Here is a 103,577-nt window from a genome sequence, read left to right on the forward strand (position 1 = left end):
AAAATTTATGGTCTGATCCGAGAATCACCCACTCCCAGACCTGCCCCCCTGGCATGCCTCCATAGGAAACTGAAACAGAGGTCCCACAACCCCTTTTCTCCCTCATCTTCCTCTTCTTCACAGCACGTACTGTCTTTGGAGCTTCTCCAAGATTCTGGGCTTGAAGGTTGCTTTGACTACGATAGGACCTTGTTGTTCAGGCTTGGGGTGCAAATGTTCTTAAACAGAATGTGCTTACTATAGTCCTGCCTTGAAAGGAGCCTAAACAAGCCTAAAGAATTTAGAAGATTCATTATGAAATAGGGGAATAGGGCTTGGTAACTGTTAACTACTATTCTAAAATGTGACACATTATACAGCCACATTAAAATCTACAAAAAGCTAAAAATTGTAAAAATTCAAAGGGATCACATGCAACCAAAATAAATCACTCTACAAAGCACTGACTTAGCACCTGCTAACATATACAATTTAGCAAAATCCAGCCCATCCATTATCAAGGTACCCAGAATATTGAGAAAGGATATTAGAAGAAGAAGAAGAAGAAGAAATAAAGAGAGAGCAGGAGAAAATTATAGCTACCACCAGGGTCCCATGAAAGTCCAGCTCCCATGTGTCCAGGGGCAGGGTCTGAACAAACATGGAGAGCATACATGTCTGCCTTAATTGTTTTGGACCCCTGTGGCCACCCCTCCCCCAGGCGGGACTCATGGTGTTCCAGCCAGTCCAGGGCTGGGCCAGGGGCTCCAGGATGTGGTGTGGCCAGTGCTGCCAGTGTCCAGTGACTGACAGCTGCCCCAGGGCTGCCCAAGGGATCTCCAAGGGGCTGGGGTGTGGGACAGGGCATCACCTTACCTTCATGAAATTCAACCTGTCCCTCCCCCCCCATAGACACATACTTGAGTTGGCCCAAGCCAATAACTAATATAACAATCCAGCATCTCACAACTGGCTTCAATTGGAAAGCTGTAATCTAGGTTCCTGGACAGCATTTGGTGTCTCAGTTTTCCTATAAAATGAAGATTCCACTCACCTCAGTCATGTTAAATGACCTGATCCATTGATGCCCTATTTGAAGTCATGGTTGGTCTTAAGGAGCCAGGGTGTATATTTGTAAAGCATCGAGGTTCTCAACTGGAACATATCATAGAGAACATTAGTGCTATTTATTTCACATATCATGTATAATGGTCTGTTGATGTTTACTAAGATTGCTTTCTAAAATAACATAGTCTTTTGATTAAAACAGTGTAGTCTTTTGGGGAAAAAAAAAAAAAAAACCAAAAAAAAAAACCCACAAAACCAGAAAAAATAAACCAAACCAACCAACCAAACAAACAAACAAACAAAAAAAAAAAGAAAAGGAGAAAGAGAGCCAAGGAAGAGAGCCAAGATGCTATTTTTGTCTAAGTTACAGCAAATAAAGCTAGGTTTTTAATCAATCTGGAAATCTAGATGAATCAGTCTTTGGACACAGGCAGAACTTCTACAAAATCTGACATGCTGGCAAAGCCTTCTCCTCTCACACTGTCTGTAACAGTGTTCTTAACATCTGAGATTATTATAGGAGGCGTGATAGATGATACTCTTTAATTTAGCTTCATGTAATGTCAAGCAATGAGTCTAAAAGCAAACCATTTCAGTTTTGGATACAGCTCCAGGGAGTAAAGCCATGTATTGCAATGCGAAAAGTGTTAGCATTGCAGTCCTTATCAATATCACACAACTTTTAAATAAATTATTCTAATGCATTAATGTCTTACCTGAAACACAGCTGTCAGACGATCAAATGCACTGTGTCACTGCCAGCTGCTTCACTGGAAAATACATGCAGAGAATGTATAATGACAAAGTTCTCAATCAAAAAGACAAATTATTCAACTTTTTGACTGCTGAAGGGACACTAGACACAAATGGCTTTCTGGAAAATACAACAAGGCAGCACAAAAACATTTGTTTTGTGTCAGTCTAAAAGTCGGAACGGTGTCTGAATGTTTGAGACATGTGAGTGGCGTTTCTAGTAAAACGAGTAGCTTCATTGAAAAATCCATGCTTAATGCTATTATCTCTAATTTTAAACAATTTAATATTTCCCAAAATTCTTCATGTCTTGGGCTACACCCTCAGTTGTTGCAGAATAACAACAAATGGACATCCTCAAAGACTTCAGCCTCTTGGCAGCCCTTGCAGTCCTTTGTCTGAATACACTTAGAGCACATCAGCACTACTAAATTTTCTTCAAATTATACATCCATAAGGATTAGCATACATGCTGCAAATCATAAAAACACCTCTTCATGGCCATGGTATGGTTTTTGGAGATGTGAGAGGGGCTAGGATGCAAAGTCTTCCCCCATGCCCCCCAGGGCAGCCTCACTGTGGCGTGCATGACCACAGGAGATGTGTGACTATGTGACCATCAGAGGTGGCTTGTCCCTTACTGGATCAGGATAGTAGAGACACATAACAATTTGGTAGGAAGAGAAACTCAGCTACCACTGTTCTTGCAGGACACCTTCTGCAGTGCTAAAAGGCATGCTTGTGTGTTTAAGCTTCATCACAGCATTTTAATTCTAGAAATTATAATTAAGAATATTTGTACTTGCGCTTCCAGCACCTATAAAGGTGTTGATTCTTCCCATTTGCCTTCCAGGTTGTTGCCGTATCTTCATCATCTGCGGTAAAAAGATAAAGGTTAGTTTTTTTCAAATCTTCAGGTGACATGGTATGTATGAAATGGTTGGCAGCAGCTAAGGTGACCAGCAGCATTTCTAGCTTTGGAGGTGGCACCAATCTGTTCTGTCACACAGGATTCACACACGAGGCCCAGAATGAACCTTTTCTATACCTACCTGATCGCAGAGATCACAGACAGGTTGAACACTGCTAAAGTAATCAATTTGGCACAGCTGAAGACATGTGCTTAATGAAGACACTGAAGGAATGGCAATGCCTCCACAATAGAGGATATATTTATCTTCCAGCTCATGAAGAGCTGGCCTGTTCTTTAATATACCTAACAAAGGATAGAAAAAAGCAATTTTTTACGCATAAGAAGCACAGGAGAGAAAGGGTGAACACCACATGTTAAAAAAGTTGGCTAAAAAAAGGCTAAAAAAGACCCCAAAACTCATGAAGGACTGTTGCATGCTGGCAGTCTGCCCACTTCCTGTAACAGTGCTCATGGTTAGGCTTCAAAATGCATCTTCAAAATGCCCACATTTTCCCTCTCTTTCTTTAAAGTCTGTTGTTCCACACCCACTCATTCCACCAAAATCCCCAGACCACATGTCCCCACTGATGCAGATGGGGAATTGTTCTCATAATTAAACTACTCTCTGATGTACTACAAACTGAAAGGCTTTTAGGAATATTACCTTATAGCCATTAAAATAATTTGCACTCAGGAAAGCTTCCTTAGTTGTTTTAACTGAGATCAATCAAAGGGAATTTAATGAAACTCTGGAGATTTTTATCCAAAGTCTTTGAAAACCGAGCCTTTTGTGGTGCAGGGCCTTTATTTTGGCTTTAGACCACACATAGATTGAGACTACAGCTGGTACAACTGGATTTTCATCGCAGTCAACGCTTCTAAAGTTTCACTGACTTTCTTTGTTTACTTCACACTGTCACTGACCATGAAATACCTGCAAAAAGCGTTTTCCAAACACTGTCATAGATTTTATTTTGTATTCTACAGAAGAGTCAAAGCTCTGCAAAGGCAGAATGCTTCTTATCCGCATAATCAGGTAGGACTAACACATAACAAATACCACTCCTCACCTCAAGCAGTAGAAAAAACTGCTTAGATTACTGCTTTAGGCTACTGAAATCATCCTGTGCTTATCCTTGCATGTGCTACACACAGCATCCAGACTGAAAACCAGGAACGCTAATCACCATGAAGAATTTCCATTGCCTCTGAAGTCTGCCTTTTCACCTACAGCAGTGCTTTAATAAGTGTGACAACGTATTCTAAAACTACTGCAACCCCTAACAGTTCAGAAGGTATGCAGAAGTGTTTAAGCACAGAACAGTGCTTTAATCTGCTATAATCCTCTAAAAAGATTAATTTCTCAGGAATTTTTGTACCTTGGCATTCAGCTAAGGTATTATTAAGATGAGAGGTTAATTAAAGAAAATTGAAGGAGCCTTCTGAGACAGCGGAAGAAAAGAAACCCCACTTGTATGCTTCTGCTCAGGAGGTCTTAGGAGAATCTATGAAGGTGTGTTATTTTAATTGTGACAGCACCAGATCTGATTCTTGATTGCAATGAATGAAATTAGCAAAAGGAAAAGTGAAGCTCAGACTTCTCCAGAAAATGCTGGAGATTGTGTACTCACTGTACATGTGAGTATTCCTCTCATCTTTCTGCTTTAACACCAAAGTCCAGCTGTGGCCCAAGAAGTATCCTCTGCTGCCTGGGCAGATGTAGACCTAAGGATGGGAAAAACAAAGGAAGGTAGGACAGAATGGGCATCGTGAGAGTTTTGAGAGATAAAATCAAAAAGAAAAGAGGAGTGCAGAACAAAGACTACTTTGGAAACGAGAGCCTGACACTCAGGCACCAACTGTGGCCTACAGCTTCCTCTCACACAGCCCAAGACATACCTTTGTTTTGGCATTCTTACTGAATAGCATGCTAGTGTTAAGGCATGATCTGTTGAGGCTGAAGAAGCCCTTCCCCAGCCTGACACAGATGTACAAACAGATAAGACTCAGTAAGAATTTTATAAGAAATTATGCAAGTAATGCAGTTAAGTTTTTGTTTAGCTGGAGAGGGTGTTAAACTGCAGAAACTTTTCTGTCACAGTACTTTTTCTTTGTTCTCCTGGGGGGAAGTGGGAGGAGCACGTGTCAGCCACCACCTTGGTCTGTGCACCAGGGGAGAAGAGACTAGAGGTGATCTCCGCCTGCTGTTGATTTGAACCATTCTGTTTGTACTGTTGTTGTTGCTGCTATATTTCTTGTCAGTAAATTGTTATTTTTTCACTCATATCTTCTTGCATTTGTCTCTCTGTATTGGTGAAAGAGAAGGTGACCCATTTGTTGGAGTCTCTGCCCCCCCAGCATTTCTCTTAAACCGAGACACCTTCCCACACCAAAGGTCAAGGTTAGCTCCAAACTGTGAGAGCACTCAATCACAGAAATTGAGCCAGCTGCAATATTTCACGACAACCAACAAACCTCATGGAACAGTAGAATGACAGAATGTTCTGGTTTGGAAAGGACCTTACAGATTATCTAGCCTAACCCCCTGCCACGGCCAGTGGTGTCTGTTACAAGATCAAGTTGCTCAGTCTCATTCCACCTCATTTCATAGGATGGGTTGAGGCACATCTCAAGTGTTGGTGTTAGACTGAAATATCCATCCAATTTAATGAAACAGATAGACAGACAGAAAATAAATCATTTACCCCAGAGCCTGAGCAGAGTGATTAGAGACCTACTCAACCTTAATAACAGTACAGTGTGCCAGGCTGCAACTATGGAAATAAGGGATGTATGCACCTAAATTTGATTTGCCCATCTCAGTCACTCATAGCTTTGAAAAATAGCACTTTCCAGACTGAATTCAGTGTCAAAATGAATGACCTCAAAAAAAATAAGCTACCTTAAGGTCAAGAATGCTCAGTCAGTTGGAGTCATCTGTGTCCATAAGCCCAAAGGAAGCTTTTCTGGTGGGGCACCACCATGCTGAGCAAACACTCCCTGGCTGGCATGGAATGGGTTCACTTGACACCCACTGATGTGCAGCCATGTCAACATGGAGCTTTGTCCTGGAAGATGTACTCTAAGCAGAAGTAGTGAGCTAAGGCGCTACAGTAACACTCAGCAGAGTTGCAGTGGCATCTGTTTTTCTTCACCTCCCAGCAGGTTGTGACTACCTTTGTCCAGAGGGCACTGGTCATGAAGCAGGGTTGGTAGAGGAGATGGCCTCAGAGCTTCTCAGCAACATCACCACAAGAACTGAGATAGCCAGATTATTTTCAGCCACCAGCCAAAACAGCTGAGGATTTAAAACTGAAAACTGACATGAATTAAGCTTTTATTCAAAGCAGTTAACTCCACTTTAATCTACAAAATGAGGGCTTTGATTTATATTATAAAAAAACCCCAGAACAGAAGAAAAGGTAGTATTACGAGTATAGACAGAGTTTTCCAGTGGGTGATTGTTGGTTCATTTTCAGGAACATTTGCTCTTTAACCATCTAGACCAAAGACAGTGCCCAGTGAGATGGAAGTTCTGCAAAACTGAATTTTTTATAGCTTTTGAGGAGACATAATCCTGTCCTCTGCAGACATCAGAATTGACAGGCTGTACTTCCTAGCAATTTAGCCCATCACCACCTGCAGCAACATCACTGGATATTTAAGGAGACTTCAAAAACTGAAAAAGAAATTTTGTTAAATACACTTTGGTTAAAAAGAGCTTTTAATATCAAAAATATTAAAACTGTCTGGGAAGAGGAGATATTTAAATGTGCATCATAGGATCACCATGACAAAGTGTACCAAACTCCTCCTCACTAATGTTCAAGGTTTGGACCAGGACAAGCCAAAAGCCTCACCAGTGGAATTTACTGAACTATTCAGTCTTGCAGTAGCTTTATTAAAACAAGCCAATGCAGGCATCAACAAAAACTCGACTAAGAGCATAGCCAAAAACTGTAGCTTGACCCTTTTAAATCACATACTCAGGTCAGATCTGTAATTACACAGAAGGGAATTACACAGGCACTATCAAAGGCCTCTTACTTGTGGTGACCGATAAGATCTTGGCTCATGGTCTTTATAACATACTGAATTTCACTACTTTGAGGCTATAGTATTCTGCTAATTGCTCTTTAATACTAAGAAAAGATAGAAAGAATTGTTTCTAAAAGAGTAATTGATGTAAATGAGATTGAAAGCATAACCCAAGAGAAGTTTGCCCTCTCCTTCTTTCTTTAAAAAAAACCCAAACAAAAACAAAAAACCAACTTCTTATCTATATTTTCATGCATGCAACAGGAGAAATTTGAGCCTGGCTAGTGTGATGGGGACAGGTTCATAAGTGTGTTCATAAGTGACATTCCCCAGTTGAAGTCACTTAAATGGCTATCAAGTGTACAGGAAAAGCCATTCAAACCCTGCTCAAGCATCCTTCTCTTAATGACTCTTTAGACCAAATGGGTGCGCCTGTACTGTACGTCCCCCTAACACCGACTTCAGAAGGAAGTAGCACCGTTGGATGCCACTGTTGGAAGACACTTTGTGCACTCCATATATCCTGGGAAAAGCCAGATCATGGCTGCTAGGGCAGCACTCTACTCACAGACATGAGCATCAGACAGACCTAACCTTCCCGTGTGTGCTGTGTTGGCTCCGGACTGTGTGGCACACAACAGCAAAGTGGGAAACTCCAGACATCAGCTTGGATCATCCACTTGGTCACAGAAAGAGGTGAAGCCTAGCAGTGTGTACGGACATGGTGGGAGCTGGGTGGGACCTTGGGGAGCTCGAGGCTGAGGAACAGGCTGCCTAGCAGAAATCCCAGCCTTAGCAGACCTGGCCCCTGTGGATGACTGCAAAGAAGCACTTCTTCCTCAGGCACAGCTTGGACTGATCTGTTTCCCCCGTATGATACGAAACTACTCTCCTATGAACCAATAGGTCTGAACGAGGTGAGGGTGGAGTATGAGGAAACAGCTAAAAGTGCATGTTTCTTTCCTTTCACCAAGCCTGTTCTTTTCAGGAACCCTGCCATAGCGTGTTTACAGAAAATTAATGTCAGCAAAACCTCATCCTTCAAACACTTAGCTCAGACATACAAGCAATCATACGATGTTTTGCTTGTGGCTGAAGAAGGCAATGACTTACACAGGCTGTTAGCTTGTATGTGCATCTGGTCTGAAAAAAAAAATAGTGTGGTATTTAGAACCAAACCCCTAAACCACTAGATGGAGAGGAGGGTCATTAGTACACATGAGGGATGCAATAATAAACTGGTAATTACTGTACATTTGCAAATTTTGGAGGGTTTCCTTTACGCTCTTGATCTCTCTCAAATGCATGTTCCTAACATAGTTGATTTCCTCTCCAAAAGGGGATTGCAGAAGCAGGGAATTGCTTAATCAAGCTTTTCTAGCCTTCAGGGAATTATAGCTAACTACATTTATAAGCATCATCAGACCCCAGTGTTTAATGTAAACCAGATGTCAACTTCATATCCAATGTAAGCTAGTGTTAGCCAACAAATTCCCCTCACTTCTCCAACTTGCCTTTCCTTTTTTTCCTGCCTTTCCCTTTTTTTAACAAAATACCTGACAAAAGAAATTGTCTGAGCAAAAACATTATATTTTTTTTGTCTCTAATACTGTGCCTTTTTTTCCAAAGCTGACCTTAACAGGAATATTATAAGCAGGGATACAGAAAAGCTACAAAGCAACAGTTCTTTTCAGGTTTGAGATGGAAGACCATCTCCACTAAAATCAGTAAGAGCTGTGACAATTATATTAGTGATTTTTACCCTTTAGAACCAGGCTTTATCTGTTAGGATTCATAGATTTTGGTTGAAGATAGAGGAGACGATGACACAAATAAATAAAAGACCCTTTAACTTAACCATCATTTTTTAAAAATCTATATGCAAGCCAACTTTCTCAGCCAAAACACATTTTAGACTTTTATTTCTAAAGTATTTATTTTGAGTAGCCCAAACGGGTTGTACCAGTAATAGAAAGTTATTGTGTCTCAAGCCAAAAGGAAAGGGGGAAAGCCTTAATACAGTTATAATTAAAAAAAAATCTTAAACCAAACTGATGTCCTGTCTCTTCTGTATTACCATATTCAGCCTATGTTTTCTCATTCCCATTCTTCATTCAAGTCAGAGATGTTATTCTCTGGAATAACAGAATTCCTCTCAATTCTGAACCCCTCTCCTAATAATTTTTAGTACATTCCACTTCACAGGAGTGTCTTACACTGAATCCCTCTCAGCCTTGTCAGTACCAGACCAGGCCATGAAATTCCCACGTATATGGCAATTTGCAGCCCTGCATTAGGATGTTCTGATTTGTAGAGGTGCTGATCATCTGGCATCTCCACACTGCTGGTGTTAATGATTTCAGGTGACAATGTCACATCAACAGAGACCTGACAACAAGATCAGAGTCAGTATTTTTAGCAGTCTCTACATTTAAAAACATTTACTGTCAATGTGCTTCAAAACTAGAAAACTCTAGTTACCTTGATTTTAAACACTCTTCGAAGACCTATCTGTCCTGCAGGCCAAGTGTCCAACCTGTAGTCCTGAAATGAATTATCACTGTCTGGGTGGAACTCTGCATTCTCATGGAGTCTCACTGAAATAAATCTTGTTCTCTCTATTCAGTTTATCGAGGGATCCAAGCCTCATCATTTATTAACAATTCAATAGAAATATTATTAGCAAGCAAAGCAGAAATCCTGCCAGTGTCACAAACCCATATGAAATACTTTAATTTTCACAGTCTGCTGAGGCATCCCCTCTATCCTGTTTAGCAACCAGGCAGAACCCGGCAACACAACAGTGTTTCCACTGCTCTCTCATTTTGATAGACTGAGCCTGGGCAGGCAAGAACTTGAAACCAGAAAGGTCATCCCTTTCTGAGTCTGTTTTACGACAGATGGTTACAATCAGCTTTTACCAGTAAGCACAAATGAAGAATGATGTTTAAATTCTTAGCATCCTCTAGATAACATCTCATGTAAACAGAAGTAAATTGCATGTAAGAAATGCCTTTAAATGTACTTAAAGGGACCACCACTATTTCAGCATTCCTCTCTGAAACCAAGAGCATGACTTCTTGAACATACGCAGTTCAAGGGGCCCCAAGTTTGCATCTTGCTCTATTAACCAAACCAGTTCTTGCTGAGAGCACTGCCAAATGCTGGTGATGATAGGATATGGAGCAAGTATATCACCCTCCATAAACAAAGTAATTGCCAGGTTAACTATTCATACTGGCTTCGTACAATATAATTTGATTCTATAATGAGAACAATCTCTCTTCACTCCCTGTAGCAAATATTTTTAAGATTAGGAGGCCTGTGTTACATCCATATGACTAATCAGCGTGCCATTCTCAGCCTTGCTAAAACAAGATATTAGGATACTGAAAAGCATATTTCTGAAAGACAGGGGATGGGAGGAACAGGACAGGAATGTCCCATACAAAAAACCAAACTGCTAATAATGGCAAAAGTCAATGTAGTTGACACCTATTGCATCATTTACAGTTTAACAGCAAAAGGAACTGTTTGTTTAGGAAATTAAACTTAACACTACTCACTGCAATTAAACACATTTCTTTGCTAATGCTGCATTATAACCTCTTGCTGGTTACAGTGCTGAAGCACTTGCTTACTTTGGAAGGAATTTGCCCCTTCTCCATGAAAAAAGTGTTTCCCACAATTTTTGCCATGAGCAGAGGGACCTCAGGGGTCAGGGGCCAGTCCAGAATAATTTTTATAGTAAAGGCTGAGTAATAATTTGTCTGTTAGCTTACAACCTTATTTTCCCTGTCCCTTTGTTCTCATCCTTTCACTACAATATCCTTTAGGGGGATGTGAAAAAAAAATATGAAGTTCAAATTTTTCGATTTCCTTTAAAAAATTCTGCAAAGATGGAAGTGTACAAGAGAGAGAGAAACTGGGGATGAGATAGGTCTATTGCAGCAGAAACTCTTTTCCATTTTGGTCAGAACATCAGATCTTGACTGCTTCAAATTGCATTAAGGTATATAGGAAACTGGCAAAATTTTTTCTCACTAGAGTCAAGAAATAGAAAACCCAGGCAAAAGATATAGTAAAAAGTGACTGGGGAACCTCTAAGTTTTTTAATTTATTTTTAAGCTTTTGTTAACAGCTTTTTATCCTGATTTGTAATAATGGTTTGTCTAACACTTCAAAATGTCTTCCTATCAGTCAAAGAATACATGCTGATAATACATATGTGATTTGCCTTCTGGGCCAGGAATCCTTCACCTGAACCCACACAGAGTAGAGCAACTATTCCTGATATTTCTTAGGAAATAACCAAAGAGACTCTTCTTAAAACCAGAGAGGTAGGTTGAGAAAAAAAGAACAGTTCTTTTTAAAAGCCAGAAAAGCTGAAAAAAATAGATTTAAAAGCAGATTTGGAAGTTCTTTTACAAGTTATATTTCAGTCCACCACAAAATACTATAATAATTATAGTATTAAATATTTTGTTTCCTGTGTAAAACAATTAAATATTTACTAGTCAGATTTCACTGTATAAACTCATTTCAGTGCATGGTTGCTCACAAACAGACAAAACCTCATTTAACTGGAAGATGTTTGTCTTGAGGCAAGAAGAATATAGGCTGATAACATGACGTTGATAACACAGCATGAAAAAGTAGGCATAGTTATAGTCCCCCTTCATGTTTCTGAGCACTGGATGACGTCTTCCTGTGCAGAATAGGAAGGGTCGATCTGTTAATTCAACACAGATATGTAGTATGTGTTCTTGAAAAAAAACAAAGCACTTGTTATTAGGATATCCTGTTTAAGTTTTACATGGACTAATCATCCTAGCCATATACTGACCTTAAAAAAAACATTGAACAAAGTACCTGCACATAGTATATCTGTTTCTTTTTTCAAAATCACTGGTAGGTTGGGTTTTTTCCAGAGTTGAAGGAGTCCCTATACTCAATTCATTATTTCCATAGTAGCCCTGGAAGTTTGAGCAAAAAAAGCAGGGAGACAAACCTAAATGTAGGCAGAAAAGTACATGCATTTCACTTACAGCAATGCTCTTAATCCTTGCATTTTGATTTGGTTTCCTGTGACTGGAACTTTAAGTTCCTGTTGAACAAAAAGATTCCTCTTGTTTTTTCAAATCAGACCCACTTTATGTGGTAGATGTTTCTAGGGGGACTGTGGTCTTCACACATTGTACTGGTTGCACTAGTACTAGAACCACAGAATGGAAGGGACCCATAAGGATCATCGAGTCCAACCTGTAGCCCTGCACAGGACCATCCCCAGGAGTCATACCATGTGCTCAAGAGTATCGCCCAAACACTTCCTGAACTCTGTCAGGCTTGGTGCTGCGACCACCTCCCTGGGGAACCTGTTCCAGAAGTCTAAACGTGTTACATGACTTACCTTGCCCAAAGATCAAACCATGAAAAGTCACATTATCTAGTCTGAGCTAATAAAACTATTCTGTAATTAGCACAGCAAGAGAAAGCTAGACTCAATCAAATTGCACTGAGATCTCCTCTTACCAAAGGCAGCCAGTTAAGTATAATTTTAGTGCCCCAGATGATTCCATGAAAGACAGATAACCATGAAACATCAGGCACATCTCCCTTAGACCATGTCTTAATATACTTTATTTGTTTTAGTGAAAATTAGCAGTTTTCTCAGTGTGACTGGACATGTATGAATTTGCTCCATCTTTTTACCATGCTGCTCATTCACCATTTTCTCCAGAGGTAGAAGCAAAGGCACGCATTTGGTAAGAGTGACAAAGAAACAGTGTTGGGACCTCAGCATATTGAGGCTTAAGAAAGTAAAACGAAGTTCAAATTCTGTGTTTCTTCTGATAGATACTAAAGCCCCCGAGACAGCCAGACACGGAACAAGTAAAGGCTCCATTAATCATTTGTAGTGCATTGCACCTTATTAATAAAAGTTTTGCCCTGGACAAACATTTAAGTGCTGGGGGGAAAAAATCCCCATTCTGTAAGACTTAACAGTATTTATTCTGAGCTTTGTGCATAGGAAAAAAAAGGACGTTAAAGTAAGGCCCAACAGCTGTTAAAAGAAACCACATTCTGTGCTCTCATCTAGACGCTAAGCAGACAGCATTAGTTTGAACTTTAATCCTATATTAACGAAATACTGAAAGAAAGGACAAGCCAACAGTGAAAAAAATAATTACAAGTAAATATTTGGCAGACTTACAGAATACAAGTAGGGACACGTATATTAATGTAGAGCATAGATCTGTGTAAATAATTATCTATTAAAAGTAATCCACAGGCAACATAGGGACAAAACCTTAAACTTGCTGAAAGCTGCCAATACAAATGCCATTCAATATATGGTGTGATCATATCAGTGCTCTGACAATCTCAGCAAGAGGATCCTTACACTACATCAGCCTACATGGACAACTGCCTCTCTTCTTAAAGCTCTCCTGCAGTTAAACAGGAGTCTGGTACAAAGCCATAGTGTTGTCTACTCTCCTATACGGCTCCGAATCATGGGTCATCTACCGCCACCACCTGGGTCTCCTAGAACGCTTCCATCAGCGCTGCCTCCGTACAATCCTTAACATCCGCTGGTCAGATTATGTGACCAATACATCTGTACTAGAGCAAGCAGCTGTCACTAGTATTGAGGCCATGTTGCTGAGAACGCAGCTGCGATGGGCAGGGCACGTCTCAAGGATGAAGGACCACCGCCTTCCTAAGATCCTGCTCTATGGTGAACTTGCCACTGGCTGCTGCGTGAGAGGAGCCCCGAAGAAAAGATTCAAGGACTCCCTGAAACAACATCTCAGCCTTGGCCATATTGATCACCATAACTGGTCTACTCTGGCCTCAAATCGGGAGGCCTGGAGACACACCATCTATAACGCAGCTGTCTCCTTTGAGAACACACACAGGATCACTCTCGAGGAGAAAAGGCAACGCAGAAAGAACCGTATCTTGCAAAATACACCATCTAAGGAGTCTTTCTGCTGCGCCTTTTGCAATCGGATATGTCTGTCACGTATTGGCCTCATAAGCCACCAGCGTGCCTGCAGCAAATGTGGATAGTGCCTTCCCAAATCTTCGTTCGCGAAGCCCAGCCATGATGATGGTAAAATGGCTAGTGGGTTTTCTATTAAATCATGGCTGCTTATTTTCTGAAACATTAGCATTTTTACCATGTAGACATAAGAATTATTTTTTAAGTCTTAGGAGTTTGCTTCCATAGAAATAGCAGAGGCTACTGGAAATGACAGGTCCAAGTCAAAGAGTTTGGATCTGAGTCTGGTCTTGGGGAAATGCAAAGTTCCTGGAAAAACACAAAGTTCCTGAGGTCTCCAGAAGTCTTTGACTTATAGGGCACAGCCTCAGAAAGGCAGTTGAACAGGAAAGTAATGTCTGTTCTTCCCTCCTTGGGAGTTCCAGAGGGGACAGCTGCTCTCCGTGCCAACAGAGAAATCTATTCACATGGAAAGATTTGCTTCTTGCCTCCATGCCTCACATTTTTAGTCCACTAAAGCTTTAAAAAGAAAGAAAAGATATGCAACAGAAACTTCTTAGTCATAACTGGGAAATGCATTGAAGACACTTCAAAATTTGTAAAAAAGGGTACACCAATACCAGAGCTGTGTTTTTAAGTAGCCGATGAGTTCCTGCCCTGAAGAGATCACCAAATAGGGGCAAGTACACAGGCCATATTCTTCCATTAAAACTGCTAAGCTACTTTGCTCAGGTGGGGTCTCAATGTTCAAAAAAAAGTGAATCTCCTGTTCAAGAGTTTTATGTAGTACTACATATATTTTTTGACAAAGTTTATACTTGTAGAGGAATCCAACTCTCCTTGAAACAAAATAGTTGAAATGTTGCCAGACAGTTTTAGAGTCCACTGCATTCTGACCCAAAATTATTTTCTTCCAAAATGGAAAATAACAAATACCATCCATTCTAATACTAAAATTCATCACTGTTAAAAAAAAAAATGACACAGGTTTCTTATTAATAACAAAAAACCCCGAGTAAGCACCCTACTACATTTTACATTTAATGATTCTGAAGACCATTAAAATAAATCCTGTGAACTCATGCATTTGATTGCTCTTTTGCTCAAATTTATAATTAAAAAAAAAATTAAGCATATCACAGAGGGAACCAAACCTAATCGTAGTAAATTGTCTTAAAGTGTTGTGTTTTCATCCTCTTTGAGATGAATGTACATACATACAGGATACATACAGGAGATATTTCAAGTATGGACTGTACAAGGGCATATCATGTTCACATCTCTGCCTTGTCGGGTGCAGCAGTAAAACAATTTGTTCTGTGTCAGTAACGGCACTCGTGGCATTGTGCTGATAAGGGAGCCTAGGATGTGATTTATTGCTAGAGCAGATGAAATTTAAGCTGTGTTACATTCTCTTAGTTAAACCTGCTGTAAATCACAGCCAGATCCCTGAAAAAGGCAGGGAGATACTGAAAAGATGAAAAAGGAAAGTGTGTCCAGAGACACAGTACCTCACGGGTTCCAAGGCACTTGGCAAAAGGTTTGGGTTGGCTAATAGTCTTCTGTGTGACAAGGAACATATGGCTTTCACAGTTAAAAAAGTTCTTTAAAAAACATCTCAGAGAAGGGAACATTAAACCTCAAGCAGCTTCATTTTGTGAAGGGCAAAGGGAGGCAAAGGCAATATCTTACCTGGCAAGAGCTAAAACAACTCCAAAAATTCTTACTGGATCTGGAAACTGAAAATTACAGCTAATGGAAACAAAATGTTATTGTAGTGGGCCATATGCTCCCATCTGGGGAGAAATTCTTTCAAGAGTCATGCCATCGACAGAAAGAAAAAAAAAAGAAACCCTATCCTTTAGTGGGTTTCCATACATCCACAACCCATCGAATCTGGGGAAAAAAGGACCCCCAAGCATAAACGGTTGTCTGTTTAGAAAAAGTATATGGTTACATTGCCTTCGGGAGCTGCTAGATATAAGACGGAATTTGCAGTTGTCAGTTGTTCATTGAAAGCCTGTAAACACACCCAGGTAGCAATTGGTCTCCACCTCCTATCTGATGTTGGACAGAAGTAGCATAGCAAGTAAGAGTGTTTTAGTTCAAACTCAGCCCTAAGAAAACACACCACTGCAATACAGCTCCATAACCAATGTTTGAACATACTGAAAATAGCCCTCCTTGATGTTTTTTCCTCAAAAAACCAGATAGTCAGCATTTCTGAAAGCAAGAAGCATTGCTAAAACAGTGCACTTGGCCCAAGTAACTTGTAGCCAAAGATGGCTTAAGATGTAGTGGATGGAGCTTACCATCCTAGCAAAACTTCAGTACCACTCAGTGGCAAAAACCTGACAAAGTTTTCAGCTAAAGACAACAGGTTCCTCTTTTGGGCTTTCCATTCAGTAAATACTGCTAGCTGATCTCTCTTTCTCCTTCACTCAAATACAAAACCCGATTTGATCCATAATGTTGGAAAGCTAAGCTGCACTATACAGCATGGATTTCATCAACTGATGAACAAATCCAAACAAGATTACAGTGCAGTTGCAGTACTTGCTAGAGGCATTCAGGGAACAAAGCAAGAACTCCCACAGAGAGGGCAGTGATTCCCACCTAACACTGGAATTGGGAAAATGTGTGAGAGAATAACATGTTCATGCTGTAATGAAAGAACAATACCGACAAGGCTTCCTCCTCCTCCACCCTGCAGACCAGAAAGTACTTTATTAGCTAATCGGCAAGACCTCCAGACAGTGGCAGCTGAGGGAGTAAGAGCTGCAAAATTACGTCGCCAGTGTTCCTGGATGACTGAGCTTGACTGCTTAATAAAAAATGGAATTCTGACAAGAAGAAACCAAAGACTGATGGGTGAACAGGACAAACCCTGGCTAAATACAGAGCTTGTAGGCTGTAAATTTTGTCTTTCGTGCCGGAACCTAGGAAGCATTAAGGCAGCACAGTGGCAGGAGGTCAGAAAACCAGAAGCAGTCAAACCTTACAAAGTCATTATCCTGCATTTTAACTGTGGCAATTGAAAGCATGTTTCTTCTTCATGGCAAATTTAAAGTAAAATATGCTAGTCAAAGTCAGAAAGATGAATAATACTGAAACTTTTTATTTCACCAAGATGCACAGGTTAAAAGCTCCTACAAAGACTTAATATATTAAGTGTTAATTTGTGAAACTGAAGTTGTTTCTTGCAATACCTTCCCCAAATTGAAAGTGAAACAAGGTCAATCAAATGAGTACCATAATGCACTAACACAAGTTTTGCATTTTGTCCCAAAAAAGCATCTGTGCAAGTCTGCCTTTTAAGTAGTGACCCATAATATACTTTATCCTTAATATAGCTCTTGTTAAAAATGGGACATTACCTCTATTTCTGAGGTATTTCCACAAATAACTGCAAATATTTTGAATAATCACTAATTGTAAAATAATTGTTCCAAATGGCCTAAATAATCCTAGGAAAGGACACAGGAACTGATGCAGAGAAGTCACACAAAGGTGAACACCAAAGAATGCAACTCAGCAGTGGAAAACTGACATTTTTCCAGAATGTGTGTTGAACAAAGCCATTCCAGAGAAATTAAAAGCAGTTGCTAGAAGACCTCTTCCGAATGGAGAAATTGCTGGTATTCATGGGAATATAAACCTATTTCGTGACATTCCTCCTAAATCTATGCATGATTCTTGATTCCATTACACATTTGCTGCGAAATGACTTCTTCTGGTCTTTGGAGGAGAGAATTTGATAACAAAATCTCACTGGCAGCTGAAAATGTTGCTTGCCAGCCTTCTAGCTTATAAATGATCAGCCAGGAGCCTTGTGAATAGTTTCATTACCTGAACAATGCATCTCTATTACTAACGGATGAAGAGAAGCCAATTGAGCCATGAATAACAACTACAAATCACAAGAGAAATTACAACCAGACTAGCAATAAGTTGCTTGCAATTGTGCTTTCATGCTTTAAATTCCAACAACGTAGCAAGATCAGTTGTGAGAGAGGAAACAGGATTGTGAAATCCCAGCAATGCCACAGCAAAGGACAGGAGGCATACTTAATTTTCACAAGGAAAACTGGCAATCAGTTGATTGCTACTCTGAATTTGCACAGCTAATAGATAAACTGAAGGATGAGGATTATCCATTAAAAACAAAAAAACCAACCAACCAACACCAAACATAATATACCAAATAAATAAAACATATGAGAGCTTCTGAAAGTCATCTAAATTAAGAATATTACTTTGACATATATACAAATGAACAGCACAGATGGTGAAAGGCAACCACAGGCATATGGGAGTATTAACTTCAACTACTTCTCTCAGACAATAACACATATAGCGGAAGAGGAGATTCACATACCTGAGATACCATTGAGACATACATGAAAAGACTCAGTATTTGCATCACAGTCAAGATGATACAACAGATGGGGCCACACCAGAGCAGGTCATTGCAACTGACCATCGCGCATTGGGTTTCTGATTCTGCTGCTGCCAAGGCCTGTCCTCAATACTGAGGCATACTTGGTGCCAAACTTGGCTTGCTGGTGCAAAAAGATCACAGCACAACAACGAGATGATCTCATCTAGTTTCTAATTTTACATCTGCAAGCAGATGGGGAATTAGGCCTGAGCTGAGATCCCTGAAAATTAAGGGTCTATCAAGACCCTTTTCCATATAGCTTTTATTTCTGAGTTCTTGCTGGCTTTTAGGTAGCCTTGATCACTAAGGGTTTGCCCTTTAAATTGTATTGCTCTGCTCACTGTGTGATCTTCTGTTAGATGCTTCATTTAAAAAACATGTCCAGAATTAACTGTTAAAGAGCATGTCCTTGTAAAGCAGCTTTTGGTCCACGAAAGCTGTGGAACACACATAGTAACACACAGAATAAGATTCTGAAACTTTTTCTGCAAGATTTAACTTATAACGGGCAGATTTTGTCATATTGTTAAGTGAAGTTGTGCTTACATTGTGCTGAAACAAGACTCACCACAGGTGGCAGAAAAGCTTTGCTAAGGACTTTTGCTAAATATATAGATTGGCTCTCTAGTTTATGGTGGGTACTCCATTCCTCTCACTGCAGCTGTGAGAGATTACAGCAGTGGTTGAGCTGTGACTGAAGCTGGAAAGCTGTGCTGTTCCTTGAGCATGAATCCAAAACTTTTCTTTAAATACTACATTGGATAAAGACGCTAAAAACCTGAGGACAGCCTAGCTTTGATGAGTTGGCTGCCCTGTACTATACTGTGTAGTGTAGGTGTTATTAGAAAGGAATCACATCAGGCTGGTTGCTCAGTCCAGCTTATCTTCTTTCTTGTACCTCAGTTTGTCCAGTTGGTGAAATGGGAAGTCTAATTTTTTCAGTGCAGTGCTTTGCCACCTTCAAAGAAGGAAGCAAGCCTGCAAACTAGGATCTTGCTATGAGCACAGTTTCTTGTAAAGCTCAGTGGTTATCTTGGTCACTAGTTGGGTGTTTTCATTCCAAACTAAATGGAAAATATTAATTACAATTGACAATGTGCACTTTCAGCTTACAGATGACCAGTGAATTGCCTTGCAAATAGCTTCCACAAGTTAGTGAGAAACAGCAAATCTTAAGGAGCTCATTTTTAAAAAAATAAAATTGTAGCTCATTGCATATGTCCTTTCATGATGGCACATTTTTATCTCTGTTGTCTTCCCTTTTAACCCAAAATATTTATTCAGGAAGTAAAAAGGTAAAGGTAGCCTCCAAAACTTTGAATGCTGTGTTATCACACCTCAGAAACACCGCTGAGAAAGTTTCCAAGTTTTTAGCATTTAGTAATGGTAGCAGAGTCAGCCCTGTGAAAGAGGTGAATGAAAGTGTGTTTCAATACAGCTGCATTTGGGTTCAATTTTGCAGATCCTTACATATTTCCTTGAAAGATGTGGAGACAAGAAGGTGTTAGAGAGATTTCCTAGATGAAAGAGGTCTGAGAATCTACGTCTGAGAGTGAGTGGTGCACACTGAGGATAACGATACAAAAGCAAATGTCAAAACCACAATGATGTGAAACTGAGGGTTAAAGCATGTGAAATGAACACACTCACTGGGGCACCAACCTGAAAGCTGCTCTGTCCCCTGACTATCCCTAAAGGGAGGTTGAAGTGAAAGGTTTTTGCATAACACTGGCATTATTAGTACAGACACAATTGAGTGAAAAACATAAAAAGGAGCTACTCAAGCAAGCCTGTATCCTCTGCTCCAGAGCTGACAGCATTGAGATAAAGCTAAAAGCACTGCTGGAAAGCCTTAAAAGTGAAGGACATGGTTAAATTTGATGCAGTGAAAAGAAAAAACCGGTGAAGATGAGAGATAAAAATACAGCAACATGGTTAGGAATAAGAGAGCAGATAAGAAGGCAATATTTGCAGATGCCAGCACAAAGACAAAGCTAGCATGATTATGATGGTGATGAAGTAGTCCTGAATGATGTTTGAGGATCAGTCAGTACCTTTGATATGCTGTGGAGTTAAAAAAAAAGAATGCAAAGAACAAAAGGTGATGAAGTCAGAAACCCTCCCTAGTCTAGCAAGACTGAAGATGGTAGATGTTAACATTTCTGGAAGCAAACCTGATCTGACAAAGGAAGTAGTGCCCACACTACAATGGCATATTAACTTACTTCACCGGCCAACAAACCACAAGTATGCCAAGGAGCATGGCATCGGAGAGAACCAATGGCTGTTCTTCCTGCCTTTGAGCCGCCAACCCTTTTACATAGCTACCAGCTTCATGGGGAACAAGGTAGAGTTATGATTTGTACATCCTAGTTTGGGTTTAGGGTCAGAAACAGATGCCAGCAGACCAAAGAGAGCAGAGGACAGCTCCAAAGAAAGCTGCCAAAGGGAGCAATTAGATGTGAAGAGAGGGCAGTTTTTCTGCAGTACAATTCAACAGTTTAGATGAGGTTTCTCAGCAAAGCAGAGTGTCTTTCCACCTGACACTGAGAATCGGAGACGTGATCAGAAGGGGTAAAAACAGCCATTCACTGTTACCACAAGGACAGATGATTTATGTGGAGGAATTTCTGGTTATATGATCACAAATAATTTCAGGAACCTGGGGGGGGGGGGGGGGACGGGACTGGTAACAGGACTCAGAGAAGACAGAGTTATTGAATGCCTTCTTTTCATCTGTCTTCACTGACCAGACCAGCCCTCAGGAATCTCTGATGCAGGAGACCAGGTTAAAGGAACGGTAGAAGGAAGACTTTCCCTTGGTGAAGGAGAATAGGGTTAGAGAACGCCTAGGCAAACCTGACATCTGCAAGCCCATGGGCCCCAATGGGATGCATCCACAAGTGCTGAGAGAGCTGGCAGACGCTTAACAATCATCTTTAAAATGCTGTGTCAATCAGGAGAGGTTCCTGAGGACTGGAAGAAAGCAAATGCAACCCCAGTCTTCAAAAAGAGTAAGAAGAAGGACCCAGTCAATTCCACCTCAATTCCCAGAAAAGTGATGGAGTAACTCATTCTTGAGGACACTTCTATCCACATGGATGACAAGAAAGTGATCAGAAGCAGCTAGCATGGATTCACCAAAGAGAAATGATGCTTGACCAACCTGATTGCCTTCTACGGTGAAACCATTACCTGGATGGATGAGGGATATTGTCTACCCCGACTTCAGCAAGGCCTTTGACACTATCTCTCACAACATCCTCATATGCAAACTTAGGAAGTGTGGCCTGGATGAGTGGACAGTGAGGTGGATCGAGAACTGGCTGAACAGCAGATCCCAGAGAGTCATAATCAATGGCACAGGGTTGCCAGTTGGAGGCCTGTCACTAGTGCTGTACCAGAAGTTTCAATACTGGGCCCAGTATTATTCAACTTGTTCATCAGTGACTTGAAGTAATGGGACAGATGCCTCCTGAGCAAGTTCACTGGTGACACAAAGCTGGAGGAGCGGCAGATACCCAGAGTGCTGTGTAGACCTCAGAAGGACCTCGACAGGTTGGAGAGAGGGGCAGAGAAGAACTGCCTGAAATTCAACAAAAGCAGGTGCAGGGTCCTGCACCTGGGGAGAATAATCCCATGCACCAGCACAGGTGGGGGCTGACCTGCTGGGAAGCAGCTCTGTGGAGAAGGACCTGGGGATCCTGGTGGACAACAAGCTATCCATGAACCAGCAGTGTGCCCTGGTGGCCAAGAAAATCAATGGTATCCTGGGGTGCATTAGGAAAGGCATTGTCAGCAGGTCAAGGGAGGTGATCCTGCTCTAGGGACACATCTGGAGTGCTTTGTCCAGTTCTGGGATCCTCAGGGCAAGAGAGACATGGAGCTCATGGAGAGGGTCCAGTGGAGAGTGACCAAGATGATTAGGGGACTGGAGAATATCTCCTACAGGGAAAGGCTAAGAGAGTTGGGCCTGTTCAGCCTTGAGAAGAGATGACTGAGAAGGGGCCTTATCAATGCATACAAGCTAAAAGAAAAGACAAAGCCTGATTTCATATTGTGTTTGCTATACGTCCTTTTTATTCTGCAAAGCTATACTGATAAAACAGCATGCAGATGCAAGCATGAGGCTAAGTGGATAGTGAAGCGAGGAAAGAAGTGTTAAAAGGTTAACAAACACTTTCTGTGACAAAACATGAATTTCTAAATAAATTGGTTCTTCATAATTCCACTGAAAAGGACAGCCATTGCCTTTAACAGGTTTTATTTCCAACATTTTCAAGCACACCAGCCGTAAAGCTGGTCACAGCAGGACAGTAAAGACTTCCAGGCAATGAAAATCACAAATGAAAATTCAGTATGCGGCTTCAGAAAAGGCGCAGAGCAGAGTGGGTTTTGGTGGTCTTTGCATTTTCTGCACATGGGCTGAGCCACATGTGTCAAACACATGTACTTTAGCCCAACTACTTGTTCTGAAAAAACGTGAGTCTGCCAAAATTCAGAAGGATCACACAGACCGGTGTTGATTAGGGTATTTTTCAACTGTGCGTGACACTACACACTGCAAATTGCATGGCCCCAAAAAGGCAGAAAAAGTCTTCACTGTGCTGCTACTTGCAATTTCTGTCTGCAGCCTCCTGTGGTGCCCAGGCTAAGCATTCTCTTTCTCCAGCAGGGAGCCTCTCGGATTGCATGGGACATCAGTAAACATTCATCTGTTTTTCTTAAACTTTCTTGCCTTTGGTAAACATACTGGCTTCATCAGGATAGGATCCAAAGGAAGATCCTGGCCTGTGAGGGCACTGCAGATTGCTTCAATTTGTTCCATCAACAGGCACAGGCTGTGAGGGCGGAGGAACCACCACTGTTGATGGCGGCTGTAAAAGGCAGCCCAAAGCCTGTGCCACAGGGGAAGGGAGGCCCAGTTGAGTCAGCACCTTCTGAAGCACTGGTTGTGTTGGCCAGCAGAGCAGATCACGGTCAGCATGAGAGGAGGCAGACCTAAACCCCTACGGCCTGATATTCCCTCATGGCAGGTGATGTGGGACTCCACCACTCATGCAGTCTGGGTGCGCTGATGCCTCCCCTAGATATGGTACCACACCCTGAGGAGGGGGGGCTGAGCCTTAGCACTGTGCCCTCCCCGCACTCCAAACACTGCCCACAGTCAGCACATGCACAGCCCAGCGCAGGGGCCTCAATGGATGTGCCTCCAGCTTCTTTCTCTCCATTCAGCTCCACACATGCACCTCAATCTTCTTCCACCTTTCTCTGAAATAAATTCCCAACATTTTTGCAGTTCTTTGGCTTTGATGTCCCTTCTCTTCATGCCTTTAAGTATCCGCTTCATCTTGCCTCACAAACTGACTGCATGAGCCAAGTCAGAGCCAGATGGTCCTCCTCCTTTCTTCTTCCAGAGCTGGCTGCAAGGGATTGCCCTGAAAAGACACCATCTCCTTCTGACACCAACATCTTGGTGTCCCAGATGCTTGTCAAACACGATATCCAGGTACCATCTTTGCTCTCCATTTTTTCCCCAGGTGGTGAGTTAATAAAGTTCAAACTTTCTCATTCTTCTTATAAGAACAGCAGACCTTGAAGCCCACCATTTCAAAACCTTTCCCCATTTCTGTGCTTCGAGCCCCTCTTATCAACTAGGAGAGGAACATTTTCCTCCCAGTGCACTTGTACTCTCACATACAGTGTCTTGGTCTCCCATTTTAGCCCCAGTGGGGCTTGTATAAAGATCCCTATGCCTGCCCAGGAAGGCTACATACTCCTACTGTTTTGCTTTGCTTTGTTCAGGGCCAGTTTTCTCCCAGGAAATATGGCTGCCACATCACAAACCACTGGCATAGATGAAAAAATGAGTTGGGTGCATGCAGGGAGCACATGGGGAAAAAGAGAAGGCAACAACATGGCCAGACTGTGGAGAGGAAATCTCACCTTAAACCTTGGGAGATAACATGATTAAGATGAACACAAATTCAGACAGGATCAACAGACTATATGGGGAATATGAAGAGTATAGAGAGAGAGCAGCAATGAGGAGATAGAAAACAGGGTATTAGAATGTGAAAATTATCACACCAGGAGATCATATTAAGAGATCTACTGAGGATGCAGGTTAAAGGGTGAAGAAATACATGAGGGAGGGGGGGAGGTGAGGTCTGAAAAGAAGAGGATTAACAAAGTTCTCCCACAGAAAGCCAATATGCTTTCCTCATTTTAAATGAACCCTGAAGGTTTAGGTCCTCCAGTTCAAAAAGATTTTAAAACAACCCTTGTTATTGTTTCAGGATCTCACAGTTGACAGTGCAAATAAACAGAGGCACAGAATAATTAAGTGACCTGTCACTGGATGCACAGTTTGTCATCATGACCACTCAGAAGAGTGAATTTCAGTTCAGGTCACAGGGCTTCACCAATCTGACTGGTTTCAGTCTTCCCCCTGAACACACTTCATTCTTGCTAATGAGGCAGCAATCTCTTCATCACAGACCCCAAAAAATTCCCACAGAGGACTTACTTGCTGTGGCATAGAGGGGCTTTGTTCTTTGTCTAAATTCAGTGTCTTTAAAGTAAGCCTAACAGCTGCAACAACAGTTTCAACCAAACTGTCATCCCAGAGACTAAACCTCTCTGGTTGTTATCAAATCCTGTATTAAAATCTCTCTGTTGCTTCTTGATTCTTTCTCCATCTTTCTTCACTCTCATTTCCTACTGTGAGAAACATCACAGAATAAACAACAAAAAATACGCACATTAAATGCACAATGTCTTATACTTGTGATAACAAGTACTTCTGGAGTTTCTGATAAAAGTCAGGCCGACCTGCCACAGCTGCTTATGCTCTAAACCCTTTTCTTAGTACCCTTGTGCATCAGACATCCCTTTTGTTTCCTTCCAAATGCTCCTGAGACATAAGTTCCTCTGAAAAGCCCACTGATGCTTAGTAAAAACGTCACTCATCCGTGGGGTTGCAAGGCAGATCCTCCTCTCTGTTCCACCCAGCTACTTATTCTGCCATCACTACTTCAATCAGATTGCACAGTTGCTGAAACACAGAAGTCATTTTAGTTATACGCTGGAGAGACCTCTTAAGTTTCTTGAAGATGACCCTTGTTTTTGTAGCATGAAGAATGCCATATGCTTTCCTTGCACTTTATAATGATACTGAACAAATGGTAGCACCGGAAGATATTTATTACTCAGAAAGAAATGGCAATGCTTCTTTCTTATCTTAACTAATTGTTGATCTATGTATCAACAAACCAGGCTTGAGTTTCATAAATACAGTTGATGTGAGGTGTTTCTTTTTTAAATATGAAAAAAGGGGGCATTTTTCCGGTTGCTTACTCAATAATCTCAAAGACCACTACACATAGAAAGTAAATACTCCATTGCAGCAGCTATGGGCTTTTCACAGATCAGCCCAGAAAAGAAAATGATTGAATTATAGCACTAATAACTCCTTTTTTGCACATGAAAGGAAGCAAATATTATTTGGATGAGGTCCAAGCAAAGCTTTCTCAGCACATGCTATATTATTTGAGGTTAAAGGTCTGTAAAAAAAATCCAGCCAGCTACAGTTTGTGAAGTTTGCCACCTAGTGAGGCAAGCACAGCACAGCAACACCAGAAAAAATACTCAAAAAAATTTTGAAATTGTGCTGAATCTATTATATATTATAGCCATATCTGATCTTGGATACGGGTCATAAAGGCTCCTAGACACCTCTAGACAGCTGCCAATGGATTGAATAAACAACAGAAATACTTCTCCTCCTCCTCCTCCTCCTCCTTCTCCTCCTTGATACACAAAGCCTTAAAGACAGTGTTTTATCCTGAATCAGCCCTAGATTTTGTCTTACAAAGCTAGAAATTACTAAAAAAACGGACTCCAAACTTCTGCAGGGAACATAATTTCCTAGAGATCTGTGTTGAGTTGTCCTAAGTCACAAACTGCTAGGTAATAAAAATGTAGCCAATTCTAGAATTATATTGGTAATTTTTATTTATCTCAAAGGCCTATAAGAAGTACTGTTAAGAAACTAGGATTCTGTCTTTACTCAAGAGGCATATGAGAAATACTACTTGTTAAAGTTCAGAAATATCTGCTGTGGTTTGGAAAAACCTCTGAGCATGCTTTAGTGTGAAAAGCATAGCATGTACACAGTCTCAGAGCAAGGCGTGGGGTCCTCACATAGGATATAGAGACATTACTGACCATAACAGGGTTGCTTTCATTCCCAATTTACATAGCTAAAATATGTATGAGCATGAAAATGCTATTAATACCTTTAATGGAGACACACACAGAAAAAAACCCAGAATGTAAAACCTTCAGGAGACTCAGGGCCCAACCTGGTGTTCCTTAGCATCTGCTCATGAGGATATAAATAAAGCCTCATCAAAATAATACTCACCATCTGGGATGAGTTTGCTGCCTAGCACAGAAGAGAGTGACAGCTCCACAGCAGAGCTCATCTCCCTTCTGCTGGAGAAGAAATCATCAGGCCTGGCTGTTCCCAGGTGGGCTCCTGGTTGAATTTGGAAACTGGAGCTACCAGGGTCATCTTGCACCAAAAGCAATCATACCACATCTATAGCAAATGAGTACCTCTGTCTGAGCATGTGACAGTGACCTATGGCCATCTGAGGGGAGGGAATCAGTTGTACTCACCTCCTGCAACAAACCTCTGTGTTACTCCCTGTGCTGCAGCTACACAGCATGCACTAACAACGGAGAAGAAGTGTTCTCCGAGCACCCAGAAATTCATAACTCTAAGGTTGACATTATTATATGAAATTATGCCTAAGGAGAATAATTTTTCATGTATTTTAAACAGATGTTTAAATAGCATATTAATATTAATATTCTTGTTGAATCATGCAGATAATCCAGAAGCACCTGTCTAGACAAACTCTTCCTTTAAGTTTGAAGCTCAGAGAAGTTTTAAAGTAAAGACAGTTAAGGAAATTCAAAGAAACATTTTGTGAAGTCACTATCGTAGATGTCATTAATGTGTCTTTGCTAAAGAGTAATAGCACTGCATAAAAGGATATGAAAAGCAACAACAGGGCAGCTCCTAGTGCTCTCCTCAAGAATTTAATAACTATGACATCTGTTTATTATCTTGAAAATATGAGTAGCTGGAGAGCAAGATTATTTTAGTAATCTTACCCACTAGCCCTTCATATTGTATGCTTCTTGGCAAATAATCCTTATAAAAAAGAAAATGTAACCAAATGAAACCTCTGGCAGGCTCTTCCATAAGACCAAGTACAGACAAATGTGTATAAAACCACTGTGACTTCCTATTTTATGAAATAAACATGCCACATCAGAATAGAGTATTTTCTGTGAAGGTCTGCAAAACTGCATTGAGGTACCAGGAACGAAAAGATTTCTCTGAGCTGAAGTATAAGCTGGATCTCATCTCTCTCCAGGGAGCTGTGTGTTATTGTGGCTGGTTTAGGCAAATGCTTTTTGTGGCTGAAGAAAATCTGAAAATCAGTGCAGCTCACTGTACCTATTTGAAAACAATAAATAAAACAAAAATTCTACAGCCTAATTAAGCAGCAAGCTGGATAGCATCACAATACCAGGCATGAATGTAGGCTTGGGCTCCTTTCCACAGTAGTGAAAGCACTGCAAGCTAACTTGTCATTTGCAAACACAACTAAAGTTTTAGCCTACACAGAGTCCTATCAAAGACATGGCGCTGAGCCTCAAGCTTTCTCTCAGATTAGGCAAGAACAGTGGATTGCTCAGCACCTTGCAGAACTGAGGTCTTTTGAAGAGGTGAAGCCCTGAAGCCATAGTAGGTGAGAGATTAGGAGAAGACAGCAAGAAAAAGAGCATTAAATTTTATTTTCCAAAATAGGTTATCCAAAAATCTTAGCCTGAAGTCAGACCTGATGTTCTGCTCATCAGGCTGCGTGAACAGGTTGTTGCTTCTGCCCAGTACTGACTGCTCTGCCATTTTTCTCGCCTGTGTGGAACAAAAACACTGCAGTGTTCCTTGGTGTAGGGTCAGGAAGCCTACTACTACTGCAAATAAATTAGCCAACCTGGAATGTTTTAAAAGGACTACATGAAGGAGCAAAAGCACACCAGTTACTGAAAAGCAATCCAAACCCTGCTGTACTCGTAATACACAAAGAGCAAACTGCAGTGCTTTTGAAATGAAAAAATAGACAATGTGTCATCTCCTCTGAATTATAACATCTGACCTGCAACTGAAATCCTTTGCATCAAACAGGTGTAAAACAAAAACTAAGTACCTAGCCTTTTAACATGACAGCAGGGTACTTTTTCTGTTCCATTAAGTGCATCTAATCGCAGTCCAAGGCTGCAAAGGCTTCTTCATCAATTTACAATTTGTTTTTCAAAGCATTCTGAAGAGAATGAGTCAGAGAAGAGCAAAAGGCATGCTGACTGATCCTCAAATTAGTACTTTCAATGTTCACTGAGAAGAGGGAGTCTGAAGGCAGATACTGCATAACAAATGCTTTCTCCTTGTTTCTTTTTCTAGAGAATGACCTGACCTGACTCAACACCAATATAAATAAAGGGTTCCTGTAAGGTGAAACAAACAAAAAAACCCCATACAACACCAATTTAAATTATTTTAACACTGTTTCAATGTATTTCATTAAAAAAAAAATATTCTTTCATCTTTGAAAGGAGCAGAAAGATGGGGCAATTCCAGATTCCAACCTGAAAGACACAAATGTGAGTAATAAGAAGAAAGGGCAAGAAAAAATTAACAGCAATAATCACAGTATTAATCTTTGTTTCAATGGCATTAACTCAAAGCATAAACCATCCAAGTTTGTTCTCGTCTCTTTGATTGGAGGATTTGCTGCTTCAGCTGTTTTATTAGAAATGGTTTGAGGGAAACTGCCCTTGAAACTACTTATACTTTATCAATCTCGTTATTAATCTGGTTTCAGGTACCTGAGTATGTCTATACTGTGGTTAAATCAGTGCTCATGGAACACTGAAGAAATCCCCAATCTAACTCTAAATTAACTATTTTTATACTGGTCTTACCTTAAATACATAGAACTTGGAAGGGCTGATTTAGACAAAACTGTCTGCCTCAGAACAGTCTACGCTAAACTTCTAGATAATTTCCCATTATCTCAAATGAAGGAAGATTTTTTTCATTTTGAACTTGGTATTTAGGAACTGATCCACATATCTAGTTTGCTTTCCTGCCTATAACAGCAGAAAACAGCTAACATGCCAAAAGACTGCAAGAATCTCATTCTAATCTCTCAGGCTGGTTTAAACTCAGAAATGTGGAGGTCTTCTATGGATGTGTTCTTATAATCCATATACACATAATTTAAAATCTCATCTATCTTTCATTTATATTCTAAATATATTTAGTATAAAATATTCAATCTTGTAATACTTTCTCTTTTACATGTACTTCTGCCAGGTTTGGTTGTTTGTGGGGGGGTTTTTTTGGGTTTTTGGGGTTTTTTCCTAATCACTTTATTGTTTATCCAGTCTTTAAAAACAGCACATATTTGTTCAAGGAATTTCACTAGTATTTTTCATTATATTCAAATATTTCCCTCCAGGTTTCCTCTGCCTTTTTTTTTTCTGAGTTATAATTTTGAGTTGTTTCTGGGCGTGTGCTGTGTACACTGAATGGTAACATTAGTGTATGTCTCCCAGGTATGCCTTCATAATATTATGCCTTCATACACACTTCATAATATTTACAGAACTGAAATAATTTTGACATGAAAAATTAAATTATTGAACAGACATTGTAAATGAAGCTGTCTTACATTTGCAAAATTTCCATTCAATTAGAAGTTGGGTCCAATGGCAAATCTGTGAGCAAAAGCCCCCTCTGTTTCTATGTGTGAAAGACAACAAATATATAAAGATATCAAATAATTCACTTCTGTATTGTAAATATATTTTCCAAAAACATTGACAAGTACTAAGCACAACCCTTCACCACCATTAATTACAGTAATCTTTAACAGGCTTTGAAGAAATTTATTTATACCAGTGCAATGCAGTCTCAATATTTTTCAGTTATTTGTGATTTTAAAAGCACCAGAAAAACTATTTCATAGAGATAACCCATTTTATATGAATGTTAAAATGAGCCTGAAATTTTCCAAAGGTATTAGCTAGCTAGATTGTGCTGTCACTGATAATGGAAAGCGAAGTCTAGGTAGGATAATTTTTATATTTTAATGCTGAAGGAGAAGGTGCAAAGACAACAGAGTTATGATACAGACTGAATCACCCTCCAATGAAAGAATATAAAACAAACATCCAGAAAGAACAGATTCCTTGGATAAGAGTGGGAGTAACAAAAGCCAAATCCAACTTTCCTACCTGATGGAAAATTTCACAAGTCCTTTAGTATTAATCATAGAATATCACAGAATCATCAAGATTGGAAAAGACCTACAAGATCATCCAGTCTAACTGTCCACCCAGTAACACCACTGTAATGCCTAAACCACTGAACTCTATCACCCAGCACCAGATCCAGATACCTCTTAAACACCTCCAGGGAGGTGACTCCACCACTAGGCAACCTATTCCAATACCTGACCACCCTAACAGTGAAAATATCTTTTCTAATATCTAATCTGTATCTCTCGTCTCAGTTTAAAGCCACTTCCTCTTGCCCTCTCAGTGCAGACATGACAGAAGAGATGGCCCAACCTCACTACAACTTCCCTCTGCGTAGTTGTAGAGAGCTGTGGGGTCCTCCCTGAGTCTCCTCTTCTCAAGATTATTACTTGTAAGACGAGTTCTGCTGCCCATCTCTGGACATGCTCCAGCACCTCAATGTCCTTTTTGAAGTGAGGGGCCCAAAACTGAATGCAGTACTCAAGGAGTACACATCCCCTCTGAGTGCTGGAACTCCCCATGGAGAAACAGTAAGAGGTGTTATTACTGATAGTTCCCACTAGATCGCGCCTGAAGTACAGACGAGATGCCAATGCAGAGTACGCATACCAGATTAGGTTCATGACTGGCGATTTATCTTATCATCAGACACTACTGGGAAGAACGATACAGTGGTAGTCTTAGCCCAGACTCCCTCGAGGATAAACATCACCACAGCAACACATACTGCAAGAACTGCATTTTATAAAGCACATCCAAGCACACACATAGGAACTCTGAGAGTAAATGTAGCAACATGATGACAAGCAACTACTAAATTAATAAACCAAATGCTTAAAACAAATTTGGGTTATCACAGTCGGCTCAGAACTGCTGTTATCTTGACCTTTTGTGCTCCACGTTGTGTGACAAAAAGAACTGTTGTGTTTTAAGCCCAGCTGGCAACTAAGTGCCACACAGATGATTACTTACTCCTCCCCACTGCAACCCCTCTGGTGGAGAGAACACAAAGTAAAAAATAAATCTCGTGGATTGTGATTAAAACATCTTAATATTTGGAAAAAAAGAAAACAACCAACCTGAATAATACTAAGTATGCTACTAGTAATAATTGTAATTATAAAGAGAAGGAGAGAAATGGAATCCGAGAGAAATGGAATCCAAGAGAAACAACTGACACACAATACAACTCTTCACCACCTGCTAACTAATGCCAAACCCTGTCCCCGAACCCCAATCAGCCTTCTTCCAGGTAACTCCTCCAGTTTCTATACTGGGCACATTGGTTTTCGGTATGGAATATTCTTTTGGCCAGTTCAGATCAGCTCTCTTGGCCATGCTCCCCCCAGCCTCTTGTGCACCTGCTCTCTGGCAGAGCATGGGAGACTGAAAAGTCCTTTTGACTTAGGATGAGCACTGTTGAGCAACAAACAAAATATCACTGTGTCATCAGCATGAACTAGTGGGGCCACACTTTGAATCCTGTGTTCAATCTTGGGCCCCTTACTACAAGACAGACATGGAGATGCTGGAGCGTGTTCAGAGAAGGGCAAAGGAGCTGGTGAAGGGTCTGGAGCACAAGTCTGATAAGGAGCAGCTGAGGGAGCTGGGGTTGTTAACCTGGAGGAAAGCAGGCTGAGGGCAGACCTTATTGATCTCTACAGCTACCTGAAAAGACATTGTAGTGAAGTGGGAATTGGCCTCTTCTTCCAGGTAACAAGTGACAAGACAAAAGGAAATGGTCTCTTGCACCAGGTGAGTTTTAGACTGGTTATTAAAAAAAATTTCTTCACAATGAGGGTTATCAAGCATTGGAACAGGCTGCCTAGGGAAATGGTGGCATCACTGTCCCTGGAAGCATTCAAAAAGTCTGTAGATATGGCACTTGAGGATGTGGTTTTGTGGTGAAAAAGGTGGTAGTGCTAGGCTCACGGCTGGACTTTATGAACTTAGAGATCTTTTACAAATTTGACAATTCTATGATTCTGTGTTTCATGACTAGTTGAAGTGACTGTAAGTGATATGGCAGTCTAGGATGGGGGAAAATGATCTTGACACACAACTCCCATAGAGGGAAGAAGCAAGTAGAAGGGTACATTGAGTGTGGATGAACTGAGATGTTGTTGAGGTACACATCACACCTTGCAGCATAATTATCACTGTAAGTATTGCAGTTAGTTGAGATCTATGGCGTGCTCATTTTAAACCACCTCCACTGATGGGTTCATACACTTCTGAAGTACTGCAAGGGCTCCAGAAATCCACACTCTGATGGTCCCTTCTACTGAAAGGGATTTTGCAACTTCCCAGTTCATGATCACCTCTTGGACCAGCATCTCCCAGATTTGGACAAGTGGCCTTGCAAATGTGGCACAGTAGGGACATATCACTCCTCTCAGCCAGAAGGCTCCTGTGCCTCACTGAAGCCCAGTGTGCCAAAAGACTGCATGGGCTCTAGGACAGGCTACAGGCCTTAGGCTGAATATCTCTTCACCTACAGGGTTGTGAGTGCTTGGCACTTGACTTGGAAAAAGAAGAGCATTTGTGCTGTATCCCTCCAGTGCTCTCCATGAATGAGACTCCATGAACTGCAGGTCCCCAGCACACAGCCCTGGCCTGCAGCCTGAAGGAACAGACTGGGCAGTGCTGGTGCAGCTGCTCACTGGCACAGAGGCTCTTCTCCAGGAGAACCCTAAAGGATCCTTCTTGTCCCCTGGTCCTAAGACACAGAGCCAGAGGCACTAGTCTCTGAAAACAAAATCCCTTGTGCATCTGAAGCACCCTGAATCTGAGATTACCCATAGTGCCAAGCACAGAAAAGTGTGTAACTCTCTGCTCCTGCAAGGGACTGCTGCTGGAGGAAAGGCTGAGACTGCTGGTCACTGGGAGCTGGGCAAGAACTATATCTTAGGAACTGCAGCAGTCTCACCTGTGCCCTGCTTGGAATACTCATTGGCTGCATAGTCATGTCACAGCTGAGAAGAAGAGTTTTTTCTCCAGTTATTTACTGCTGCCATTGGCAATGGAGTGTTTGCACAGTGCTGGAGTGCCAAGGCAGCTCCTGGGAGCACTGTGCTGAAACCTCTGTGGTACAGTCCTTTAACTGGGCTCTTAATTCATATCCATGAGTAGACTCCTCTGAAATTTCTTTGTACAGAAGGACCCAGGAAGACCAAGCAGCACAAGGACAAGCCCATAAAGACTTTCTGGGAAAGCAAAGCTCAGTCTAGAGATAAAAGCAAAGCAGAGTCAGATAAGGAGCAGGTAGGGGTGAGAGAGACCAGGCAAACACAAAGTTCAACAACAGCTGCCACCTGCCACCAGAGATCTTTGCGGCAGAGCTCGCCCAGCTGTACAGGAACATGGACACAGACCCCACACCTCTGCCTGCTTGTCCCAGCTGCTCTCTGGCTGACAGGGCTTCTTCATGGGAGAACTTCAGGGTTTCCCTGGACTCACTCCAGTCCATGCCGTCCTAGTGTCCCTTTACTAACAGGGATACTTTACACCAGAAGATGATGATTTTTTAAATGAATATTTTTTTTTTTCATCAAAAGCAGCGAGTTCTTGCCTGAATGTTGTGAGCACTGGAGGTTGTGGTCCTCACCCACTGCCTCCTCCTCTTTCTGATGGCCCTGCAAGCCCAGGATGCCCAGTCTGCTCCAATGCAAGGGCAAGGAGCAGGTAGGCAGGCAGGGGCCAGCACCCACTCTGGGCTGGCAGTAGTGGGGCCAGGGCGAGGACTGGGTGAGCCAAGAAGGCAGCACGGTGCGGGCAGTGGAGCAGACACAGCCCGGAGAGGTGTGGAGGGGCTGCAGCTGCTTCAGGGGTTGTGGGGAGAGAGGGTCCTCATGATCAGAGAGGTGGAGAGCGGCAGTGCAGGGCCAGAAACTCAGCACTAGAGTCACTGTGGCACTGGGACATCCCAGAGGGGCAAGCTCAGGAGACACCCACCCGGAAAAACAAGATTCAGCTCTAGCCCAGCAGCCCTGCTCCCCTTGGATGAACTGCTGGTCCCTGGCCCAGAGAAACATGCAGGGTTGATGCTGGTGTGGCCTTTCACAGCCTGTTATCCATGGAAGCATGGACAATCAGTTTTTTCTCTAGTTTCCTCCTTTCTCTGAGTGTGAAGTGATTTCTCTGATCTGTGCTTGATTCCAGAGGATGGCATTGGCCATGTTCATCGAGCTTCTCAGCTGGATACTGGTTATGAGCCTTGGGAACATCCAGAGGAGAGCTGTCATTGCCTGTATGCTTGAGGTTATGCAACACTTGGGGTTTAATAGGTGCTTCCTGAGCAATTTTACCAAAGGTGCTCTAGAAGGCTTTCCAAGAGCTTTCTGTGCCTTGGGGGCCCTGCACACACAAGTCATGAATATTGTTTCCCTCAGGAGCTGTTCAGCAAGAGGTCATCTGTGTTAATTTTTAGCTGTTGGAACCTACACCTTTGTATGTGCCCTGTATCAGTACCTCATGATGTCTGAGGACAAGCAAGAGAGATCTCAGGGCCTCTGGATGACTTGTTGAGGGATCTGAGACACATGCAGTGTTTTCTGCTATCCTGCCAATTGCAGAGAATGATGAGGGTAGACACAGGAAAATCCTACTGGGCTCTAAGCCTGATGTTACCAGCAGAATGGGGTGGGTTGGACAACGGGTCATTTAGAGGACACCAGGCCTGGTGGCAGCAGATGGAGTACCACTGTTTCAAAGGGGTAAAGGATCTTTGATTAGGAGTTGGCAGGGCTCAATGAGAGAGCTTTAAATGAGATTGGAAGAGGGAAAGGAATAAGCCATGCTCACTTAGGATAACCCTGAGGGCAGCACACCGATGTTAGAGGGAGGGTAGCAGAGGGAAGCAGTGCTGTCTTCAAACATCATGAACCTGGAGCAAAACTAGCAGGAAGAGCACGTTTCCCACCGGAATAGTGGCAGACAAAAGAGTACCAAGGAAAGGCACTTGCACTTGACTCTTTTATGGAGTCTTCATAGCAGGGCTTAGGATAGCAATTTCTGGAAGCAAGACCCAAGTGCCTCTGCACTCCCATGCACAGCGCTGCCTTCCAAAACAGATCCACCCTTCTCCACTTCTGCTCCTTCCACACCAATGCAGAACGAGGAAATTCAACAGCGGGCAGATTCAGGACTTCATGGGCAATGGGAGTTTTTTGGGGAGCCCTAGAAGAGGGAAGGGGCCGGTGGGGACGTGAGGACAGAGAGCCCCATCTGATGTGAGGTCACAGAGCCCCACTGTGATCTGCTGTTCAGTGCCAGCTCTGGACACCTCTGAGGCAGCAGCAGTGGCAGCAGCAGCAGCAGCATGTTGCGAGCACTGGGGGTCGTAGTCCTCACCTGCTGCCTCCCCCTCTTTCTGGTGGCCCTGCAAGCCCAGGATGCCCAGTCTGCTCCAATGCAAGGGCAGGGAGCAGGTAGGCAGGCAGGGGCCATCCCCCACCCTGGGCTGGCGGCAGTGTGGCCAGGGCGAGGACTGGGTGAGCCAAGAAGGCAGCACGGTGCAGGTAGTGGGGCAGACATAGCCTGGAGAGGTGTGGAGGGGCTGCAACTGCTTCAGGGGTTGTGGGGAGAGAGGGTCCTCATGATCAGGGAGGAGGGAAGTGGCAGTGCAGGGCCAGAAACTTGGCACTCATCCATCACATTGCAATAGTTATCCAGCCTCATGGCTGAGCTCCAGGACTGATGCACAGGCAGGTCACATGGGCACATCGTGGCTTTTGCTTCCTTTCAGAGGTGCCAGCTCAAAGTCCTAAGGGCAGCCAGGCACCCCTGCAGCTGTGAGAACACAGACCTGTCTGTGTGCCCTGTCATTCTGTGACCCCCTTACACATTCTGCTCTTGAGGTGTGATGGTAACTTCTTGTGAGTGTTTGGTTGTAGATGTGGCCAAAAAAAGGCCTCTTCCAGCTCCTGAGCCAGATTCCATGTTGATTCCAAGCTGGTATCTCAAGGGTGAGTAGTCAGGCTCCGCTATTTCACAGAATAAAGACCCCTTTTTAGCATATTGTTCATGGGAAATGTATCTTCATATGTTAACGTCCTTCTAAAATCTATAATAGTGAAGGATTCCCAGAAGATACCTGTAATTCCAAAGGAACTCCTAAGAGCCTTGGAGAAAGCTGCATCTGGTTAGTATATCCCACTCTCTTAACTGTAGAACTTGGGATGCTGAGTTTTTCGCTTACTCTGGGGATCTGATGTAGCCCATGGAGCTGGAAGTGATCAGTCATAGCCTTGCTGCAAGGACACTCCATTTCACACCTTGCGTGGACTGCTGAGCCACAGAGACAGTCCAGCACAGCTCCTGCTCCCAGACGGGCTTCCAGCTGAGAGCCAGGGGCAGCTGCTGCTGCACTTGTACCATTACTGGCCAGAGCTGCTGTGTGCAGATGCTGATATCCAGGTGTTAGGAACAGGACTGTGCTGAGTTTGTGTTTGGCTCATGCACAGCCCAGCATCTAGGCAGAAGTGATGTCCCAGGAAATCTTGGCTGCTCTTTCCAGACCTCAGGGTCAGGGGTGGGTTGGAGCTGGACACCCAGCGTGAGGTCAGACAGCTTACTTGAAGGGCTTCCTAGTTCATTTGGGTTCATTTGGTGAATTCAGTCTTGGGTGGTTTGGCTCTACGTTTCTAGTCACCTCACAAAAAACTTGGTTGTGCTTTTCCTCCTGTTTTTGGGGACAGTGGGCTCCTCCCTGCCACTTGCCAGGGTGCCCAGAACATGGTACTGTGTTCCTGATGAGGGACAGTTACTTCTAATGAAACTGTCCCTTGTTCTTTTTAAAGAGATGGAGCCTAAGGCTGTGCAGAAGGAGACCTTCCAGATAGGAGAAGAGTGCCAGTCTTAGGTGAAGGAGAGGCAATACAAGGCACCAAGACACCTGCTCAGCTTCAGAAACGTCCTTTAAGTGAGTGCTCAGGAGACGCTGGTGTTCGAAAGAAGAGTATTTCTGGTGTATCCCTGCATGCTCTCCATGGATGAACTGCAGGTCCCTAGCACACAGCCCTGGCCTGCAGCCTGAAGGAACAAACTGGGCAGTGCTGGTGCAGGCTCTTCTCTAGGAGAACCTTAAGGGATCCCTTCTCCCCTGGTCCTAAAAACCCGAGCCAGAGGCACTAGTCTCTGAAAACAAAATCCCTTGTGCATCTGAAGTGCCCTGAATCTGAGATATCCCTAGCACAGAGCACAAACATTGTCTCTTGCATTGTCCTTTCTCCTGTCAGGGTCAGCTACACTGGAAAAGCCGAAACTGCTGATTATCAGGGCTTAGCAAGAACTATATCTTAGGAACTGCAGCAGCCTTGGCTGTGCTCCTGCTTACCATAATGGTCTGTGCCATAGTCATGTCACGGCTGAGAAGGAGACACGTGAGTTGGCTTTTCACAAGAGTTATTTATTGCTACCATTGGCAATGGAGTGTTTGCACAGTGCTGGAGTGCCAAGGCAGCTCCTGGGAGCACTTTGCTGAAACCTCCATGGTACGGTCCTTTGACTGGGCTCTTAATTCATATCCATGAGTAGACTCCTCTGAAGTCTCTTGTACAGAAGGACCCAGGGAGACAGAGCAGCACAAGGAAGCCCATAGAGATTCTTTCTGGGAAGAAATCTTCTTTCTTTATCTCAATCTCCATCTCCATCTAGAAATAAAAGCAAAGCAGAGTCAGGAGAAGGAGCAGGAAGGGGCGAGAGAGACCAAGCAAACACCAAGTTCAACAACAGTTGCCGCCTGTCACCAAGGATCTTTGCGGCAGAGCTCGCCCAGCTATACAGGAACATGGGCACAGATCCCGCACCTCTGCCCGCTTGTCCCAGCTGCTCTCTGGCTGACGGGGCCTCTTCACGGGAGAACTGGGTTTCCCTGGACTCACTCCAGCCCACACCATCCTGGTGTCCCTGCTACCAGTACCAGCAGGGGTACTTTACTTCAGAAGATAGTGTTTTGTTTAATAGATAATATATAAACAAATATATTGTTAAAAGACAGTGAGTTCTCACCTCTTTTGTCTGTTTGTATTGTAATTGAATGCACAGAGCTGGAAGCAGGGCTGGATCTGTGAGAGGAGCTGGAAGGGACCTGCACTCCAGGGCAGAACACTTTTGTCCCAGTATCAGCCTGGTTTTCCAGCTGGGGCTTGTAAAGAACTGGTGAAAGGCAATGTATGATTTGCCATTGCTTCTTAAACTGACATAACGCAAAAAGCTTTGCCTTTGTTTAAACTGCGAACACAAGTTGAGACACATTCAGTTAAAAGGACAAACAGCAAGCTTCATAAATGGGGAAAGAGCCACCTTGGAAAGGGCTGTAACCCCAGCTGTAGCCATAGGGAACATAAAATTTGGACGTGGGGAGAGGTGGCACAGAATTAATTAATTATGGAAGAAAATACGGTCAAATACTCCCTAACAATACTGATCCCAAATTAATTTGGCACATAGAATGCAGAACATCAGTGCTCCCTATAAAACTTAGAAAACTAATGTTCTCACCTGGGCAAGGAGGACATGTTCACACAAATGAAGAACACAGGAGAAAGAGAAATGGCTTTTGGGTTTGCAAAAGGAATCCCAAAAATTCACTGAAAATTGGAGGTACTAGTTAAAGCATGGTTGGCAAAAGAGGGATCAATAAAGCTGTTGTCCCTGCTACAGCCCCTCCCCTAGAAGAACCACAAAAAGGGGAGGTGGTGGGAAACACTTTCATTCGTCCCCAGTAGGTAAGCTGGGGGATGGAGGGTGGCTTTCTATCAGATGGCTTAACAAAAATTCCAAAGGAGACTTATTAATAACCTTTCGAAGTCCCCATAACCTTTTAAAAGACACTGGAGCTCAAATATCTGCCCTCAAGGTTGAAGATGCCTCTTGGTGTGGAAACATTCCCTCATGCAAAGGTATATTTGTTGTGGATGCTTTTGGATACACTCAGCCCCAAATGACAAGAGTAAGATGCTGGTTTCCAGGGGAGTAGAAAGCGATCAAAGCCCTTATGATTTTGGGAAAATTTCCTAGAAATCTTTTGGGGCTGGACCTCCTAAAGGGAAGGTCTTGGACTGCAGGGGCTTTCAGGAAGGAAACCCAGCATTTGCACCTGCTAGATACTGCCCCTGCTCTTCCTCCCTCCCTAGTAACCAACGACAAACCTTACCCCTCACCCTTGGGAGCCAGAGAAGGAATCACCACAGTTACTGAGAATCTAAACCAAAGAGGAATAGTGATTACAACCCATTCCCCCTATAACGCTCCTGTGTGCCAGTTGGAGATTAACTGTGTACCACTGACGTCTTAATGCAAACACCGGGTCCCTCACTACAGCAGTTCCAAATATAGCCAAACTAATAGCCACCATACAAGAACAAACTCACAAAATTATGGTCATTACTGATGTTAAAGACATGCTTTTTATGGTTCCCCTGCAAGATCAAAATTAGGAGCATTTCGCTTCTGTATGGGAAGGCCAGCAGTACATTTTTACCTACTCCCACAAGGGTTTAAACATTCACCCACTGTAGCACACATCCACTGGTACAAGAACTGTCACTCATTCCTCCCACACCTGAGGTAAGACTATATCAGTATAATGATGATATTTTGGTAGCAGGAGATGAAATTGCACCTGTACAGATAATCCAAAAGGACATTACTGAACACCTAGAACCCCTGGACTTACAGATCCCTCCTGAGAAAGTACAACACCCTTTGCAAGAGGTAAAGTTTTTGGGGATATGAGGAGGGGGTAGTGGTCTGTATTCCCCAGACACCCTCACCTCCCTAGAAGATGCCTGAGAGCGGAGAAGATGTGCAACTGTGGGAGATGGGGACACAGAAAGATACAGAAGATGGAGACAGAACCTGCAAGATTCATGGGAAGAAGAAGCCTTTGTGTGACAAACACTATGGACTGACATTATGGACTGTTGCTTAGCATTCAGTGTTTATTATGTTCTTCCCTATGTTTTACTCTCATGGTTTTATGAAAATTTCCCTAGTTGATTATTCCCCTTGTGTTTCTGTTTTCTCAATAGCTGTTTGATGCTGTAGTGCAGATTCTCCTTAAAAGGCTAGTTCCCTCTCATGTTTTCCTTACAGAGATATGTTTCTTCCCTATCTTTCCTTGTATGGTTTCCATTTGTATATCCACTCGGTTCCATCTTGTTCCAGAAAGTTCTGTTCTCGCTCTATATAAGGTGGGAGCCATGTTAATAAAAGGCCTTCTTGCCTTTACAACCCCATATCCTGAGGATGAGGAGGGCATGGAATGCGAAGAAGAAAAGTTTATTGAATGGAAGGCAGCTGAAGGAAATTATGGCTGAAACAATAGATGAAGATATGATTTGAAGGTATATAACATGATACAATTCAAACAGAGACTGTTATTATTTGGAATCGTTAATGCATGTTCCCTATCTGTTGTATCCCAGTTTTTATCGATTTTCATCATATTTTTCTCCTCAGAATAATACCCTTTTTTCCTATTGGTTCAAGTTTGCTGCATTGCAGATGTTTCCCTCATTGGCCCCTGCTGATCCCTTGTTCCCTCCTTCCTTCCCTGGTTGGTTGTCACCCCTGTCAGTCCTATGCTCCTCCTGTTTTCCAGAACCTTCCCACCTTACCCTATAAATAGAGCTAACCATCTCCAATAAAGGGAGATAGCCCCAAGCTACACCACTCTGCTTGAACCCATGGATTGTCGAGTCTTCTTTCCACGTCAACTTCGGCATGAGGAAATGTTTTTCTTTCCTTATCGAACCGTGTCATGCAACAGGCTTTGGGCCTGTTGGTCTTTTGGAGGAAGCATGTTCCCAATTTTTCAGTAGTTGCAAGGCCCCTGTGCAATCTGCTGTGGAAGGGAGCAGAGTGGGATTGGACCCCCTTCATAATGAGGCCCTATAATTCCTAATTTTTGAGACTAACACACATCAATCACAAGACCCTATACACCCTTCTGATTCCATGCAAACTGAGTGGGGATTTGCCAGTTCAGAACTGTCCAAACATTTATGGCAGTAAGGACATAGTAGTTCTACCCAACCATTGGATTTTACTTTCAAAGCTTTAAGGATGAAGAAAAACAGTATTCCACTTGAGAAATGGGTTGGTTTGTAGTCAATCCTGCCCTCTGGGAAGCAGAAAGAACTGTCTGTCAACAATCAACAGTTTTAAGGGGACCTTTTAAAGCCATCAAAAAGGTTTTGTGCGGTGGTCCAACAAGCTCCTGTTCAAAAGTAGTATACCCAAATTAAACAATACTGTACCATCTTTCCAGTAACAGAAGGAGCTTGCAAAAACGTTCCCTTACAACATGAGGTAGCCCTGAACACCACAACTGACTCTTTATGTTCTATTATTTAGTTTGCTCCCCCACATTCAGAATAATTGCAGATGCCCAGCATCAAGGCAGAGTTGCCATGACATGAAATCTTGGCTGCTGTTTTCAGACCTCAGGGTCAGGGGTGGGTTGGAGCTGGACACCCAGTGTGAGGTCAGACAGCTTACTTGAAGGGCTTCCTAGTTCATTTGGGTTCATTTGGTGAATTCAGTCTTGGGTGGTTTGGCTCTACATTTCTAGTCGCCTCACAAAAAACCTGGCTGTGCTTTACCTCCCATTTTTGAGGACAGTGGGCTCCTCCCTGCCACTTGCCAGGGTGCCCAGGACATGGTACCGTGTTCCTGATGAGGGACAGTTACTTCTAATGAAACTGTTCCATGTTCTTTCTAAAGAGATGGAGCCTGAGACTCTATGGAGCCTGTGCAGAAGGAGACCTTCCAGATGGGAGAAAGTGACAGAGTGCCAGTCTCAGGGGAAGAAAGACAGGCAGTGCCAGACACAAGCACATCAGGTAATTGCTGTCTGGGACTCACCAGTCAGAATCACTGTCGTCCTGAGGCTTCTCCCCAGCACCCGCTCCTGTTCATTCTGTCAGTAGCCAAACCTGGAGGTGTGAGCACAAAGAACTTATTGTCCAAGAAACCAGGCACAGCTCTTTGAGGTTGACAGCTGCGTCTAGTATGTGTGGGGAGGGTATGGCCGGTAGTGTGCCAGAAAGATGCTCACTGAGGTCTCTTGACACTGTGGGGTTTTTTGGGTTTTTTTTTATAGTTTTGGGTGAGGCAGAAAAGATTTTCTCAACACAACACTGTTCCCTTTGAAGTGGCAAACAGTAACCACTGAGCTGCTCACCCTTGTCCCTCACCTCTCAACAGCCAGCTCCAGCTCCTGCTCTGGACTGTCTCTCATAGGGTCTCTGCTGCCTCTGAGATTTCCACCTCCTGAGGAGGCAGCCCAAATTTCTTATTGAAAGAGAGGTTTGGCTCAGCCCTTTAATCAATTCCTATGAATTCTTGTCATATAGCCATCCCCACTTGCAGCCCTGCAGATGCACATGAATGGAGAACCACGGGAGACAGCCATTGCCATATCACAGATGCCTCAGCTCCTTATGAGGGAGCTCAGACGCCTACATGCCACTACACGAGACAAACAGGCCTGGATTCAACTGAGTGTAGTGAAATCCACCCTGGTTTCTCTTGATCCTGATCTTGTGTGTCTCTCTCCTTCTCTCCAGCCCCCATTCCGTCCGGCTCCGTGCCGCTGTTCTTTTACCGCCTCTCTGCCTTGCTGTCCATCCCAGGCGTTTCCAGCAGTCTCTCTCCTGCCACCAGCTCTCAATTACTTGCTCTTTCCTGCTCCCTCCTACTCTTTCTGCTCTCTCCCTGCTGCTTCTTCCTCCAACTCTCTCCTCTTCCTTGAGCCGCTTTCCCTCTCGCTGTCCCTTTGTTCTGTTTCCTGTCCTCATTTCGTCTGTCTTCCTGTCTCGGTCCCGCTCCCTATGCCACATTCAGCCAGGACTCCTGGGCGAACTGTTCCCTGCAGCCGGGACAGCGCGCGGAGCTCCTGCAGCGGCAAGAGCTGGAACTCGGGTCCGGGAGAGGCGCCTCGGCCCCGGGGCTGGAGCGGGGCAGCTCCGACCCAGCGGCGGCGCTGAGTCGGCGCGGGCAGGGCCCGCGGTGGCGGCGGCAGCTCTGGCCCCGCGGCCCCACAGCCCCGTCCCTCACGGCCCCGCACGAAATGGCGGCAGCGCGAGGCAAGAGCTCGCGGGCTGCGGCAAGTGATGTGTCCCTGCCCTGCCACACGCGGAAAGCCGCTTCATCTGGTTTGGGGTGACTTGTCCCAGAGCCGATGACAAACCGGGGAGTTGCAAAAACCCGTGGAGTGGATTCAGGGAGAGCCTGGATTTACACCCAGTTAAGGACAAAAGAAGGGTAGTGTTCGTCGGTGACTGCCCTCTGGCAGAGCTCATTGAGAGAGTTTTAAATGAGATTGGAACCGGCGAGGGAATAAGCCGGGGAGGGAATAAGGCAGGCTCACTTGGGATAAGCCTGGGGGCAACCCGCCGATATTAAAGGGAGGGTAACAGAGGAAAGAAGTGCTGTCTTTAAACGTCATGAACCTGGAGCAAAACTAGTGGGAAAAACAGGTTTCTCACCGGAATGCTGGCAGACAAAAAGAGTACCAAGGAAAGGCACTTGCACTTGACTCTTTTATGGAGTCTTCATAGCAGGGCTTAGGATAGCAATTTCTGGAAGCAAGACCCAAGTGCCTCTGCACTCCCATGCACAGCGCTGCCTTCCAAAACAGATCCACCCTTCTCCACTTCTGCTCCTTCCACACCAATGCAGAACGAGGAAATTCAACAGCGGGCAGATTCAGGACTTCATGGGCAATGGAAGTTTTTTGGGGAGCCCTAGAAGAGGGAAGGGGCCGGTGAGGTCACAGAACTCCATTTGATGTGTGGTCATCACAGAGCCCCACTGTGATCTGCTGTTCAGTGCCAGCTCTGGACACCTCTGAGGCAGCAGCAGTGGCAGCAGCAGCAGCAGCATGTTGCGAGCACTGGGGGTCATAGTCCTCACCTGCTGCTCCCCCTCTTTCTGGTGGCCCTGCAAGCCCAGGATGCCCAGTCTGCTCCAATGCAAGGGCAGGGAGCAGGTAGGCAGGCAGGGGCCAGCACCCACCCTGGGCTGGCGGCAGTGTGGCCAGGGCGAGGATGGGTGAGCCAGGAAGGCAGCACGGTGCAGGTAGTGGGGCAGACATAGCCTGGAGAGGTGTGGAGGGGCTGCAACTGCTTCAGGGGTTGTGGGGAGAGAGGGTCCTCATGATCAGGGAGGAGGGAAGTGGCAGTGCAGAGCCAGAAACTTGGCACTCACTTATCCATCACATTGCAATAGTTATCCAGCCTCATGGCTGAGCTCCAGGACTGATGCACAGGCAGGTCACATGGGCACATCGTGGCTTTTGCTTCCTTTCAGAGGTGCCAGCTCAAAGTCCCAAGGGCAGCCAGGCACCCCTGCAGCTGTGAGAACACAGACCTGTCTGTGTGCCCTGTCATTCTGTGACCCCCTTACACATTCTGCTCTTGAGGTGTGATGGTAACTCTTGTGGGTGTTTGGTTGTAGATGGACAAAAGAAGGCCTCTTCCAGGTTTTCAGATGAATTTCATATTGATTACAAGCTGGTATCTCAAGCAGCGTTGGAGTAGTCAGTCTCTACTGATTTCACAGAAGAAGCACTCCTTTTCCGTGTGTCAGTCATAAGAAATCTATTTATACATCAATGTCCTTTTTAAATCTAAAATAGTGAAAGATTCCCAGAAGATACCAGAGGAGCTCCTAAGAGCCTTGGAGAAAGCTGCATCTGGTTAGTATTTCGCACTCTTTTAAACACAGGACTTGGATGCTGAGCTTTTAGCTTACTCTGGGAATCTGATGTAGCCTATGCAGCAGAAGGGATCAGTCAGAGCCTCCCTGCAAGGACACTCCATTTCACACCTTGTGTGGGCTGCTGAGCCATAGACACAGCACAGCTCCTGCTCCCAGATGGGCTGCCAGCTGAGCCAGGGGCAACTGCTGCTGCACTTGTACCATTACTGGCCAGAGCTGCTGTGTGCAGATGCTGATATCCAGGTGTTAGGAACAGGACTGTGCTGAGTTTGTGTTTGGCTCATGCACAGCCCAGCATCTAGGCAGAAGTGATGTCCCAGGAAATCTTGGCTGCTCTTTCCAGACCTCAGGGTCAGGGGTGGGTTGGAGCTGGACACCCAGCATGAGGTCAGACAACTTACTTGAAGGGCTTTCTAGAATGGCTCATTTGGTGAATTCAGTCTTGGGTGGTTTGGCTCTACATTTCTAGTCGCCTCACAAAAAACTTGTCTGTGCTTTTCCTCCTGTTTTTGGGGACAGTGGGCTCCTCCCTGCCGCTTGCCAGGGTGCCCAGAACATGGTACCATGTTCCTGATGAGTTACTTCTAATGAAACTGTCCCATGTTCTTTCTAAAGAGATGGAGCCTGAGACTATGCAGAAGGAGACCTTCCAGATGGGAGAAAGTGACAGAGTGCCAGTCTCAGGGGAAGAAAGACAGGCAGTACCAGACACAAGGACATTAGGTAATTGCTGTCTGGGGCTCACCAGTCAGAATCACTGTCGTCCTGAGGCTTCTCCCCAGCACCTGCTCTTGTTCATTCTGTCAGCAGCCAAACCTGGAGGTGTGAGTGCTAAGAAGCTTTTGTCCAAAGAAACCAGGCACAGCTGTTTGACAGCTGCCTCCAGTGTGTTTGGGGAGCATACTGCCATCAGCGTGCCAGACAGTCACTCACAGATGCCTCTGGATGCCATGGGTTTTTTGCCATTTTTTTATACTCTTGGCTCAGTCGGAAAAGATGGTTCTAACGCAATGCTGTTTCCTTTGAAGTGGTAAACAGGAATCACTGAGCTGCTCCTCTCACTATGTCTTCATGCCCAGGAGTTTTCAGCAGTCTCTCTCCTGCCACCAGCTCTCAATTACTTGCTCTTTCCTGCTCCCTCCTACTCTTTCTGCCTCTCTTCCCTGCTGCTTCTTCCTCCAACTCTCTCCTCTTCCTTGAGCCGCTTTCCCTCTCGCTGTCCCTTTGTTCTGTTTCCTGTCCTCATTTCGTCTGTCTTCCTGTCTCGGTCCCGCTCCCTATGCCACATTCAGCCAGGACTCCTGGGCGAACTGTTCCCTGCAGCCGGGACAGCGCGCGGAGCTCCTGCAGCGGCAAGAGCTGGAACTCGGGTCCGGGAGAGGCGCCTCGGCCCCGGGGCTGGAGCGGGCAGCTCCGACCCAGCGGCGGCGCTGAGTCGGCGCGGGCAGGGCCCGCGGTGGCGGCGGCAGCTCTGGCCCCGCGGCCCCACAGCCCCGTCCCTCACGGCCCCGCACGAAATGGCGGCAGCGCGGGGCAAGAGCTCGCGGGCTGCGGCAAGTGATGTGTCCCTGCCCTGCCACACGCGGAAAGCCGCTTCATCTGGTTTGGGGTGACTTGTCCCAGAGCCGATGACAAACCGGGGAGTTGCAAAAACCCGTGGAGTGGATTCAGGGAGAGCCTGGATTTACACCCAGTTAAGGACAAAAGAAGGGTAGTGTTCGTCGGTGACTGCCTCTGGCAGAGCTCATTGAGAGAGTTTTAAATGAGATTGGAACCGGCGAGGGAATAAGCCGGGGAGGGAATAAGGCAGGCTCACTTGGGATAAGCCTGGGGGCAACCCGCCGATATTAAAGGGAGGGTAACAGAGGAAAGAAGTGCTGTCTTTAAACGTCATGAACCTGGAGCAAAACTAGTGGGAAAAACAGGTTTCTCACCGGAATGCTGGCAGACAAAAAGAGTACCAAGGAAAGGCACTTGCACTTGACTCTTTTATGGAGTCTTCATAGCAGGGCTTAGGATAGCAATTTCTGGAAGCAAGACCCAAGTGCCTCTGCACTCCCATGCACAGCGCTGCCTTCCAAAACAGATCCACCCTTCTCCACTTCTGCTCCTTCCACACCAATGCAGAACGAGGAAATTCAACAGCGGGCAGATTCAGGACTTCATGGGCAATGGGAGTTTTTTGGGGAGCCTAGAAGAGGGAAGGGCCGGTGAGGTCACAGAACTCCATTTGATGTGTGGTCATCACAGAGCCCCACTGTGATCTGCTGTTCAGTGCCAGCTCTGGACACCTCTGAGGCAGCAGCAGTGGCAGCGGCAGCAGCAGCAGCAGCATGTTGCGAGCACTGGGGGTCATAGTCCTCACCTGCTGCCTCCCCCTCTTTCTGGTGGCCCTGCAAGCCCAGGATGCCCAGTCTGCTCCAATGCAAGGGCAGGGAGCAGGTAGGCAGGCAGGGGCCAGCACCCACTCTGGGCTGGCGGCAGTGTGGCCAGGGCAAGGACTGGGTGAGCCAGGAAGGCAGCACGGTGCAGGCAGTGGGGCAGGCATAGCCTGGAGAGGTGTGGAGGGGCTGCAGCTGCTTCAGGGGTTGTGGGGAGAGAGGGTCCTCATGATCAGGGAGGAGGGAAGTGGCAGTGCAGAGCCAGAAACTTGGCACTCACTTATCCATCACATTGCAATAGTTATCCAGCCTTATGGCTGAGCTCCAGGACTGATGCACAGGCAGGTCACATGGGCACATCGTGGCTTTTGCTTCCTTTCAGAGGTGCCAGCTCAAAGTCCTAAGGGCAGCCAGGCACCCCTGCAGCTGTGAGAACACAGACCTGTCTGTGTGCCCTGTCATTCTGTGACCCCCTTACACATTCTGCTCTTGAGGTGTGATGGTAACTTCTTGTGAGTGTTTGGTTGTAGATGTGGCCAAAGGAAGGCGTCTTCCAGCTCCTGAGCCAGATTCCATGTTGATTCCAAGCTGGTATCTCAAGAGTGAGTAGTCAGTCTTTACTGATTTCACAGAATAAAGACCCCTTTTTAGCATGTTGTTCATGGGAAATGTATCTTCATACTATATCTTCGATAAATCTAAATAGGGAAGAATTCCCACGAGTTCCCTGAAGAATTCTCTGAAACACTCCCCGAAGTTCCAGAGGAGGTCCGGACAGATTTGGAAGAAGCTCCATCTGGTCAGCAATATAACCCACTCTGTCACCTACAGGACACGCAAGCTGAGTTTCTTGGTTCTTGTAGGGATGTACTGTACCTTACGGAGCAGGAAGTGATCAGTCATAGCCTCGCTGCAAGGACACTCCATTTCACACCTTGCGTGGACTGCTGAGCCACAGAGACAGTCCAGCACAGCTCCTGCTCCCAGATGGGCTTCCAGCTGAGAGCCAGGGGCAGCTGCTGCTGCACTTGTACCATTACTGGCCAGAGCTGCTGTGTGCAGATGCTGATATCCAGGTGTTAGGAACAGGACTGTGCTGAGTTTGTGTTTGGCTCATGCACAGCCCAGCATCTAGGCAGAAGTGATGTCCCAGGAAATCTTGGCTGCTCTTTCCAGACCTCAAGGTCAGGGGTGGGTTGGAGCTGGACACCCAGTGAGGTCAGACAGCTTACTTGAAGGGCTTCCTAGAGTGGCTCATTTGGTGAATTCAGTCTTGGGTGGTTTGGCTCTACATTTCTAGTCGCCTCACAAAAAACCTGGCTGTGCTTTACCTCCCATTTTTGAGGACAGTGGGCTCCTCCCTGCCGCTTGCCAGGGTGCCCAGGACATGGTACCGTGTTCCTGATGAGGGACAGTTACTTCTAATGAAACTGTCCCATGTTCTTTCTAAAGAGATGGAGCCTGAGACTCTATGGAGCCTGTGCAGAAGGAGACCTTCCAGATGGGAGAAATGACAGAGTACCAGTCTCAGGGGAAGAAGGAGAGGCAGTACAGGGCACCAGCTCTGCTCAGCTTCAGAGATGTCCTAGAGGCTAGTGCTCAGGAGATGCTGGTGTGCAAAAAGAGGAGTATTTTAGTGTATCCCTGCATGCTCTCCATGGATGAACTGCAGGTCCCCAGCACACAGCCTTGGCCTGCAGCCTGAAGGAACAGACTGGGCAGTGCTGGTGCAGGCTTTTCTCCAGGAGACCCTTAAAGGATCCTTCTTGTCTCCTGGTCCTAAAACACCAGAGCCAGAGGCACTAGTCCCTTGAGCATCCTGAAGCACCTGAATCTGAGACTACGTATAGCGCAGAGCACAAACATTATCTCTTGCATTGTCCTTTCTCCTGCCAGGGTCAGCTACTTTGGAAAAAGTTGAGACTGCTGGTCACTGGGAGCCGGGCAAGAACTACATCCTTGGAACTGCAGCAGCCTTCAGTGTGCTCCTGCTTGGGATAGCGCTCTGTTGTATAGTCATGTCACGGCTAAGGAGGACACGTGAGTTGGCTTTTCACAAGTTAGTTATTGCTACCATTGGCAATGGAGTGTTTGCACAGTGCTGGAGTGCCAAGGCAGCTCCTGGGAGCACTTTGCCAAACCTCTGTGGTACGGTCCTTTAACTGGACTCTTAATTCATATCCATGAGTAGACTCCTCTGAAGTCTCTTGTACAGAAGGACCCAGGGAGACAGAGCAGCACAAGGACAAGCCCATAGAGATTCTTTCTGGGAAGAAATCTTCTTTCTTTATCTCAATCTCCATCTCCATCTAGAAATAAAAGCAAAGCAGAGTCAGGAGAAGGAGCAGGAAGGGGCGAGAGAGACCAAGCAAACACCAAGTTCAACAACAGTTGCCGCCTGTCACCAAGGATCTTTGCGGCAGAGCTCGCCCAGCTATACAGGAACATGGGCACAGATCCCGCACCTCTGCCCGCTTGTCCCAGCTGCTCTCTGGCTGACGGGGCCTCTTCACGGGAGAACTGGGTTTCCCTGGACTCACTCCAGCCCACATCCTGGTGTCCCTGCTACCAGTATCAACAGGGGTACTTTACTTCAGAATGACGACTCTTTAATGGATAATAAATAAATAAATAAATATATTGTTAAGACCAGTGAATTCTCACCTCTTTTGTCTGTTTGTGTTGTAATTGAATGCACAGAGCTGGAAGCAGGGCTGGATCTGTATGAGGAGCTGGGAGAGACCTGCACTCCTGAGGGGACACTTTTGTCCCAGCATCAGCCTAGTTTTCTGCCACGGCCCGCAGGGGTAAAGGGAAATGGGACCGGGCACTGCAATCAGGGTCTTGACGCAGTTGAGGTCTCGGGAAGCAATGCCGATTTGTGAAGCAAACGGGCTTATATAGTGGATTCAGGGGGTGGACTCAGGCTTAGGGAGGAGCATGAGATGGGCAGTTCAGGGAAAGCAGCGACTGGGGGAACAGGGAAAGATGGATGGCAACCTTGGGTCTCTAGGGGAAAAGGCCAGTGGGAGCTCTCTCTGCACTGCAGCAAACTGTAGCCAATCAGATGCAGAGGAGCGGGAAGGCAGGGGAGAACAAGGGAGTAAACAAGTTTTGGAGGGAAAAGTGTGAGGGGAGAAGGAGACAATATGGAGGGTATAAAATTTTTAACAATAAACAGGTGTACACAGAACTTCACAAAAATGTAACAATAAACTGGGGTGAAACGGGAAAAACTGTCCATCCGGTGAACGTCCAATCCAGCATAGGAATGTCCCTTTAGTTTCATGTATTTTTCTCCACGCCTGGTATTTCTCCCATTCTGATTCTTCTTCCGCCACAGTTTTCCAACTGGAGTTTCATCCGCTAGAATGGGCATATGCTGGTGAGACGTGAGGTGCAAAGACTTGTCCATGAGCTCATTTGGATGCTGCCTGGAGGACTACACCCTCTGGAAGAGTAATCCATGTGGCAGTAGCTTGTGGAGAATCATTGCCCATGGAATGAAGTCACATTGGAGAAGATCGTGGAGAACTGTCTCCCATGGGAGGGACTGTCATGACCCAGTGGGAAATAAGGGTTTGACCACTCTGGAGTTTGCCACGGCTCGTGGGGGTAGAGGGTAATGGGACCGGGCACTGCAATAAGGTTCGGGACACAGTTGAGGTGAGGGAAGCAATGCCAACTTTATTAAGGGTGACAGTAACTTAAATAGGGTAGGTTCAGGGGGTGGACTCAGGCTGAGGGAGGAGTAAAAGACAGGCAGCTCAGGGGGAACAGTGACAGGGGGAACAGGGAAGGATGGGTGGCAACCTTGGGTCTCCAGGGGAAAGGGCCAATGGAAACTCTCTCTGCACTGCAGCAAACTGTGTCCAGTCAGATGCAGAGGAGCGGGGCAGGGGAGAACAAAGGAGTAAACAAGTTTAGGCGGGAAAACTGTGAGGGGAGAAGGAGACAGTATGGAGGATATGATTTAAAAAACAAGCTGGGGTACATACAACACCATAACAGTACAACAATAAACTGGGGACAACTGGGGTAAAACTGTCAAGTCTGGTGAATGTCTAATCTGGTGTAAAAGTGTCCGTCTCAGCAATATAGTGTCTGTTCAGGGATCATAAATCTTTCTCCATGCCTGAAATCTCTCCCATTCTGAATCTTCTCCTCCAGCATCTCCCCCTTCTTTGTTTTCTGAAGCAACAGCGATATTTGCAGTCACAGTGGAAATCAGCAATTTACGGAGGCAAATAACAAGACAAGGTAAAAAGATACACAGAAAAACAATGACAAATAAGGATAGTATGCATACAATGATGATTTTTTAGACCAATTGGGCAGGGAAGGAAGTTTCAGCCAATCAAAAAGGTCGTGGAGCCCTTCACTTTTAGACTGATGAATTTCTCTGACCAGGCTTTTCAACTGATTAATGCTCTCGTGTATGGATTGGGAGTGGTCAGAAAAATTCATGCAGCACATTCCCTTGAATTCTTGGCACCCGTGGCCGTGTGCCAAAAGGAGGAAATCGATGGCTGCCCTATTTTGGAGGCTGACTTCCTTCAATTTCTGTGTGTCTGCCAGCAGACCTTCTGTTGCCTTGGTGTGGCGTTAGCTTCCTTGGTCAGCCAGCAATCAGGTGGGTCAAAAGGGAAAGGGCATGGGCTGTTTCTATCCCGGGGATAGGGAAGGAAGCCCAAAAGTTCTTCACACGGGACCATATGTGAACGTTGGAGTCACAGTCCTCCGGGAAGGGCAGAGTGTGGGCCAATACCGTGGCTTCCCAACACATGTGGTCGGGAAGGCGTTTAGGGAGTTTCGGGCAAGGATTTGCGGGGGTGCAATTTTTGATTCAAGTTTGGGTGGTTGGGGTTTGAATTGAGATTTAGGTGGTTCTTAGGGAAGTCTCCAGCTTTCTGCTTCCTTTTGGACATTAGGGAACCATCCTCTTTTTACCCAAAGGGACCTTTTAGCTTGATTTTTTGAAGACACAAATTGATTCGCCAATTGAAACTTCGCCGGGTTGAATAATGCTAATTTTCCTATCGTGCAGGGACCTCCCTCCAGGTAGGCACAAATATCTGGCCACGCCCGATCTCCACACAATAGGAAATATCCTTTTGGAAGTCTCATGTTCCTGGGCACATGCTCTGTTGGTATGGTGGTAACTATCGAATTATTGCACCACGGCAAAGTGGTCCCTCGGTAAAGCGGTTTGTTTGCTGTAACATTATGGGGAGTAAATAGAACTGGCTGAGTATAGCAGTGAAAAATAACACAAGCGACAGTGGGGAGAGAACCTAAAAGATCAATCTCTTGGAAAGGAATGTCTATATAAACGTAAGGGCTGAGATTACTTGAGCTAAATTAGGGGAATTCAAAGGTAGGGATCCCCTGATTCGAGTTTGGGACACAAATGCATCCCATTCGATGGGTGTTATCAGAATCCCACCAGGCACGTTCGGAAGGGGCTGCCTGCGCTAGCCAAGGCCAGGCACAAGATGTCCGTGCCTGTGGCCTTGGCCAGCGTTACCCACAGATTCTTGTTCAGTTGACTCATCCACTCCCGCAGTGGTGTTGTGGTGACGAGAGGGATGAATCTGAAGGCGATGACGAGGAAAACGAAATGGAATGGTTGCATGGTTGTTCTGTTTCTCTTCAGCTTGATGGACTTTCACTCTGCATGCTGGGACCCACTTTGGTCCTTCTGAACCTGAAATACAGGCGTAGCCCTTTCCCCCAGGTGATCAAGGGGAAAGGGCCCATCCATTTTTCTGTTAGTGGGTCCCGGTACATGACTTTCACTTTGAGTGATGATATTGATGTGGAACCTGATACGAAATGGCGATCTGCTGGACTTCTGTTTATGTGGGTGTCAGATTCCTCCATCGTGTTTAAAAAATTTAAAACATACATAACTTTATCTAATTTCTCTTGGGGGGACAGGCCAATACTCCCCCTCTTTTGTTTTTTAAGCAGATTTTTAATGTTTCGATGGGCATGTTCTACTATACCTTGCCCTGTGGGATTGTGAGGGATCCTGGTGGTATGGTGCACCCCCCATTGTTCAAAGAACTTTTTCATGTCCGCAGACACATAGGAGGGCCCGTTGTCTGTTTTAACCTGCTTGGGAACACCCGTCCTTGCGAATGCGGACAGAAAGTGTCTTTTTACGTCACGGCTCTTTTCTCCAGAGTGCGCGGTGGCTACAGTCATCTTGGAAAACGTGTCAATAGACACATGAACATATTTTAGATTGCCAAATTCCACCACATGTGTGACATCTGATTGCCAAATTTCCACGCGGACAGACCTCTCGGATTAATCCCTTCTGGGACGACTGGTGTGAAATTTTGACAATCAGGGCACGTTTTTAGAATCTCTTTGGCTTGTGATATTTTTAAACCGAATTGTTTCTGTAGCGATCACGCGTTCTGGTGAAAAAAATCGTGCGATATTTTCGCTTGTTGGAATAAATTAGGGCTGACTACCATACCTGCCAGATGGTCGGCAATCTGGTTTCCCTCCGCCACAGGACCTGGTAGAGTAGTGTGTGACCTGGTGTGGACAATGTAATATCCGAATTCTCTTTTTTCTACTAAAAACAACAATTCAGTCAGAAGTCTGAAAAGATTCTCATTAGCCACAGTTTTTAGATATGAATTTTCAATCCTTTTGACCACACCAACCACATAAGCCGAATCTGAAACTATATCAATTGGTTCACCGCAGAAAATTTGGAATGCTCGCACAACTGCTGAAAGCTCTACTATTTGGGGAGAACCCTGCACTTTATGAATATCTTGTTTCCAATCATCGTTTTCACGCCAGATTACAACCGCATTTCCGGTTCTCCTTGAGCCATTGGTAAAAACTGGTTTTGCACTTTCGATCGGCAATTCTGATTGCACAATTTTTAGCTTTACTGGGATTTGGATTAGTCTCTGGATAAACGGACACGCCGGGAGGTGTAGCTTGATTTCTCCCGGGCAATCTCCAATGGCAATCTGAAAGTCTATAGAACTTTGCAGCAGTTGCTCTAGGTGTTCAGAGGTCAGTGGGAGGTAGATAAAATCTGGTTCTTCCCCACTGAGCTCCAAGCACCTAGTGCAACCTTTGAATGTTACTTTGCCAATCATTTCCGCGACCGTGGTGATAGTCTTACCGAATTGGTGAGGGAGGAATATCCACTCCCATAAACAGAAGTCCTTGCCGTCACGAGTAAATTGACCCAGGAGGGCCAAAGGCTGTCTTTGCTCTCGGATAACTGCTAGGGAGGATGGCAGTCCAGGTCAGCATCTCCCTTGAGCAGCTCAAAGAGTGGGTGCAGATCACCGGTTGTGATCCCCAGCACAGGTCTGATCCAATTTATTGCTCCCAGTAGTTTCTGGAGGTCATTTAAAGTTTGGACTTGTTTGTCAATTTCTATTGTTTGCGGCCTTATGGTCCTTTCCGTAATTTGGAGCCCAAGATACCTCCAGGGTGCTTCCCTTTGAACCTTTTCAGGGAGATCTCCAATCCTTTATCTTTTAGTGCCATAATTGTCGAATTTAAAGTTCTCTCTACAGCCAGTTGTGTTTCAGCACAGATCAATACATCATGCATGTAATGGAAGATGATGACTGCGGAAATTTCTGCCTGATTGGTCTCAACACTTCTACCATGAACATTTGGCAGAGTGTTGGGGAATTTTTCATCCCTGGGGAAGCACCTTCCACTGGAACCTGCGGTGGGGTTCACAGGCGTTGATGGCAGGGACTGAAAAAGCGAATTTTGCCGAATCAGCCGGATTAAGGTATATATGAAAGAATCAGTCCTTTATGTCAATGACCACTAGGAGCCATTCAGCAGGGAGCATGGATGGAGATGGCATTCCCTGCTGAAGGGCTCCCATTGGTTCAAGGACTTCGTTTACTTTGCGCAGGTCCTGGAGAAATCTCCAGGAACCTGAGGATTTCTGTATGACAAACACTGGAGTGTTCCAGGGACTGGTGGAAGCCTCCAGGTGTCCTTTTGCCAATTCATGATTTACTAATTCATTTAGAATTTGCAGCTTTTTCTTTGGCAGGGGCCACTGATCCACCCAAACTGGCGTTTCTGTCTTCCAGCTCAGTTTGGGGAGCTGCAATTGCTCAGTGACCCCTCCTAAAAATTTTCTTCTGGAGACAGGGTTCCCAATTTGAGTTCCCACTGCTCCATAGCGTCCCATCCCCATAGCGTTACTGGAATGTTCAAAATGTATGGTTGGAGGGATGCTGGTCTGCCCTCCGGCCCATAAACAGTGAGTACCACCTGACTCCTGACTGGATGTTGGGTTCCCCCCACGCCACTGACTTGTACATAGGCCGTTTGCGCTGACCACCCGTGCGGCCAGGCTCTGGAGGCGATGATTGTAACATCCGCTCCTGTATCGAGAAGGCCTTCCACTCTTACCTGCTGGGGCTGTCTTGGCTGCAAAAATAAATTAGACAGGTTAGCAGAGGGCGAGAGGATTTAACCGTTGTGGTCCAAAGGACTTCTCTCTGCTCTCTCTTCCTCTGCTCCTCATCCACCGACAGCACACATATCAGATCATCCATGGAGACCATCTTCACGACCGGGAAGCGGTCTTCCAGCTGCACGGAGGGAAGATGAACAATTAAACATATGGCGATGTTTGTGTTCGTCAGACCAGTCAGGAGTGTGGGCACCACTATGATGCCTTTATCCACTGCCGAGAAATGAGAAGTAATTAAGTAAGTTGCATCAGGGTCGACCAGGGCCGATGGTCGGACCCTAGCCAATTGTTCATATGAACTCAAGTGAGTTGAAGGGTGGATGACAGTCAAGATGATCAATGGGAGTGGAGTACATTGTCGCTCTAGAGATGTTGGGTCTGGTAGCAGCCGTCGGGTTACGGGGTAGCTGGGCGCGATGACTGGTGCAGTGTGGAGCGCAGATGGGGGGCTGCTTTTGTCATCGCGCTCCCCCGAGCGCTCTGCTCCCCGTTTCCCGACGGCTCACATTCGCAAGACCTTAGATCTGGTAGCGACGAAAACTTGACTTGTTTTTGTAATCTGGGCGATTGTTTTGGAGAGAGGAGTTCGCCGTTAATGTTAGTAACTGAATGACAGCTGGATGTCCAGTGTCGCCCTTTTCCACACCTGCGACATAAAGTCTTAGGTAGGTCAGGTGTGGATGATGACAATTTGGGACAGTGTTTCTTAAAGTGTCCTTTTCCCCGCATTCAAAATAATGTTGTGGTCCCGTAAAGGCGGCAGCCAATAGACGTGCCTTATGGGAATTAGAGCCGATGTTTTTGCAGGCATCTATCATTTCCAGCAGGGTGGGGTTCTTTAACAATTTCAAAGCCTTCTGGCAGTCCTCATTGGCCTTTTGATGACCAATTTACTAAAAAGAATTTCTTGGCACTCTTTTTGAGGTACCTGCCTGCTGATTGCTTCTTAAGCCGGGTTATGAAATCCACAAATGGTTCTTTAGGCCCCTGATTCATCAAAGTAAAAGAAGGTGTCTGCACATAGGCATCGACCACTTCTTTACGGCCTCTAATGCCAATTCTTTTGTGATATCTAACAATTTAAGGTCTAATCTGGCTTGGTCCCCTCTACTGGAGTAATCACCTTCCCCATAAAGCATGTCTATTGCTTGTCTGGGGGGAATCCCCTTTCTCTCCATTCTGTCATTGACAAAAGTTATGATTTTCTTTCTCCACTCAGCCTCAAAAACCGAGGCCTGTACTGTCGTGAACAGTCCTCCAATCACTGCCCTGATGTCAAATGGGATGAGGGTATAAGCGAGGAAGAATGATTCTAACAACCCAATGGTGAATGGGGCCCCCAACCCATACTCCACTATAGCTTTTTTAATATCCTTAAGCATGGGGTACGAGATGGGCCTCCATTCGGGAGCTTTCCCCTCATCGGAATAAACAGGGAACGCGCGCAAAAATTCCGCGTCCTTTGTGCTCGCCGCTTCCTCCCGGAAGGCCTTCCAGATGTCCGGAACCTCAGGCCGTCTCTCTGGGGAGTGCTGCACCCAGTCAATATTTGATTCAGTGTGGCGGTAGGTGGGGTAGGCCTCAGTGTTATGCAGCCTATGGGTGCGGCCATCTTGGCAGAAGGACGCCTTGACCTTTGCCCTGGCCCCACACACTACTGCTCTCTCATTCTGGGAGGGTGACACATCAGGGGAAGAGGCGGGGCTGGCGGAAGTGGACGTGCGTGACAATGTGCCGGGGGAGGGACTTCTTGCACGTGTAGGCGGGGACGGAGGCAGCCTCGAGGGTGGATCTACAGGGGCCCACCTCCTTTTATCTGTGGGCACATCGGGGGAGGGGTCTCTGACATAATCGAATGGAGGTGGAGGTGGCTCATAAGGTGGGGCTGAAGGAGCCCACCCCCTCCTTTCCCGTGTTAGTCCTTTCCGTGGTTCTCCTCCCCTCTTCTTCCTCGGGCAGCCCTGGGGTCCCTCCTCCTCGACGCCATTTTGCTTTTACCACGATGATCCTTTCTCCCCCCTGCCATCTTGGGTGTCTAGATCTTTCTTCTCCCTCCGCCATCTTCTGTTTCAGTGTGATCAGTGTCTCTGCTCGTATCTCCAATGTCCTTTCTGTTGTGCTCTGTGTCGGTCTAAGGGAGGCTTATATTCTTGTTCATCATCTGGTGCTGTAGCACCATCAGAACAAGCCTCCACGCTATCAGCGCCTCTTTCGCGAAACGGTCACCCTTGTCGCTGTCTCGCCAGAGGTTATACCCTAAAGCTTGCCACTTTTCCAGAGTGGTGTCATCCGTTATTCTACAATCTTGGCAGTCAAGCCACCTGGTGAGTGCTTTAGCTGATTTCTTATCAAGCGGGTGGCAGTACTCGATGACAAAGTCTTTGAGGCGACGGTACACAAACTTCTGGGAAGTGGAGAGTGTGAGTCCCATGATGATATTACTCGGGTCTCCACACAATCTCCTGATGTTACTCCTTCCTTCAGTTAAGTTTTTGGGGTGTGGTGTTGGGGTAGGTGTTGGAATGCCTTCAACAGCTCACCTGTCCGGTGCGCAGCCCGTGCAGCCTCCTCAAAGCTCACAGCTGTCCGTTCCTGTCGAAGGGAGCTGGCGGAGCAATCTCCCCTCCTGGAGTTGCCTGAGCCCATGTAAAAGCACAGGAGTTCTCCTAATATAGGAGACCTCAACTGCACCCCACGTTGGGCGCCACTTGCCACGGCTCGTGGGGTAGAGGGTAATGGGACCGGGCACTGCAATAAGGTTCGGGACACAGTTGAGGTGAGGGAAGCAATGCCAACTTTATTAAGGGTGACAGTAACTTAAATAGGGTAGGTTCAGGGGGTGGACTCAGGCTGAGGGAGGAGTAAAAGACAGGCAGCTCAGGGGGAACAGTGACAGGGGGAACAGGGAAGGATGGGTGGCAACCTTGGGTCTCCAGGGGAAAGGGCCAATGGAAACTCTCTCTGCACTGCAGCAAACTGTGGCCAATCAGATGCAGAGGAGCGGGGGAGCAGGGGAGAACAAAGGAGTAAACAAGTTTAGGCGGGAAAACTGTGAGGGGAGAAGGAGACAGTATGGAGGATATGATTTAAAAAACAGCAAGCTGGGGTACGTACAACACCATAACAGTACAACAATAAACTGGGGACAACTGGGGTAAAACTGTCAAGTCTGGTGAATGTCTAATCTGGTGTAAAAGTGTCCGTCTCAGCAATATAGTGTCTTTCAGGGATCATAAATCTTTCTCCATGCCTGAAATCTCTCCCATTCTGAATCTTCTCCTCCAACAGGAGTTAGAGGGTGAAATGGTCATTTATTGAAAGGTGCACCAGCTTATAAAGGGTATGGGTGGAAGGTACTGGAAAGGAAGGCGGGATTAGGTTGGAGCATGCAAATGGGAGACATATAAGGAAGATAGGGGTTGGTCATAACCATATATGGGGATTGTTGACCATAAAAGGGATAACCATATAAGGGAGTGCTGTAATGAAGCACTTAAAAACCAATCAGGAGAAAGGGAAAAGGGAATACAAACCATGTGGATTTTTCTAAAAACCATAAAAATGGGGTACAACTGGGGTAAAAATACTTTGTATTTTAAACATAAACTCAAACAAAGAGTTTTAGCAGTCCAGATAGTCACCATATTTACCAAAGTTGGTAAACATGTTGTTCTCAAGTGTGCCGCAGATTTCCTCACAGGTGTCTATCCCTTTCTTCCACATTTCGTAATTGTTTCTCTCGTGGTCCCCAACATTTACCCGTCTTTTGTTTTGTGCTAAGTAGACCTGTGAAAAGCTCTTCAACAAAAGTTTACGAACACAAAAAATTATGCAGGGTATGAATGTTACAATAGAAATGAAAGTAAAGAGGGAAACAACAAGGACAACTATGATTTTATTTGGCTAATTAGGGATGCTGGGAAAATGAAACCAATCGAAGATGCTATTAAGGCCTTTATCTTGGGATATAGATACATCTTTCACTAACTTCTTCAGGGCGTCTATGCTTTTATGTACAGACTGCGCATGGTCATTAAAATTCATGCAGCATAGACCCTTGAAAGTCTATAGCTGCACGATTTTGCAGGCTTACTTCCTTCAGGTTTTGGGTGTCTGCCAATAGCCCCTCTATGGCTGTGGTGGTGGCATTAGCCTCCTTAGTCAGCAGCCTAGATGGGTTAAGGGGGACAGGGCATGCGCAGCACCGATTCTTGGGATTGAAAATGATGCCCAGAAATTTCTCATTCTGGACCAGATCTCTATTTTTGAATCACAGTCTACTGGGAATGGGAGTGGTGGTAAGGGTGTAAAGATTTTTTCTGGTTGGTCTCTTTTTGATACCTTTACAGTCAAATCTTTGATTATTGGTTCTTTTCTTTCAGGAAATCTCCAATCGGAATTTGGAGTGTGATTAGCTTTTGGGATCGAATCTTCTGCAGTTGGGTATTTAGGGCGCCAGGTGCCCACGTATATCTCTTGGATTGAATATGAGAGGACTGGATAGAGGTAGATTGAATTTGTCCGGGCAGTTTGAATTTAGCAGTGTTAAAGAGGGATAATTTTCCAGTTGTGCAGGGACCTCCCTCCGGATATGAAGGGATTCCCTGCCAGGCTCTATTTCTGCAAATGAGAAAAAATCCTTTAGGGAGTTTCATGGGTCTTGGAATGTGTTCTGTGGCTACTATTCCGGTGCTAGAATAATTGCACCAGATGGTAATGTTCCAATAAATTTGTGAGGTAGGTGAGATATCGTGGGGTGTAAAAGGTTTGTTGTTGGTATACTTGTGGAAGACCATGCAAGAACTAGTAGGGATGGATCCCAGGAGGTCTAACTCCTGTGGCTCCGTTGTAACAAAAATCTGCCTGGAAATGCTCTGTGATAATGTAACAGGGGTTAACGGAACATTGCCGCAGTCAGGTAGGGGAATGGGATCACAACAGCAATAAGGGTTCAGACAAGGTGGAAGATCGTGAGCTATCGCGCTTTATTAATGCACTACGCTGGCTTATATAGAGTGCAGGGAGAATCTGCTAGAAACGTGGGTGGAACATGAGACAGGCAAAGGAATGGACTAATAGGGAAAGGTAGGAGGGAAGATGATGTCAACAGGGACCAATGATGGGTCCCCTGCACTGTGGCACATTCCAGCCAATCGGTGAGAGGGACAAGGACATGAGGGGACAAACAAGTCTGAACATGCCAAAAACAAATAAAACTGGGGTACAGAATAGTATAACACATACATTAACTTTCTCTATGTTCTATATTAATAAAGCCTGTTTCTGGTATGATGGCTGACAGTAAAACTGGAAGCCTCTGGTGATTTTCGGTGCTCCATCACTAGTTCTCATAAAGTTCACGCCATTTTCTGAATCTCTCCCACTCATCTTCTTCAGCCACCACAGAACATGTCCGGAAATTCTGCTCTGAGTTACAAATGTATCCCAGATTTTCCCAGGGATAGCTAGAACACCTACGAGGTAGGTCTGAAATGAATTTGACACTAGCGAAGGCCAGGCACAGAGTATCTGTGCCTGTAGCCTTAGCCAGAGATACCTAGAGATTTTTTGTGGTTGTTCCGTCCAGACAGGTAGCGGCATTTGGTTGATGACTCTCAGGGTGAAGATGATGACTGTGGCACACCAGACTCTTTGAAAGATTGTATCCATCATGGTCAGTCCACAATCTGTGGAAAGACAGGCGTGGCCCCTCCCCAGGTTATTAGGGGAAAGGGCCCCACCCATTTTCCCATTATTAAGTCTTTATAGATAACCTTTGCCTGAGTAGGACTAACAGGCCCTGAAGGGGAGAAAGCTTACTCACTAGGGTTTCTCTACCTCCATTCTGTTCAAAAAGTTCAGAACATATGTTACTTTCTGCAGGCACTCTTGGGGGATAAGTCCGACACTCACCCTTCTGTTCTCCAACATGGTCTTAATAGTATGATGGGCTCTTTACAATAGCTTGACCAGTTGGAGAGTGGGGAATGCCTGTATGGTGTTCAATTCCCCACAGCGCAAAGAACTCTTGTGCTCTTCGCTGTTTTTATTTGCTTGGGGACCCCCCTATGTGCAAAGGTGGCAAGAAGATGTTTTTGAACATCCCAGCTCTTTTCATCAGAATGTGCAGTGGTGACAATGAAGCCCGAGAACATGTCAATAGACACATGTACTAATTTAAATTTTCCAAATGAGACAGTGTGCGTGACATTTGTCTGCCAAATTTGGAGACGCTCAATGCCTCAGGGATTCACTCCCTCTGCTGGTAGTGGTGTAACCAATTGACAATCAAGGCAGGATGTCACTATATCTTTGCTTGTAATTTTGTCAAGCGAAATTCTTTTTGGAGGGCTTTGGCATTCTGATGAAAAAAGCCATGGGACAGTCTTGCCTGTTCCATACACTGGGGAACCACTGCCGCTCCTGCTAGATGGTCTGCCAGGCGATTCCCCTCGGCAGTTGGGTCAGGAAGTGCCATATGGGAACGGACATGAACTATGAAGAAAGGAGAAAAGTGATTACTAATAACAAGAATTAACTGCTTAAATAAAGTAAATAATTGTTGGTTATTAATTTCTTTAAGGTATGCTGCTCACATCTTTGAACCACTCCTAGAACATAATTTGAATCTGAAACAATATTTAAACTATCTGGGAAAAGGGATAAGGCTCTAACAACTGCAAACAATTAAACCAGCTGTGGTGAGCCTGGAACTTTGTGGACATCCTGATGCCAGGTGCCGCCTTCATTCCACACCACCACAGCATTTCCAGTATTGCCTGGTCCATCTGTAAAAACTGTGCGTGCCTCTGGAATTGGGTTTGGCAACCAATTAGAATTGTAATATAATGGAATTTGATAAGTTTTTTGAACCAATTTGTACACTGGCAGATGGACTTTGACTTGACCTTCGTAGTATAAGAAGGCAATTTGAAGTTCCATGTGAATTGTCCACATTTGTTCTAGGAGACGGGAAGTCAAGGGTAGATAAATTTCCTCTGGATCTACGCCCAGGATTTCCCAACACTTAGTTCTGCCTCTTGAACATAATTTGGAGATTAACTCTGGTAAGGAAACAATTGTTTTAGAAAACTGATGAGGGAAGAAGATCTATTCCCATAGGGCAAATTGAGTGTGATTATGATGGAATTGGCCCAAAAGCCCCAAAAGCTGTGTCGAACCCTGCCACAGTCCAGTGGGTAGGGGAATGGGACTGCAACACTGCACAAAGGAGTCCGACAAGGTAGAAAATCGGGGTGCAATGGCAATTTATTGAGGTAGAGCAGGGACTTATATAGGGTCTGGATCAGAAGGGCTTGGTAACAGGGGAGGAGCATGGGATTGACATCTCAGAGCACAACAGGATAGGAGAACTCAGGAAAGGAGGAGGAACTTGGGAGGAGTTGGGCATTAGGACCAATGGGGACTCACCCCGCACTGCAGCACTCCTCAGCCAATCAGTGCAGGATGAGCGGGAAAATGAGGGAGTAAACAACTTCGGGCAGGAAAACAGCTCGGGGCAAGCCCGGGCAAATCCAGGGCTATACAAACAAATGGGATTAATACAACCATATGGGGAAAGCACATCAAACAGTGTTTAAAACTGGGTATGCACGAGCAAATCCATAAAATGGAGTCCCTTCATGCACTATAAATGTCCTTCCATGCTTTAAAGCGATCCCATTCTGACACAGGCTCCTCGGGAGGACCCCTCAGAATAATTAACACAGATGGTATGTTTAAAAGATGCCTTTGGACCTGCAAAGAAGAAGTTTTTGATTAAATGTTTAAAGACTCCCTGGCTTCCTGCGTAAGTCTCCTTGGCAATGTCAAGGCCGGATCTCCCCGCAGAAGCTGAAACAGTGGGCGGAGATCATCTGTGGAGACTCTGTATCACCAGACGCAGCCAGTTGATGGTGTCTAGAGTCTTTTGCAGGTCCTTTAAGCTTTGGATATATGATGTTATTGAGACCTGTTGCAGAGTAATGTCCCTTTGAAAAATCCACCATCCTAGATATTTCCATGGTGCCGTCATTTAGATCTTGTCCTCAGCCACCTTAAGTCCCTTTCTCACTAGGGCCAAAATGGCTACCTGTACAAGTTCATGTAACTCCTTCATCATTGGTGCTGAAAAGAAGGTCATCCATATAGTGATAGCAAAGGGCTCAGGAGAACTGTTGTCTGAGTGGGGACAGGAGGTCGGACACATAGCATTGGCAGAGCAAGGGGCTATTCTTCATCCCTGTGGCAGAACTTTCCACTGGTATCGTTTGTGAGGTTCTGCCGCATTTATTGAGAGGACTGAAAAAGCAAATCTAGGTTTATCTTCTGGATGTAAAGGTATGCTAAAAAACCAGTCTTTAATGTCTATCAGAATTATGGGCCAGTCCCGTGGAATCATCGTTGGAGACGTCATCTCCAGTTGGAGGGCTCCTATTGGCTCAATGATCACATTGATCTGTGGAGATCATGAAAGAGCCTCCATTTACCATTTGACTTATGGATGCAAAAAATCAGGGAATTCCACTGGCTGGTAGATGGCTCTGTGTGACCCTGGCTTAACTCCTCTCCGACTAATTGTTGTAAAGCTTGTGGCTGGTCCCTTCTTAGAGCCACTGGTCCACCCAAACTGGTTTGTTGGAAATCCAGTTAAGACAGGGGAGGTGCTGCACCCCAGTGGCCCCTAGTGTAAATTTGAGGTGAGGAGAAATAACACAGTTCAGTTAGGGAAATGGGGAATGTCAACTCAGGGAGGGGTTTGACACAGGTTGTAGGTTGAAGCAGAGTGAACACTTTATTAAAATGGCTTCCCCTTATATAGGGGAAACCGGAGAACTTTCTGGAATATATAAATAGAAGGGGTTTGACATGGTGAGGATACGATTGGATAAAAAAAAGGGGAGGAATTACAACTGCTTATTAACAAAAGGGGAGGAGTAACAATCTTGTAGGGGAACCAACCAATGTAAAGGGGTGAGAGGGGGTAGGATTTTTACAATATTGTAAAATACAACATGACAACCCTGTATTAACATTAAACTCTGACTCAATTGATGGAGTCCCTTGTATGCAAGTAAAGTCTGTAATCTTAAGTCCAGTCTTCTTCCTCTACCGATTCTTTCAATGCTGTGACCCATCTCCGGTATTGTTCTTTCTCTTTCTGCTCATCTCCCACGAGAATGCCCCACTGCCCTAGTACGTCTCTGCCTCAGAGTGTTAAGGGGATGTTTAGAATAAAAGGTCTTACTGTAGCAACTTGCTTCTCTGGACCTGTCACCACTAGAAGATCTTGGCTTTGCTTCAGGATTTTGACTCCTTGCACTCCTGCAACTTCTGTAAGGGTTGGAATTACGTACCAGTGTCCTGGCCAGTCTTTCTGGGCAATTATCGTCAGGTCCGCGCCCACGTCTTTCAGTCCATTTATCATTACTGCTTGCTCTGAGGAAGAAGAGACTGTACAGGTTAACACTGGGTGCTGGCTTAGGATTGTCTGGGACCGTTGAGTAATGATGGTTTAAGTCTGAAATGTTCCCTTAACTGCTTCAGTGATTGTAATCGAGCAATTGGACCTTCACTTGTAATTTTCGTAGGAGGGGAAAAGAGGCTTGTACCTTCACCAAGATTTGTTCTCCCGATGACTTTTCTACTATTTGTGGAATGACCATCAAACCTTTTTCTGTAATCTCAGAGGGTCTGGATAATAAATAAGTTTCATTAGGTAAAACTAAAGTAGAAGGATTAGTTACTAACTAGTATGTCATAAATACCATTGTCCCATATAGTTAGGAGTGTAGTAGGGACTGTTTCTATTTTAGAGGGTATTAGTTTGTTTCTTCCCTCTCTGGGAGGACTGGGGCATTTGGAACTGGTGTTTCCTGGGGGATTCTTCTGTCCTCGCACTCCCCCTGGTGCTCAACTCCCAGTTTCCCTGCTTCTTCTGGTGTGGTGTTCCAAGAATTTCCTCGCAGATTTCTATATTTGCCTTCCATTGCTCGTAGACACAATCCTCCACAGCACACTTCTGGTCTCCCACATCTCCCCCTTTTTGTTTAATGCAATGAAAGCTTGAGAGAGACTTCTCATTATTAGTTTGTGGACACAATATATAATAGGGCACAAAAGTACAAATAGAAACTAGAGTGAACAAAGAATTACTAAAATCATAATAATTTTGTTCACCGAATTAGGGATGTTGGGAAAATTAATCCAGTTAAAGACGCCGTTTAGGCCTTTATCTTGTTCCTTTGAAATATCTGAAATTAGTCCTTTTAGTGTATGAATGCTCTGGTGGATCAACTGCGAATGATTGCTGAAATTCATACAACATAAACCTTTGAACTCCTGACACCTGTGTCTGTGTGCCAGGAGCAGGAAGTCTATTGCAGCTCGATTTTGAAGACTCACTTCCTTTAGTTTCTGTGTATCTTCTAGCAGTCCCTCTATGGCTGAAGTAGTAGCATTCACCTCCTTGTTTGACCAACAGCCAAGGTGCGTAAGGAGGGACAATGCACGGGCAGTTCCAATTGCCGGAATAGGTATAGAGGTCCACATATTTCTCATTTTGACCAAATTTCTATTTTAGAATCGAAATCCTCGGGAAAGGGGAGAGGTTTTGCTGGTGTAAATGTTCTCACCCTTTCTGGTTCTACTATACTTTAGGAGTAAGAGTCGGAGTTGATTATGGACTTTTGGTAGTGGGAGGATTGCGATCTTTTGGTTTTGGGAATCTCAGTGGTATATAATGTAGAACTCCACCCGCTTGTCTTTGTTTTCTCACCTTTATCTCAGATTCTTTTTCAACTGGGTATCTTACTTTGAGTATATCATCCAAAATGGGATATCGATCACAGAGGGCACCCAAGCTCTATCTATTTGGTTGGTCCTTAGTTGAGTTTGAATTGGACTCATTTTTTCTAACAATCGAAATTTTGCAGGGTTAATAAAGCTAGTTTCCTAATGTACATGGGCCCCCTGTTGGGTATGCAGGGATGCCCTGCCATGCTTGATTACCGCAGATGAGAAAGAATCCCTTTGGTAATCTCATTGGTTTAGGAAAATGTTCTGTTGCAATTATACCAGGGCTTGATTGACTGCACCATATTGTAGCATTCTGGTATATTTTCAAGCTAGGGGTCACGTCATGAGGGATAAATAACTTGTTGTTGGTATACTTATGAAAATAACACAAGAGCCTGCTATAATAGACCTGAAGAGATCAAGTTCTGTGGTTCTGATGAAACCATGACTTGTCTCCCTACTGACTATGCTAATGTAACTGGGTTAAGGGGGATGTTACCGGAGATGCAACTAGAACTTAAAAACTGCTGCCAGATCTCCCCAGATGTTCATCTGCCAATTCATTCAGGGCTTGCAGCTTTTGTTTAGGCATGGGCCACTGGTCAACCCAAACAAGGATTTTGGATATCCAAATAATTTTGAGAAGTTGCAATTCCCCAGTGGCCCTGCTTAAAAAATCGTTTCAAACCCAATGTCCCACTGTTCTAAGGCATCTTGCCCCCACAAGGTAATTGGGATGTTCAGATAAAGGTTTGGAGGGATGCAAATCTACCTTGTGGCCCACAGATCTTTACCACTTCAACACTCCTCAGCAGATTCTGAGACTCCCCTATTCCACTAACATTCACAAATGTATCCGTTGCTGGCCAATAACTGGCCAGTCTTTGTTGGCAATAATGTCACATCGGCCCCGGTGTCAATTAGGCCTGTGACCTTTACTGCCTGTGGTCTCCCCTGTTAGGATAGAAAATGGTACATGTTAAAAGCGGACGCGATCTCTTGACCGCTGTCATCCAATTTCTGCGGGTTTTGATCTCCTAGGTCTTCATCATCTGCTGCAATATTCATCAAGTCACTAACCGATACCATTTTTGCTAGCGGCATCCCGTCCTTGATTTCTAAAGGTGGAAAAGCTACTGAGACACAAATAGAATATTTTTGTCAGTCAAATTTGTTAGTAAAGTAGGAATAACCAGAATTCCCTTCTGGACTGCATTTTGGTGTGACATCACCAGAGATATCTTCTGAGAAAACTGACTGTGAAGGGCTGACATCCACAAGCTGATCTTGTGTTTTTAATGTTAACTGTGGGTACCACAGTGTCAGGGTAATCCATTCCAAGCTTACAGGTTCATTTTGGTGTTCGGTAGAGATAAATGTTGGTGTGATCTGCTGCAGAGAATGGAGCACAGCTGGGGGGAATTCCATGTCGTCGTACCCCCCGGGCGCTCATTCCCCCATTTCCGAAGAGACGCACTCGCAAGTAGCAGTATCTTGTTGTGAATGAAATGATACTCTGCATTTAAGGCCAGGGGATTTCTTTGGTGGTAACAACTCTCCATGTATATCTGTGAGGGAGTGGCAATTTCTTGCCCAATGTCTCCCTTTACCACAGATGACAAAGCGTTTGGGAGCTCAGGTTTGTTATTCAGTTTTGGGCACTGTTTTTTCAGATGTCCCTTTGGCCGCAATTAAAACACTGTTGAGGCCCAGCGAGGGTAGCAACTAACAACTTTACTTTATGTGAGTTTTATATGTTTTTACAGGTTTCTATCATTTCCGGAAGTGTTAGGTCCTTTAAAAGTCTTAGTGCTTTCTGGTAATCCTCATTTGCCTTTTCAATAACTAATTTCTGAAATAGGATATCTTGGCTTTCTTTTTGGGCTACTTGTTTGGTTATGGCTTCTTTAAGCCTTGTGATGAAGTCTATAAATGGTTCCCTTGGACCCTGATTTATTAATGTAAAAGATGGAACCTGTACATAGGCATCAGCAACTTTCTTCAGTGCTTCAACAGCCAGTTCTTAGAGATATCTAAATACTTCAATTCAATCCTGGTCTGATCTTCCTTTTTTGCATATGGACCCTCCCCATAAAGTATATTGGTGGCATTGCTTATTGGGATTCCCCTTCTATCCATTTTTTCATTGGCATATTTTGTAATTAGGGATTTCCATTCTGCCTCAAAGACAGAGTTTTGGACTGTTGTTATATTCCTTTTGTGATGGCTCATATGTCGTATGGAATCAAATGATAAGCTAGAAAAAATTATTCCAATAGACTGATGGTAAAAGGAACCCCAAGGCCATATTCGACAATTGCTTTTTTAATGTCTTTTAGGATAGGATATGAGATAGGCCGCCATTCTGGGGCCTGTCCTTCCTCATCATATATTGGGAAGACCTTGATGAATTCAGTGTCCCCTGCTTCCACTGCTTGGGCCCTGAAGGCCTTCCAAATTTCCTCATGTTGCATGCCCTTGCCTGAGGCTTTGGCCTTCCTATCTTTATGGGCGGCACCATGTTGGCAGATGTTTATGCCAGATGTTACTTTGGCCCGGCCCCTTTTCATGTAACTTTCCCCCCAGAAGTCTAGTGATGTAAGTGAGGAGATGGAGCTGGCAGGAGAGGTCATGTCAGAGGGAGGGACCGACGTCATCTTGTGCTTTTCCCATATGTGCTTTTCCCACGCCGAGATTTCCCGCTTTTGCTTTTCGTGTGCTTTGTTCTCTGCGCTCGATCTCGCACCTCCTTCCCTTGCCACTGACACCATGTTGATAAAGGAGGCAAATGTCGTGCATCATTTTTCCTCCTTGCCGCCATTTTGTACCTCCTGATGACTCTCATTATCAGGGGATTTTATCTGCTCTTGCTAGGTTTTCTTCGGGATTCTTGGAGACTGATGTTCAAATTCATCATTTGGTGCTGTAGCACCATCAGAATAAGCCTCCAGGCTATTAGTGCCTTGGTTGTGTCCCTTTATCCCTCTCTTTTTTTCTAGATGTTATATCCAATTTTTCCCAATCCAATATTAAGATTGTCTGGGACAACTTCATTTTTATCTTCTAGCCATTTAGCTAAGGCTTTTGCAGATATTTTGTCAAGGGGATGTCCATTTTCAAGTATAAAATCTTTTAGTTGCCTATATATTTTTGTTGCGTTGAGAGACAGAGTCCCATGATGTCTAGAATGACTTCTGTTTCTCCCTTTTTGTAAAATTATTTTAAACTTGTAGGGGTGGGAGACAGGGTAGGTATTCGGAGATGCCCGCGGCTGCTCACCTTCATGGTACGATAGGTCTGCCGATCCAAGGATCTGTTTCCCACCGTTCAGCTGAGGGGAACTGCCGGACAATTGCCACTCCAAGCGTCGCCTGAGCCTCTGTGGCAGCGAGGGAATTCTCTCAATATGAGAGACCTTCCACCTTGCTCCACGGTGAGGCGCCATATGCCGCGGTCCGGGTTGGGTTAGGATGACGACAGCAATAAAGGGCTCTTTGCAAGGTGGAAAATCTGAGGCTATCGCAAGTTTATTGAAGAAGGGTGCCAGCTTTCATAGGGTTCAGGGGGAAGGTGCTGGAAAGATAGGTGGAGCATAGGATTGACAGGTGAGGGAACAAACCAGGGAACAAGCCAGGGAAAGTAAGGGAAAATTAAAAAACCAGGAACCAATAACAAGTCACTCACTCCACATTGCGGCAAATCTTAGCCAGAGGGAGGAACAGGAGAACAAGGGGCAAACAAGTCTGAACACGTCCAGGCAATAGGAATAAATGGGGTACATCAGTGTACGCATGCATTAACAGTTTTTAAACATTCTAAAGTCCTTGAAGTCAACTCTGCCATGGCCCGAGGATAAAAGGAATAGGGATGCGACACTGCACAAAAGGGTTCTGACACTGTAGAAGGTCAGGGTGCAATGGCCAGTTTACTGGGAAAACAAGGACTTATATAAGGTTTGGGCAAGGGGAGATTCCACAACTGGGGCGGAGCATGGGATTGACAACTCAGGGCAGAATGGGATTGGGAAATAGGAAGAAGATGGGTGGAACTTTGGAGTATCCAGGGGAAAGGACCAATGGGAGCTCACTCTGCACTGCGGCATCCATCAGCCAATCAGTGAGAGATGAGCAAGAAAACCAGGGAGAACAAGGGAGTAAACAACTTTTGGTGGGAAAAATGTGAGGGCAAGTCCAGGCAAGCCTGAACAGTATAAACCAAGGGGAATTAACATGGGAGTATATTAAACTTGGTATAAACTGGGGGATAACAAGAGTCTGTGGAGTCATAGTCTTTTCAGGCCCCATACAAGTCCCTCCAGGCCTTGAATTGTTCCCAGTCAGTTTTGTGATTCTCCTCAAACTCAGCAATGTCATTTGTTAACTTCCATAAACTTCTCTCCACTTTTGGAACTTTTCCCACTCTGATTTCTCATCCTCCACAATTGTGTTTTAAATGTAAACTCAAACACAGAGTTCCAACAGTCCAGGTAGTCACTTAAAGGTGGTAATATGTTGTTCTCAGGTGTGCTGCAGATTTCCTCACAGGTGTCTGTCTCTTTCTTCCACATTTCATAATCATTCTCTCCTGATCCCTGAAAAGGGACCCCGCCCTGGAGCAGTGGAAAGACACTTCTCCTGAGCAGTGGCAGGAACATTGTAAACTGATCATAATCCCTCCTGCCTGTCTCCCTGTACTGCTGGAGGGAAGGAGTAGAGCTTGAGAAGAAGGGAGGGGTCGGGGAAAGGTTTTTTAAGATTTATTTTACTTCTCATTATTCTGCTTTGATTTCGTTAGTAATAAAATTTGATTAATGTCCCCAAGTTGCAACTCTTTTGCCCGTGACGGTATTCAGTGAGTGATCTCTCCACTCCTTTTCTGAACTCATGAACTCTGTTATGTTTTCTCCCTACTGTTCAGCTGAGAAGGGGATGATAGAGTGGCTTTAGTGGGTGCCTGGCACCAGCCATGGTCACCAACTACAGTTGGTAGAAGTTTGCTGTGGTGTTTTGGTTTTCTGAGTGTGGGAATTGCAGGTTTTTTGTGGTCACTTACTGGTTATTGTGGGGTTTTGCTTAACTTCTTGTTCAGGGGGTAAAGATCGAGGGATAATGCACTTGGGTGTTTCCTGGGCAATTTCTAAAGAGACAGATGTGAGACTGTGCAGAAAGAGACCTTCCAGATGGGAAGAAGTGTCAGAGTGCCAGTCTCAGGTGAAGAAAAACAGGCAGTGCCAGACAAGCCACAGAAGGTACTGTTTGGGGCTCACCAACCAGAATCACTGTCATCCTGAGCTTCTTCCCCAGTGCCTGCTCCTGGTCATCCTGTCAGCAGCCAACGTGGAAGTGTGAGTGCAGAGAAGCTGTTGTCCAAGAAACCAGAGAAGTCATGATTGACAGATTTGGTGACCTTCTATGTCTTACCATCTACAGTGTTGGTAGATAAGGTTAGAGCAACTACATCGTCTGCCTGGACTTATGCAAAGTTTGACACTGTCCTGCATGACATCCTTGTCTCTAAGTCGGAGAGACAAGGATTTGTTGGATGAGCTACTTGGTGGACAAAGAACTGGCTGGGTGGCAGCACGCGAAGAGTTCTGGTCAATGACTCATTGGCCATGTGGAGATGACGGGTGTCCCTCAGGGATCGGTACTGGGGCTGATACTGCTCAACATCTTTCTCAGTCACAATGACAGTGGGAATCGAGTTCACCCTCAGCAAATTTGCTGATGATGCCAAGCTGTGTGGTGTGGTTGACGTGCTGGAGGGAAGGGATGCCATCCAGAGGAACCTTGACATGCTTATGAAGGGAACCTCATGAAGTTCATCAAAGCAAAGTGAAAGGTCCTATATGTCTGTTATGGCAATCCCAGACACACCTACAGATTGGGTGGAGAAGTGATTGAGAACGGTCCTGTGGAGCCCATCACTTGGGCGTGATGGCTGATGAAAACCTCAACACGAGCTGGTGTGCTCGCACATCAGAAAGCCAGTGAAATCCTGGACTGCATCAAAAATAGCATGGCCAGCAGGTCGAGGCAGGTGTTTTTCCCCGTCTGCTCTGTGTGAGACCCTACCTTGAATACCGTGTACAGTTCTGGTATCCCCAGCAGAAGAAGGTCATGGAACTGTTGGAGCAAGTCCAGAGGAGGGACACAAAGTTGATAGGACTGAAGTACCTCCCGTACAAAGACAGGCTAAGAAAGTTGGGGCTGTTCAGCCTGGAGAAGAGAAGGTTGCATGGAGACTTCAGAGCAATCTTCCAGTATTGAAGGGGCCTACAGGGAAGCTGGACAGGGACTCTTTCTCAGGAACTGTAGTGATGGGACAAGGATTAAAGGGGAACAATTGTAAGAGGTGAAATTTAGGTTAGATATTAGGAAGAAATTCTTCACTGTGAGGGTGCTGAAACACTGGAACAGGTTGCCCAGGAAGGCTGTAAATGCCCTACCTTGGCAGTGTTCATAGTCAGGTTGGATAAGGCCTTGAGCAATCTGGTCTAGAGGTAGGTGTCCCTGCCCATGGCAGGGGGTTGGAACAAGATAATCTTTAATGTCCATTCAAACTGCTTAACATTCTATGATGTTACTGGCATAATTGGTGGGTTTGGACAACGGGTCCATTACCATTTACTGTCTGTTTCTGGTAGCAGATAGAGTAAACCTGTCTCAAAGAGTGCCACAGCCCCAGGGTGAAAGGGATAGGGACGCAAAGGGTTCTGACACAGTAGAAGGTCGGGGTGCAATGGCCAGTTTATTGAGGGAACGAGGACTTAGATATGGTTTGGATAAGGGGAGGTCTGATAATGGGGCGGTGCATAGGGTTGACATCTCAGTGGAATATGGGATTAGGGAATGAGAGAAAGGTGGGAGGAATTTGGGAGTATCTAGGGGAAGGGGGCCAATGGGAGCTCACTCTGCACTGCGGCACTCATCGGCCAATCAGTGTCAGAGATGAGCGGGAAAGCAGGGGAGGGCAAGGTGGTAAACAACTTTTGGTGGGAAAAACGTGAAGGCAAGTCCAGACAAGCCCTGGACAATACAAACCAAGGGGACTGACACAGAAGTATATGTGGGGGTACATTAAACATGGTACAAAACTGGGGAATAACTAAAAAGTCCGTGAATTATTAGTTCCTTCAGGCTCCATATAAGTCCTTCCAAGGCCTTAAATCTCTCCCAATCACTTTGGTGTTCCTCCTCAAAAGAGGAGAAAGATCTTTGCTTAGGAGTTGGCAGGGCTCAGAGAGAGCTTTAAATGAGATTGGAAGAGGGAAGGGAATAAGCCAGGCTCACTTGGATAAGCCTGAGGGCGGCACACCAATGTTAGAGGGAGGAAGCAGAGGAAGTACTGTCTCCAAATGTCATGAAACTGGAGCAAACTAGTAGGAAAAAAGGTTTCTTGTCATAGTCTGGGTTTGGAGTGGGACAACGACAGCCCAGAGATTCAGACAAGGTGGAATGTCTGGAGTTATCGCGGTTTATTGAGGGAAAATGCTGGCTTAAATAGGTTCAGGGTGGAAAGCACTAGAATAGTAGGTGGCATGGGATTGAGAAGAAATTGAACAAATCAGGGAAAACAGGAGGGAACACTTCAGGAACAGGGACCATGCAGGACTCCACACTGCAGCTAAATCCTACCAATCAGAACGAGGGTACAGCAACAAGGGAGCAAACAAGTCTGGACATGTCCAACTGCAAGTAGAACTGGGGTACCTACTTAGAAAAACATGCATTAACGGTTCTTATGTACTATAGCGTCCGAGTTCTTTTCTGGTATGTCTACTAAATGCTACTGGTATTCCTTAGTGTGATAAGTAAGAGGCTATAAATTTGGGTTGCAAGGAATAACGAATTTATTAATGCCAAAAACCAAGCAAAAACGGCTAGCCGGGCAACCGGAGGAAACCCCTGTTCCTGCCGCGGTCCGCAAAGGGGAACAGAAACAGCACTTGTTATACCCTTCTTTGCTACCTCCCCCTAATGTCATGTCATCAGTCCATTGGTTGTGGTTTCGCAGGCTGAATCCTGCTTGGTTCCTCCTTCGCGGGCTATCTCTAGGTTGGTTCCTCCTTTCGCGGGCTATCTCCGTTGCTGAGGGGAATTCACCAATGATGTGAAAGTCCATAGTTTCTACAGGCTGTGATGCTGGAAATTTCCATCAGGATGACGGTTGGTCAGCCTGATTCCTCGTGGTCGACCCCCTCCTGTTTGTCTCCATATTGCTCCCTATTAATATACTCAGTACAAATACTTTCAAACAGCAAGAGACAATATGCCAAATCATCGTTGCGTTGTGGTTTGTTAGTCCGCAACTTACTAATCTTGTGGTCGGCATTGCATAACACTCAAACTGTGATTCCAGCAAAGCATTTAACACAGCTTAATAACTTTATAAACTCTTCAATTTGGATCAGTAAATTTACTCTGTGATTACTTATAACAATTCCCCCCTCCTGATTTCCTCATAGATTTGCTGGTCAAATTCAATTACTGCTTCTCTGGCTACTTCTAGAAGAGAAGCTTGGTCCTTACTTGAGGATTTCTTACTCATTCTTCATACTGCTGTTTTACTGTCAATTAACTGTACCGTGTCAATTCTACTCTTGACAAAATTCATACCTGTATTAAAAATGCATGGTCCAAAAATTGGTGTGGCAAACAGCATTAACAAAGGACCTGCTAGGGTTGAAATTATAGCTGTCAGTCAGGGAAACTGGCTATTCCAGTGATCTAGCCAGCTCGTGGAGCTTCTTTCTCTTTTCCTCTGTAATATCCCTTCGTGTAATTTAGTCATGGATTCTTTAATAACTCCTGAGTGGTTCGCATAGAAACAAACACTCTTCTCCTAGGGCTACACACAGACCTCCTTGCTGCAGGAACAGTAAGTCTAGCCCTCGTCTGTTCTGCAAGACTACTTCTGAAAGGGAATTGAGAGAAGTTTCTAAATATGAGATAGATTTTTCAATTCTGTCTAAATCTTCATCCACTGCTGCTCGTAAAGCAGTCAATCCATGACTATGTGTACCAGGGATGCGACTCCGGCACCTGTTGCTCCTAACCCTAGGATCATGGCAGTAGTTACACTTATTGGTTCCCGGTTTTGGATTCTATGCTTATTCACTTCCCAAAGCTCCAGAACAGATTCCTCAGAACGATACAGCAGTGAGGTAGCACTGTTATTTGAACACAGAACTCATTACTTCTCTCAAATGCAGGTAGAACACACACGGAATAATCCAGTCTTAGAACATATCCACCATCCACCATGGTGCGGTATAGCCCTTTATTTTCTCCCCCTTTTATTTTATCTATTTGGTACCACATAATTCATTACTATCTGGAAGAATTTTTCCAATACATGTTCCTTGCCCACTAACTTGTGACATAGTGAGTCCGATTTTCTTTTCACCCCATTTACATTGATTGGGGTTATCTTCTGTGCTTAAATTAAACATGAGATTTAACCCCACTCCTTTATAGAAAGGAGGTCTCACATCGTAGCACAACGAGCAAGACTCAGTCATATCGGGTTCAGTGTAATTTATAGCCTTATAAGATGCCTCTACCATATTCAACAATGATTCTGTTTCTCCCTGTGATATCTTTGCCTTCTCAGGAGGTTTAGTAGGAGAAATTTGGGCCTCTTTTGATCTTTGTGGCACTGGGTTAATGGGGGCTTCATCTATCTTTCTTTCCCTAGACCATTATCTTTAGGTTTCTTTATTTCCAAATTAGGTCCTAACAATTGAGAATAGACAGTAATGGCTGTTTTTCTTATGGTCACATAGGCTCCTGGATCTGTGGACAGTCGGTCCAGTCTTACATCCCAAGTTTTTCCAGTTAACCACCCTCGGTCTTCATGATTCATGACTTGCACTTGCAAGAATTCACAATTTGATGTCTCATAACGACGTCACCAACCCTCCAAGTGCAGGAGGCTTACAGTGTGGTGGTCCCCATTGTACCTTTAAATATTTATCGGGTCTCTCAGGTTCCAGGCAGTGGCTATGGTCTCACAACCCCAGTATCCACAGTGGTAGTGCCCTGGGTAATTACAATAAGACTTTCCTGGATTAGAACTTGGACACCAGTATGTGGTTCCCTTATTCACTGTGACAGAGGGTTTCCTGCCACAGCTCGTGGGTTGAAGGGAAAGGATAGGGCACTGCAAAGAAGGTTAGGGCACAGTGAGGGTGAGAAGCAATGCCAATTTTATTAGGGAGAACACAGACTTCTATAGGGTAGTTTAGGGGTTGGGCTCAAGCAAGGGGAGGAGGGAAGGATTGACAGGTCTGAAGGGATTGGGATTGGGTATTATAATAAGGGAGAGTGGAGACTTCGGGTATCCGGGAGAAAGGACCAATGGGAGCTACCTCTGCACTGCGGCAAACTGCAAACCAATCACAGGCAGAGGAGCGGGAAAGCAGGGGAGAACAACAGGTTTCTGGCGGGAAAACTGTGAGGGGAGGAAGAAGACAATATGGTGGATATGATTTTAAAACAACAACAAGGGGTACAAACATACTGATAACTTCATAACAATAAATTGGGGCTAACTGTGAGAAACTGGGGATAACAGAGGGTAACAGTCCAGTCCGGTTACAGCCTTTTCAGGCTGTAGATTGTCCATTCCAGTATAAAAGGTCCTTTTATGAGTCATAAACTCTCCTCCATGCTTGAAATCTTTCCCATTCCTCTCGCAGATGGTTCTCGTCGTCCCCAACATTTTCCACCTCCTTTTCCACATTCGTGATGTATGCTCACCATCAGCAGATCGCAAACTGTTACATTAAACTTAGGACCAACTGCTGTTATGTTCTTTGGATAACTTTTGAATCTCCGATCGAGTTAAGGTCCGTTCAAAAGGTTGGTGTGCATTCCCTAGAGAACTTGCTAAAATTACTAAAGTAATAATTAGTACCAGATTCTGCCTCATTTTCCAATTTAGCCTCTCCCTTTTCTCTCAGTGCTCTGAGAGAAAGTGTTCTGAGCTTACTTTTCCCCACACATTCTATCTCCTGCCTCCCTTCATCTGTTCCTGTGCAGGGACTCTTCTCGGCAGCAGCAATAGCCTTCAGGGGACAGACTCAGTTTATTTAATTTCTTCCACTCATTCAGAGTGAGACTCATTTATTTCAAGATTTTGAATCCTGTCAATCATTCCTAGCAACTCAATATATCTTCTTCGATTGGTTTTGCCAATTCCAAGAGAATCTGGTATGGCACAACTCTATTAGTGCTTTGTTCCAATTGGTTTCATAGATTCCAAGTCTCTGGGACAAGCCACTCCCAACCACAGAATGCCTCTTACAATTTCAGCGTTTGCCAATTGTTCTCTTATTGATTCTGCAGAGGTCGTCTACACTTAATACAATAAGATTGTCCCCTAATGAGACACAACGCCACTCCCTGTTACACTTCTTACATTTACATACAACCCAGCTATAGTGTGTAGACCTGGATGTTTTATGCAAGGTATTCCATGTGGATTACGTCCCTCTGGTATGTCAGTCTCTACTCACAACAAAAAAGGTAATACAGTCTGAGTTCCTGCTATTTTATTACAGTCCTGAGCCTCCCGTCTGTTCAGGAAGTCTCTCCAAGCTCCAGGAAGCAAAATTTACCTTTCTTAAAGTTTGTCCTTGAGGTATCTGAAAGAAAGTGTATAAGCTAGATCTTACAACATCTCCATTAGGTTCATTTGCTGGCTGCACTTTCTGATTCTCATCTGCAGGTCTCCAGGGGTAGAAGTCACTGTCCACTTAGAGTCTCTCACTGATCCTTTCACTCTAGAGCGTGGGTCCACCCTCGCCTCAGCTGTTCGTACGGCAGTATCTGTGGTCGAGAAGAACAACAAAAGGTCCCTCCCAACGTGGAGTTAGTGAGGTCTCTTTCCAGGTTTTAATTAGCACTTTGTCACTCGGCTGAAACTTACGAATGGACGTGTCTAAGGTGGTCTCTGAGTTACAAGCCCTCTTTTCCTTAACTCTTGTCTCCTTTTCATCAATTCAATGATATACTCCCTAAGGAGAGTATCCTCAACTTTTGGATTATCTATGGGAGCTCCAAATTCATAGGGCATACCTACATCATTTCAAATGGTGAAATTCCTGTGTCACTCGGGGTTGGGTCCTAATATGCAGCAGTGCAAGAGGCAGGCACTTTACCCAATTCATTTTTGTTTCCAGCATCAATTTAGTTAGGTGTTTCTTTATTTCTCCGTTCATTCTTTCCACTTTTTCCTGAACTCTGTGGATGCCAAGGGGCATGATATTCCCACTTGGTTCCAAACAACTATGCGGTCTCTTTGATCTGAAGTGTGTTCCCCGGTCAGAGTCTATTACATTGACTACACCGTTATCTAGGGATAATTTCCTCTAGCAAGATTTTGGATACAACTTTGGCTGTGCACCAAGTAGTAGGAAAGGCTTCCACGAAATGAGTTAAGTGGTCCACTAATACCAGTAAATACTGATACCTTCCCACCCTTGGCAACTCTGTAAAGTCACTTGAATTCTTTCAAATGGTCTCTTTGCTAATTCTCTCCCTCCTTTGATTCTCTCTCTTAGCTGCCCTCTTATTTACCTTCTTGCAGGTTAAACATCCCTTCCAAAACCTTTTGGCTATATCATACACTCTGACACATACATACTATTCTCGAAATGATCCACTAGGGCCTGGTACCCCAGTGTGTTTGTTCATGCAACTTACTCATTATCTTACGAGTAAGTCCCTTTGGAATCACTTCTCGACCATCTGACAGTAACCATTTACCATTCTCTTCCCTTGCACCCACTTGCAACAACTTCTCTTTCTCCTGATTACTAAAACATTTCAAGTTCCTGTTCTTTTCTGGTTCCTGGTCAGTCATTACCAACAAGGCTGCTCTTTTTGCTTCAGCATCAACCAAATTGTTTCCTCTCACTGCAACTCTCAATCCTTTCTGATGACCCTCGAACATGTACCACTGCAATCTGCTTTGGTCCTCTCAAAGCTTTTAGGACTTCCCAAATTAGGTTTCATGAACTAACCCCTTGCCTCGTGCATTTGTCAGTCCACGCTCCTCCCATATCTTACCAAAAGTATGGACCACTCCAAAGGCATATTCGAATCGGTAAATATGGTCCCTATCTTTCCATTCAACAACTGCAAAGCTCTCAATAGGAGCATATAACTCACACACTTGAGCGACCATGTGTTACTCAAAGGTCCAGATTCTCTAACCTGAAAGGTGATTCCATCAATTATTGCATATCCTGATTTTCTCTTCCCATCTACCACTCTAGATGAACCATCAATATAAAACTTTTCACCTAAATCTAACTTTTCCTCTTCAAGATCTTCTCTGATTTTAGTCTGAAGGCTAATAGCTTGTGTACAATTATGCACTAAGTCCCCTTGAGGTTCACCATACAAGAACTGAGCTGGGTTCTGCAAGTGTGTTATTTCTAGCTCCAACTTAGAAGTGTTGAGTAGAATACTTTCATACTTTAATAATCGACTGTCAGTCAACCATTTTTCTGCTCTTTAATACTTCTCAAATATCGTGTGGAGTGTACACTTTTAATTCTCCTCCAAAGGTCACCTTAGTCGCCTCCTCTACTAATAGAGCTGTAGCGACTATTGCTTGCAGACAGGTGGGCCATCCTCTGCTAACTGGATCTAGGATTTTAGAATAGTAACCGACAAGTTTCTTATGCTCAGCCCATTTCTGTGTTAAAACTCCATAAGCTGTTCCATCTTCAACATTCACAAATAAATAAAACGGTTTTCCAGATGTCTGGGAGACTCAACACAGGAGCATTCACTAGATCTTCTTTCAACCCATTTAATCTGCTTTCATCCTCGCTGCTCCATTTCACCAATCCTTTTTTGGTTAGTTTCTCATATAGAAACTTCACCTTGTTGCTATAGTTCTCTATCCACTGTCTGCAATATCCCAAGAGACCTAGAATTTGCCTAATCTGTCTCTTATCCTAGGCATAGGTAAAGACAGTATTCCCTTCACTCTGGATCTAATTCTTTGCATCCCTTACTCAGCCAGTGTCCTAAATACCTCACCTTCTCTTCAGTAAATTGTAATTTACATTTGGATACCTTTAAACCCTTTGACCCTAGAAAATTTAAAAGTCTGATGCTTTCATTTCTAACCATCTCTGATTCTTTTCCAGCTACCAGTAAGTCATCTACATACTGTACCAAGACAGTCCCTTCACAAGGCTTAAATGATTCTAATAGATGTTCCAAAGCCTGTCCAAATAAGTTTGGGGATTCAGTAAACCCCTGGGGCAGAACTGTCCACCTCAACTGCTGTTTCCTGTGGGTGTCTGGGTCCTCCCACTCGAAAGCAAAATAATTTCTACTTTCTTCTCTAAGGGGACAGGTCCAAAAAGCATCCTTTAAGTCAATCACGCTATACCATTGGTGTTCAGGAGAGATTTTGCTCAGCAGGGTGCCACAGCCCGAAAGGGGAAAGGGAGTAGGACGCAGCACTGCAGAAAGGGTTCAGACACAGGTGAAGGGTCTGGAAGCAATGCCACTTTATTCAGGGAGAACATGGACTTAAATAGGGTAGATCTGAGAGGAGGATTCAGAACTGGGGAGGAGCATGAGACTGACAACTCAGGGAAAGATATGATAGGGAGACAGTGAAAAGGTGGGTGGAACTCCTGGGTCTCTAGGGGAAAGGGCCAATGGTAGCTCTCTCCGCACTGCAGCAAACTGTAGCCAATCAGTGGCAGAGAAGTGGGAAAGTAGGGGAGAATAGGGTGATAAACAACTTTTGGCGGGAAAGTCTGAGGGGAAAAGGGGTACAATATGGGAGTACATTAAACTTCATAAAAATCCAACAGTGAACTGGGGTAGAACTGAAGTATAACTGTCAGTCCAGTAGGTAAAAAGTCCATTCAATTGCCATAAATGTCCCTCCAAGCTTTGTATCTTTCCCAATCGGATTTTCGTCCTCCACAGCAGGGTATACGGATAGCGACTACTGGAAATCTTGCTATGGTACGTTTATTCACCTCCCTTAGGTCTTGCACTAGTCGGTACGACCCATCAGATTTCGTTACAGGTAGGATGGGTGTGTTATGGGGTGACATGCATGTCTCCAGTAGTCCTTGTGCCAATAATCTCTCTATTATAGGTTTAAGACCAACTTCCCTTCATGGGGAATGGGATATTGCTTTACCCTAATTGGCTTATCGGGATCTTTCGCAGATATCTCAAAGGTTCATATTTAATTACCAACAGTCTCAGGGGTATACCAAATTTCTGGGTTAATCTGTTTCTCATCCTCTGCTGTAAGGGCATAAATTTTTTACTTGTAATTTTTGCTCTGCTATTTCCAAATTAATACCCAATTCAATCATCAAATCTCTTCCCAACAATTATATTCAGCTTCAGGAACTAATAAGAACGTTCCTAAAGCATACTATTAGGAGCCTCTATTTCTACATTTTTAATTATGGGGACCCTTAAAGGGTTCTCCTTTTGCTCCTATCACTTGTACTGTGTCAGATGAAATCACACAGCCTTGGGGCAACTGTTGGACTGTAGATCGTTCTGCCCCCGAGTCCACAAGGAACTCGATCTCTTTTTGCTGAGGACCCACTTTAATTTTATCAAGGGCTCTGAACTCTTCGGGTCCCCAGCAAATAGAGCCCCTGACCCCTTCAGTCTTCTATAAACACTTGTTCATCCTGTAACCTCTTTCTACAGCTTTTCTTCATATGTCCCTTCTGGCCACAGTAGTGACATTCGATTTCTCTGAGATTCACTTGTCTATATCTCTTTTGCTGCTCTCACTCGTCTGATCTAAAGGACTCTTTCCTCCCTTGTCTTTACTATTTTTTCTGTCCTTCTCTGATAGCCGCTACTAAAATCTTTGTTTGCCTTCTCTGACTGTCTTCTTTTCTCCTCTGTTCTTCTTCTTCTTTCCTCTCATCTCTTCTAACATATACCTCTTGAGCTTCTCTCAACAACAGATCTAAGCCCTTTGTTTGCCAATCTCTATTCTTCTCCAGCTCTCTCCGAATGTCCTCCCACAATCCCTGCACAAACCTAAGTTTGAGTACTGCTTGTCCCATCACGTCATCCTCAGGGTCCATGCCTGAATAGAGCTGAAAGCTTTTTCTCAGTCTTTCTAGCCAATCGATAGGAGATTCATCCTTCCTTTGATATTCTTTAAAGGCCTTGTCTATATTCTGTCCCCTTGGGACAGACTCTCGTATGCCTTGTACTATTATGCTCCTTAAATCATCCATTTGAGCTCTATCGACCGCTCTTTGATTGTCCCAATTGGGCTTCTCAGGAGGCCATTTTGTGTCAGCTGCTGGGCCCCGCTGATGCCTTCTATCCCAATTCCTCATACCAGCCACTCTAATCATCCCTCTCTCCTCAACTGTAAATAGAATTCCCAGTATGGCTTGCATCTCGTCCCATGTATAAGTATTGGGTCCTAAGAATTGACCAAACCTTTCGGACACGCCTATGGGGTCTTCTAACAGATTCCCCATTTCTCTCTTAAAGGCTCTTACATCTCCAGAGCTTAGTGGTACAGACACGAATCCTATTCCACCTTGCCTTCCTGTCAGGGCTGTTTCTCTAAGAGGGTATAACTGGGATTGAAGAGGGGGTATATTAATATCCTCAAGGGTTGGTGTCACCTTGGGAGCAAATTTACTCCGTGATTACTTATAACATTTAGTGTCCTCCTTAATAATTCCCGTAGAGTTCACGCCATCTCTGAAACATTCTCCAGTCGTTTTCCTCGTCCTCCACAGTTTCTCACCGGAATGCTGGCAGACAAAAAGAGTACCAAGGAAAGGCACTTGCACTTGACTCTTTTATGCAGTCTTCATAGTGGGCTTTTCATAGGGATTTCTGGGAAGCAAGACCCAAGTGCCTCTGCACTCCCATGCACAGTGCTGCCTTCCAAAACAGATCCACCCTTCTCCACTTCTGCTCCTTCCACACCAATGCAGAACGAGGAAATTCATCAGTAGGCAGATTAAGGAATTCATGGGCAATGGGAGTAAACCGAGGAGCCGTGGCAGAGGGCAGGGGCTGGTGGGCATGTGACGACAGAGAGCCCCATCTGATGTGAGGTCACAAAGCCCCACTGTGATCTGCTGTTCAGTGCCAGCTCTGGACACCTCTGAGGCAGCAGCAGTGGCAGCAGCAGCAGCAGCATGTTGCAAGCACTGGGGGTCGTGGTCCTCACCTGCTGCCTCCCCCTCTTTCTGGTGGCCCTGCAAGCCCAGGATGCCCAGTCTGCTCCAATGCAAGGGCAGGGAGCAGGTAGGCAGGCAGGGGCCATCCCCCACCCTGGGCTGGTGGCAGTGTGGCCAGGGCGAGGACTGGGTGAGCCAAGAAGGCAGCACGGTGCAGGCAGTGGGGCAGACAAAGCCTGGAGAGGTGTGGAGGGGCTGCAGCTGCTTCAGGGGTTGTGGGGAGAGAGGGTTCTCATGATCAGAGAGGTGGGGAGTGGCAGTGCAGGGCCAGAAACTTGGCACTCACTTATCCATCACATTGCAGTAGTTATCCAGCCTCATGGCTGAGCTCCAGGACTGATGCACAGGCAGGTCACATGGGCACATCGTGGCTTTTGCTTCCTTTCAGAGGTGCCAGCTCAAAGTCCCAAGGGCAGCCAGGCACCCCTGCAGCTGTGAGAACACAGACCTGTCTGTGTGCCCTGTCATTCTGTGACCCCCTTACACATTCTGCTCTTGAGGTGTGATGGTAACTTCTTGTGGGTGTTTGGTTGTAGATGTGGCCAAAGGAAGGCCTCTTCCAGCTCCTGAGCCAGATTCCATGTTGATTCCAAGCTGGTATCTCAAGGGTGAGTAGTCAGGCTCCGCTATTTCACAGAATAAAGACCCCTTTTTAGCATATTGTTCATGGGAAATGTATCTTCATATGTTAACGTCCTTCTAAAATCTAAAATAGTGAAGGATTCCCAGAAGATACCTGTAGTTCCAAAGGAACTCCTAAGAGCCTTGGAGAAAGCTGCATCTGGTTAGTATATCCCACTCTCTTAACTGTAGAACTTGGGATGCTGAGTTTTTCGCTTACTCTGGGGATCTGATGTAGCCCATGGAGCTGGAAGTGATCAGTCATAGCCTCGCTGCAAGGACACTCCATTTCACACCTTGCGTGGACTGCTGAGCCACAGAGACAGTCCAGCACAGCTCCTGTTCCCAGATGGGCTTCCAGCTGAGAGCCAGGGGCAACTGCTGCTGCACTTGTACCATTACTGGCCAGAGCTGCTGTGTGCAGATGCTGATATCCAGGTGTTAGGAACAGGGTTGTGCTGAGTTTGTGTTTGGCTCATGCACAGCCCAGCATCAAGGCAGAAGTGATGTCCCAGGAAATCTTGGCTGCTCTTTCCAGACCTCAGGGTCAGGGGTGGGTTGGAGCTGGACACCCAGCGTGAGGTCAGACAACTTACTTGAAGGGCTTTCTAGAATGGCTCATTTGGTGAATTCAGTCTTGGGTGGTTTGGCTCTACATTTCTAGTTGCTTCACAAAAAACTTGGTTGTGCTTTTCCTCCTGTTTTTGGGGACAGTGGGCTCCTCCCTGCCACTTGCCAGGGTGCCCAGGACATGGTACCGTGTTCCTGATGAGGGACAGTTACTTCTAATGAAACTGTCCCTTGTTCTTTCTAAAGAGATGGAGCCTGAGACTGTGCAGAAGGAGACCTTCCAGATGGGAGAAAGAGACAGAGTGCCAGTCTTAGGTGAAGGAGAGGCAATACAAGGCACCAAGACACCTGCTCAGCCTCAGGGTCATCCTGGAAGTGAGTGCTCAGGAGATGCTGGTGTGCGAAAAGAGGAGTATTTCAGTGTATCCCTGCATGCTCTCCACGGATGAACTGCAGGTCCCCAGCACACAGCCCTGGCCTGCAGCCTGAAGGAACAGACTGGGCAGTGCTGGTGCAGGCTCTTCTCCAGGAGACCCTTAAAGGATCCTTCTTCTCCCCTGGTCCTAAGACACCAGAGCCAGAGGCACTAGTCTCTGAAAACAAAATCCCTTATGCATCTGAAGTGCCCTGAATCTGAGATTATCCATAGTGCAAAGCACAAACATTGTCTCTTGCATTGTCCTTTCTCCTGTCAGGGTCAGCTAGTCTGGGAAAAGATGAAACTGCTCAGGAGTTGAGCAAGAACTATATCCTTGGAACTGCAGCAGCCTTCAGCGTGCTCCTGCTTGGGATTGCAGTCGGTTGCATAGTCATGTCCCAGTTAATGAGAGACACGTGAGTTGGTTTCTTTCCAGTTATTTATTGCTACCATTGGCAATGGAGTGTTTGCACAGTGCTGGAGTGCCAAGGCAGCTCCTGGGAGCACTTTGCTGAAACCTCCATGGTATGGTCCTTTAACTGGGTTCTTAATTCATATCCATGAGCAGACTCCTCTGAAATCTCTTTGTACAGAAGGACCCAGGGAGATGAAGCATCACCAGTACAAGCTGATACTTACTCTGCCTGAGAAAGCAAGGTTTAAACTAGAGATAAAGGCAAAGCAGAGTCAGGAGAAGGAGCAGGAAGGGGTGACAGAGACCAAGCAAACACGAAATTCAGCAACAGCTGCCGCCTGTCACCAGGGATCTTTGCGGCAGAGCTCGCCCAGCTATACAGGAACATGGGCACAGACCCTACACCTCTGCCCGCTTATCCCAGCTGCTCTCTGGCTGACAGGGCCTCTTCACAGGAGAACTGGGTTTCCCTGGACTCACTCCATCCCACACCATCCTGGTGTCCCTGCTACCAGTACCAGCAGGGGTACTTTACTTTAGAAAATCATGTTTTGGTTTATGGACAATATATAAATAAATATATTGTTAAAAACATTGAGTTCTCACCTGTTTTGGCTGTTTGTGTTGGGATAGAATGCACAGAGCTGGAAGCAGGACTGGATCTGTGAGAGGAGCTGGAAGAGACCTGCACTCCAGGGAGGGACACCTTTGTCCCAGCATCTGCCTGGTTTCCCAAGTGATAGTTCTTCCACTAGATTGGGGGCATGCTGTTGAGAAGTGAGGTGCAAAGGCTCCACCTCATGATGAATGCAAATGAATGATTTGTCTTGCAGCTCTGAGCTTTGAAGCACAGGCACTCAGGTCTTTCTTTCCAGAAATCCATATCAAAAGCTCTATATGAGCTGTATAAAAAAAGCCAACTGGAAGTAGCCTTATTTGTTACTATTTGTGTCTGGCAGGATTCTAGCAAAAAGCTAGTCTTGCTACAGTTTCATAACCGTCAAAGAGTCCAGTTCCTACAAGTTCTACTCCAATACAGCCTCACAGCCTAGCACAACATACTTCAAGTAGGAAACCTTTACCATATGCAGATGGGCACGCTACAAGAGTATGTTACTCTCAAAAAAACAGATTATTTTAACCCCTCTTCCTGATTGATATGACAAGAATTTACATGAATTGATTAAAGGGTTGAGCCAAACCTTTCTTTTTTTTGACTCTGCAATTCACATACCTGTCACTCCACATTGGAGCGTTTCAACAACAATTGTTCTCTCTGTTGGTGCTGTTTTAGATATGTAGTTAACAAAATCCATCCTCATCTACCCAAATCCACAAGCTATTTTCCTTTTTTCAATATACAATTTTTGGATGCATTTCAATATATCCAGTGGTTCAGCATTTTTCAGCTGACTTCCCCACTGCTTGCACAGTCCTCTGACCTTTGCCCACACAAGAGCCAATGATAGGGAAGGTCATCTGCCACGGTCTGGGGGAGAAGGAATAGGACCGCAACACTGCACAAAGGGTTCGACACAAGGTAGAAGGTCAGATGCAATGGCTCTTTATTGAGGGTGTGTGAGGGTTTATATAGGGTTTGGTATGGAAAGGGCTAGAAAACTGGGTGGAGCATGGGATAGACAGCCAGGGGAACAAATGAGAGTAAGAACTTGGAAAAGAGGGAGGAACTGGGGAGGAGCTGGGAAAGTAAAGGGCCAATGGGAGCTCTCTCCACACTGCAGCATTTTTTAGCCAATCAGAGGGAGGAGCAGGGAAGGTATGGGATAAACAACTCTGGGCAAGCCTGGACATGCCCAGGCAATACAAGTGAATGGGGATAATACAACCACATGGGGACATTACAAAAACAATATCTAAACTGGGGATAAACTGTCAAGTCCATAAGATGGAGTCCCTTTATGTGCCGTAAATTTCTCTCCAGGCTTTAAAACTTTCCCAGTCAGACTCTTGCTCTACCACAGTCATTCCAGCCAGGAATGTCAGATGGGACTGATCCCTTACATTCAGATTTACAAAGCAACATTTTGTTCAGATCTGCACCATGATGACAATTCATTTTGCCAAGGGGATGAGGGGCAGCACAAGAGACACAGACACCAACCCCAAGGAACAAGTGTGTAATTTTACTATAATGCAAAACAGCAAAGAATTACAAAAAGATAAGCTCAGCAATGCAGCTAATAATTACTACAAAGAGTGCCTATAAGAATGATACATCACCAGTTACCCTGATACCATAATCAGCATCCGGACCCACACATCAGCTGGGGAGCCCCGCTTGCAACAAAGGGTCGGAGAACCCTTCTCAGTAACTGGGAAATCCTACTCAGTGTGTCCACTCATAGGTGAGGTCTCCATCATTGCTGTGAAAGGTCCAGCTTTTGTATTGTTAAACAAACCAAGCTTACATAACCACTAGTGCAGAAAATATCTGGCTTCCTTCTCTCCTTGTGTTTCACCCAAAGCCTGGCCAGGGCTCAGGGGAAAACCAAGCTTTGACAATCTGTCACCAAACATGGCCAGACATCTAATTCCATGGCACTGACCAGTCTCTAAATACAGAAAGATAAATACATTCATATTTCACTGAGTCATACATATTTGATAATGAACAGATACAATTATTATTCACCAATGAGCATATACAAATATATCTTACTAATAAGCATACATATTTACACACATGTAGTCTTATCATACTACATATTTTACTGAGAAGCATACATAATTTTTCTAATGGGTGGATACATGGCTAAATATAACGTTAGGTTGAAAAGTTCATCTAGAGATAAACTTTGGCTCAGGGCCTGTTGTTCAGGCCTCAGCACCTCAACTATCTATCTTACCTACCTTAAAGCTAACCCCCCTGTTTTCCATTTGATCCCTTTCTTTTTCATCCTACTGGCAATGAAGACCTCCCGAAATAGATTGAGGTGATTATTGGTGGATTTATATTGTTAAGATTATTAAGTTTGTTTGGTGTATTTGTGGCTCAGGAAACGTGTGTGTGAATGGACTTTACAGAATTGTCTGCAGTCAGGTAGCCTATTTACAATATTGGTATTAAATTACAGGTGATTATTGTTGCAGTGTTCCGATATAATATGCTGAATTTGAAGCAGGTGTGATTTAGTTAAGACTCAGGACTGAAATACTGAGTGTTTTTCTTGAATAACTAGATTTCACAGTCATCCATCACAGTTCCTTATTTGTTGAGGGACATGGGCATATTAGTGACAGCTAAAATGGAAATATGTAGAGGAAATATTTAATGATGCACATAAAATCAGTAACAACAATTCTTATAAAATCATAGAATCACAGATTCATATATGTTGGAAAAGACCTCTAAGATCTTTAGTTCAGCCTTTGATAGATCACCACCCTGTCAACTAGAACCATGGCACTAAGTGCCACATCCAGTCATTTCTTGAACACCTCCAGGGATGATGACACCACAACCTCCCTGGGCAGCCCATTCTAATGCTTGACAATCCTTTCAATGAAGAAATTCCTCATGTCCCCTGTCTTTGAAAATCATGTTGAAAATCAGCATCCCCACAGCCACCTTCTTTTTGGGAAAGCTGTTCAGGTGAAGCCTCACTAACCAAGTTTTCTTATCCATCACGTGTATTGCCATTTTAACCTTTTATTTTGTGACCACTGTTTATGTAAACATCCTGTCTCAGGGGGCAGGAAAGCAATTTTCTTTCTAGCACTCTTAGAATCCTTCATGCCAAGGAGAGCAAGATTTCTGGGATTCCGATGATTTTATTTCTCACAAAGCCATCACAGTTGCTTCTACTGTGATAAATACAAGGCCAATTAGATTTAAAAAAAAAAAAAAAGAGTTTTACATTAAAAAGTTTTAAAATACATTTATGTCATGATTCCACAACAAACTATTTTTGAATTTGTAACAATAAGTCCCAAGCTTAACTGACTAACTATGCTTCTAAATTCATCAGACTCAAAAATTTAAATAGTAGAACCTGATTTAGTTTAAAGATAAAAGATAGTGCTAAATTAAATATGGAGTACATCTCTGCACCTAACTGGTGTATGTACGCTCAACAGGCTGGCTGCCTCTCCATAGCACACCTCTGTGCATCTCAGTGCTCTTTTGGACAGTGTACACGGTCATCTTCCTTGCCTGTACAGATCCACCACGGCACTCAATCATGCAGATCTGTGACTGTATGGACTTCTCATTCCCACTGTTTGTTTTCTAGACTGCACCCTTAACACTTGTAATTCTTGAAGTTATTCTATCTTTAGGTTAACGTAACTAATGTTCTTTAGATTAAAAAAAATTATATACCCTACGTTATCCTGACCTTTTGACAGGACAGTGAGTGAATATCTGTTAATTAAACTGGCAACATAAAATAACCTTGTTCATTATGATAGCAATGCTAATTTATTATGTTGTGACAGCATGACTGCAGTGTGTGTGCATGCATTGCACACATGTGGAGGGCTTAACACACATAGAAAGACTGTAAACATCATTCTTTAAAAAATAATTTATTCCTTGTGAAGAAAGTAGAATGATTTCTTTAAAAAATAATTTATTCCTTGTGAAGAAAGTAGAATGATGATCTTACATAAACCACCCATATCTGTAGCTGACGTAGCATCAGGTTGCTGCATTCGACCCTCTACTTACAGATCACTATAAAATTATTAGGACTAGAAGGAAAGTCACACACTTCCAATCACAAGGCATGGAATTTTACCCTAAATACTCATGAATCTATTGCATCTGCTCTATTTTAAAGGGCAAAACATGCATACACTATTAAAAAAAAGAGGGATAAACCACAGAATTTTCACAGTATATCTTCCTATGGATTTTCCCTCGAAGCTGAATTAATTGCGCATAAAGATTTAAAAAAAGACATTTTCTAGGTGATTAAAAAAAATCCAACCATTTTCTCAAATAGAGTATTTCTGACGTAGCTGTGTTGAGCATCACTCACACTTCCCATACAGAGGGCAGTTACAGCTGTATGTGCACCATGCAATCATTTATCTACATTCCAAAGAGAAGTTGTGAGATTGTTGAATTTCCATGGAGAGAGGAAAACAAGCAAGAAGCACAGAAAGTAATAAGTGCACAGGTAAAAAAATCCAAGGGAAGTTTTTGAACATTCATCCAATAATAAAAACACAAAAAAGGTGGAAGACTATGACTATCTCAAACATCTATAGGGAAAATGCAATTCCAGCTTTAAAATGTTACTTCCCTTTTTATAAAAATATTTGCAACTGTGTAGAAAATTTCAAAGACGGGTACAATTCATACCTGGAAATGGCCACAATTATTTCAGTAACTGACAGTTTATGTATTTGATAAAGTTCTGAAGTACTAATGATTCTATTTAACATCTGTTCTTTACATAAGAGGTATGTGCAGTTCAAGCTAAAAATTTCAACAGAAAGATGCTGAAGTCTACTGTGGTTGGTTAATAAACAGGATCACAAATAAGAAACAACAATTCATACATGGCAGTTTGCTTGTTTGCTTCTAAGAATTTTGGTCTAACTGACATTCCTTCTGCTATTTTTTGTCTGTTTTTTGCAGGGGAATTCTTTCTGTCAGCCTACTACTGTACCAAGTACAGTATATTTTCTTTGGTTGGGAACTGTCCCTGTCGAGATCTCCACTGAAAATGTTGACTGAACGGGTGGTGCCTGTCACAGAGCTGTGCTGATAAACTAATGTAGTGTTACATGTATTTACTGAAGAGAATAGACAATCAGATATACTGAGAAGATTGTACTGAAGGCTCCCCGCTGAAAGAAGGAAAACAACCAAAACACCCAAACCGACCCGCCCAATTACTGTCAGCAGCTGCTGGAATCCAAGCAATCCTACTTGTACTTCTAATTCAGGACTGTAGTTGGAAGAATGTTAAGTACGTGCAGTGATATATACGCAGGTTTGTCTTTTAAATTTTCCTTCTGACAGCACCCCTGCAGGAAGGACAAGACTCTTGCTAAATGAAATGCAAAATGTCAAAGGGTTTACACAGTACAATACACAATTCCATTACTGTGCATTTTTACAATTTGCTTCCTCCAAGAGCCACTCAATTCCATTTAGCAAACCATCTAAAGTTGCAGCTACAGTGTCCTGCACCTGTGAAAATAAAAAAGAAGCTAATGTATTAGAGATATCAGGTAACAGGATCTAACAGTATTTTAACATCACTCCATGTCCATCCATGAAGTCAGAAACAACCATATAAAATCTAAATTTTTATTATTGGTCTAAAGGTCCCTTAGATAAAAAAGGCTTCATAAGAGTAAGCAAACAAAAAAACCCCACATTAAGACCCATCAGAAAAGCTTTCACTCTTGGTACCAATGTGTGTTTTTTCTCAATCATTCCATCAGCTATTCTGGAACACTGTCCTTAATTTACAGATGACAATGTACTTGAAAATTCTTCTTGTAACTCTTAAAGCAAAAATGCTGCTAGCTCTAGACTTCTACGCATTTTATTACTATTCGGATTTTGTAACTTTTATCAAGTGGTTATTACAAACAGTTTGGGTTTTTAAAAGCCTGTAAACATTTTCCTTATGAAAACAAAGGAATTATCTCAAATCAAAATTTAGGTTTTTTCTGGTTTTATTATTCTTCAGCTACACAACATTAACAAAAATTAATTATATGTGTCTGAATGATGCTAATATATACTGTATTTGACAAGCATAAAAAACCAGGTTCAGGACCTCACATCCTAGGTAAAAAACTGATTTGTCAAAAACTTGAACACATCACATCAAGCGAGCAACAGTCTCCTAAAAATGGCCCAAAAATCTATCTTGTGTCCAAGGTCTTGGGTTATGACTCAAGTAACTTAGATTTAAATTAACTGAAGCTTCCTTACTCCCTTCAAGACCAGCATTTGTCCTTCCTTACATTCTGAAGTCTCTTGTGTGTTCCTGGAGAAGTCACTGAACTGCCTATTCTCAGACAGACTAATGATTCAGCTTAGACGACCAGAGAAACTAAATCCCTCACTTAAGTGGAGGGCTCATGTGCTAGTGTTAAAAGCTGCACACTTGCTTAGGTAGGAGTGGTTCAGGAACCTGAAAGCTTAAACTGAATGTAAGTCAAAAGAGAAACAGAGAATAAAGTTTTAAATGCAAGTACCATCCAGGGCTGACATAGCAGATTTAGTTGCAACTGATGTGCCACATAAACACATGGAATTCTTTCCACACCAATGTGAGAGACACAGGACAAAACCAGCAGAGGTCTGTTCGGAGGCCCGAGGGCTGGATCAATCATGGCCAAAATACGAGCCTGTTCCTCCTGACGATCATGCTCTGAGAAACAATTTTTAACATATGAGTCTTAAATACATGCAAATCCAAGGAAGCATTTTGTTGTTATTTCGGAGGGTTTTTTTAATTTCTTTTTTTATTTCAGAGGTGACAAAATAGAGGGCTGGAAGGGCAAAATGATCTAGTTCTGCCTATCACAAGATTGATTCACCTGCACTCATGTCACACAAATATTAATGTCATGTTTAGTTGTTATTTAAGGTCTCCACAGATTCTACCGGCAACCTATTTCAGTCCTTAACATCAGTGTTTTCCTAGTACCTTACACAGATCAAAACTGCAACAAGCCATTCAGACATACATACTGTACAGTCAGCAGCTCTTCCCTTCTTGGATGTACTTTTCTCCTTAGTATATCCCTTCACATTTTTTTTTACCCACTTCTTTTCTGAACTAGTCCTTTCTCTCCATTTAAAGCTGATGAATGTAAAGACAGTTACAGTAATATTTGGATTATTCTGTTACAGGACTATACTAATTTAGACTAATTGCATCTTTTACTGAAGTTTTCCTGGTGAAAGTTCTGTTTCCAGACTATTACACCAGAAACAATGTATTTCAGGCTTCTCCTGCACATGGTCAAGGGTTTTGTTTATGTTGTTTTTTAATCCAGATGATTTCCAATATGTAATTTAGATAGCAATTGTATCAGTATGTGCCCCAAACAAAAGAAGGAGCCATAACCCCTCAAAGGTTGATGAGAAAGTGTCTAGGATAGGGGACCTCTTCCACAGGATAAGCCATGAAGAAATAGCACTAATAAAGCAGATTTTGAAAGGATGAGAACGTGGATTTTGATGTATTGTATATTCTTTGTAATTTTTATAACATTCCAATTATTCTCAAAGTATGAATAAATAAAGATAAAGCCCTTACTTTTATGAGCTTCTGCATTAGCAACATAAATGAATCCATCAACTACTTCGCATACTTTCTTCACTTGATCTATTACACTGTAGTGCATGGCTTGCTGATTCCCTTCTGTGCTGTTCTCTTGGTAAAACATCTTATTCACAGCAACAGATTGCTCTGTCCTTGCTCTCCTCCTTTCCACACTGGAAGATATTTCAATATTTCAGTAGTCAGGTTAACTGTGAAAGCAAAACTTGATCCTGAGAGTCTAGGTAGCAGAGGAAAGGGACAAGAAAATGGTATGAACTAGCAAAACCACTTTGCTCCCTCCCGCCCTGCCTTCTTTCCTGGTGTTCATATAGAGATGGCTAGCAATCTGCATATCCAAATACACCCCAGGACAAGTTTATATAGTGTTGCAAAAGGGAATCAACCAAGGTTTCAAGAGGGATTGAAGCACCTGTACTGTAGGTATGTAAGAGGCTTGGAAAAGGTTTATCACTTCCATGTGAAAACTCAGCAATTAAAAAAAAGAAAGGAAAAGCAAAGATATTGATGTTTCAATTTATAGGGAATTTCGATGCATGTAGAAGTCACATGACAAAAAGATGAGGAAGGTATGAAATGAATGAGAAACTGTACTTTTTATTTAGCAGAGACCAAATCTTATCTTACCTGGTGGTGGAGTACAATGTCAGAATATTGAATTTTTGACTGTTATTAAACTGAAAACTGACTCCTGATCCAATTCCTACAGGGAAAAAATGAATATATGAGATTACAACTTGGCTACTGAATATAATTAAGTAGTAGTCTGAATATTCCAGTGGTGCTATAAAATGGATATATTCAAGCCTAGATATTGCTGCTAGGGGTAGCAGATTTACTATCTTACAATTAAATTTTATACATGCCCTAATTGGTCAGACTATTAATTTAATGAAAATCAATTCAATTATATTCAAAAAAATGAGGCATTTCCATATTTCTGATAATTAGACTTTAACCTAGAAACCCAAATCAGAAAGGAGGCAGACTTGTGTTTACTAGCTGAAATTGTCATAGCAAAGGGTCTAGTCTGTTAAAGACAAGTTGCATTGAAAAGGATGGAGAGAAATTAAAAAACCAAAACACTAAAAAATAATTTTCACACTTCCTACAAATACAGTTTAATTATTCTAATTCTGAGGTGCTGAAATAAACATTAGTTAAAAAGTAATACATTTGTCTCTCTGGTTTGGACTGAAGTGAAATTACAGATGTTCAAAGTTATTCTTTTACACACCAAAAAAAATCCTTCACCTGCTCACGTAACTCTTCTAAATGAAATTTACACCATTCGACATAATCACGTAAAGGATCAGTCTTGAGTTCTTGTATAAAAACAAAAATGTGTTTTTAACCCTTCACTGCAAGCAGTAGTACCTAAACAAAGTTCTGTCTGCATTTATCCATTACAATAAGAGCTGTAACGTGGAATTTTGGATGAAATAAGTACGAGTAGCAAAATAATCCTTCTGACATTGTGCGAATTTAGTCATAAATTCACTGCAGCTATTAGCTTGTCCCAAATGTTCACTGCATTTATCCTTCTGAATGAATACAAAGAAAGAAAATGGTTTTTTTTCCATGATGTTACTGACTTTTACGGGGACAAAAAAAACCATCCTTTTTCTCTGTTTCTCCAACCACATTTTTTTGTGTTATATTTGTTCACAAAATATAAAGGCCAAAAGCCAGAACCATCATTACCATGAATTTGTCTATGAGGTAGGCCAGCTACTACCAGAATTTCTGGGCACGTCATCATCTTTTGCACTAACGAGTCATCCAGCTCTTCCAAACCCGGCCCAAACATGGCAAAGCGAGGTTCCGCCTGAGTGACCAGTGACTGCAGAAAGGAAGTCACAGCCCCATACCGGGGTCGGCTTGATCTCAAACTTCTTCTACCCTGAGGACAGCTCTTTTTGTATCTGTGTGAAATAGATGCAACTAGAAATTAAACACATGATACAGAAGAGGTATTAATCAAACAACATAAATTGACTTAGGTCCCACACTTCTTATGCTTTGCTACTGGTTCAACTCCATAGGTCAAAAATTATAGAGTTCCAAACTGATGCTTTCAAACACCAGTACAAAGCAGGCAAAGACATCTGTTCTTTTGAAGTCCAAATACTGACTTTTTGGACCTTGTTATGTTGCTATCTGTAGATCATTCAGTTTATTTAAAATAAAATAAATTAAAATAAAATAAAATTACACATTCCCACACCCTCACTGAACACACAGTATAGATAAAATATCATCAAAGCAGATGAGTCACATAAAAAAATAAAATTAGGAAAATGAGACTGGTGAGCGCACTTCAAACTTTAATTAGACTGCATCTGTGCTTGAAACACGTAACCACCTGAAATGGATCATGTCCCCTGCAGGTACAGAGCATGCATGCTGTGAAAGATGAATGTTGTCTGCAAGCTTATGCGCTCACTTGGTGCACAAGCTAGAAAGCATGAAAAGACTTTGGTAACCAAGGGGAATAGTAACAGTAAGACAGATATCCTAGAGTAGCAGCTTCAGTCTGCTTCTGCAGTCATGGTAAGCTGTTGCTGGACAAAAACTTCTACATGAAATTTATACCATGTGACGTGATCATATAAAGGATCAGTCTTAAGTTCTTGTATAAAAACAACAAATGTGTGCTCTTCTACACCTACACTGAGATACTTCAGTTGAGATCAGCAGAACCACTAAGTGCACACAGACACAACAGAAATCAGTGGGAGGTGGTTTCAAACAGGTGATGCTCTGAAGTATTCAGACCTGAAGAGATTTAAATCCAATTTCAAAATCAGTATATATTTTGCACTTCAAATTCTGGGTTCATTGTTCCTGTCTGTAAAGTGGGGCTGAAAGGCACAGAGATTGCAGAAGCTAGTCCATTTAATGTGAAAAAACACGGTAACCATCACCTTTGGAAAATTTAACTGCAAATAAATAAAAACCCCCAAACAAACCCATGAACCACTACTACAAATTAATCAATGGAATTGAATGAAGTAAAAAAAAAATTCCCACAAAATAATCTGCTTGTTTAAGAAGTTCTTGTCAGTCATCTAAACACATTGTGAGTGTTGCTGTTCTTGTCAACTATACTATTTGAAACCAGTCTTTTACAGCCTTCAACAATCAGAGCTAAAGCAATACTACTTGTTCTTCTGTGCACATTCAAAAAAACCTTTTTTATTATTAGGTCTTCCATGTAAGATGAAAGAAATAAAGATTCATTCCACTTGCCGTAGTTTGAAAACTTCTTAGTACTTTTATTAAAGAAGAAATCACTTGCCATTCTACTGAGAGCAAAGAACACTTCTTATCAACAGTATGCAGAGCTTTTGAGATGACTGTATTTCTGTGGCATAGCAAAGCATAGTTTATGAACAGCTTTAATTAGCTCTTTTTTTACCATCTTACATTCCTGTTGAGCTACAAACAGAAAGAGCTGACCAGACCATCAACAGCAGGAAACTGTATTTCCAAAATAAACAACAGATTTGATAAAAGATCAAAATTTAAACAGGAGATTACAGCAGAGCTTTATTGCTGTATACATGAAACATGCCTGTGGGCTGAGTATTACTTCTGAAGAGAGACTGAAAGTCATGTAAGGGAACACGAAGATACTTACACTGCCATGTAATCATACAATGCCTTATCGCTGGCCTCTGAAAAGGCTTTATTAAAAACCTCCACATCTGGGAGCGACTTCCAATCAACAGACGCCCAGAGGGGGAGATCCCGCAGGAGAAAATACCTCCACAACAACGGGTCCCGCACCGCCGCCCTCCAGTAACTACTCGTGCTTCCCAGGTGGCACAGATCTTGGGGCGAGAGAAAGGACATGATGTTCAGCTGCACGTCGATCTGAAAACCAGGGAGAGCAGCAGTTTAAGCGACTCGGGAATGTTCCGCGGCGGAGCCGGGAGAGGGGGGGATGTCCCGACCGGGCCCCCACTCACCGGCAGCCTCTGCAGGGCGCTCGCCTCCTCCGCATCTCCCGGGAGCGCTGGATACGGAGGGGCCGCGAACGCGGCGGGACCGCCGCGTTCGCGGCCCCCCCGCATCCAGCGCTCCCGGAGGACACGCAGCCCACCCCTCAAAGCCGCTTCCAAGCCTCCTCCCCGCTCCTCTCCTCCCTCAGCAGCCATGGCGCCGCCTCCGCCCCTCACACCGCAGCGCGCCGGCGCCGCGGACTTTGGCACCGCCGAGGAGGCGCCGCCATCCTGCCCCGAGGGCTGGTTACTTCGGCAGCTTTGTTTGAGTGGGGGGGGTTTTTGTTTTGTTGGGGTTTTTCCCCCCTCTCTCCCCCCCGCCCTTCCCCCTCAGAAATACTTGATTACACTTTGGACCTTGGTATTCCAGTTCTTTGAGATTGTGCGTGAGGGGTTTTTTTTTTAATGCAGCAGAAGTATACATTTCGATTTAAAAAATAATAATAATTAAAAAAAAAAAATAAAACCAGATACGGAAGCAGAGGCAAAACTCCTTAGTTGTGCTCCGAGGACATGGGGTTTCTTCCGGCGGTGGATCTTAGCTGTGGGATTTCACGAAGTCTCGCAACATTTGTTTTGCCGTCGTTGTGTTCCACCCTTGGCTTTTTAAAGGTCCCTCACATACGGTCACATACTTCGTTAGCATGTTTTTCCCTGTTTCTTGGAAGTCCAGCCACACGCTCTGTGTTCCGCTGCCCAGGCTGCTGTCACACACAGGATCTACTGACTCGGGGCTTTCCTGCTTCCCTTCTCCCCCGTGTTTCAGTCCCCAGTAGCACATTTCTCCACTGTACATCATTGCCAGTAAGTGTGTGTCACTAAATATACCTGCAAAAATAATTTATATGGAGTACTTTATTGTTCTAAGAAGTGTACTTTCTTGTTAACTTTTTTTCTTTAGTTTCCTGGAAAAAAATTCCAAAATGACAGTCTCAGCCTGTTAAACAGGTAACCAAAATCCAACAAAAAACCAAATCTTAACCTTGAGATGACTGACAATGCCCAGAAGAGAACACAGATCAAGACTGTGCTTATTACTCTGTCCATTTTGGCCCTCCATAATGCTAAAATCTTTAAGATTGCCATCTAACCATAATTCTGATAATTATGTTTGCCTGTTATCGTTGAGAATTTCAGTATTATGCAAAGGCATGACTGTGCATATTTATGTTAGAATATTTTTGTGCCTCCCATAATGCAAGACTGAAAGATAGTTCTATAGATTGCTCTATAGTAATGCAACTTACATAAAGCTATATAGTGACAGAGGGAATTTGCCAAATCTGAACAGTTCTGCCTGTAGTTTTTACCTGTGTGAAGACTTTAATTCTTTGTACCTGTGTTATCCTAGAGCTAAACAGGCAGACCAATAGGCAAACATCTAGCACCCTCTGCAGCCATATCTGTGCCTTAAACATCTGTCAATTGTCAACTGGATGGCTGCAAAACACACATGCTCAGCATAAAACACCCACAGTCTCAGTTCACCTTCATCCAGTGCGCTCAAAAACACAGGGAAAATGACCACCACCACTTTCTAAAATCCAGGAGTCAAAAAAGAAGGGAGTGAGCACTGCTGCCTGCTTATTTGCCTCATTATTACCTTCTTGTTCTAAAAAGTGACAGGTTTTGAATACAAATTCAAAGAATGAAAACACACAGAAAACCACTTCATAAAGTGAAGCAGTTATTCAGAGGAGGGGGTTGTGGGGTTTTTTCAGGTTTTTTGGGGTTTGTTTACCTTCACTGAGTAATCTAGCTGTGTCTTTATCTTGAAGTAAGACATCTTCATTTAGCTGAAGAGGGCATCTAAAGCTAAGCATCTTCATCAAGTAATGAACTCCATCATTAAGACACTGAGTACAGTTAAAAATGAGGAAAAAATAAGTTCTGGTTAAATTAATGGTAGCCAGAAATACTTCTATGAATTCCCCAAAACCCTACTAAAAAAAAAAAAAGATAAAAAGAAAAAAAGATTAAAAAGCAGCCATATTTTAAAAGTGAAGAGTCAAACTTTAAAGCTGTATTCACAAGCTCATAGAACATTTTCATTTACTTTACCTTTTTAAACGTGGCAATGTTTCCTTGTAGCCATTCTCTCCTTCCTTTTGCTGTATGACAGTACATGTAAAGCAGGGCTCCTTTCCTCCAGTAAAGACATTCTAACAATTCTGCACCAAGGATGTTAATGGGCTGAAATAAAATCCAACAAACTGGGCTAACACAAAAATAACCCACCTGAACTAGTCATAAACACAGTAACACATGCAAAGAGTCTCTTACTTCAGAGGCTGTACTTGACAGCAGCACTCAGAAACACAAGACTAACGGAATACTGAAAATGGCCAAACCAAACTATCATTAACATGTCGTACAACCGTAAAATGTTAGTGAGAGAAATTCTGAGTACGCAACAAGTTATTTGAAACACTATTTTGAGGAATCAGTATTTAAATACAAGTAAGAGTTGAAAATCTTTCAAAATACCTCAAGTTCTGCCCATCAAAAATACAAATACTACCATCCTGTTTCAGATTTTTTATTTTAAAATAATGAAATAATTAATCCTCTGGCTCAAGAACATCAGTACTCACTTCTTCATCTACGTTGCATTCCCTCACTAGATCTTCTGGTTCTGAAAGAATACAAATAAGTTCTTTAAGTTTTTGCAAGGAAGTTTCTTCTGGAAAATCTTCATCCACAAGCTGGTTTTCCTCAAAATACGTTATGTCTAGGACAGCCTATGAAAACAAGAAGACATACAAAGGAAAAACGCTACCGGCAAAATAACGAAGTAGTGGTGTGTTGTAACACAGAAAACTTGTTAGTTTATAAAACAATACAATTTGAAGGTATTTTTAAACACTTTGTTTACTAAAGGTGCAAGTTATAAGTATTGAAAGATTGCTGGCAGTGAACGTAAAGTCAAACCCCTTTCTGTCCCTAAAGTATCAGTACAATTATTCTCGACTCCCAAGTTATCCAAGTCAGCTGCAGCCATGTGCTTCACAGATGTTCACCGTATACACCAAGTAACAAGATATCCTTTTCTGCTCTATCCTCCTTTTTACACCAAAGCTTCTCTCACAATATACACAGATTTTCTCGAAAGTCAGCTTGATGGTTTAAATACAATACCTGGGTATAGAGCTGAAAAAGAGAAGAAGGAGGCTCTTTCCCTTCGTTACAGAGGTCCTTCAGCTTCTCCAGAGCAGCTGAGCCTTTTGCTAGGAAGGTATCTGAAGGAAGAACACAATGCTTCCTTAGCACTGAAAGGCACTCAGCAGGAGCCTCGCTTTCTCTCCTTTTTCACATGGCTTCATCCACCCTCGCGGTATTTACAATAGCAGCTGGGTAACACAGCGCTTAAGCAAGCCAGCTGTCCTGTTAGCCCGCACCTTTCACAATTAAACTGAGGGCATCCGCGGCACGCTCCGCGTTCCCAAGCCGACCCCCACGGTCCGTTCGCGGGGATGCCCTACACCCCGCCCTGAGGGCCGCCCTCCGCCTGGTCCTCGGCCCGTCCCCCCCCGCTGTGCCGCTCACCGTCCCCGGCCGCGCCCCGGGGCGCCCCGAGCCGCCGGCCCAGCGCCGCCAGCCGGGGCCGCAGCACGGGCACTGCCGGCAGCGCCATGGCCGCGCCCGCGCACACGCGCAGGCGCAGCGGGGCTGTGGCACAGCAGAGCCGCGGGAGCGGGGATGGCGGTGCTGGGCGTCGGGGCTGCCTCGCCTCCCTCAGCTCCCGCCCCGCCGGGACAGCCCTGCGCGCAACGAAGGCCGCGAGGGCAACTTTGGTTGTGTGGAGGCGTGAAAGCTCTTGAATAACAGGCGTCCGTGGCGTCTGCGGATCCGTGTCACGGTCCCCCGGGGAGAGTTGCTCTCGTGAGCCTGTGTCAGCAGAATTTGTGTAGTGAACTTACACGTTGGAAAAGATCTTTGGGGTCATCCAGTCCAAACTATGACCAAACACCGACATCTCAACTAGACTGTGGCACTTAGTGCCACATCCATTTTTTCCTTAAACACCCCCAGGGGCGGTGACTCCACCACCTCCCTAGGCAGCCTATTCCACTATTTAGTCACTCTTTCCCTGAGGAAATTCCTCCTAATGTCCAACTGAAACTTCCCCTAGCACAGTTTAAGACTACATGCTCCTGTCTTGTCTCTAGTTGCCTGGGAGAAAAGACTGATCCCCTCTGGCTATTGCCTCCTTCTAGGTGGTTGTAGAGAGTGATGAGGTCACCCCCGAGCCTCTTCCAGGCTAAACAACTCCAGCTCCCTCAGCTGCTCCTCACAGGACTTGTGCTCCAGACCCTTTGGCAGCCTCCATGCTTCGTGCTCTGCTCCAGCACCTCAATGTTCTTCATGGATTGAGGGGCCCAGAACTGGACACAGGACTTGAGATGTGGCTTCACCAGTGCCAAGTATAGAGGGAGAATGATGTCCCTGGTTCTGCTGGCTACACTATTCCTGATACAGGCCAGGATGCCATTGGCCACCTGGGACACAGCTGGGCTTTGTTCAGCTGGCTGATAACCAGCACCCCAAAGTCCTTTTCTGCTGAAAAAACTTGATGGGAGTGCTGTCCCCATCAAGTAATGCTATTTTACAGTGTCACTGTAAAATAGGTGTTACCCATAAGCAAACTGAAACAAAGGCAGCAAGGATCAAACAGTTTATTTATCAACAAATGTTTTTTGTGTGTTTGTTTGTTTTTAAACTTACACTTTAGCATTGAATTACTTATCATGCAGACGTACAGCTGTGAGAGTACACTTAAATCATCCTGAGACCACATACTTTTTGTTAGAGGAATCATGCACTTTCTCCAACATTTTGTCCAGCTTCAAACAGCACTCTTCATGAACTTCAGAAGTGATGAGTAGTTTTCCTTTTATTTGTAACAAAATCTTGCTACTATGTGACAGTAAATCATCCACTATTTTATGTTGTTTAGTTATAATAATACTGCATTTCACTATACTGTTTCCCTAGCCTTCACCATCTCTTTACCTGCCTGGAAAAAGCTAAT

The 103,577-nt window shown here is 44.1% G+C and overlaps 3 protein-coding genes and 1 long non-coding RNA gene across 5 annotated transcripts; 1 reads left to right on the forward strand and 3 right to left on the reverse strand.

Annotated features, from left to right (window-relative positions):
* Positions 1 to 28,790: 28,790 nt before the first annotated feature.
* LOC116780875 lies at positions 28,791 to 35,745 on the reverse strand. The gene is made up of 4 exons (XR_004354687.1): positions 35,706 to 35,745; positions 34,555 to 34,815; positions 30,012 to 30,082; positions 28,791 to 28,923 (listed from the first exon to the last, which is right to left on the reverse strand). It is a non-coding gene; the product is annotated as an uncharacterized LOC116780875 (long non-coding RNA).
* Positions 35,570 to 86,814, forward strand: LOC116780874. Of its 2 annotated transcripts, XM_032676234.1 has the most exons (9): positions 35,576 to 36,029; positions 36,495 to 36,566; positions 37,401 to 37,414; positions 42,356 to 42,449; positions 84,769 to 84,840; positions 84,948 to 85,016; positions 85,670 to 85,798; positions 86,119 to 86,257; positions 86,435 to 86,814. In XM_032676234.1, the coding sequence occupies exons 1-9, from the start codon at positions 35,921 to 35,923 to the stop codon at positions 86,487 to 86,489; spliced, it is 753 nt and encodes a 250-aa protein (XP_032532125.1). In that variant the 5' UTR covers positions 35,576 to 35,920; the 3' UTR covers positions 86,490 to 86,814. The 2 variants fall into 2 exon arrangements, with proteins under 2 accessions (XP_032532126.1, XP_032532125.1); XM_032676235.1 differs by lacking the exon at positions 84,948 to 85,016 and having other exon boundaries at positions 35,570 to 36,029.
* Positions 86,815 to 90,794: 3,980 nt separating this feature from the next.
* FBXO4 (F-box protein 4) lies at positions 90,795 to 98,834 on the reverse strand. Its single transcript, XM_032676151.1, has 7 exons — positions 98,513 to 98,834; positions 98,182 to 98,417; positions 96,243 to 96,463; positions 95,166 to 95,241; positions 94,515 to 94,693; positions 93,445 to 93,620; positions 90,795 to 92,422 (listed from the first exon to the last, which is right to left on the reverse strand). The coding sequence occupies exons 1-7, from the start codon at positions 98,699 to 98,701 to the stop codon at positions 92,333 to 92,335; spliced, it is 1,167 nt and encodes a 388-aa protein (XP_032532042.1). The 5' UTR covers positions 98,702 to 98,834; the 3' UTR covers positions 90,795 to 92,332.
* Position 98,835: 1 nt separating this feature from the next.
* Positions 98,836 to 103,295, reverse strand: CZH5orf51 (chromosome Z C5orf51 homolog). The gene is made up of 7 exons (XM_032676684.1): positions 103,271 to 103,295; positions 102,092 to 102,433; positions 101,684 to 101,784; positions 101,140 to 101,286; positions 100,607 to 100,738; positions 100,287 to 100,401; positions 98,836 to 99,373 (listed from the first exon to the last, which is right to left on the reverse strand). Exons 1-7 carry the CDS (start codon positions 103,293 to 103,295, stop codon positions 99,084 to 99,086), a joined length of 1,152 nt encoding a protein of 383 aa, XP_032532575.1. The 3' UTR covers positions 98,836 to 99,083.
* Positions 103,296 to 103,577: the final 282 nt, after the last annotated feature.

The sequence above is a fragment of the Chiroxiphia lanceolata genome, chromosome Z, assembly GCF_009829145.1.
Source record: "Chiroxiphia lanceolata isolate bChiLan1 chromosome Z, bChiLan1.pri, whole genome shotgun sequence".
Lineage (NCBI taxonomy): Eukaryota > Metazoa > Chordata > Aves > Passeriformes > Pipridae > Chiroxiphia > Chiroxiphia lanceolata.

Bases quoted from the DNA above. Each gene is read 5' to 3' on its own strand.
- LOC116780874 (XM_032676234.1), top strand. From the start codon at position 35,921: ATGTTGCGAGCACTGGGGGTCGTAGTCCTCACCTGCTGCCTCCCCCTC. The intron at 36,030-36,494 runs GTAGGCAGGCAG...GTTTGGTTGTAG, and splicing joins AATGCAAGGGCAGGGAGCAG to ATGTGGCCAAAAAAAGGCCT. The intron at 84,841-84,947 runs GTGAGTAGTCAG...AATCTAAAATAG, and splicing joins TCCAAGCTGGTATCTCAAGG to TGAAGGATTCCCAGAAGATA.
- FBXO4 (XM_032676151.1), bottom strand. From the start codon at position 98,701: ATGGCTGCTGAGGGAGGAGAGGAGCGGGGAGGAGGCTTGGAAGCGGCT. The intron at 98,418-98,512 runs GTGAGTGGGGGC...CCTGGTTTTCAG, and splicing joins GCGCCCTGCAGAGGCTGCCG to ATCGACGTGCAGCTGAACAT. The intron at 94,694-95,165 runs GTAAGATAAGAT...AATATCTTCCAG, and splicing joins ACATTGTACTCCACCACCAG to TGTGGAAAGGAGGAGAGCAA.
- CZH5orf51 (XM_032676684.1), bottom strand. From the start codon at position 103,295: ATGATAAGTAATTCAATGCTAAAGT. The intron at 100,402-100,606 runs GTAAAGTAAATG...AACTGTACTCAG, and splicing joins ACATTGCCACGTTTAAAAAG to TGTCTTAATGATGGAGTTCA. The intron at 99,374-100,286 runs GTAAACAAACCC...TTATTTTTGCAG, and splicing joins AGCTAGATTACTCAGTGAAG to GTATATTTAGTGACACACAC.